This window comes from Cupressus sempervirens, chromosome 9 (assembly GCF_028749045.1).
Source record: "Cupressus sempervirens isolate cs-2001-9-10 chromosome 9, ASM2874904v1, whole genome shotgun sequence".
NCBI lineage: Eukaryota > Viridiplantae > Streptophyta > Pinopsida > Cupressales > Cupressaceae > Cupressus > Cupressus sempervirens.
The window spans coordinates 209,280,139-209,424,317 of NC_143126.1; the positions used below are offsets into that span (position 1 = coordinate 209,280,139).

General features: G+C 34.8%; 1 protein-coding gene across 1 annotated transcript; it reads left to right on the forward strand.

The window, feature by feature from the left end:
- Window positions 1–3,769: 3,769 nt before the first annotated feature.
- LOC149538231 (2-oxoglutarate (2OG) and Fe(II)-dependent oxygenase superfamily protein) lies at window positions 3,770–116,570 on the forward strand. The gene is made up of 9 exons (XM_089799608.1): window positions 3,770–4,317; window positions 4,435–4,560; window positions 24,641–24,798; window positions 36,347–36,449; window positions 61,479–61,574; window positions 87,670–87,735; window positions 87,858–87,977; window positions 115,951–116,107; window positions 116,214–116,570. Exons 1-8 carry the CDS (start codon window positions 4,198–4,200, stop codon window positions 116,035–116,037), a joined length of 876 nt encoding a protein of 291 aa, XP_089655734.1. The 5' UTR covers window positions 3,770–4,197; the 3' UTR covers window positions 116,038–116,107; window positions 116,214–116,570.
- The last annotated feature ends 27,609 nt before the right edge of the window (window positions 116,571–144,179 follow it).

Genomic DNA, 144,179 nt, shown 5'->3' on the forward strand with positions numbered 1-144,179 from the left:
ATTAGTCTCTTCCATTTTCATTCATAATTGTATAAAAGATTTTGAAAGAAGATATTATTTATTTACCTCTGCCTCTAGTCTTTCTTCTTCCTTAGGAGAAATTGTGTGTTGTTGAAGCTTGTATTTATCGACAAGTTTCAAAGCCCATTATCTAATATAATATCCCAGTGAGAAGACTCTCTTTGGTGACTCAACCAAAGCTAGTGGACATATGTTGGCTTCACATACCAATAATTTATATAGTTGATATATTCTCTCCTAACCTTATGCAAGGTTAACAAAACTTTAGTGTAATCTCACGTAGAATCACCAAGTGTTCAAACACTTATCCATAAAGTCCCACTCTTGTTGTATACTTGGGAGGGGTATTAAGTGTTCCATTCGCACCTTCTTATCTCTTCTTGGTTACCTTTTTACATAATACACCTCTTTGTGAATCTTAATAATATTTCTAATTTTGCATCTTCCCTTGCACAAACTATGCATTATGCTATGCAACAATACTATGCATCACAAAGTATTTGCATGTGTGGCTCAAATTTATTTATTTATTTCTATGTATAATGTTTCAATAATATTCTATTTTGACCTTTGAATAGTCAATCTTGATGAATGTTCCTTTTCCACCATGGAGTTATCACCTCACCTTCCAGTTAGCTCTTTCAACACGTCATCACCCAATCACATCCAATAAGCATGTTGATGTTAGCATGACATAATTTTTTTTGGCCCTATATTTGCATTCCTTCTTTGTTGGCTTGTTTTGTTTTTAACCTCAACTTCAATAAGTCTTTTCTCAATCAGATCGAGACCTTTTTGAGTGATTATTTTTTCCATTTCACCTTTTTTTGTGTTTTATTTAGTAGAGTAGTTATTAGTTCCTACCATGGGCAGGAATACTTATGCATTCATGTCAGTGCTAATATGACATTAACACTGATCAACCAAATCAAAGAATTTAAAAGATTATATGAAACTTCAAACGTTTATATCTTTTTCTAATTTTCATTATTTTATAAATCACATTTTTCATTCATTTATTGGTCCATACTATTTTTGGTGGGGGAGAAAATTAATTTTTTTCAACAAAAATATAAATATTTTCTAACAATTCATCTTGCATTAACAAATGCATTAATTACAACTTTATCTTTTCCACATTTGTGACAAGTTGATAAGTTTTTTTTTTTTTTTTCAATCATTTTATCTTCCACCTCACACAACATGTCTAATCAATATTAATTCTCAATAGCAATATAATTTCAATATGTTATATCTTTGTATTTGAATTTCTAATTTTTTTAAACTTTGATTTTTTAATAAAAGTAGTTAAATTATTACTATTATTTTAATTTTGTAAAAATAAATTAAACAATATTATTTTTTAGTTATATTTTATAATAGTGTTTGTAATATGTACGATTGATAAGTGTTACAATTTGTAAATTATATCATTTATTATTATTAATATTTTATATTTAAACAATTTCTCATTTAGTTTAAATATATTTAAAATTTAAAAATATATTTTAATATTAAATTAATAATTATATTTTACATTAAAAAAACATACTAAAAGAAATAACCACAAAAAAAATAATAATTCAATTCTAAAAGATATGTAAGTTATTATTAAGTTTTTATAAACTATGTATTAAAATTAAATAATTATATTCTATTTCTTATTTATTACATCATATTTATTCATCAATATCAAATTTATATGTATTACATCTATTTATTACTTACAAATGTACATATAAAATTATATAGATATTATTTCATAATTAAAAATTACTTAATTTTATGAAAAAATTGGAAATACAAAATATTAAATAGTAAACCTTCTCTAATTGTGTAAAATTAAACAAGTAGTTTTACTTATAAAATATTTTTATATTTCAATACATTTCATTTTTTCTTATACAAATGTGAGTTTTAATATAAAAATTAAATTCCTAACTTCATTAATTAAAATATAATATATTTTAATTTTTTATTATAACCATGATTTTATTTTGACTATTTGTTTTATTAAGAAAAATAATTATATTTAATTCTCTCTCTCTCACACACACAACTTATGTTGGTATTACTCTATCTTACTATTTTATCTCTCTTCCTCTTCCTCCTCTATATTATCTATCATTTTTCATCTACATATATGTTTATGTTGTTATTGTTCTATAATGTTATTTATCTCTATCTAATGATTAAAAATAGTGTGACTTCCATTTGATAATCAAGATGAGAATAATATATTGTTGGGGGAGTTTTTCCAACTACTTATGGTTCTCTAGTAGCATGCATAACATGCTTAAACATATAATGTGATACTCCAAATGCTTCATCACTTCTTCAAGTTCTATAATTCAAATATTGGTATGGATATCTTTCCTCATTGCGCATATTTTAAGTTGTCAATGTAGAAGGTGCAAATTTGTTTAAAGCATATGTATTGATCGTAGTGTGATATTAGGTACTTAGTGCCATATTGGGGACTTTGGCCTCTTATTCTTGGGCTTAAATGCCCAAAGATATAATAATATAACATGAGAACTTAACAAAAAAAATGAGCCATCCTATCAGATTACAAGTGCATTTCTAGGACGAGAATTTAACAACAAAATATGAGCTATTCTATCATATCACAAGTGCATTTCTAGGCAAAAATTAATGCATTCACAATGTTAATTTAGAACTATTTAACCTTATTCTCACTCATCTACACCTCTACAACCATTATGTGTTAGGCAGGAACTATGACGCATTGCGTCTCTTGTTTTACAACACACAATTCATTTTGTTTTTTCAAATTAAATTTTTTAATTGTGAAAGGCCACATGCATAATCCTAATTTTTGAATTATGATACACTAATAATAAATATGAAAAAATAAGACTTCTATGATAAAGCCTTTAAATAGTACCATGGTGAAATTAGAGTTTAAACACCTAGACCTTTCTAAATTTTCTTACTGGAAAAGGGCAACATCTATATAATCATAAAAATAACACTTCAAATATCTTAGAATTGGTTCTCACCAGTTGAGATGTGAAATGGGTAGATGGTTGGTGTCAAAAGAGGAATGAGAAAACAAGACGTGCCTATTATGCGACATGGGGGTTGTTGAGATGGAGCAACATATTGTCATGGAGTGCTCAACATACAATGACATAAAATTTGGGTATGCAAAGATTTTAGAGAAAGGTAACTTGCACTGCATATTTCAGGAATAACAGTAAGGAAAAATCACAAATCTATGTATCAAAATCCACTTACAAAGAGACAATTAGTCAAGAGGTTATATCTTGCTTAGGCTCTCTTCTCCATACTAAAGATGTGTTAGCTTATGGGTTCTATATGCTGCTTTCTTCTCATAGATGTTATTAAAATCTTTCATTCGAATAAAATACATTTTTTATTACACTCATTAAATAAATAAATAATTCTGAGTTTTAAATTTTTATTGCATGGTCGATGGGGAAATGAACAATTATGACTGTTTTTCTTTAAAAAACAAATGCTAAGCTTATAGCTGCATGGTCAATTCGAGAAATGAATAGTTTGATTGTTTTTATTTAAAATAAATGCGAAGCTATAAGTGGCTACCTTCATTTTATTTTTTTTCTAATTGCCTTTCTTTAGAATATAGAATTTTTACCTCTCTTTGTTGACTGAAGTTACGCTTATAAAGAAAAATGTCATTTTCCCAGAAGCTTCCAAGTGTGGATCGTACACGAATGAGGATTAAAAAACATTGAATAGCAGATATGCTTTCCGTTAATCAATGCAACCCATCGGAAGGGACCCACGAGAAGGATGAAAATTTCAAATCTTAATTTGCACAAATTTCTATTCAAACTTTTCGTTCTCACTGAGCTCCTGTAAACAGTGGGTCCAAAAACCAGACAGAATTCTGGGCAGTGTATTTACAAATATATAAATATCATTTTCATGGCGACTCACTAAAACAAGTTGACAAAGATGAAAACCACTTTTTCTTAACGGGTTCAGGAATCAAAATCACTTTTTTAACGGGTTCAGAAACCGTCATTGTTGTTGACAAATTAAATGAATAATCTGAAATTATTATGCAGCGTCTGCAAAGCGTGAGTTGTTAGTTATGAAAAATAATTCCGAAAAGAGGAAACCCTTTTTCGCCGAGCATTGAAGCTAACATCCTGTGCAGCTGAAATGAAGGCTAAAGCAAAAGGGCAGTGGGGCCTTCATTCAAAGGTTCCGTTGCCAGCAGTTTTGGTTTTGTGTACACTCTTCTTTCTCGCAGGCTTTTTTGGATCGATTCTCTTCTCCAAGGTAGTTTTATTTTAAACCTTAAATTTGGTTTCCGATTTTATTCTTGGGATATGATTGCTTCTTTTCCTAGATTCGAACCTTGGTGGATTTTGGATCATTGTTTCTGTGGGGCCGCAGGATATACTGGAAGAAGAGGTTCCACGGTTACAGCTGAGAGAGGTTTCTGTTGAGGGTGGAGTCGAAGTGGATGGTATCGATCATGGCGAAACAGGGGATGGTTCTCTTACCACCATACCGTTTCAGGTGCTTTGATTTTAATTTCTTCAGTAATTGATGTTTTTTTAAAGTATTAATATATTTGGTCAATTCCACCTGTTGCTAGGTTGCTATAGCGGAGGGGTATCTCTTTTCGTCAAATTCACGGAGAATTTATATTCGGGTGGGACACCACTGACTTGTAAAACAACTATTATATGCAATTGTTAATTTTCACTTCTGGGGTGATGTTCGGCTTGCTTGCCATTAGTAGGGGTTATTTCTTCTCGTCAAATTCACAGGGAATTTGTATCTAGTGGGGTATACATGGTTCTTTCAGTTGTACTGTTGTTAAATTCAAATTGTGGGGTAATGTTTGGCTTAGTAGCAATGACAGAGGTTATCACTCAGCTTAGTACTTAGCCATAACCAAAGGATATCTCTTCTCGTTAAATTCACCAATTGGTTAACTTAGCGGAATCAAGGGTTATTCCACTTGTCAAATTCGCTGATTGATCTGGTTGTGATGATGGACGTATCTCATTTAGTGAATTCACTGGCCGGCTTAGTAGCCATGAGCAAGGGGTATTTCTTTCTGAGATATTACTTCCCAACCTTGTTTGTTGGGTACGCGGCATCACGTTTCAACACTATGTTTCAGATTCAAAATTGTTACTTTTCTTTGAAATCTCTCCTGCCCTATCACGTCTTGGATTCAAAATTGGAGCTTTGTTTTCAAATATCTACTGCTCTTCGTTTTTCAAATTTAAAATTGCAGCTTTCCTTTGAAATCTCTACTGCTTTAGCATGAGAGCTCACCCCATTTAAGCTGTATATATTGTTTGCATTTTAGAAATTAGTAGTGTAAAATGTCTTATTTATGTGCATAGTAAATTATGCCAAGAAACCTTTGTACATTTGAATTGTAGTATGCTTATATTCTTCATTTCTTTTGGTATCTTGTGGTACAATTCATATGCTTGAAGTAGGTCTGAAAAAACACATTGTGCCTGAATTGCTAAATAGGATAATAAGAGAGAGCTTCTAGGTAGTTTCCAACCACAAGAGTGGTAAGATGCCATAGACATGAATGCTAGAGAGGGTGGTAAGGTGCAATTGAGCTGTATGTCACCACAAATAGAGGCTTCTTGTGGCTATATAATAATGAGTTGAAACTATTGTTGGTTGCTTTCCGTTGATATCCTCAAGATTTCAGCTGCTATAAGGTATATGTCATTTTAGGTGGAAGGGTTTCCAAAGCTCTTCCCTCATGGGTTAAATACATTATGCATGAACCACCAACAATGGAAAGGTTTCCAAGCCAAGGAAGCCTATGCTAACCATTTATTGGGATTGAAAGGTTGGCTCCTTATCCATTGTAAGATAAGCCTTGTGTTTTGGGAGAAGAGATGGAAATTACAAAAAGCAAAAAGAGTAAAGCAAAAGGCTCATGTGAGATAAAAATTGTCTTAACTATCAGAGCAAAGCTTAATAGCTTACCTTGCAATGATAAATAGAATCGAAATGTACATGACAAAAGATGAATAAAGACAAGACTAGAAATGTTTGGACATTGATCGGCTAATCATTACACAAACACAATTCTTTTGGAAACATATGATAAAGGTCCCCTGTATGGGAGAAAATAAAGGCTAAAATCAAATATGCATCAAGATTAAAAACTCAATTATGCAAATGTCATTCCTTGAGAGATAGCCGATACATTAGGGTTTTTAGTTTAGCTACACAAAGCATTCTCTCCTTTGAGTTGGCATGCAAGTCAATATATATAGATCACTTTACCTATCCCACAATGATTTTTTCCTGCAAATTACTTATGAAATTTGAATTTGCCTAGGGTAGAGATTTACCATTCTAGTGCATTAATTAGTTCTATTGACAGTTGGGTGTAGTTTTGTGGCCTTTGTTAATGTTGTAGCTTCAGTTGGATTGATTTAATCATGAGATACATAGGTATGACTGATTATTAGACAGTTTGTGTGTGACACGCACACACACACACATGTAATCTTATAATAACCATTGTCTAATTATTAATCTTAAATATTAAATTAATGAATAGGCATGTTTTTTAAAGGGACATGTCTCTTCTTGTCTTAAACCATGTATAAGTGCAGTAGGGTGCTGCAAATGAAAAACACATACCAAAACATTATGGCAGTGCTATTACAGTTGCAGCAGTCGTCAGAAAATCAATATGGTATTAGAGCTAAACTGCAAGTGTATAATGTGGAATGCACAGACTTAGTTGTTGAAAAATCAATAAACTACATTTGGTAAGCCAATCATGGGTGTAAGTGAAAAGAAGGGAAGCAAATAAGATTTGTGATGAGTCTCTGCGAAGAGCTTTCAAAAACCTTTCTCCACTGTGCAGAGATGAAACTTGTTTATTAGGATGGGATCTATTTTGATTTAACACCGTCATTGAGGCGATGTCAGCAGAAGTGCTGCAGGGGATTCAGATTAATAGTTAAGAAGATTGTTTGCACCATTTAAGGGGGTAGATGCTGACCAGAGGTAGGCAAATAGAATACTACTGATTCAAAAATCCCTCAAAAATCCCTCAAACACTTAATGGACGGCAGACGGCAGACAGAAAAATTACAGTCGAAGGGTATTGGGGCATGTGGAGGTCGCGGTTTCGAATCTCGGAGGGGAGTACAATAGTGTGTACCAAGTTTTGTTGAGGGTTTGACCGAAAGATCTCATAATAGTGGGACCAGGGCAGCAGACACAAGGAAATAACAAGAAACAGCGTGGGCGCTTCTGTAAGAAACAGTGGGACCAGGGCAGCAGACACAATACCAGACAGGGTTCAGATCCTAGGTAGGCCCGTTTCCAAGGGTAAAACGAAGACTGGGGCCCAGCCCACAGCAAGATAGTGGCAGGCCTTAAGCCAGGGGTTTCAAGGTGCACTTTTTGGTTTTGTTTTATATATTTGCTCTTGTTAGCTTTTGTTTCGCCCTTCTTTCTTTTGATCAATGGAAAAACAAATTGAGGATACACAAATGAGAAAACAAACGGTGGATATGCAAACCATGGAAAAACAAACCATCTCATTGGTAAAAAACGGTCAAGAAATTATGGTACACTTTGAAACTAACCATTTAGGGCAAGTCAAAATGGCATCACTTGGCAAGACAGGAAAATATATCTGGGTCAATGTTAAATAGTTCAAGGGCATTTTAAAACGTAGACTTGCTCGTATGAAAGGGTCACAGGACAAGCAAAAACACGGGCAGAGATTGCATAAACAAGTCAAAATGTGCCCTCCTCCACACTTAAGTGGTGACAGTCATCTGTATGGTAGTAATAACTTCGATGAGTCTGTCAGTTACAGCCCTACCTCCACACCTCTCGCTTGGTGCCCAGATCTTTATGTGCAAGAACTTTTGAGGGCCAAGAGGAGGTTGGAGCTCCTAGAGGCTAAGGAGCAAGAAAGTTACCACAATATACAGGTGCTAATTGCAACAAATAAAACTCTTGCAGATGTTAACAACACTTTAAAAGCTCAAATCTCAACGTTGCAAGAAACACTTTTAGCCGGGAAGCTTGAATGGCAGAATATGAAGGATGAATGGAAAAACCTGAATGTGACATTGGAAACAAACAAGGTCACAGCAAATACCGAGTCATCTCATAATAAGGAGAAAACGATTCTTCACACTAGTTTGCCAGGAAAGGCAGTTGGTGAAGAGAAGAGAAGGAGTTTTGCAGAAGTCACCAAAACTTGGGACAAAAACAGCAAACACCCTGATATGGCAAGAGAAGAGGCAAAGATTCGTGTGAACACGCAAGACAAAGAGGTCAAGGAAAGGCAGCTTAGGGCATCCAATATAATTATCAAGGGGATAAAAGACTATGGGGAAGGCAAACATACCCTTGACCTAACGAGGGATTTCCTACAAGATGTGCTGTTGTGGCAAGGACAAATCTGCCAAGCTTGGAGGGTTGGCAAACCACACGCTGAGAGAAATAGGCCAATCAAGGTAGTCATGCTCAGCATTAGCGACAAACAAAATCTACTTAACAAAAAACAGCTTTTGTGGGGTTCTCGCTTCGTTTTAGAGGAGGATTTAACTATGAGACAGCAAGTAGAAAGAAGGATGGAAATGGAAAAAATCAGAACAGCTAGAAATGAAGGCAAAAGAGCTTGGATGTTCAAGGGAAAAGCAGTTATTGCTCATTTTGGCCACCGCTACAATGAAGGGCAGCAAGAAGGCAACAAAGGTGCAACAACAAACACCTTAACAGGCAGCGATACAACAAGATCCATAATCACACCTAGCGATAATAACTCAACTTTGAGTCTTTCGCATCAAAATAAATAGCAATCAAGCTTAACCCAGGCGTCCTTAAGTTTAGTTTGTTGGAATTGCAGAGGTTATCCGTGGAGACGTGGGCCTGGGTTAGGGCCTATTGCGGAAGGCAAAGACATTATTTGTCTCATAGAGACACATGAGCATGAGGGATGTAAGACCCCATTGTTTGAAGGCTACTGGAAGATGGCAGTGTGGAATGAGGCAGCGGGAAATGGTAAAGGTTATGGAGGTATAATGGTTCTAGTAAAAGAAAAAGAAGGTCGTGTCATTCAGCTGGAAAAGACTGATTCTAATAAACAATTTATATGGCTCAAAATCGTGGAAAATAACACTCTTCTCAGGATTGCAGCTTGTTACTTTGCTCCACAAGTATCTAAAATTTATAAAAAGTGTGGTTTAGATCACAATGACCCTTATGCTACGTTAAAGAAAGATGTTGCTGTTTTTTCACAACGTGGGGATGTCCTTCTCGTTGGAGATTTCAATGCTAGGACAGCAAATTGGCAAGCAAGTATTTTCAGCTCCGAAGTAAATGATAACCCTATTTGGCTCACAGAAGAGAGAAATCATCCATGGGATAGAATATCCGAAGATGCTAAAGGCTGCAATCATTTTGGGGAAGAATTGATCACTTTGTGTGGCACATTTGATCTAATAATCTGTAATGGTTTGGCTAGATGGGCTAAGTCGGGCAATTTCACTTGCAACACATACAACGGGGCAAGTGTGGTAGACTATGTAATTTGTTCGCAGCATTTGTATAACAATATTGAAGAAGTTGAAATTGGAGAGCACATTTGGGATCTCAAATCAGATCATAGACCACTGTACGTAAATTTGTATTGGGCAAAGGATAGACGGATTGGGGCAAAAATCCAAGGCCCTCAACACCCACCTTCTCAGGGCAGAATTTTGTTAACTTCAGAAAATAGTAACACTTTCAGGGCTGCTCTTGAGGAACTTTGTATGGGACACCCTATGTATAAGCATGGTGTTAATAGTCATGATTTATCAAATCTGATTCACAAGGCTCTTTCAAAATGCAAGAGAGCAAAAAATAGAAAATCTGAAACTAATTGTTTTCCAGCCAATGCATGGTTTGATAAGGAATGCAAGAGGGCTAGGAGAAATCTAAGGGAGTCAAATAAAACTAACCTTGACATTAAGACCTACAAACAGATCCTAAAGAAGAAAAAAATCGATTTTATGTCCACAAGGAGAGAGGAGCTAATTTTCTTGTGCAGAAATAACCCCAAACGTTTTTGGAAAGAACTCCAACCAAGGAAGAAGCAAACTGAAAATAATATTACTGCCACCCAATGGTTTGATTATGCTAAGAAACTTTATGAACAAGAGGGTGGAGTGGGACAGCCACCTTTGGTCAATGATACCACAAATATTTTTACTGTGCAAGAGATAGAGACAGGGATTAAGAAGTTGGGTGGAGGCAAAGCAAAAGACCTTGTTGCGCTTCAAGCTGAATATTTGAAGTGGGGTATGAAAACTCTTGCACCGCACATCACTGAAATCTTCAACAAAATCTGCCAGGAAGGGTTTCCGAAAGATTGGACAATCAGCCTTGCAATACCACTTTTTAAGAGTGGTGATGTTAACAATCCCTCCAACTACAGGACTATAATGATCAATCCCCTCTTTGCTAAACTTTTTGGCAGTATGATAGAAACTAGGATCAGCAAATGGGCAGAAGAAAATCATAAACGTGCTAAAGGGCAAGCTGGTTTTAGGCCAAAGCACTCGACAGTGGATCACTGTGTCACTCTGAGACACATTATTGAAAAAGAGTGGGAGAAAAAAGAAGAGGTTTTTTGTTGCTTTGTTGACTTCAAAAAGGCTTTTGATACCGTTCCGAGAGACAAGCTTTGGTTGAGGATGGAAGAATTGGGGATTCTTAGGCATCTCAGAGCTGCTGCTCATAGAATGTACGAAGAGGTGAAAGTCAAAATCAGAACTTCAGATGGCATTTCAGAATGTTTTAGGAGCGATATCGGGGTCAAATAGGGCTGCCCTTTATCCCCTACTGTATTTGGTTTATATATTGACAAACTGGAAGAGTGGTTAAACACGCAAGAGCGTGAAGGCATTCAGCGAGGGGAATTTGTTATAAAGCTACTCCTATATGCGGACGACCTCATTTTAATTGCCAAATCTGCTTGTGGTTTGCAAGACCATCTATCTTCTCTTGAGTGCTTTTGTAGAATGGTGGGGATGCAAGTCAATATCAGCAAAACCAAGGTTATGATTTTCTCTAATAATAAAAAACAGCATCAACATGAATTTTATTACAATGGAAGTGTTCTCGAAGAAGTTGCGGAATATAAATACCTTGGCATCGATTTCAACAAAAAACTAAGCTGGTCTAGCTGCAGGTATAAAAGGACATTAGGTGGATGGAAGGCTTTCTACGCTCTTCAGAATAGGTGCCGTGAAGTGGAGTTGTGGGATTGGAAAACTATTCAAACCTTGTTTGGTCTTCTTGTGCTGCCAGTTGTTCTTTATGGGTGTGAATTATGGGCCAGCAGCACTACTATAGCACAATGGAAACAAATCGAAGGAATCCAAAAGCGCTTGATTACAAGCAAGTTTAAAATTAAAAGCACTGTTCCATATGACATCATGCTAAGTGAAATGGGGGCTGCGCCTATTGAGGCACTTGCTATGGTTCGCCTTTTAAGCTATCTAAAAAGAATCGAAAAAATGGAAGAGGATAGATGGCCGAAAGTTGTCTTTAGTGACACACTATGTAAGCGAAAAAGGACATGGATGCAACAAAACATCAAGTGGATGAGTAAATGGAATATTCATTTCAATATGTGCCCCACAAGTAATAAAGAAATAAAGGTCTTTGTTATGGAGAAATTCTACAAGAGAAATTGGGGAAGCGAGATTGGGAGGAAGAAACTATATTATATAAATGAGTTCAACCCCACTTGTGATCAACTCGAAAAAGTGTACATAGGAGCCAACATTTCTTGGAGAGCTAAAATTCTTATTGCTCAGCTGAGAACCAACTCTCACCAACTTCCTTGTGAGACTGGGCGTTGGAAGAGGCCAAAGGAGGCTTGGGAAGAGAGAATTTGCAGATTTTGCAATTCTGGGAAAGTGGAAACTGAACAGCACTTTATTCTAGAATGTGAGGCCTACAAGGATAGCAGGGATAAGTTTGCGGATACTATATGTGACAGTTCTTGGCATAACCTGTTCAACGAAGAGTACATTGAGCAATTGGGGGGGCTCATCATTAGTCTACACAAGAGGCGAACAGCGCTACTTAAGTCTGCTTGAGTTGTCTTGCTGTCCCATAGGCTATTTTTGGCCTCGTGGACGTTAAAATTTTATCTATCTATCTATCTATCTATCTTCATTTCTCCATAGCAAAAATCACAGATGAAAGAGCGGAACAGTTTATAAGGAACAGTCAGTGAGGACAGAGATAAGTTGCACCAGAAGTAATAAGGTAGTTGAAAGCACAGACAGTGAACAGGGTAGTAGCAATAAACACTTGCCACTTCAGGCTCACGAGAATCTAGTCGATTTGTGTCAGTGAATAGGAGTCACCAATCACTGCCAAGGCATAGATACAGGAACATTTGAGGTTGAATAATTAATTAGAGGACATCGCAGAGAACAATTAATTGCAATTACCAGCGAATCACATTCTTTATTGAAGTGAATTCTAGATATCCAAATATTATTTGATAACGAGTCATGAGTGAAAGTCCATTTTCATCATTTGACACATTTACACAAGCATTCATTTGCAGTGGGTTCCATAATAAAATAGTAATCTGCATCTATGAAATAGCAATTCCTATATCTGCAAAAATTGCAAATAGAGATGATCTTACAAGGAATACATATAGATAGTGATGGAAGCTTATATATTCAGCAACAAATGCGAAAGCATCAAACATGTAACTGTTAATACAGATTGACTACCACTACATCAAAAGCTCGAACTGTTAGTGAGGGTGCCATTGGAGAGGTTAGCCAGAGACCGCACAGAACCGAAGGGAGGGGGTGAGGGTCTCACGTGATAACAATTTAGTCCACTGAGTCGAGAGGTCCGCATGGGACATAGGTGATCACGAGGCAAGTAAAGAGCACTAGTGGGATTCAAATACCTTTCCAGCAGAATTGCCAGTTTGTTAACATAGACCGGCTACCACTACACCAAAAGCTTGAATTGTTAGTGAGGGTGCCATCGGAGAGGTTAGCTAGAGACCGCACAGGTCTGAAGGGAGGGGTTGAGCGTCCCACGTGATAACAGTTTATGGTTTTGTTAACACAGACCGACTACCACTACACCAAAAGCTCAAATTGTTAGCGAGGGTGCCACCGGAGAGGTTAGCTAGAGATCGCACAGGTTCGAAGGGAGGGGTTGAGGGTCCCATGTGATAATAGTTTAGCCCCTTGAGCCAAGAGGTCCAAATGGGACATAGGCGACCACGAGGCGAGTAAAGAGCATCGATGGGATTTGAACCCCTCCCTAGTAGAGTCGCTAGTTTTGTTAACACAGATTGAGACCACTACATTAAAAGCTCAAATTGTTAGTGAGGGTGCCACCCGAGAGCTTAGCCAAAGACCGCATAGGTCCGAAGGGAGGGGTTGAGCGACCCACGTGATAATAGTTTAGCCCCACGAGTTGACAAGTCTGCATGGGACACAGGCAACCACGAGGCGAGTAAAGAGCATCGTTGGGATTCGAACCCCTCCCCAGTAGAGTTGCCAGTTTTGTTAACATAGACCGGCTACTGCTACACCAAAAACTCAAACTGTTAGTGCCACAGGAGAGGTTAGCCAAAGACCGTACAGGTCTGAAGGGAGGGGTTGAGGGCCCCACATGATAACAATTAGAAAACACAACTTTAATATATATGATGCATACTGCAGTTGATTGAACATGCCACGAAGGAGATAAAATCAGGACATTGTTACCACTAATATCATAAATTATCATCCATTGATATTATAAGAGGAAGTACAACAGGGAATAAGCAATAATAAATAAGATCTACAATTGCCTTATGATTAATCTAATAATCTATTTTAGACAAGACTAGCATGTATGAAACCGTTAGTATTGTAAAATGAGAGACTATGCTAACATATGCATCCAGCATACGTGTGAATGTGAGTACATGCATCCAGTATTCACGTGAATGTGAATACGGGCATCCAACATGCACATAAGGTAGGGTCTACGTAAGCAAGTGGAGTACAAATCTGTAATATCCCGTCTAATAATAAAGTTTGATATTAAATTATAACAATTATAATATAAAATAAATAAATAAATATTAGCAATAAAGAAATAGCCAAATATAATTCAATTACTATTAAATAATTTAATAAATAATTAAGTAATAGTAATTGAATAATTAAATTAAATATAAGAAATAGGTATTATTGATTAATATTTATTAAAAGCCATTCCTATAATCTCATATAACAAGTAATATTGAGTTAAACAATATTTATAATTAAATAAATGGGAAGTTGGTTAGTAGGGTCACGACTCCCATACCCACCGCTCAACATATATATTAATAGGGTTAAAATAATAATAAACCAAAAACAGAACGGAATAAAGTGATGCCTTCTTTGCCAACTTGGCACAAGGAAATCAATACATATCACGGGAAAAATAAAGGTAAGAGGACATGTTATTAGGGAGAATAAAAAGTATAAGCGAGATTAAAAGGGAGCAGCACTAAATACTTATAATATTTTAAATAAGTGCAGCAAATAGAAACATAGGAGAATTGAAAGGAAGTAAGAGAAACTTCTAGCAAGATATGAAAGCTACCAAGAAAATAGGAAGATATAATGTAGCAAAAAGAGAGATATTAAGGAATAATAATATAAAGAATTATAAGATATAAATGAAGATTAGTAAAAGGTAAACTTGCTACTATTTCAACAATATAATATTATAGATTTAGACGAGATTATTATTATATAAAGAGATATAGAGGAGAATTTGAATTGATAATTAATTTAATTTTAATAAGAGAAGATAATAGTGGAAAGCATGTGAAATAATGTGAATTAAGGAATATTTAATAAGAGAAGTTTAAAAATAAGAAAAGATAAAGTGAAAGGATAGAAGGAAACAATCGATATATTTGAGGAGTAGTTTTTTTCATATTTCATTATGAGGAAATGTCAAAATCATTTTAATGAATAATTCACACTAATTCAAGAATAAGAATTCAGTAAAAAGTGCATCTTAAGTGGGGACATTACAGTGGTATCAGAGCACGATCTTGCCATTTTGTAGGTGAATAAAATAATGAACATTCCAATCAATAAAAAGATTAAACTATTGCATATATTGTCATGATGGCAGAAGCAGAGTAAATCCACTCGAGATAGGAAGATTCCAAGATGGGTAACAACATGGGTTCCAATGCCTTGAGGAAATAATCCAAGATAGGTGAGGACATGGTTTCAAATTCCTTGAGGAAAGAGTCCAAGATGGGTAAGAATATGATTCCAAAATCCTTGAGGAAAGAGTCCAAGATGGGTATGAACATGCAGTCCCAATACCTTGAGGGAGCCTACTTGTAGATGAGTATCTAGCACCCTACGACATCAAAATTTACTTCCTTCTTAAAGAGTTCAAGTAAGAATCAAAGAGAACTTGAATTTAATGTGATAAGTATCAAAGCTATTAAGAATTATTCATCATCTTCTTAAAATTGATTTGATCTTAAATGCACAAATCCATCTTTGTATTTGAGACAATCATCAAAGAAACCCTAGCAAGATTTTGAAACTATGAATATCATCTTTCAAGTTTGAAGATATCAATCAAATTATGTTTGGAACCACTTAAAGCAACTCAGCACCTCGACAATATGAAACCTATAATTTGTCATCATACAACATTTGATCATCGAACACAAACCAATTGATAAATCAATAACCCATTATCAATGAGAACCAATCTCATGATCACCAATTTGATTAAACATTTGGAATATCTTGTACCACTCAATATAAGTGCACTTTCGAAACTTTTGATTATATCATTTAATTAAAATTTATAACTTGAATAAAAGCCATGGCTTAATTGTGATCTTGATAATCAAATGAAAATTGGAATTGCTTGAGGACAAGCAACTTTGGGAGGGTAGGACTGTAATACCCCCTTCCTTGAAGATACAATCTAACTCTTAATATATAATAGTAAAATAATAAGTTAATACACCCACCAACTATAGATGATACCATTTCATGTATAGATAGAAAACACAATTAATACCGCTAAGAATCAATAATACAATCATTATAAATTATTCAATAATATTACAATCAATCTGTATGTTACTAATCAATATATTGATCAAAGGTCAACTAAAACAAATACATGATCTTAAAATAATAATAAGAAGTATAAGAAATGGTAATCAAAAGGCTTGATATATATAATAAAAATATATTAATACTATTGGTTATCAAATCAATACCCTTAGTGAATACAAATATTTAAAATTAAATGATCATCATAGAGCGGATAATTAATGATGTGACTATCTCACACAAAAGACACACTCTATTAAAGAGGGTCAGATGAGTAATATAAAAGCTGCGGTTTTGGGAAAGAAAAGATGAAAAGAAAACAGGGATTGGCCGAAGCAATCAAGGGAAGCAATAAAATATGACTGAAAATAAATATTACAAACAATAAAAAATTTATGGCACCGCCACCAAGTAAGGGTATGGAGTTATTAAATATCAAAGGATATTCATCCTACATGGAAAGTAGGAGATAAATAATAGAAGCTTTGGGAAAAATCCGAAATTTTAGGGAGTAGCCATAAAATGACTTAAAGCTATCATGATTCCATGGAGGTACTGAATAAAGGTATGCCAATGTCATTTAATGTTATTTTAAGGTAATTTTATTTAACATTTAAAGGTATTAAGATGTATAAAAAGGTATGATATGTTATGGTTATTGTAAATATTATTATTAATTAAACATAAATGTATTATTGTCAAATATATTTAAATGATGGAATTGTATTTATATTGAATAATGACAATTCAGTTAATGATATAATCAATATGATTCTTTATGTAAGGAATATTTGATCCTTTTGTATGTGAGGTGTTAAGGTCCCATTTGACCACTATGAGTAGGATTAATAGACAATCTCCCTGTGCTAGAATATTTTGATGATGTCAACATATGCATATATGATTGGCCTTGGATGGAGGATGTCTCGTCCAAGAAGAATCTTAAGGAGTGCGCTCCAGGAAGATGGCGAGGTAGCTATGAGCTAGGAAGCCCAATCTGGAGATGCCCTTAAGATTGGGTTATAGAGGGTCGAATAATTTAGTTAGTTTTGCTATTGTTGTGATTCTAACAATCATTTTGCAGGTATTACTTGTCCCAAACCAACCCTAATAGTGGGGACATTATAGTGGCCAAGATCTCCTTGTTTTCCTTGGCATTATCTTTACCTTTTTCTTTAACCTCCCGTTCAGCAGATCGCTCTCCTTCTGGTCAAGCATGTCACTATAGGTATGGAAGTAATGTGCTGATTGAACATCTGCCTTGTAGATTATAAGTGATCCTTCTTGCATCAGGATCATAAATCTGCTCTTCGGAATCTCTAACATGGATGAAACCTGTGACATTATGAAGTAATTTATGAGTTTCAATTTGAATTCAGTAAGTACTCTTTTTCTGCTTTGGAAAATCTCTTCGTTTATCTTTCCGGGGGAACCACAAAACTTCAGCTGTGAAAGCAGCCCAAAATCTGATAAGGTAGCATCAAATAATTCCACATAACCAGCAAGAATTTGAATCTATGATATTCCAGGGCGAGAGTTCCAATAAATAGGACAATCAAAAAACATAGACCATATGCAGGAAGCAAATTTACAAGTGAAAAAAAGGTGTTTAAAAGTTGATCGAGTTTGACAAAGAGCAGTAAGGAGTAGTGATACCAACAGAGGTCAGGGTTGAACCAATAGCAACATTTTTGAGCAAATTAATTTATCTAAAAGATACTTGTTAGGCTCCACAGGGTAATGCCACATGAGATCAAGGCCATTTGAGGCCCCACAGCCGATTTGGAGTTTCTAGTATTGTTGAATAATCTTTAAGCAATCTATATATCTGCCTAGCAGAAATTTCCAGGAGAGTAGTGCCATCTTTCCACTTCAGGTTATCAAGAAATCCTTTACGATACATTATTTTGCGATGGAAAAAATTACCAACTGCCTTAACCAAAAGACTGTTTTTTTCTGAAAATTGGGAATGTTAAACTTGGTACTGATTTCTTCCCAAGTTGCTAGCCTATTGTCAATCAGGATGTCTTTAACCAGTTTGATAGCTTTACCATTCCATCATTTAGCAGAATAGCCTCGAGTAAGAGCCAGAGGCTTTCTGTTTGAGGTGATGCCCCACCAGATAGATCTGTTTAATATAGAATAACATGGTGATCCACCTGTGGCACCTTTGGACCCTAGTAGATCTCTAACTTGACTCCAGGCCTTCCATAGTGAGGCAAATACATTTACACCAATGATCTTAATCTCAGAATTCCCCATTAACATATTACAAAAACAATTATCTCTCCACTGTTTACCTCTTTTAATGGTAGATTTCAGAATATTTCCAGGGCTCATTGCCTAGAATATCATTGTTTATCCATTTGGAGGCTAGTGCTGTACCATGGGCTTTCAGATCCCTCAAACCAAGTGCACCCAGATGTTTAGGTAAACAGGATGTTTGGGCTTTAACTGAGTGCCTTTTTCTAGCTTCCATGCCATCTGAGCAGAGTAAGTCCCTCATAATTCTGTCAAGTTTTTTCTACTTGATAATTTGCAAACAGCCAAGAGGAAGCAAAGTAGATAGAATGGAATGCAGGCACTTTTTGGACCACCTGAACTCTTCCAGCTAAAGATAGGAGGCGAGTTTGCCATTTCTGGTGGTTTTTCTCTAACTTGGAGAAGATCCATGGCCACATGTCTTTTGTGGATGGTGACACTGCAAAAGGTATACCATGATACCTTACAGTAACGGTGGGCTAGCCCACATCCACCGCTTATCACTAAACCACTAAGGTGGGGAATCATGCCATCGGTCTCATCAGAAAATTTGGTATTAATTAGTTCTTCCTGATTGGGTAGTGTGATACCCTTGACAGGGGGACCTAGGGAAGAGGCTCTCAATATGTAAAACTACAAATTTGCTGCAATCACAAAGAATGCTGGTGAATGGGGTGCCCCTACCTAATGGATCTTTGAAGGGGAATAGCTTCTGACAATTCACCTTTATGTCTATGACTGTAGAGGAGTCCTTGAATAGGATCTCAATCCAGCTGCAACTGTATGAGGGAAAACCAAATCCCTTGAGCATACCGATGACACAGGGCCATTCAATACGGTCATAAGCCTTTTCAAAGTCTAGCAGAACCAAGGCTGAGGTCTAACCACTTTCCTTAGACCAGTTGAGGGCTTCCAACTGCCTTTGGTATTATGTTTTAACTTGATAACTCCTCTGTTAAAACTTAATATTAGGTCAGAGAGATCCTCTTTCAAATGCCTTATTATATACTTCCAGGAGCTCCTTGCTGATCCATTCTATGTTACATTTATAGAATTCTGCAGGAAGGTCAAAACGGCCTGGAGACTTATCATTGGCCAGTTCTATAATAGAGCATTCAGTTTCCTCTAGAGTGATGTCTTTATTGAGCTCTGCTGTAATTTTCTTAGGAACCTTATTAGGAATTAGTTGAATACACTTTTTCAATGCACTCTCATTAAGAGTGCCATGTTCAGAAGTGAATAATCCTTTATAGAAGCTTACAGAGGTGTTCTTAGCTTGTTCTGAATCTTTAGTCATCCCCAATTCAGTTTGAATTTCTTCAATCAGTTCACTTTTCTGTTTTGCCCTTATGTGTGGAAGAAATATTTTGATCCTCTATCTCCTTCATGGAGCCAATTCATTCTGGCCCTGATCCTTTGCCTCTGAAATCTATAGTTCTATTTTTTCCTGAGATACACATTAGTATGGTTAAGTTCTGAGTCAAGCATTGGACTTGCTCCATGTACATGAAATTCTTGCTCAATCTGATTGAGTTTAGCTTACAAAGAGCTTTCCAATCTATATTTATCTTTATTTCTCCAATTGTTTGAAACAATTTTCTCCAAGTCTCAGTTAGAGAGTCCCATTGGCATCTACGGTCCAGTCCTTTGTTAAAAAATTTGGACAGACAGGTAATCATCTTGATAGACTCCAAAGAGTCCCGAGTCATCCAAGAGAGATGTATTCAATTTAAAAGCTGTCTTGTTTTTCGGTTTAACAGGTAGGAGAGAGCTGGAATGAAGGAGAACAGAAAAAGAAATAGGGGAGTGGTCAGACCAGGAGGCAGGAGAGACTTGCATAGGAGGGAGATTAATTGATGAGGAGGAGGAGGAGGAATTAGTGTAAACTTTTTTCCTTTCGAAAGGATCAATAAGATTAAGCCTTCTTTTAAATTTGTCTCAAATGAAGTGTTCATTATCTTTCCAAGAGTTCTTAACTTCATCTGTCTTATCCTCGCCAAACTCCACCATATTGTAAGTCTCACAGAAAAAAGCCAGCATGTGCTAGGTAAGGACATAGCAAGCCAGTCCCATAATAGTTCTCTTTCTCTATAATCATTTGAGGCGTAATTGTTACAAACTTCCACAATAATGATAAATGGTCACCCATTTAAAGGTGAACCAAAGTGCCCGACTACAGGGAGAGGCTCACCTATTCATTATATGATCTGCTCAATTAGGATCAACTAAAATAGCTGAGCCACCTTTAACTCTATTATGATTGGTAACAAAATGGGTGGCCTTGTCCCAATAAATTTCATAATGGTGAAAGTGTGATATTCAGTAACTTTCACTCCTTATGCTCTCTTTCGTGTAGATCCTGATGATGGATCACAGATTGTGATCCGAAATGTTGATGCATAAACTTTTACGCAATTGAATCCAGAAACAACAAGCTCAATATAATATCTTTTTTCTAAAGTTTATTACACCAACTTCTGACAACATGTTTTCTGTCCCACATTTTAAGCCCTCTCACATTCCAGCTAGCAAAATTCATCATAATGGGAGCTTTAAGAAGGTTTTTGGTTCTTATCTTATACAGCCTTTGAAACAATCAGGCAAATCTGAGATCTTATTCTTAAGCATTTGTTCATGAGAAATGGGCTCTCTCCACCAGTTTTCTCTTTATTCTGAGGCTATTACTGACAACTTCAGTAAAGTCTCCCTCGATGCTATTGAGAATTGTTATCTTTTTGACCAGAGGGGTCTTTAGAAACCTGTTTCTCCTTAATAGAAGAAGTGCTATTGTCAGCATGATCTCTAGTATTAGGGTTAGAACCCTTAGTTTGATTGACAGAAACAGCTCCTTTATTAGGATTTTTGATAAAGGACATTCTCTTCTTGTATGGCTGTTAAGCTTGCAATGGAAGCAAACGTTAAGATTTCCAAGGAGTGAGAGACCCCAAGAGTAAGTCTCTTAATCTAAATTAAGGTTAATGATGTCAGGGACATCAACTTCTGTGTCTAGGGCGATGAGTACCCTGGCATTCAAATGAGGTAGTGTCACTCTTGATTCTTTGACTTGAAGAACCGTCCCTAAGGGTTTAAGAATGTGTGGGATGATTGGCCAAAATTCTGGCTGCAAGCCCTTAATCTTCACCCTATCGGGTGTGGTTTGAGCTAGAACTTCTCGACATCTTCTTTAGGTGAGCAAGGAAACAGCCTAAACAATGATTTGCCCACATTCCAGAAGCCCATATTCAGGACTCATTCTTGCATATTATGGAATTTCAGAAAGATAACAAACGATCTCTTTTGTATCATTCTGCAGAAACGAATATAAATGTCCATATTTCCCCCCAAACGTTTGAAATCCATTCATCAAAGAATTTTCTTGAAGGCAAAAATTCAGAATCCATACAAACAAAAAATATAGCAATATTTTTCAACTTTGCATGTTCATTTTTAATGGCATTGATCAGTCTTCATTCGGAGAAAATAAGAGGAATTTAAAGGCAGAAGAAGAAGACTTACTTTCTCCTCCCCCTCCGGGGTCTTGAGGGTTGATGACGCCTCCATTTCGAAGTCCATTGGCTCCCCCCTTGAGTAATCTACCGGACTCCATTTTGTTTCTGTTGAAAACTCCATCAAATGCTGCCGTGGGTGGCAAAGCGGAATCCCTTCCTCTACAAGCATGACTTTATACAATGGCTTCTCAGCACCACCTTCTGGCTTACAATTGTTATCACTTTCTTTATGATATTGCTATCAAGATTTGACTGTGTAATGCTGAGGAGGCCAGCTATCCCACTGCACATACACCTGGTTGACAATGTGGGATCCACCCAGGCGTGGTTGCAGATTGCCATTTTTTTAAGAATTCAAGTAAACCATAAATATAAAAATTCTGAGCAAGATAAGACCGATACATTCTAAATATTAAAAAAATCCAACTAGATAAGATCAATAATTGAATCCCAATTTGGCAACACTGAAATAAAGGAAGTTTGCTGAACTCCTGGAGGTTACCTTCCTTTAAGAGTGATTCTACATGAATTACAGAGATGGATACTGTTTCTTGAACCTTCATACTCATATCCATAACATCTCGTGCATGGATTGTGTTTGTTCTTGAACTTAGGCCTTCTTTGGGGCAGCTGGTATATGAACCTAGGATCATCCCAGGCTGTATGTGTCTATTTTTATTGACCAACATAAACTAAAAGCTATATTCTTTTTGACAAATACTAAAAAGCATCTACTGCATTTTTAATCTCTGCAGACTTGTGATTTTCTTGTTTTCAGAGAATTTCTACCAATAGTATTTAGAGATGCATTCACATGTAATGTTGACTTGACTAGTGGATTTTTAGAGCCATTATGCAGGCGCTAATCCTGAATGATTTGTGGCTGCCAACTTGTTTATTTTCCTCATGTTCCTTACAATCGAAGCATACACACCTTACCTCTTGGGGGATTTGAATTTGTGACCTCTCGTCAAGTAAAAATGTTGTCAACCACTAAGCCAACCAACGCTGTACTTTGAGATAACATCATGAAATTATTATTCTAAGCGTGATTAAATGAAACATTTTTGGTGGTGCCATGTGGAAGTAAATGACAGGAGTGGTGATTGTAGGTGATTTTAAGTGTACTTAGTAAAAATGCTCTGAATTGGCTAATGTCAAGGTACTATGATGCTTTTAGAGGGGAACTCTTAATTTTTAATTTGGAAGTCTAAAAAAGTAAGTGTGGGTAATGGTGTCACACCAATTCTGAAGAAGCTTCGAGGGTACAAAGTGAGGAAAAGAGTTGTCAGGTATCTAAAAAGGCCTCAAGATGTCAAATGTTGTGGCATAATGACAGCTTCAAAATAGTTCTTGGACAGTGCTATAAACCAAGTCTTCTTTGGAACTTGTGCAATGGCCCCAACAGATCTGATCAAGCAGGTTTAAATAAGGGCGTAATTGATTGCATGAGGCCTAGAAAGGCCAAGATGATTTCATGTGGTGTTTTAGAATAAATCAGTGCACTTGGATGGGTGTTCGGGAGTGGTCACAGGTATGGCAAACCTAAGGAAAGTATGTTTGGGGTGGGACTGCAAGATGTAGTTGCTGCTTTTGAAAACAATGCTATGCAAAGTACTCATCAAAAGGTTACTTTTTGTTTCATATGATTTCTTTGTACTTCATGGCTTTTATATATATATTGGTCTGGCTAGGATTAACTAACCCCCAACAGATCTGATCAAACAGGTTTAAATAAGGGCCTAATTGATTGCGTGAGGCCTAGAAAGGCCAAGATGATTTGATATGGTGTTTTAGAATAAGTCAGTAAACTTGGATGGGTGTTTGGGAGTGGTCACAGGTATGGCAAACCTAAGGAAAGCATGTTTGGGGTGGGACTGCAAGATGCAGTTGCTGCTTTTGAAAAATTTGCTATGCAGAGGACTCATCAAAAGGTTACACTTTGTTTCATATGATTTCTTGGTACTTCATGGCTTTATATATATATATATATTGGTCTGGCTAGTATTAACTACCCCCCTTCTTTTATGTTTTCACTAGCATGATGAGATGTTTTTAATGTCAGATGGCTCATGTTGGGAGTTGGATTTCTTTCAGCAGTCCTTATTGCTATACAGCTCATTAGCACTTTTTTTGACTTGCTTTTTCCATTCATGTATGTTCATATGGATTCTTTCTGTGTTCTTGTTTAATCTTGTGTGCAATATGAAGCTCATTTAAAACTTTTGAGTTGGCTTTCTAAAGTTGGAGCACATGGCTAATTTTTGCTGCACTATGTGTGAAACATGACAATAACAATAAGGGCCGCCTTAAGAAATACAAAGGTGATATTTATCACGATTCCAGTGAATATTTTGTTTCAATAGTGCAAATTAAATGGCCAAATTTGATTTTATCTCGTTTTTTATTCAGACTGGTTTGATTTGCAATCTTACTTGAGTGTGAAAGACATGCATATTAAGATTATGTTGAATCAATTACCCATGACTGTCAGACAGACTGGAATGCTTTCCAAGTTAATCTATTTATATTGGTCTGACCTGCATTTACTGGCTGGTTGATTTTTATTATTGCCACTTTATAATGGATTAGTCGTTTGATTATTTGCATTTGTTTTTTTAGAGCTCAAGTTGATGTGCTCTTAACTACCATTTGAGTTTCATCTGTAGTGGTTTTCCTAATTGCAAGGTCTTGAGCTGGAACCCTCGAGCCTTATACTTTCCTAACTTTGCTACAAAGAAGCAGTGTGAGTTAATTATTGAACTTGCGAAGTCAAATCTTCGGCCTTCATCATTGGCCTTGCGTAAAGGAGAGACTGCAGATAATACCAAGAATATAAGAACAAGGTACGGTGTCTTGTATTGATTGCTACACAGTGTTCAATTTTCCTTCCTGTCCTTTGGAGAGAAAATAATACCTTTCGAGGATACATTTTCTATATTATTATTTGAGTAGTACACCTTTCTACTATTGTAAACAAAATTGAATAAATATATGTTTCCGATAGTTCTGCTTATTTTCTGAGAGGAAATGTAATTGATTTACTAATTAACAATCAGTAAGAAATGAAAAACTATTTGAAATTTTTTTTAGTAAATTTATGCTAGTGAAAAATTAGTTAGAGTACTTATGTTCATATGCTTTCTAAAAAAGGAATCCTTCTTAATTGCTTTTGTTTCTAAGCTGTGATAAGTTGGTTCATTTTCTAAATTTCTACTAAATACAGAATCACCTCAAGAAAAAAAGAGAAAAATAACTATTATTTTTATTTTTTGGTATGAGAGTTTCAGTCTGAGACAAGCCTTTAAGTTCTTAGAAGAACTGATGACCTATTATCAGCAACTTCCATACCATTAAAATAAATAGAGTCTGGAATTAGATTGATCACGTGCATCTTTTCTCAGTCCTCTTTTTGTTCCTTCATGATGCATTTACATTAACAACTATGATGGTGAAGAAAACTCTTTTCCTATTATGTAAACAGATCAAAGATTGTTGTGTCTCTAGTGCATGCAGAGAGCATGGCTTATCTATTATTAGTAAATGAGAGTGCAAATCTATGCCACTCTTTCCACATTCGGATGTATGAAGTGCAGAAACATATATGAATTATTGTGTTCCTGTTTATTCAATAATCTTATAATGATACATACATCCAGTGATATATTTTAAATAGATCCATGTGGACAATCAAGAATGTCTGCCTTCATCTCATTTATTCTTGCTGACTTGAGTGACTATTTTTGCGATAAATAAATCAGACATTTTATGTACAGCATAAAAAATCATTCCAATCTAATTTTATAAAAGTAGCTATTGATGCCAAAGCGTGCTTGTTTCCTATTGCAAAGTAAAGCATATTCAAAGACTGAAAAACAATAGAAAATCTAGTAAATAATCAAAGACTGAACTAGAATAGAAAATCTTTGAATGTTTCTGGTTTCAATTGTGTCACTGTTTTTTTGCTTCAACGTTCGGGTCACACTCCCTGATCCATTGTCGGGATGAATGATTGAAAACAAAAGAAATGCGATCCAAAATGTTCATGCGAAAAACAGTGACACAATTGAATTCAGAAACATTCAAAGATTATATATGGATTGTGGGAATTTACTCCCTCTCAAGAATAGAAATGATAAGCCTGCAATTAAATTTGATGCAAGTTGGAAAGTGTAGACCTTCACAGAGATTTAAGAACAGGCTCGAAACGTATGTAGGCAACAAGACAGAGCTAAGGTAACACACAAAGATTACATAGAAGAGAGAAACATGGGGCAAAACTATTCCAACATGTTGATCATAGAAAGAAGCCACTACTTAACATAAGCACACAGAACAATAAAATATCTAAAATTCTCCATCGAGAGTACGAGAGCAAAGCTAAAGCAAGAATCTGTTCTCAAGAGCCAAATTCCCCTCCATAAGATAGGCGGCAAGGAGTAACTTATTGCCTTAGGAGTTATTCTTGCCACCTTTCCCAAATTGCCGACAAGGTAACTGTTCACCATACGAAAGGATGAAAGACATGCACTCCCACGATCAAATGAGTGAGGTCAAGTAAAAATGTTCAGCATAAAATAATGGCACTCAACTTACAAAATTAGTGATACTTAATATTTATATATAATTTATACATGTGTGTGTGTGTATATATATATCCATCAAAGATAAAACATGAAATAAACAATACGTCAGATGATATAAAAAAACAAACAATGGAAAAATATTTTTTTGGTCACTTAGGTTGTTAATCATAATTGACAAGGTATCTTAGGCCTAGAGGCTAACTAGACCAACTGGACATGAGAGTACCATTACCTCAAACCTAACCAAGTGACAATGAATGAGGTTCTAGCTCAAACTGCAATCGTAAATCTTAACGTTTGCTTAGTTACTCCTATGTTGATGATGTTCTTTCCCTGCTCATAGGATGTTGCTTCTCTTGCATCTACGTACAAGGATGAATTAGATATCCATGCTACTATACAAATCTCAATTTCCAAATTAATCATAAATTTGCATCAATTATTTATTGCTATTTTTCATAGTAGAAGATTCAATTCAAACAATACATTAGAATCTACATAACCAAAAGTTAAATATATATCAATACTCATTGAAATTCATATCGCGAAACTTAACTGAAATCCATTAAATAGCCACTCACATTTTTTTGGAATTAGTTAGTAGAGTTATAAAATGATAAGGTCACTAGGGAGGGATGTAGTATATCTGCACCTCGTGCTTCATCATCTTAGATAGTACATAGTACAATACATACAAAATTATATTTTTCAAAACAAATGTGGAAATCCTTGAATTCTCTCATCTGGATACTTTCAAGTAGCACTGTCTTCCTATGTTGGTCCCATTGGACCTTCAGTGGTTCACCGTTCGGCTTCGTAAGTGCAGCTTATGTATCTCGAGCACCCTAAGTGGCTCTATCATTACCACTACTGGATCCTGCACCTGCAAGGAATTCTAGTCAATAATATGCTCAAATCTGATTTATATTTTTTTAAATAAGAGATATGAAAAACATTGTGCAATTGAGCGAGAATTGCTATCGGAGCAATGCTGTAGCAATTGGTTTGATAATTTCTAAGTACTCAAAGGGTCTTATATAACTGGTGCAAGCTTGGATGTCCTTCCAAACTTAATGGATCTCTTGTGGCGGTTAACCCTAAGAAAGACTTTCTCTCCAACCTTAAGTGGTCTAGATGTACTCTTTGCATCAACATAACTCTTCTATCTTTCATTAGCTTCAACTAACCATTTTTTAATTAGTAGTAACCATTCTTCCCTTTTTGAAAGCATCTTGGGTAGAAAACTCTCTCCAAATGAGTTGTAATTGGACTTAAAGAGCCCATTTATGAGTAAGAAGTATCCCCACTTGTAGATATATGCACTTGCATCGTATCTCCATACCAAATGCTGCATTTCATCTACTTGAAATGCTATATAAAAACCTTGTTTTTTATCTTTCCTCCCATTCAAAAAGCTGACTTTATTCAATTTTGTCTACCCTTTGTCGCTCAAAGGCCTTTCGCTCATATCCTATATGCATATTCTTCCAGATCTCCAAAGTTCTAGCTTGAAAATTGTGTTATGGCTTTTCTAGTAACTAAAGAATGACATGAGGGAAGAACAATCACATGATGGGGCCATACAAGTGGTGAATGAGCGACGAGAGTGAATGAGATTATAGGATGGTTGCAAGACAAAAACGATGATGAAAATATACTTTCCCAACAATGGCCATTGTGATAAGAAACAACCAAGAACATAGGTTCCTATTCCAGATCAAGATGCTTCCACCAAACCTGAGTACTATCACGTAGTACCCTACAGCAGCATAAAGATTGACAACGAATGATGTAATAGGAGTTGTGTCTTGTCAGACAGTTTGATTATACATTTTGTGATTACATTTCAACAGATTACATGTACTCTAAAAACAAGATGTAATTGCATGTGATAGTTTGACCTGCGAAGTTATGACATGTAATTGCATTAAGTGGCATCAAGACTTGCAATGTTGAATAAGTCAAAGTTTGTTAGGTTTCTCCCACCTCTCTCTCAACCCCTCACCTATAAATAGAGGAGGGTGCTCATTGTAATTTCATCTTTTGGCAATGTAAGAAGACTTTGCTAGTTTGTATATGCACTCTGAGACTTTGTGTTTAGATTTAGATTAAATCGCTTTCAATAAAAGAGGTAACTTGCTTTCAAACTTTGTGTTGATCAAGGTGTTATTTGAGGATATTTTCTAAATATTGATTATGAATTTTTTGCTTTGTTCGAGAGGGATTTGAATTCAATCTTGTGGACTTTGAGCTGCATACTGCATTCAGGATTATAGTTCAACTTGAGTTTTTTCAAGACTTTGTGCTGCAGAAAGGAATTTTTTATAGTTGATAGTGACTTCAAATACTTATGGCTGAAAGAATATGTGCATCAGTGTTAAGTAATTTTATTAAAATTTATGAATATTTAGTAAGAGACTTTGTGCCTTACTGTTTGTTCAGGTTATTCAAGTCTTCATTTGGGATGAGTGCAAAATACTTTGGGTATCCGCAATTATTTGTCCAATATAAAGTAGATTGGTGTCTTTGTTGTTGTTCTTACATCAACCCCCAAGTTGTTTGCAAATTATTCCTTAAAAAAAGAATTGATTATAGATAACCACCCTCTTTTAGTGCTTTTTAGTTAAGTTTCTATTGAAGCCACCTATGGTAACAAGGGAGCCTTTCCTATTGCTGAGAGTAGAGAAATCTCATGAGATGTTTCCAAAGTCACAGTTTTGCTAGTTGTGGTTATAGTGACTTAAAAACTTTTAGTCAACAGGATCCAAGGCATATTGAGGTGTGTTCAATTCCTCCCACCTTTTCTAGATGATTGTGTGAATATGCTCACTCTAGGGTGGGGTCTTTCCATCAAACGATGACCTTCATTTGGGTAAGCATGTTACCGATGCACTTGTAGAATCTACCCAAGATTGGGACTAATCCTCACATTTGTTGTTATTGAAAACATGTGATATAAAACATTTGACCAAAAAGTATCATTTATCATTGTCTCCTTCAATTTCTTCCCTTGTTTAGTCTTTGACCTCTTCCACCCTTTCCAATCCTAAAACCATAAGTTGCAATTACTCTTGCAACTCGAGCATCCCCTGTAGTAGAATTCCTTGCAAAGGCCTGAAACAATGATAATGAAATGTTCTTGTTTAAAATGAACATTTGCACCTTGCTTACATCAACTACCCCCTGTTTGAGACTCATTTTATCTCTCCAATGTTTTTGTGTCGATTGTTCATAGCATGCACACCTTTTGTATAATAGATGTTCTTGTATAGATTGAATCAGCATATTGCTACCTCCAAACATTGCTGCATCAGTCATTGCTTGCATTACACGTTGAGGACCATTGTCCTGAATGACCTCTCCTAGGATCTGAATAAAAAACTGAAACTTGACATCTTTGTGTTTCCTTGAGAAATCAATTGCTTGCATGTGGTAAGGTTCATCGGTGCTTAAAACTATAGTGCATAGTTCCATGAAGTTTCCTAACAGGGGGATGCGGGGACAGGTTTTTGGTAGGGGGGACCAAGGGCCTGAATTGGGGATGGCAATGGGGGCTGATGCTGATATACAGATTGAGGCAAATTTGAATCCTCAAGGCATAATCTGTGATATAACATCTCTGTGAGTGCCCCATGAAAGGAAAACTAGTTTTCATGAAGTTAAAGGTTGCAATTAGTACGCAATGCCATTCACTATATAGCAAGGGGTTCAATTGTGTCCCCGACAACAGTGATGTAGGTGGTGGTGCTGTCAGGGCGAGTTTCTCCTAAGTCCCCAAGTCTTGGGAACGTCCTTGTACAAGGGATGTGGGGCAGTGCTATAATGTTGATCAGTGGATGTTATCTAATATCCCAAGGACATCCATGATTACACTGTAGCAATGTGTCACCCATTAAGCTGTCCTCTCCTCTATGAACAAGTTAACTTTGGAATAATTCTTTTCCAAGGGAGTGGTTCTCAATCTTGTCTTGGTAGGACCCATGTAACCAGGACCGGCTTTGCTCACCTTGTCAAGCATCATGGAAATGAATGCCATTATCAAAATGGAAATTGTCAAAGGCCTCATCTGTAGTCTCCCATGCACATCAAACATATCTGTGATTGGGTTTGGTGAGGATGAACTTGTAGCTTTATATTTCCCCTTTGATTCCACTACGCTCACCTCAAATGGCGCAAATGAGTGTGGTCGACTTGAACTTCCTCATGTACTAGAAATTTGAGGGTGCAGTTATTTCTCATTAATGATTTGATCATCTCAACCCCCATTTGAAGTGTGAGTTTCTCACAAGGCTCTGCTTCTTCACCAGCATTATGTAAAAAGTATGCATTAGTTGTTGTCATGCTGCCATTCCAATCCTATAGGTAAATGTTATGTTTTTGTTTCCAACCACCTGAGTTAGACACTTTATTTATGCTAGCTATTTTTGCAAATTTCTAGAAGAGATCTTTCTTGTTAAATAGCATTTGGCATATTGCGCCAAGAACTTTGAAGGGTAATCAGATTTCAATACACTTGCAGTTGAACTATTTGTGGCTATGGTGAGGCCTGTGTTTGGTGTCACTGATTCATCATCAGTTTCATTTTCCAAATCAAAATGAGCAATTAACATTGAATATTTGCATCTTGACTAAGGAAACTTGAAATGGCTATAACATAAAATAACAATAAATTTTAGTTTAAACTATTAACTATTTTGAAGTATAAAATGCTGCTTTGGCTATCTATACTGTTTAAAAATTAAAACAAAATTTTCTTTTTTGGTAAGATCTTGAGCAATTTGAAATTTATTTAAGCCGATTCAAGAATTACTACATGAATCCATGTTGTTTTCATCCAGTACAAAGAATAGTGCAGCACTGATTAGATGTTTTTTGCTGCTTTGCATTAGCAAACGTGTATTTTTGTTTTGACTGAAAATAAGGTGATTCAAAAATTACATTTATCTATGTTGTTTTCTTCCAATGCAGATAATTGAGCAGCACTGTTTAGGTTGTTTTAGCTGCTCTGCAGTAGTTTGTATTTTTATTTCGAAACATTTGTTTCACAATTAACAAACTTGTTAGCTGCTTTCCTTTTTGCATTTCTACATGTTATGATTCCCCCCTCCCCTTACCTACTAACATTTGTTGGTGATTACAAATTTCTCACTCTAATCTCCACATTTCTTGTACAAGACATTGCTTAATTGCTGTGAGTTTTATTTTGGGTAGCATAGTTTTTGTTGGTCGTAATTTTAGTAATGCATGGGGAATAGTTTAAATACTTGTGTTAATAATAGGATATAATTTTCCCCATTGAAGTTTCTTGACAGTTATGTATGCGATGATTGGATTTACCAATGCCAAAGTTATAAATGTTTAAAACATGTGCTTGTATGCACATTCAGGATGCTAGAGAAAAGGAGTTTGACATACATCAATGGTCCTGTAATTCTACGTACAGATAATTCTTTTCTTCCGGAAAAGCTGTGCAGCATCTCCTAATAATATATGTCATGTTTATGGCTCTATTGAGTGATCTGAAAGTACGAAAATGGTTTCTTGTTGCATACCTCAAAGTGTATGTGTAACCTTTGGCTTTTTCACTTATATTGCCGACTACACTAACTGCTAAGCTGCATTAGATAACCCTGCTGTAGAGTCATAGATCTCTGTTGCTTGTCTCTGCTTTCAAAACTTGAAAGCATGAAACACAATCGCATTAAAAGAATATACAAGAACCAAAACCTAAAGTGCCAAGTGGACTTGTAGCACCCCAAAGATATTAGGGATTCTTATTTTTTCTAAACTGACAATTTTTTTTATAATCTTTTACTGTGAATTTATTTTGGGCTGCATGAGGAAGCTGGGAATGCTCAAGATGGCTGAGTGCTCCCTATAGGGGGTTGCTACTCATGCAGAGGGGGGATAACTAGGATGTCTACATTTTAAAAATAATATGGGATGGCGAGGGACGTTCTATTGGCTTCGAATATGTTGGTTCTCAAAACCGCAGATTGAAATCCTATGAGCCTTGCCAACTCAATACTGAGATTTCAACCGGTTATGGCCAACTTGATAGAACTGATGAATACGATTCAAGTCCTCTGCTCTTCTGGCTCTGTAAGTCCCAGGTGGGTGCACCTGTCCCTAAGATGACTCCTCTCGCCTTAGGTTTTTTTATAGCAGACGATCTGATCACAAATGTAACAAAATCTTCCGAATGGCAAGAAATTAAGAAGGCTTTTAATTTGCAGCACTGAAATAAATGTATGAAAAATGCTGAAAGTATATTGACCTCAAAACTTAATCAATCACTTCAAGATGTAAATGCTTTAGATAGAATGCGTTTCAAATTTCAATGTTCTAAAATTATGATGATTAATAGAGTTATGCAAAATGGATTTCGATTTCCTAATGAACTTAGAGACCGGTGCCTTAATTTACTTGGGCGGCAGAGTCAATTACAATATAGATTATTAGGTCCAACTTTGAGGCAAAAGATTTCTTCTAATGTCATAAACTGATCTGAACTGTAGAATGCAAAAATTTAAATCACATATGCTATTCACTGTTAGTTTAAGAGGAAATTTAATTTCTTTGAATAGAAAACCAATTAGATAAGGAAAAGGAAGAATACTCGTTCTCTCTCAAATTCCTTAACTGTCAAACAATGAATGCTATGAAATAAATTTTCTGTACAAACTAAATCACAGAATCTCATTAGAGCTCTTTTGAAATCACAAAGGAGCGGTCTTACTTGCAAGTGACTTCTATGCTTCCAATAAACGTAGGCTAAGGACTCTGCTGTTCATAAGTGCTCAGATACACCCACAGGGCTTTGATTGCAATTTTGTTCTATTAGTTTTAAAGTATCTAAAAATAATCTTATTGGATGCCCCTTTTCTGACTATAACGTCTCTTATTTATACTTTATCAAAGAGATATGAGATCATCCTCCTATCATCCTGTCGCTTCAGTACAAATAACTGAATGGTGCTTCTTAAACTTAATTATAATACAAACTGCCATTTGTTAAACAATTTGCCACCAAATAATTCTGACATATAGTAGATTATTGTTATCTTCAAATGGCAACATTGCGTGAAAACAATGGATGAGGAGAATATTAGGGAAGCTCGCTAATAATTATATGTTTGTTGGTGACTCCAAAAATATCTTATCTGTGATACCAATCGTTTGCAGAATCTTCCGGCACAAAGTTTTCCAATATGCAATAAGAAAACTACAAGGGTGGCCTGTTTGATATATATGGCTTTTTTCCCAAATGATTTGGGCCAGTGATGATACTGGTCTATCCGTCATATCTAAAACTTTATGCAAGACATCTTCAAGAAGAGAAATCAACTCTTTCGTCTTCATAATACAATAGTAGAATTTATTTTGGTGATCCTCACCATCTGCAAAATAAACTCAAAATTTGGAAAGCTTTCTAATCCTTTGTTGCTGAGTTTGAATCCCAAAAAATGCATGAGATATCTGATAGACAATAAACCCTTGAACAGTGTTGAAACTGAATGGTAGACGTTTTATCTCTACAGATGAGGCCCTTTTAAGAAATTCAGGCAGCATAATCTATGCCCTTTTTAATTAATCCAGTTTTTGAATCCTCATTCAAACGGTTTGCTTATATATTTCCTAATAGCTTGGGACATTGCTTGACCTGATGATTACCTGCCAGAATAATTGATCACAGGGTCAACAAATATCTGTATTCTATTTGCTATTTCAGGCTTCCATTCTTGAACACCTGCGATCAGTTTGAAAATTCCATACAGCATCAATCATGTCTTTTCTAGCACATAAGTTTTGCATCAAACTGTATTATCTGCTAGTGCAGGTAATCTGTATTACTCTCTAAGACTGAGGTTAGTTGCATAAACAGGCCCAGCATGATCTTGGAATAATGCATGAGATCCTTTTCTAACATCTAAATCTGTTGAATGCTCATTTTGATCCTCAGCAACTTCTCTGATTACGCCAGAACATATCACTAATCCTTCACAATTCTCAAAAATCAAAGGGTCAGCCAACTCAAATAGGGACCAAATGTCATCCTAACTTAGGTAAGAATGAATTATAGAGATAAAACTTTTAGGCTTGGATTGTCCTAGCAAGGTTGTCCATATTGTACTTCGAGGCTTTCGATACTTATTTTCAAGGTACAACACATTTATAATTTAAATATGCCAATTTATTTAAAAATATGGAAATAATAATCAAAAGTAAGAGGGCTAAAGGTAGAGCACAAGTGGAAAATCTAATTTGCAAAATTTAGGGCTTCACCAGAACACATTCCAGTTCGCATGAGTGGCAGAAAACTAGGAGGGGTGTGTAGCTAGGCACCACTGTATTTAATTCATAACCTTAGATTATAATAATTTTTGATATGCTAATTAATCTTTTTAGTAGCAATGAATCCTAGGGAAACCTCTCCTCATATTTACCTAGTCAACCTATTATATTATGGCCTTAAAGAATGATGGAAGCTATTAAATATCTCATCTTTGATTATTTATTTCCTCAAGGAGGAGTTTCAAACGAGAGTTGCAACTTTGTAATAGAATGCTTAACACAGTTGGATGCAGACGTAAGATATTAATGCGTACCTGGAAAATCTCCAATATTTGATCAGTAGAAGTTATTTATTACTTTTGATTCTCCAGGCCAATGTGCAATTTATGTGTGTTATTTTCCTTCTCAAGATTTCTTCTTTGTTAAATTATCTTGTTTATGAGGTAAGAGTTGCTTATGGTAGTGCATTTTCTGTTATTGACATTTCTGATAATCCGTTTCTACTCCCATTGACTTGTTTTGCTGACATGGGTGTGTGTGGGGGTACGTATGTGCATTAAAACATAAATATATGCTTGTTAGGGCTTTTTAAGATAGATTGTCATACTTGACAACGCTGTTAGAACTAAAATAACAATAGCAATTGAAATTTGAGAGTTACACATAAATTAGATGGACACAGATATATTAATTTTTGTTTATGTACCCTAACTAAGTGTAATTCATAAATACAAATTGATTTTATGATTCCACAATCTCTTTCCAAATGAGAGGTTGATACCTATTTAATAGTTTTCATTAGGAAAAGGTCTTGGTTGGTAATTTAAAGTTGGCAGCCACACATAATTAGATAGACACCATATATTAGTTGGTGTCCATGTACCCCAACTAATCATAATTCACTTATAATGATTGCACGATCTACTTTCAAATGAGAGATTGATCCTTATCTAAAGAGGTTTTGTTAGGAAAAACTCAAGTATTTGAAGTGGATACAGTCTTTTAATGATAAATCTTAACTTGATGCAATTCAAGGATATCATAAGCCAGTAACTCAATGGACAAACAAGTCAAGATCACTACTAACTCTAATATCACCCCTTCAAAACTTGTTTTGTATTGCAAACTAGAATGTGGAATTATGCATTACATTCTAGACAAACAGGAAGAATTTAAGAAATGCTAAAAAAACGCATGTAATCTTCTCATATCAATATTAGTTTTTTTTAATTGATACTCAAATTAATACATCCTCTAGCAAATTTTTTATATATTTTATTGTGAACGATATTTTGTTATCCTTAAGAATTGTATAATGTTATAATTAAATTGAAGTAATATCTAACAGTGAAGCTTACTGTGGAGTATAGTTTTGTATATCTATATGCAAACTTGTGTATGTTTTGTATTTGTGTGTTTATGTTTCCGCATACACACATACATTGCTCATGACAACTCCACATGGATTATTTGAACTGATTTAGTGCCCTCTCTGTTTCTATGAATTTGACAGTTCTGGCACATTTGTCAGTGCCAATGAGGACCAAACGGGTACATTGGACTTTATTGAAGAAAAAATTGCAAAGGCTACAATGATTCCAAGATCCCATGGCGAGGTTTATTTCTTAATTTGTAATCCTCACTTAATTTTGTATGTGCTTTTTATTTGAAAAAAGGCAGTCCTGACTATTGTACGCTGTGCTGTTTTTTGAACTATTATGTTTCTTTTATTATGAATTGTTCAATGTTGTTTGGATTGTGCATTATATATTGGGTTATTGTGTATATCCATGAGAAGCAACAAAATATTAACTCAACATGGTTCCATGTATTGTTTTAAAAAAAGAAACTAATGGGCTAATTCCAATAAAATTCTGTTACGAACTTTACCAAATTAGCAAGTGTCAAGAGTTTCAAGTTAATACATTCTTAGAACTTAGAACTTGGAATGTACAAATGCTGATGATCTTAGAGGATTGTAGATATAAATTATTCACAGAAACATAAAATTTCTGGTTATAACATTTCTGAAAGAAAACTTCTTTTCCTAGAAGATGCATCGTTAGGAGTATTCCTTAATGACTTATGGGAAACATGCTTCCTAAGGGATACACCATCTATAATGCTTGCATTCTTTGACCAGGGAATTGTTATGCAAGCAGGTTATGCTGTTTCATTAAACCAATCATGTTTTTAAAAAATAAAAAATGCATAGCATGAATGACGTTTCTTTTCCATTTAGGGTAAAATATGCCTTATTTATTGTTCTTCCATAATTTAGCATATTACTACCTTTTGGGTAATATTGTATTATTCAAGGCCCATCAATGGGCCTTTATGAGTTCATATTGTGCTTATTGATAGGAGGTGCAATGGTGTAAATTGGATCAGGGATGAGTCAAAGCAAACTTCGATGCATCAAAGTAAGCAAATTTTCATCAGATAAAGGCGAGTTTCCTAGCAAGAAGGAAGACAACATTGGGATTCTAAGATAAATTTCTAGCAAGAGTGCAAAAAGATCAAAATGAAGACATTCTTCATCAGTAAACTACACATTTTCCAGGTTGATCAAGCATTTCAAGAAGTTACTAGACAACTTTTCAGATTGAAGAGGACAAAATCAGATTATTTGAAGTCCAAAAATCCCAATTTCAATTTTAAGAATTTTAAATTTCCAATTCTAGATCAAAATCCTGAAATGCAAATCCAATTCAATATCTAGAATTCCAAACCATGTTCCAAGTCAAGATACTTTTGAAGAAGTGTTATAAAATATTTGAAGTTCTTCAAATTCGTAGTTTTGATCCAAAGTGTTTTATCTTTCACTTTCAGGATTGATACATGGGACGATGAAGGAATGATGATGATCAAGGAAGTGAACATGAATTCCAAGTGATGAATATGGAAATGCAAAGGACTCAACTACTACAAGGAATTCAAGTTCAAGGCATACAAGGAAAAAGATTGCTTTATAAATGAAGAATATAACAAGAAGCTTGGATTGTCTTGGAAATCCAAGATCAACATGAATGACTGACTCATCAATATGAAGATCAACAATTTCAAGTCATTAGAGAAGAGCAATATAAGATGACATCAAGAGCAGTATTTCTAAGGATGAAAAGAACGCTAATGGATATGAAGCAATTTGGGAATATGAACCATCACAATCATTTACAAGAAGTAGATGGTTTCATAAGAGTTAATTAAAGTCAGAAAAATAATTTTGAGTGTCAAAAGATATCTCTTCTTTGTGATGAAGTATGACAGATTACAAGATATAAAAGCTGAGGTGGCACCTACTCATCTCCTATTAGTCCAGCATTTCCAAGTCAACATGTTTTGGTCCATCGAACTTAACTCATCAACAATTAGACACGTGGAAGGCATTTGTTGCAAATTTGTTATTAATTTGCTCATTGGTTCGTCCTTGAAAGGACATGTACTTAAATACCTTTAGTTTTATCATTGATGACATTAAATGTATGAAGGTGATAGTTGTAACGACCTATTGTGACACAATCACAAATTGCTCCATTCCAAATGGCAACCCCCTAGTTTTTTGCTTTTTAGGGTTTCATTTAAGTGTTTAGTTTTAGTCTTCGATCTCTTTCTAGTGTGAAGATTAGTGACTTCAATCCAAATTCATGGATGTTAAAAAGTGAATGGGAGAAACCATGACAAAATGAGTATTTTGATGCAACAAAGGCGTTTAGAAGGGCCAAGGGGCAAAGATTAACATTGCTTGAGGTCAATTCTAACAAGTATTTTCTAGGAAAAGTTATTTTTTTTGTTTTTTTGGAAGTTTATTTTTTTTTGTATTTTGGGGCAAAATTGGAATCCCCTTTTTGTTAGGTTGCATTGAAGTGTAAAATTTCTATTATCAAGTTCGTTTGGTACTTCATGAAAAAGCATGGAAAGTGATGAAAAGTTTTGGATTTCAAAACGAGGAAAAGCATTCAAAATCATGAAAATTCTTAGAAAATGCTTGTTCTAGTATCAAAATTATCTAGAAAATGTTAGGAGAAGCTATGGAGAAGAACATTGATGGAAGCGTGCTGATTGCTAAAATTTAGCGTAAGTCTAAATTTTTTAAGGATCTTCCAAAATCCATAATCTTTATTATAACTCTTAGATATTTGAAACCACTCAAACATCTTGACAATAGTTGTGTAAAATATAACCTGAAGTTAAATGCTATGTTTCATATGAATATTTTGCCTTTCAGAAAGTAGGTGTCAGTATATTGAGGAAAATTTGTGAAGTGTCAACATGAAGAATTTGAAGAATCCTCAAAGCATAATGAAGTTTGCCCATGGAGCGTGTTGGTTATCCCTCAAGTGTCATCAAATGTACACCATGGAGAGTACTTTGAAGGGACAAAACTTGGTTAAGTCAAGAAAATTCCTTGATTTATAGCAAACTCCGTCTAAGTAGAAGAAAGATCCCTAAAATATCCCATGGAAAGTTGTGGCGAATTCTAGAAAATTGTGGACAATTCCTTAAGTTGTACAAAAAAAAGTTGTTGAAATCCCCTTGCACAAGTAAAATCTGCCTCCTGTAGGAGGAAAATTGGCTAATTCTCAACAACCTAGCTGAAGATTGAAAACCATGAGATGAAGTTAACTTTCTAGAGCCAGAGAAAATTTGGAAAATTGTGAGTCTAAACCCATTCAAGGTTAAGATCACCACATATTCAGAGAAAAGTCTAAGTTCAAAAAAGGGAAAGGACAACTTTCAAACGAAAAATGTTAAGCTTATGCATAGAAAAGAAGAGGTATAAGTTTCTAGAGAGGTTTGAATTTTGGAGAGAGGATTTTTAGAGGGTGAAAACTAAGGAAACAGTCGTGAAGATTGCCTTAGTACGGGGAATTCTCTTAAAATCAGACTTGAAAGTGCATTTCCAAGGGCGAGACTTCATCATTCTAGAATTCAAGAGGCCATTTCAAGATCAAAGGAAAGATTGGTGGAGCCATTTTAATGAGTTATTAGCAATTTTCTCAATTTTTTTTGCACGTCTGATATAAAGTGAACAATCAAGGGAAAATGAAGATGAAGGAGATGTTACAACTTTGGATTTCCAAGATCAAGATCAAAGAAAGGAATTCACATGGTATAAGGAAAGATGATATTCATAGACGAGGAAACACAACCAAGGACTTCATCACCTATAAAGAATTTTAATGCAAGATGAAGAATGGATGGACAATGAAAGATTTCAACAGCTTCCAAATTTTAAAGTTTACTCTAGGAAGTCCAAAATCTTGGATCGAGGAACATTCAAAAGGGAAAAATTCTAAGTTTAAGGAGGTTCAAAGATGATGTAATTTGGTAATATTTTTTTCCCAAATTCCCAAAATTGAAGAAGAATTATTTAAAGATAAATTCATTTAAAGAGAATACACATGCTGAGGTGGCAACAAGTTGTCTCCAATCAAATAATTTCATTACAAGGCGTCCAAGTTCAATGAACCTGATCTTTTCTTCCATCAGTATAAGGTGTGCTTTATTCTTAAGAAAGCTCCATCACATGTTCATTTTTCATTGGTTCCCATTGGAAAATTATGGTAAACCCTAATTAGGGTATATGTAATTTCCCTTCTTATATACTTTGGACACTACTTGCAATTATCGCAATTCAAGATACATATAACAAGTTGCTGATAAACAATTTCTATTATATGATGCTTAATTCCAAATGCATATGCCTTTACAATTGATAATGAATGATAATTGTGTGAAGCTTAGTTCCAAATGCATCCATTGCTCTATAATGATAAATACTGCACAACACTATATCAACAATATATGCTCAAATAAATTGGCAATGCTGTTTTTGATATACAATGGATCACATGTGAATATGTGAGACTTCTTGGTATAATAACAATGTGCGCTATATATTGCACAGGTCTTGTCTGGTATGCCAAAATTAATGTTCTTTGAACAATGGAAGTCATCTTTGATAAAATCTATGTGAATATGCTTCAGTATGATACTGCCTTTGACTACTTGCACTAATGATTGCCGAAGGCAATACAATTCTCTAAACAGAGCGATTTATGTAGGGATATGATTTATATTGTACTCCCTAATTGAACTAATTATCTTTTCCAAATGATATAATCTTTGATAAATATATGCACGATGCATGGAAGAGGTGCAAATGGAAGAGTTGTATCTTTTGCCCTATTGATCATAATGGAGAGGCACTTCTTATCCCCATAATAATCATAATGGTTATTGCGGTAATCACATATTATTGACTATGTTATTAATCATGCCTTAGTTATGCAATGTGATATAATTGCAAACGTAGTGTGATCTATGAAGAATATGCTAAGTGTAGATGCAATTCTAGCATGATGCGGTCATTTGTAGGGTTGATTCGTAGTATGAATGTGATTGATTTGTGTCTATATTGATTTCCATTAACTCGTGCAATCAATATATACCAGCTGCCTGATATATCATTGATTCTATATTCCATAGCTGATATTGTGGCTTTAACTGTTATTGCGTCTTGTCTTCTCCACTCATGTATGATTTCGACCAATATTATAAGTTCTTAAGGCTTTTATGAATGTCATAGTCTCCATATTGACATTGTTATTCTTGGATAGTTGTTGGCTATCATCACTTACTCTAAGAACTCTAGATTTTGTGAGTGTTGTTTTGAATGATTAATCTCTATGGTATACGAGTTGGGTGTATTACAATCTCCCCCTTTTGGAGGATGCTTGTCCACAAGCATTCTTATATTGTTATGATGATTCCGAGATCCCAAGGGAATATGGAGAATCACTCAATGTACATTCGTAGCTTCATGTTGATGTCTTCAAACTCATTATGCAATTCACTTATCATGTAGACTTCTAGATCCTAATGATTAGAGCTCCAACATTAAGATGATTATTTAGAACAATGATCATGTAGTGTTCATCATTATTGATAGCCTTATACTTGTGTTGACCGACAAACATTTAATAATCATTAAGCTTCAACTCTAAATTGAATTCCAAATTGTCTTTACTCATGTACCATCCCCTAGAGATTGTGCCATTCCAATTTTAGTAATTTGATGAACCTTCTCTTCACCGAAATAGATGTCAGGGCTGGCCTCTTCAAAATTCTTAACATCTGATCTTTTTCCAAAAGAAGGAATCCCAATCTGAATTACAACCTTGTATAGTTTGATAAAATAGTGTTTAGTGTCACCATTATTAGAGTTTGCTATCTTGTTACAAATGGTTCTCATCATTTTCTTTATTGCAGATGCACCGAGATTACAAAATTTGTTTTCATCTTGATGAATTAAAGATGTATCGGTATCCCAAGCCTTGTGTTCATCTCTCCCAAGAAGATCTCTTCTTAATTTCCTTTGAGAAAGTTTCAAGTTATCATCATGTCTTTTATGTTACTAGGTTTCATGAAGGGCTTGATCTCCATGCCTTGCCTTTTTGACAGTGATGTCTCTTCCATTGTCTTCTTCAAAATCATCTGAGGTTTAATGTTTTTTTAGATGCTTTTATATCTTTATTTGTCATCCTTTGCATTTTATTTTTTCCATATTTTCAATGTCATCTTCCCTCCTTTCAATTGCAATTGGACGAGGCTAGATACATGAAGTGGAAATATCTTCATTCTTACTTCTTGACTTAATAGAGGATGCCATGCACTTATTTGTATCATGGGTGCCATTCTATTTTCTGATTTCCTTGGAAATGTTATCCTTAATACATGATCTAGGAGATGCATTAAGTGTAACCTTGTGATTTCAAGCATTCTTACTTGTGGTAGTGGGGTTGTATGAAGGAGTAACAGTTCCTTGTGATGTTGGATGATCATTTCTTGTTTTGACCTCTTCTCGGGTTTCATATTTTGAAATTAAACCTTCTGATGTTACCACTTCCAATGTCTCTATATTTTGTGGGACTCTTGATGCAACTGTTGTATTACAATTGTTCACCTTGTGATCCTTATGGTGTTTTTGTTCTTTGCTACCCTTCTTAGGGCCAAAGGATGAATTCTTTGCTTCTTAGGTTGATACTTCCCCTATAATGCAATATAGCCCTCTAAATATATGTCTTGTTAAAGATTGCTATTTAACCAATCTAGTCTTCATTTCTCATGTAGATTGACTAAAGTGAATTCTTTTGTTCTTCCTTTTCAAGAAAATTAGGGAACGTCAGCCTAAATTTAGGGATATGATGTCTTGAACATTCATCACCACCTCCTTTTTCTTCCTGTTTTCTATGATTGTTATCGGTCATTGCTTGTGTTAATAATCCCAACAATTGATCCAATTTATTCTGTGTTTCTCAACCATGTATTGATGTATGTGTTTGTGGAGTTCTTATCTTTTCCCATATTCTGTATTATACCAACTTCTCAATTGCTTCCATTTTCTACTGATTTGAAATGTTCATCCGATAAGCTGGCAGGATTTTGGGCTCTGATACCAATTTGTAATGCCTCTTTTAAAATAATTTAGATACTACTTGCAATTATCACAATTCAAGGTATATATAATGAGTTGATAGCAAACCATTTCAATTATATGATACTTAATTCCTAATGCATATGCTGATACAATCGATAATGCATGATAATTGTATGAAGCTTATTTCCAAATGCATACATTGCTCTACAATGATAAATTGCATAACAATATATCAATCATATGTGATGGCTGTGTCTGATATGTAGATAAATATATGCTCAAATAACTTGGTAATGCTGTCTTTGATATACAAAGGATCACATGTGAATATGCAGGCCTTCTTGGTACAATAACAATGTGTTATATATTGGACAAGCTGTATTTGGTATGCTGATATTAATATGCTCTGAAAATGGAAGCCATCTCTGATATAATCTATATCAATATGCTCGGAAAAATGGAAGCCGTCTCTGATATAATCTATATGATTATGCTTCAGTATGGTGATATCTCTGACTATTCTTCATTGCACTTGCACTGATGATTGCCAAATGCAGTACAATGCTCTAAATAGAGCTATCCATGAGGGGGTATGATTCATTTTATATTCTCCAATTCAACAAATTTTCTTTTCTAGATGATATGATGTCTAATAAATATATGCTCGATGCATGTCGGAGGTGCAAATGGAGGAGTTGCGCCTTTTACCATATTATTCATAATGGTGAGTTGGCTCTTGTCACCACAATGATCGTAATGGTTATTGCGATAATCACATATTATTGATTACCTTATTCAACATGCCTTAGTTATGCAATGCAAGCCAATTGCAAACATAGTACGATCTTATAAAGCATATGCTAAGTATAGATGCAATGCTGTTATTGGTAATATGATGCTTGGTGACTTTATGATGTAATTCTAGCCATATGCAGGGTCAATGTTGTTGATATTATTGTAGCTAGGTTGGATTCCTTTAGACTGACATAGAGGTCGCGATAATATAGTTATTGTATTAACAAAAATTATATATATAAAATTAAAATTAAAATTATTATGTTATATTATATAATAATTAACAATACAATTATTAAATTAATAAAATTTATAATAATCTAATATTGTAATTCTAATTATAATTACACATGAAAAGTGGTGTACCTTGGCTATGGGGCACCGACAACATATATGTAGGAAGAAGATCAAATTTTCCTCTAAGGGGGATAAAAAATAAAATATACGTACTTGAAATTTTAAGCATGGTATTAGAGTAGTTTAAGAAAAAGAAGAAAACATCAAAATAATTTAATTTAGTTAAATTAATGCTGGCACTGATATTGGCGAGAGAGGGGTTTGGTTGCCTTACTATTTTGGAGCACGTCTAGGACACCACGTCCAAGATGTCTCGTTTGGACTCCATTAGACCGACCATGCTTTACAACTCTGTCGTGTTGGGGCCCTCTCTCCTGGAGTTTGATTGGCCTTCAATTGAGAGAGTTGAGTCCCTTCTTCAACGCATCATTAGGTGCCCTTGGTCCACTCCTCACAACATCATTTTGGCCGAGTTTGGGGCTCATCCTTTTAGGCTTAGTGATATCTTCGATCTAGTTTGGTTACTTCATTAGCTTCAGGGCTTTGCGGACTCGGACATAGATCATCACAAATACTCTTATTAGGCCTGTTGCTCTTTTGAGGCGGTTGTAGGTATTGATTCCGTTTATAGGGCCCATTGCTGGTACGCTGAGGACTCTGCTTTGTTGGGTTCGGTGGGGATTGGGATTGATCGTCTTCCCCTCTTTCAATTCACCCTAGATGCCTCCACTCACTCCCTGAATGAGCACGTCAGACTTGACATCTCCAGATGGTAAATTATCATGACATGGAGTAACCCCTGGAGGGGCTCTTTCCAAGGATGACCTTTAATGTTGAGCACTATATGGATATTCAGGATGGTGTCATTGTGCACCCTTTGTATGTTGCTTGTTGCAGGACCCACAATCTTTGCATTTCTTTGAGTTCTTCTATAATGGGTTCCCACTAACTTCATATATAGACAAAGCATCAGATGGATAGAGAGGAGTGAACTTGGCATCTTTGTCCTTTGGGGGAGGCGAAAACTATGACACTTTATTGATTTTTTGCCCCATCTAGTACGAGATCAAGGGGAGGTTTTACCACTTGTTCAAAGAGTGTAGGTCTCTTTCGTCATTTTCCAGATACACCAATCATCAATGCGTTACATTTTATGTCCAAGAGGCCACTTGGCTTCGAGATTACACTTTGCAAATTTAGTTCCCATCGAGATAGGCTTAGACCAACTTATCACCTCCTTCATGCATGTGTCTCTGGCCCAAGGCATGAAGTGGTCACTCGACACTCCTAGTATTGGATACACTAGGTTTGTGAAGCCTTGGAGAGGGTACACTTGACAACAACACCCCACCTTCAACGTTTCCCATGAGACAGCCTAGGGCCCACTCTCGCCTTTGATTGTATGCTTCGGCTCTGGATTACTTCTCGTTAGCAAGCATTTTATTTTGTTTAGTGCTTTTGGGTTCTTTCTTGCTCGCTTTTTCTCTGGGCACTAGTTGGCGTTCTCGTAGTTGGTTGTTGTGTTGTTGTATGTTTTCCATAGTCCATTAGACCCTCTTTGTGGTCTCTTGATGGATATTAATAAATTTATCTTATCTTGTCCATAAAAAATTATTGGGCGGGTTTAAAAATTATTGGGCAAGTTTAATGATTTTTCTTCCTTATTTTTTTTTGGGTTTAAATAATTTATTCCCTTTACTCTTTTAAGGTTTTAATAATTTTTTCCTAAAAATTTATATTGTGGGTTATCATAATTTTTTTCTTCAAAAATTCTAGGCTGGTTTTATAATTTTTGCCCATAAAAATATTAATGTGGGTTTTGTGCGATTTTGTTTGCCTCTAAATTTGTTTCTTAAAGGGGTTTACCATTTTCCTCAAAAACAAACTATTGTATTATGATTTACGTCTTGAATTTTGTGTCTTGGGTTGTGATCAATTCTTTCCTTAATAATTGTGTTTGTCTTTTCAAAAAAAAATCATGGTCTCTGTGTTTATCAATTTTTTCCCCCGAAAATATCATTGAAGGGTTTTGGCGATTGTTTCAACAAAATTCATGTTTTCTTGCAGCTATTTCAGATCATACCTATGTTGATGTTGATGTTAATGTAGCTATGGTTGGATTCCTTTAGGCCGACATAAATGTCATAAAGGTTGTGAAACATAATTATTGTGATATTCTAATTATATTGATAATTGTGGATAATCTAATAATTACATTAATAATATAACTATTATATTAATATTGGGGTAATATAATATAATCTAACAATTATTGTGATATTATTATAGTTATTGCGATAATATTATTATATTTATTGCAATAATATAATACAATTATATTTATACTATAATTTGTAATTAATTATTTGTGTCAACTTGGAATAGTGGCCTCCCTTGGTGAAGGAGTACCTTTGATTGCTATAAAGGAAGAATGTATCTTCATCTCTTAGTTTGAAATGAAACGTTACATAATACATTGTAGATTAAAACATATTGCAGATCAAACATGTATAATCAGAAAAATAACATGGTATTAGAGCCAGGTTCCCTAGTAGCCTGGGAAATTTAAAAAATATTTTACAGGTTATTTGGTTTGCAAGAATTGTCAGGGTGTAAGGAAAATTCTACAACCATGTATGAATCCTCCTTGCCTGAGCCAAATTGGGGTTGTAAAGAAAAATATGACATTTCTCCAAATACTTGGCTGCCTTAAAGATTTAATTGTTTGAGATATTATTTGGACTTGACGACTTGTTGTTTGAAGTCTTTTGTCTAAATTAGAGCACTTTTTTTATCGATAGATGAAATTTTTCTTGGCAAGGTTATGATTGTAAGTATTGGCAATCGTTGCCGTGGAGTATAATAAATATTTTAGTACTTGTTTAATATTTGTGGCATTGAGAATTATTAACGGGTTTTAGTGATTATTCAAAGTTCACAGTGAAAGGCATTTGAGAAATATTTGTATATTGTATTATGCGGCATCAAACTAGCAAGCTTTCATATTTGATAAGTTGTCTGTATTGGAGACCCAGTTTTCCTCAAGCAATAAATAAATAAATAAATTATTTAAAGATATTATTGGTCCTCGTAGTGTTTGCGAATGAAATATTATTCTTCTGTGGAGAAATTGGATTCCAATGAGATTCACTTATCTCTATATGGTTGTCTTGACAAGACCATTGTAAGAGCTCCATAATTAAATATTGAATTGGAATAATATTTTTTCATGGCAGTTATCAGATATAGGGATTTGAGAATTTTTAGTTGATGGGGATGAAAAATGATATAGATTATTGCATATTTTGGTTCCCATCCGTTAATTTGAAGTCGTGGCTACATATACCTATTCAATAATATTGATAGATACTATATTGAAGATCAAATACTTTGATGAAATTATAGTTGGGTCATTAATTGAGCACAACTTGCCATAATGTGATTATATTAAAGGGCCATATAATTTATTTCACATTGTCATTGCTAATGTGTGGAGTTTAATATCACGTGGAGAAATGTTGCTATAGTTTAACATAAAATTCTAAAGATTAAATATCGTGAGTATTTATCTAAAGTTGACTTCTTTGTTTTTGGCGGACAACGAACAAGAGTCTACAACGAAGTTTATACTGTTTTTTGGTTGTTATGGAAAGGGTAGAATTACGACGATGTTTGGGAATCATAAGGAAATATTGTAATAATGTTTTATAAACCATATTAATCTTGACACTTATTGGAGCAAATACGATGCTAAGGAGTCACAACTCATTTTATGATATTGCTATTCGATTTTAATTGTGTAGTTTTTGAGTCAAACTCGTTGACTCATGTTTCATGAGTAGCGATTCACAAGAATCCATCTCTCATGAGAATAAATGGAACACTTAGCACTCATTGGATCTAGGTGATGCTCACATAGGAGAAGCACTGAGACTTCTTGGTAGGTCACCCATCCCAATACTACTCCAGCTTGAGTGCGCTTAAATATGGAGTTTCCTCCATGGTTAAACCCACTCGGCTTGCAACCCATTTGCAAAACCTTTACCAAGTGTTGTGCCTCATGGACCATTCATTAGAAAGCCCCTTAAGCTAATCAATTGATAAGTAGGAGATATTTTTCCACAACAAGTCAAAATTTGATATTGCTATTAGGATTTAACTGTGTAGTTTTTGAGTCAAACTCATTGACTTATGTTTCATGAGTAGTGATTCACAAGAATCCATCTCTCATGAGAATAAATGGAACACTTAGCACTCATTGGATTTAGGTGATGCTTACAGAGGTGAAGCATCGAGACTTCCAGGGAGGTCACCCATCCCAATGCTACTCCAGCTTGAGCGCGCTTAACTACAGAGTTTCCTCCATGGTTAAACCTAGTCTACTTGCAACCCCATTTGCAAAACCTTCACCAAGTGTTGTGCCTTATGAACCATTCATTAGAAAGCCCCTTGTGTAACAACCACTTTTCCCGGGTCTTAACTAACAACTAACATATCAAAGTAATACTATTATTACTTTAGTTTCATAGAAAGACAGTTATATCAGTTTGCGTTCATGTGAATGAGATTAACGGTTACAATCAGTTAAACGGAAATTTCATAACTAACGATTGAAAACACCATCAATGAATTTACTATGGAAATTAAAAATCTACATATCATGGAATTCAAAACCGAAATTAATCCAGGGATGCTTCTGCAAACATCCAAGTTAGTCCACGAATACTACTTTGAGTCAAATGACGATTACCATCAAATACCACTATATCAATTAGGGCATCGATTACCATTGGATCATTTAGGGCATCACATACCACTGTATCAATTAGGGCATCTATTATCATTGGATCATTTAGGGCATCAATTACCATTGGATCATTTAGGGCATCAGATACCACTGTATCATTTGGGGCATTAGATACCATTGTATCATTTAGGGCATCAGATACTATTGTATCATTTGGGGCGTCGGATACCTCTGTTTCATTCCTTTTCTTTCTATTGTTAACTGTGGCAATAACATAAGATTACAAGATATGCTCATAATCATTATTCTTATAAATGAAAGATTGAAATAACAATCCTATAGATATATTCCATATTCAATTTTAAGGTCAACCGATCTAAATGGTTACCAATTACATTGACGAGAAAGGTTGCTTTCATCAAAGGAAATAATTGAATTCAACAATATAAATTAATCCATCATATCTTCTGCTTGAATAATTATCATCAAAGAAAATAACCAAATTCAACGATATAAATTAATCCATCATATCTTCTACTTGAATAAATATCTTAAAAGTAAAAATACTTGTTACCAATAAATGTTTGAATGCTCAAATTATCTTTATTTGATCCACGTCTTGACATTTCGTGGAGAGGGGAAACATTGTTAGGGGCTTAACCTCCCAACCATGGACTTTAAACTTATCCACACACTTTCTCTAACTAGAAAGGCCCTCCTTACTTGGAATAGACATGGAATACCTTGTCAACCATTGAGCATTCTGGTACTTAATCATACCACTCGACTTGACAACAGAGAATGAATTGGACATGCATGAGCTATTATATGATTTCCTTTTTAAATAATATATATAATTGTTATGTCATATCTGATTTTGGTTCCATGTTATTGCAGATTTCCTTATCACCTCTTCACCTCTTCCTTGGCCATATAGCCGGGTGGTGAGTCCTAGGTGGTTAAATCTCAAAGTAAACCAACTCATTCTGCTGATCCTCAACTAGTGTATGAATATTACATGTTTCAGTATATCACAGCTTTTTATGACTTGAGAAAATAATCTTAAGACTTGCAAAAGTGCAATTTGATTCTGACTTGCAGCAGTAAAATAAAGATGTATAGACTTATCATGAACAATTGGTCTTGACTTAGCATGGAAAGATATGACTTACTAAGAACCTACTCAGAGATACCATACAAAGATGAAGTACAACATTTCATGGAAGTATACCTTACTGCTGTAAACACAATGCAGTAGTAATTTGATAAAAAAAAAAATATATGTCAATCGGATATGGGAAGCCGTCCACATAACCTGGTTGTTTGAAGGAATGAGCCTTGGCTAGATGCTAACAACCAAATCCTTCTTTGGAGTAATTCCGGACGCAAAACTCAGAGTGAATATCAATCACGACTTTCAGCAAAGGTAAAATTGAGAAGGAAATAACATGACAAGAACTGCAGAGGTAAATCGTAAATTGTGTGGAAGGAGAAATCAATTCATGTTCATCGGGTTTCTCACTGCTCTCAAATTTAAAGAGGCGTTCGATATACAAGGCTTCCAAGAAGCCGTAACTCTTAAAGAATTAAAAGATTTTGTCTTCTTGAACACCGATATTATATGCCAAATGTACACTTCGGTTTCTAAATAGAATTGAATAAATATGGAAAAGAACTTGAAGGTTATAAATCAAAAGGATAATTTATAAACATATTTATTTACTTGCACGTAAATATATCTTATTAAGATGGTACAATATTAAATGTTTATCCAAGGTCGTACCTTTTAAATATGTATATCTAAATACATGTTTCATCTAGAAGATTATTTTATCTTCTTGTACATGCATTTAAATGTACGTATTAAATAGATAAAATCTTGTATAAAAATAATACTATAGTGTCACCTTTATTTTTATATCTATGTGCACGTACACATATATGTATTATAATGAGGTGATGAAATGTCAACCATAATCCAATAAAGGTATGTACATTAATTAAGTTAAGAGTATTAATGTTTTTTAATGTTTATCTAATAGCTCATGTGTGTCTAATGTGTGTATCCAGTTATGTAGTCGTTAGGTCCTCAACTATGGTGATTCAAGATTCATACCCATTTGCCTAGTGATGGTGATGCTCCTGTGCCCATTTCTTTTTTAACAATGCTTCCACCCCTTTGACGTGTTCCCTACAAGGAAATTCTCCACAGTTAAACCATATTACCATAACAAGTTATTAATTATAAATGATTATAATGACTAACCGCCTTTTCAATTCCATGAATTCATGATAAATAATCAACTAGCATGTTACCTTCGTATGAAATTATAACGACTAACCATCTTACCATTTTGCAGGATTATAAAATTTAATTGTCAACTGACTTCATGTGAACCTCAACGGCTATATGAGCATTTTAAATTGGGTCGAAAATTGGGATGTAACACCTTGAGCTCATTAGTTGATAAGTAGGAGATATTATTGGGATGTGTGACTTCTTGGGAAGTCTTGGTGGTTCACCTTGGTAAGCATCACCTAGATCCAATGAGTGCTATGTGTTCCATTTATTCTCATGAGGGATGGATTCTTGTGAATCACTACTCATGAAACACAAGTCAATGATTTTGACTCAAAAACTACATAGTTAAATTCTGATAGCAATATCAAAATTTGACTTACTGTGGTAAAATATCTCCTACTTATCAATTGATGAGCTTAAGGGGCTTTCTAATGAATGGTTCATAAGGCACAACACTTGGTGAAGGTTTTGCAAATGGGGTTGCAAGCAGGGTGGGTTTAACCATGGAGGAAACTCTGTAGTTAAGCGTGCTCAAGCTAGAGTAGTACTGGGATGGGTGACCTCCTGGGAAGTCGTAGTGCTTCACCTTTATGAGCATCACCTAGATCCAATGAGTGCTAAGTGTTCCATTTATTGTCACGAGAGATGGATTCTTGTGAATCAGTAGTCATGAATCATGAGTCAATGAGTTTGACTAAAAAACTACGCAGTTAAATTCTGATAGCAATATCAAAATTTGATTTGCTATGGAAAAATATCTCATACTTATCAATCACAACTCATGTTGAGCTATGTTTTGGACATAAGAGATTAATGTTTCTTTGAAATAATGTTTAGAGGGAAAAAGCTCAATGTGTTGGCAACATATATAGATAAATGCATACTTGCGATGCTATTATAAAGTTCACACAAGGTGATTTAAGAACAAAGTTTTCCTATTGGCAGAGATGGATTGAGGTTAAGTGTTGTGGATATATATTTCCATTTAAATATAGAAGGGCCCACAATAAACATTATAATTGGTGAAGACAAACTCGTGTTATTCAAGAGGTGTTAGGAACTGCTAAAGTTGTAGTGTTTCAAGACCTTAGATTCCTTTCTTCTTCATAACACTTCTGCTTTAAAAAAGATGTGCATTTGGATATGTTGTGAGCTTTCGATTTATCATTGGGAATTTCAAATGACGAGGCATTATATACTCCAACCAAGAAGTTGGTTTTGAAGAAGTCTTTTCCATATTTTTTGAGTGCTGGTCCTCCTTGATTAAAGGTGAATAATCAATACTACCATAATCAATCTACCATAAGTTCTTGGCTACAACATTCATGGTCAATTTCATTATGAAGAAGTAGTTTTTGTTCTTGCCAAGAAAACTTAGGTAAATTTTCAAGAAGGGCAAGTGAAATTGGAAATCTATTTACTTTTATTGCGAAAAGAGTAAACTTCAACAAAAATGAGAGGCAAATAATTTGGGATCACTGCGTGGTTACTGAGGAGCACCAATGGCATGGGGAAGCAGTGTTTGTGCTCTCTTTTGTGATTAACAATCCGTGTTGGATTGGTAGCAATGAGGAAGGCTGCAAATGGGAAGAGGCCTATGATTCCTATGAGACGAAATAGTCGCCTTCAAAGCTTGGTCCCATGTTGCATTGAAAATGCCCACGTGGAACAACATGTGAGTAGGTTATGCTTCTATGATAGAGGGAGCAGCTAGAGGATTTGCTTCAGTTGGCATTCGAGGATCTTGGTCATATTGATTCAGATGGAGTGGACCATGTCTAGATGGTTTCTCTAGCGGTCAAACATACTTGCATTTTAACCATGATTTCTCTAGTACTGTCATGAGGTGGAAGTGTCATCAATGAGATATGATGATCGATTTCCTCTTTGGGAAATTGTAGCAGTCAACAGACTACGATTCATGAGTTGAAGTCTCATATATGTAGGCTGGAAGGCTTTTATGCGAACACCTAGTTTGTGATATTGCTGGATTGACAGATACTTGGTAAGCTTAGGATCCACTAGGAGTGATACAAATTGCAACTTTGTATTTTATGATAGGTCAAAGCATGTGGAGATCAAATATAACTATATTAGAGATATGGTGCAGAGGAATGCTATCGATTGAGGTACTTTAGCACTAAGAAACAAATGATTGATATTCTCGCCAAGTCTTTTGCCAATGTTAAGTTTATGCATTTCTTAAACAAGCTTGGAGTTTTGGAGAATGAAGCCCTTGCTAGAGTGAGTTTTTGTAACAAACGAATTTTCATAAACAATTTAAAATACCTAATAAGTGGATTAACAAGTAACTGAATCCATTTGACATGAAAATGATTTCCATTAACCATATAACTATGATAAAATAACTGTTTACTATTCTAACTGCAATACATGTTCAACAAATCAACACGTATCTGACTGTTATCATATTCAGCTGAAAATAAAGTAACGACTATCTTTTATATCCATTAATATATTCATTCAATTTATTCTAAAGGAAAACTAAACTTTCTACTTATTCTTCTTAAGGAAATAATGGTAAAAGTGCACAGAAAACATACAGAATAATAGAGGAATCGCTTCATTTGTTGTTCAAGCCTCGACATTGGTGAGAGGAGAAGCATTGACATAGGCTTAACCTCCTAACCGCGGAACATACTTATCCCCACACATTCTAACTTAATAGAACGACCCTTCCTACCTTGGGATGTTCTTAAGTCCAGCCATCCGAGGTACCCAGTGGTTTGAGTGTACCATCAATTATTTCTAAATAAATGAAGCTTATGGACAAACAAAAAGATCTCATGATTGACACATATGCTTGAAACTACCTTGGCCAAGGATTTCAAATTGGGTTCGTGAACCCGATCTCCACCACTCGACTTGACAACAGGTTCCATTAGCAGGACATGCATGATCTATTCAATTATTTATTCCAATCTAATTTCTTGATTTTATTTGTAGGTTAAGTTTACACCTCTTCACCACTCATTGGCCTTTTGCTGGGTGAATTCCTCGGTGTTCTTATGGTTCCGACTTGGTTTTACACCTCTTCACCCATACTATGGCTTCAATGCTAGGTGAACTCCTTGGTGTCAAAGTATTCTGATTTCATGCTTGGTATTAGATACGTTATTACAATCATATGGATTTATTCAACATTCATAATTATCTCAGTTTTCAATAGGCTGCATATTTGATGCAAGCTCAAGATCATTTAGAGATAGGTATCATAAATACCTCAAACAACAACATATAGCATATTGGATTATCTCTACTAGCCAATCCTAGCCGGCTGAGGAGAATATGTTGAACCAGAGTGAGAGAGAGCAGAATGTAAATAAAGGATGGGAATTCGTATGCATTTATTTACATTTGGCTAAGTTCAGATAAAATCAGTTCCATATCTATCACCATTTCTAAGAATAAAACTTGCCATTGCAAACACTACTCAATCAATTTATCAAGGAATACCAAACAAGAGTATGACTTGCGAGTTCAATTGAAACTTGATCTCCTGCAGATCTGAAGCTTGGTTCCAGCGTCACTTTGGTAGCAGAGGATGTATTGGTATCAACAGCAGATGACTTTTGATGTAATTGCAAGGATTCAGAAGCATAAATAGTATGATGTTCGGCGGTAAGGAATAAGTATTCAGCGCAATGAATATGGTGGAGTGAACCGAATGTGAGACATTTCTTCAATCCTGATCATGACTCCTTAATAGTTAAGCCGAGACTCCTCAACTTCCATACGTTTTTCAAGAAGTCTGTTCGGGTGCTTCAAGAATTTCGATTTGAAAAAGAATAAAAGCAGGAAGGTAATTGAGGAGAAAATGAAAAGATTAAATCTTTTATTTTATTATAATTATAAGCTCTTATGCACGTTCACGTATGTATATTGATGAGGTGGCATCATTAGATTATTTATTTATAATTTATTGGTGCCACTTCATTTATATATATATATGAGTTTGTATTTACGAGTTTATAATAATGATTAAATAAGAGAAATTCAATAATAATCTTTAAAGGTATGAATTATATTTAATTTAGACTATTCTAAGTTTTTATTATATTGTTATCCTAATAGCTCATGCGACCCCTTAATGTAACTTGTGGTCAAGTCTTCATATCCTTTCCAAGGCAGTTTTAGGTCATACCTATCGATCCTGATGACTGGACCAAATCGACCATCCCCATTCGATGATCCCGTTTAGCAATGCTTCCCCTCTCTTCAGTCTTCTTCCTGCAATCACCCAAGCAAAACATTCTCGCCAAGACATTAATTCAAGTGTGTGTGTGTGTGTATATATATATATATATATATATATATATATATTGATCGTTAATTCCAATCAACAATTGTCAATCAGCTAATGTCAGTTATAGGTTGCTTGATTATTTTTATCAACGTCTATAATAACTAACTCATTTCACATGATCATGAAAGAAATAATTCGTTATCAGTTGATACAACGTATATAATTAACTAACTTGTTTCACCTGGTTAGGAAAAGAAATATTCTATTAACAATTGATACAACATATATAATTAACTAACTTGTTTCACATGATTAGGAAAGAAATAATTCGTTAGACCAACGGTTATGATCAAATTTAAAAATTAGGGCAAAATTTGGGATGTAATAGTTTCAACATTAGTGATTTCTTGAGATTTACTTGTATGCTTTTTTCTGTAAGATAGAATTTGAGGTATCAACCCTTGTATGCATTTTTCTCTGACATGAAGAAATGTGAGGTATTAGTTGTCATATGCATTTTTCTCTGAGATGGAGAAATTTGAGGTATCAATCCTTGTATGCATTTTTTAGGCAGAGAACTTCGAAGTATTAGCTCTTATATGCATTTTTTCCCGAGACGGAAAAATTTGAGGTATCAACCCTTGTATGCATTTTTCTTTGAGATAGAGAAATTTAAGGTATAAGCCCTTGTAATGCCTTTTTCTTTGAGACAAAAAATTGAGTTTTAAGTTCTCGTTCCATTTTTTGGGAGTAATTATGGTGGATGTCATGTGAGAGATTCCATAACATAGCACTTGTGTTTATTCACCCTCTCGGAGTAGCCACAGTGAATGTCATGATGAGATGATGACATCACATAGAGTCACGATGAACACTTATGCTTATTTGCATTTCCATTCATTAGAGTAGCCATTTTGGACCCACCCTTTGGGAGTAGAGATGGTGCAGGTCATGTGAGAGACACCATGACTTAGCATTTGTGTTGATTCACCCCTTAGAGTAGCTAGGTTGAATGTTATGATGAGATGACGACATTGTGTTGAGTGATTCCGTGATGAGCACTTTCGTTCATTTGCATTTTCATTCATGAGAATAGCCATAATGGACCTACCCTTTGGGAGTAGCCACGAAGGATGCTACTACATAACTCAAATATCGAGAAGGATTCCTCCCTAACTAAGAGGGAGTGTTAATGTTCTTGTATCTATGGTTGGATCCCTTTAGGCTGACATAGGTAACATAAAGGTTGTGATATAATAATTTTATTGATAATTATTGAAAATATAATAATTATATTGATAATATAATTATTATGTTATTATTGTTACAAGATTCAAGAATTGGTAGATTAACGGATTTCCGGAGGATTGATTGATTAACAAAGGAACAAATGTGTTCCTTATAAAGAATTACTAGGACGTTGTTTCTTTTAGAAACAACGTAGACTAAAGACGAAATTAGAAACAAAACTGAAGACAGGATAGGAAACATTCCTATCTGGATTGAAGACAAAAGGGATATGATAGGAAACATTCCTATCTAGATTGAAAGACGGACTACAGATAAGTAGTTGACTGTTATAGAAAGTATAAGATATTATCTTAATACCCTCCCTTAATGGTCAATGTATGGATGTCAGAACATTCTGGGATAACTGAGACCCTCCTTGGATCTACAGAATGCTGAAACCAAGAAGCTTTGCTAGAAGAGTGCTGTGACTCAAAACAGGTTGCAATTACAAAACTTCGTTTTTGTGGAAAAAATGGTAAAACCTTGAATCTCATGCAACCTTGTGTATTACAAACAACATGAAATGATTTTTGAGGAGAAAATCAACAAACCTAGAAAAACAAAAACAGATTCAGAAGGCAAAAAATGCAGCTTTGCCTTGATCAAGAAGCTCGACAACTTGTGCTGTTGGCTGGGAAGCATTTTACCTTGCTTCGGCAGCCAAACGTTTCCGACACTCGAACTTCATATGGCCAAACTTGTGACAGTAATTACACTGTACATTTTGCTTCATAGAGCCATCCAGGTATTGAGCAGAAGGTTTATGTTGGGAAGGTTGAGAAGACTGATGGTTGCTGATGTTCTGTTGAAAGGATTTTGCAGCAAATGCCTGCTCTGAGGAGGCTATAGAAGCACTGCTGCCAAGCTGTTGTTTCCAACGATCCTGCTGCAGAAGTTTGGTGCATAATTTTGGAAACTTCAAATCAACATTAGTTGACGTAATGTTGAGTGTTTCTATGAAGTGCCCATAGGATGATGGTAAACTTTTCAGAGTGATGACTACCATATCCTTTTCCTCCATTTTCCGACCAATAGCTTCGAGCTGATCGCGGATGTCCTTAATCTTTGTCAGATGCTCTTGCAAGGACATACGTTCATCCATCATAATGGAGAACAACTGATTCTTCAGAAAGAATGCCCGACTTTTGTTAGATGTCTGATGTAGCTCCTTCAGATATTTCCAGATTTCTGCAACTGACTTGCTGGAAGGAATCTGCGGTAGCTGATCATCGATAACAGAGAGCTTAAGAAGCATAACAACCTCTCGATTGCGATCATCAAACTTGTCCTATTTTGCTCGGTTGGAGGTCAGACGAGTCTTCGTGCCTAGAACAAGCTCATCCAAACGACGATATTCAAAGATGGTTAACATGCGCTGCTTCCAGTGATTATAATTGTGGCCATTGAATCGTAGACTGCCCTCCAACATTAGATTAGTCAAAGATGCCATTTGCACGAAGTTCGAGGCAATGTTGAGCTGACCTCGAAAAAAATGACAAGTGTCCAGAAGAGTAGACAGAAAACCTAGAAGGAATCTGCAGTCACAATGTAAATTTGTCGGCTCAAAAATTGAGGCACGAAAAATGAGGTACCTAGAAAATTCTAACGAAGACCCAGATGAGGACTCGGAAAACCCACCAAGAATTTGAAAACAATTTTTTTTTTTTGAGGTCAAAAAACTAGGGTTTCGAACAGAATAACAGTCAGGGGCCAGGGAGGTCGAATAAGTAGAGAAAATGGCCGATTTTGGTTTCAGAGTTGAACCAGAGGTCTTGCAACTACAGAGACGTCAAGACTGGGTGAAGGGCGCAATGTTTTTGGTAGGAAAAATGCGACATTTAGGGCTCTCAAAATGCCATGAAAAATGAACACCGGATCGTGAGTTGCAGAGCAAAAATGCTCGTTGAATACCAGATTGAATGTCGTGATTTGCAAGAAAAAGTTGCCCCTAGCTATTGCGGACACGACTTATAGACCAAACAAAAACTCCAAGCCGCAAGCAAAATAATATCAAACGTGATTTGTAGGGCATGATTTTTACCAGTCGTGAGTAGATAAAAATGACCAAGGATATAAATGACTTTCGTTTTGCATGGATGCGATTTGCAGATTCATAAATGCTAGCCGAAACTTAGATGTGCACAGATAAATTTCTCAAAGAAGTAGAAATCCTGGAGGGGCTATAGAGAAATCCTTAGAAATAATTTTAAAAAATTTAGCAGATAATTTGGAAAGAAATTATAAATTTTTCGAAAAATTCCTTATAATGGCTCTGATACCATGTTACAAGATTCAAGAATTGGCAGATTAACGGATGATTGATTGATTAACAGAGGAACAAATGTGTTCCTTATAAAGAATTACAAGGATGTTGTTTCTAAAAGAAACAATGTAGACTGAAGACGAAATTAGAACAAAACTGAAGATAGGATAGGAAACATTCCTATCTGGATTGAAGACAAAAGAGACAGGATAGGAAACATTCCTATCTAGACTGAAAGACGGACTACAGACAAGTAGTTGACCGTTATAGAAAGTATAAGATATTATCTTAATAATTATTGTGATATATATATATATATATATATATATATATATATATATATATATATATTTGGGGCTAATTTGGAGGAGTGACATCCCTTGGTGAAGAGACACCTCTGATTGGTATAAAGGAGCAATACATCTTCCTCTCTCAGTAATGAAATGAAACATACACACAATACATTGTAGACTAAAATATATTGCAGATCAACCATACACAATCAGAAAAATAACGTAAAATTTCTATGGTTCTGGTTTGCACAAGTATTTATCAATATTTCCTCAAAATGGTGGTTTCAGTTACATATCAGTGGTTTTGGCTGCAAAGAGTGATACATTTGTTTCCCAACACCAAGTTGAAATGATTTTGGTTATTTTGGTGAAATCTATAAGTTTTGAGGAATCAAGGAGGGTCTCAATAGAAAGCTCATGCCACAGAGTCTTTTGAATAGAAGGGGGAGATCTTTTATGCTTTAAAATAGTTGGTAATTCAGTATGATGACCATCAAGGAAGGGTATTATAATAATAATGTAATGTTTCTAATGGTTATCTTTAGTGAGTTTTAGCTAGTTTTTGTTTTTGTACTCAATTAATGATTGTTTCGTGTAGAAATATCATGTAAATATCGTGTTGTACTTTTCTATTTAAGGAGACTTTGTCTCCATTGTTTAATATCGAACTATTAATTTGTAATATGTGATGAATTTCTTGGTTCATAGCATATGTAGTTTGTCAATTGCGAATTGCAGTGTAGGTTAGTCTGAACCTCATTTTGAGCATAGTTCAGTTGTGGATGTTCATTTGGATTGCAAAAATATTGGGTATTTGGAGGATGGATTATATGCAATAAGAAAATATTTAAATACCTAAGGAGATTGCAGTTCTTCTATGGCATTGTGTCTCTGGTTATGTAGTAGTAGCTCCACAAGAATCTTGTTTATCAAAGCGTTATCCATTGTTAGCATTGTCCTTAGGTGTTAGAAGTAGATCAGATTTCTGTAAACCCTTATCCTTCTGTTTATTATTTGAAGTTCAAGTCAGTTTAGTATTCCAATTCCACCTATTTTAAGGGAAAATAATTGATTCCAAGAACAGTTTTGAAATCTCTGAGTGATTACCAAGAATATCACATCAATTATTGAGTTTATATTCAATAGAAAGTTGCATGTATGCAGTAGCCCCTTGTTTGATCACATAGTCGCAAGATGCAGTCACAAGATGTCCGTTAACATAAATCTTTAATGAGAAAGCTGCTAAATGTAATGGGGATTACAATGACCCACCCCTAGAATCCTATGCCCTACCAAGTCTTTTATTATTATTTATCTCTACTTCATATTTTCAATGTCTAAAGGACCCATTATCAAAATATTTTCCTATCTGCGTCGGGGAAATAAGGATTTGGCTCACATAAGCTGAATTGAAAGGCGATACTACAAAACTGTCCTTTGTATATTGTCAGGTATTGCAATCTGGATAGACAATACGTAAGAATAAATTAAATACTTCAGGTGTGGTGTTAAGTTGGTGGAATGTACTCTAATTAACAAATTGCTTATTTAAACACATGTTAAATACATGAGACTGCCTATATAAAGCAATAGTGTTTGACCAATAATTTTTTTCTAAAAACTTGTTCACTGGTGCATTTTATCTGCATTTCCAAGCTCCTGTGTTGCTTCTTGAATCAAGGAACATGTTCTTCTTTATTCTCTTTTGTTTTACCCACATCAACATTGATTTGTGCACTACATTGGGACCACAACAATTTTAAGTGTACTTTAAGCCTTAGTGTGTTTGCACATCAAAAGGATAAGAGACTCATGTGATGTAACTAAATCCTTTCCTTGTTGAATGTATCAACAAATTGATCAAAACTCTAATTCTTTTTTGGTGGTTTGATTAGGAATATATTATTTATGAATTCTAATGATAATGCATGTGTTGTTTCATTGGCAGGCATTTAATGTTTTACGATATGAAATTGGTCAGAAGTATGACTGCCATTACGATGTTTTTAATCCAGCTGAATACGGTCCACAAAAGAGCCAACGGGTACATCTTAACTCATAATTGTTGCCTTCAAATTATTTTATCTTTTAGATATAACTTTAATAAAATTGTATTTTCCAGCGAAAGTTTATTTGATATTTTGTACTTTGCATTTGTAGGCAATTGTCTATATCATAATGTGGTTAGCTTGCAAAGTCTTTGATTGTCCTTACTACATTGTGTACATTATAAATTGATATGACATTGAATGAACATTGTGTTGCACATTCGGTATATGGAATTACCACCGATGAATGAATGTAACACAGGAATATCTGTGCATATTAGAGGACTGTATTGTAGATGGTCAAGCCTTAGATGGTCAAGCCTTAGGTGGTTGTGAATCAACTATATGATACAAGTGCTATTTGTTTATGCTTGGTATGCTGAGCTATTCAAGACAACCTTTTGTTTATGACATTGCCAGCTGATTTATAGTCCCAACTTGCAGTTGAACGAAACATACTCTTAGTTGCCAAGTGGAATCTTAAAGCCATGGTTAGGAAGTTGGGACAGACGATGGTTCTATTAACTATTTGCAAAAAGCCTTTGTTAGAAAGCTATCTTGGGGTTGTGAGGCTACAGAGGAAAGGCCAAGTGATACAAAAAAGCCAGATACAACCTTTGTGACATAGCCAACTTCCATATGTTGGTAGGTTCCAATTTGCAGTTGGCAGAAACATACTCTTAGTTTCCAAGTGGAATTTAAAGCTATACAACCCATGATGCTAGAGAGTTACAAACTTGGGAGAGATGATAATGCTATCAACAATTTGTAAGAAGCTCTTAATTAGACAACTATCTTGGGTTGCAAGGCTACAAATGGAGGGTCAAATAACACAGCAGAAGATGGACAAATTGCTAGAAGTATACAATGATACTTTAAAGGTTTCAATTAGAGTTAGTTAGCCCTGTGGAAATTAATTGAGCAAGTGCTAAGGAAAGATGGTTCATGGAGTGTGCTTTTATTACTGGAATTTGTAGAGAATAATGGTGAAAGAAGATATTTAATCCTTAGAATTGAAGATCTTTGCAATCGACTTGATGTGCCAATTGACTTGTGAAGTCAGGTGATCAATAGCTACCTATTGATCCCTTGGATACTTGTAAACTGCATTGAAAGAGAAGAGAGTATTATTTGAGTGGTTATGCCATTTTCCTGACTTTTGCACCAATGACATTCATAAAAATGATGAATGATATTTAAGGCCTTTTGACAACTTCATGTGTTGTCTACATGGATGGCATGCTTAGTTTTTGGCAGAACATCGACAAAGCACTTGAATTTTGTTCAATAGGTTCTTTAAACCATGCAATCAACAAAGTTGTATGTCAACCAGGAGAACTATTTGTTTTCCTAAAGCAAACATATTTTCTAGGAGGACATTCTTGATGAGCATGGACTTCATATTGATCCATGAATGCAATATGTGCACTCATCTCTAGTTTTATCTCTTCAATGGTCTTGTCACAAGGCTTGGCATTATGATGGATAATGCTTGCATGATGGTATTTGAAGTCATTGATGCCTCTATGGTATAAGTTATAAGATAAATTATTAGTATTCAACAATAGACCACCATAAGGGTCTGAGGGATTGAAAGTTACAACAAAAAGACCGCCAATAGCTTGAACACCAAATGGTGTCCAAGAAAAGAACAAACAACCAAGAAATATAATGAAAGAGAGAACCAAGAACACACCACTATGAGGATGACCAACTAGGGGTCTCCATTAGTGGCAAAATACCCCATAGCAGAAGGATAGCCATCAGGGAAGGAGGGGGTGCAAACCCTTGCTGAGACTCATGAGGAGTGGGGTGTTGTCGTTGCGGTGTGTTATCTCCATGAGGTCTCACCAACCTGGTATGAACTAAGATAAATTAGAATGGTCCAACAAATGCTTGGTACCTCTAATGGAGGTGACCGGTTTGTAGAAAGACCTAATGAGTTGAACAAGTCCTGGTCTCAAGGTAGGCTGAAGCTATGAGGTATGATCACAAAGATGAGTGACCTCTTGGAGGTAGAGCGCTGAGCATCGTTGATTTATGTATCTGAAGAAGGAAGCTAAGGATCGAAAATCTCTAAACAAATAGTGAAACCTCTTGCAAATCTCATTTTATATGGGGTAGTGGAATAGAAAGTGTAACTTTGTCTCGGCCACACCCAGGTCCCAAAGTTGACAAATTTGGGTATCTTTGCCAATCTAGTGGTCGGTCTAGATGTGATGATAATGGGAACCCACTCTGAAGGAGTGTAAAGTAATACGCAGGGCATGAGGCCAACACTGCTCAACATAAGAGGGATGCACAATGATTCCATCCTAGATGTCAATGTAGTGCTCAACATAGAAGGCCATCCCGGGATAGAGCCCTTCGATGGGTCAATCTAGGTCGTGTGGATATCTTTCCTATAGATGCCCATCTTGATACTCATGTTCGACTTTGACTGGATAGGGAGGAGATGAGTAGGAACATCCAAAGAGTATTTGAAGTGAGGTGGATGATGGATATCAATGCCCACAAACGCTGAGGGAGCAAAAGCGTGAGAATACCAACAACGAGCCTTGCCAGGAGGGTCACTCGTCTTGATCTCTTCAGAGGAGCAATAAGCTAACTAAGAATATATGTGAGGACCCTCTGCCAAGTCAAAAAACCCCCAAAGCCAGTGAAGAAACCAAGTCAAATCAAAGATGGCCTCGAGTCTAAAGGGGTGGGCCTTAAACTCAACCAAAATGATACTAGTAGGTATAGTCTGGTGACATTTGATGATTCATCGAAGGAGAAGTTTGAACCCACTGAATAGAAGCCTAGTTATTGTCAAAGAGAGGAGGTCCCCAAACCATAGAGCCCTATAGAATAGTTGTCTAATCATGGAATCGATAAGAGGCATCTTGGACGTGGTGTCCTAGAAGTGATGGCGGAAGCACAGTCTCTCAAGCAAGGCAAGGGAACCCAGAACCTTGTTAACCCGAGGTTGCATGGCTAATTTCATATTGAACCATGGACTTGACAATCTAATGCTTATGTAGGTGTAAGTAGATGGGATCTTGATTTCCTTGGCCTGGAAGAAAAAGTGTAGATGGGAGGTCTTCAAGCAATTAAAGACGATGACTTAGTCTTCTCCAGGTTAACTATGAGTTGTCTTGAGTCACTAAAGGAGGCCAAACCATCCAAGAGATGCTGAAGGCCCTCAAGAGAGGAAGCCAGGAGAACCACATCGTCCTTAAAAAGAAGGATGCAAATTAGAACCTGGTGCAAATAGCAGCCATTAGTAAGGAGCGAGGCATCCGAGAGGAAAGACTCGAGCTCATCAATGTAGATGCCAAATAAAATGGGGGAGTGAAGGCAACCCTTCTTCAATCCAATGATACTCTGGATGGTATCAAAGAAGCCCTCTCGAGTCTGGAATTGACCAACCACATGCTCGTAAAGCCTCATAATAGTAGTCAAAAGAACCCCCAAGATCCCAATGTCTCTAAGTCGCCGGAACAAAGCTGCACGAGGGATAGAGTTGAACGGTTTGCAGAAGTCCACAAAGAAACAATAGACTTTCATTGAGTGGTGACGAGATTCCTCAATGATAGTGCGAAGAGTCAAAATGTGATCCATATTCAAAAATTTTCTTTGAACCCGACCTCGCCTATCGCACAGAGATGTCGTCTATTAAGCTCTCTAGAGAGAATGGTGTGCAAACCGGTAGCATATAGTTTGGCGAACAAGTGTTGAACAATTTGGCACAAAGGGAGAGGTTGAGGACAAAGGGGTTGGCCAAGGGGAGACGAGAGATGGAGAAGTAATAAACTTTTAATCCTTAATCAAATTTAACTTTTAATAAGGCTTGTTAAACTGCAAATTGAAATCAGAAAGTAAGAAACTTGAAACCAAAAAGAGATGCAACCATAAAAGAGATTGATGCACAAGATTTTATATGGAAGCCTAGGATTGGGAAAGAATGGTGAGAAAGACCACTAGGAGCTATTGTTTTGATCTAGCCTCACAAATAAATCAAGAGTCACCAAACCCCTTCTTTAAGAGCACCAACTCTTTCAAATATGAGTACTCACTCAATAATTTGAGCGACCACCAAGCCAACACCAATCAAAATTACAAATACTAACTGATTTCAACTTCAAAAAGTATTATACTTTACAATATCAGAATTATGTAAGCAAGTTATTACAATCTAAATGTTTCCATCCCTAGAAAATAGGGATTCTTTCTAAACTCTAGGAGACTACAAAAACCTAGGCATATTGGCTCACAAAGCCTTGACATGTCTCCATAAGCTCTTGAATGGGTCCCATCCACAATCCGTTGGCTTGCGGGATCATGATAATATTTTAGCGTTGCTAGAAACATTGACACCAAAGTGCTAAATTGAGGACATCTTAGAATGGGGGTAGTAGTATAAGGAAAGGACAAAAGGATGACCTCCCAAATAAAGGTGGAAGGAGGTCATATTTGGCTTCATTTCACTAGAGAGAAGCTATCAAAGGTGGAGGGTAAAAAGGTCATGGTCACAATTGTCAAAATAGAATGAGGTACGGGGAAGAAGGGTTGATGAGATGGGTTGGGGGATGAAGCGAGGGGAGATAAACTGGATAGAAAGATAATGGAGAACATGTTCATTGACGAGAATGGGGGTGATGGGAGAAGTGGCAAATGGAAGCAATGAGCTATTAGCTGGAGAGATCATAGTCAATCATATGTACAACACCCCAATGAGGTACATAGGTGAAGAAATGGGAACTTGATAAGTAAAAGACATTCAAAGTCACCAAATTAGATGCCACACAGAGCTGGATGAGGCGTTCGCCATACATTGTGAAAGGTTTTGAAGCATCATCTAAGGATCTATGAAGCCCCAAGGTGGCTAGATCCATGCCCATAATGCATATAGTTTTTGTGGATTGATTGTGAAGGGGGGTTTGAACAATTAGAGTCTATGCAATAAAATTACCAAGAATAATAATGTGCTTGACAATAGAAAATTGAGGGATGCTATCGTATAAGTCAAAGTAGGGGTCACTGTCAGGACCATTATGGACAATAGACACAAAAGAGGCCACTGGGAATTTGGAAACTCCAATAAAGATGTTCCTTAGGTAGGGAACAACACAACAAATGTGAACCCTTAAGAACCTAAAAGAATCATGAGAGAAGACAACCAAAAGTCAGTTTGTGAAAATGGTAATTGACAAGGTAGATGACCCCTAGAGCTGTAGGTTCCAGTAGAAGTTCTAGCCTCACACCTATAAGCAAAGAGCTAGTGGAAAACTATAATACCAAGAAGAGGTGTCGATCTTTCCTGAGTTCCTTTAAGAGGAAATCAAAAGAGTCCATAGCATCATGTGGTAAGAATGACTAAGACTAGAGTTACATCACTACTCCAACCATTGATCTACAAAGTTGTATCTTTTCATTCCCCGATAACCTATTAGGTTTGAGACTTTTATTTAGCAACATTGCTTGCAGATTCAAATTCTCATCGAGGGGGAAAGAATCTCTAATCATAGCCTTCAAATTCTTGATAATTGTACATTTTCCATTACATCTTGCAATAGCTAGAAGTTCTTTGGATTGCTTTTGTGCGTTGGTAAGGTCTTCATCTAGAAAGATTTTCAGAGGTAAAGGAAACAACTTCCTTCTTTCTTTGAGAGCTTGAACCTGATCGATTGTTGAGTGGAAATGTAGGTAGAATGTTGAGTCATATTTGATCCATGCCCTATCAAGTATGGAATCTTCAATGAGGAGTTGATCCCTGAGGAAAGAATGACCAGATGAAAGAGGGTTGAGGGAAGACCACACACTTTAATGTTGAGCTCACTTGATCTCCTAGTTTTTTCCTTGACAGGCTTAGACTGAACCAATTCTTCAATGGCAACAAGAGGGCGATGTTGTCACCGCAAACAAATGCCGAAGTTTTAAGTTGTTTATTTCACATTGGAGTGATTCTTGTTTGTTGTCGAGTGCATTTTTCTTTGCTTTCATAGCTAGGTTGTTGAAATCCTTAGCTTTAACTTGTTTTAAGTTTGTGTTAACAATCTTTTAGAGGTCATTATTCTCAGCTACAATATCTGATAAGAGCATTGTAGAGACTTTTTGAGTGAGATGTGTTTAACCTCCAACGATCCAACCCAATTGAGTAGCTCAGTGAAGGCAACATTGGACTTCCTTCGATAAGTTTGCAGATGTGTAAGAGATGGCTGAGAGGAGGAAGGGGATCCTCGACCAAATCCATCATTGAGAGGGAAGAAAGAAACTATTGAGAGAGCATTGACAAAAAAATGATAAGAAAACCAGCGAAGGATTGAGAGTTTGACAGCGAAAATGAGCTCTAAGGAAAGCCATGTGCAAGAGGTCTGTGGTGTGAGCATCGGAGCTACATGTGAATAGTGCATAGGCTACACAGGAAATGCTGTCGGGAGGTTGTGGGAGATTGCTAACAAAGGTGTCCTAGGCTTGAATAGGCTAGTAATCTTTGTCAGGATGTGTGTTGAGTGTTTGCTGATAATTGGATATTAAAGTGGATTTTTTTTAGCATTACGACGCAAATCTTCTTGGCATAGTCAAATTGTTGAGAAATAAGTAATCTTTAAATTGTTGAATCAAAATATCCAATATTGTGCCATAACAAAATGCAAGTTATGCCTTTCATTTAACAAAGCTATGGCAATACTTCATAGCTCCATAGGTCCACAACTCCTTTTTAGGTTTTCTCAAGTTTTCAGCCTTAAGAAACTATTGTTGTAGAACTAGTGATGATAACAACTAAAATGCATGAGCACATAGGATGTTGATGGACCCATTTTTTCGATTGGGCACATTAGAATGTTCGTTATGTTCATGATATCCTGAAAAAAACTAATGTTAAGTGTGGAATGTGTCATCATGAGAACCTGTGATCACCTTAATACAGGCTGGTGATAAATTTTGGCTACATCTATAAAAAGGAGGCTCATAAATACTCATAGTAATTCTTCAATAGATCATATACCTTACCAAGTAGGTGCGAGATTATTTTTTTGAGCATGGCCTTCAATCTTGTTATGATTTGTATACATCTTTTAATGTTGAGTTTCTAAATCCATATTGATGCATGTTCTAGTTATAATGTAATAACTCCACCCATTGGAGTTGAATTGCAATGTCCCCATTTTCACCACCATCAGAGTTTCAGGGATTAGCCTATTATTGTGATCCTCGTAGGCTAATTATTGTGGATAGGGGGTCTTTTGAGGCAATGGCTTGGCTTGGGAGGGTCTTGTCTTCTCCACAATTCAGTAAGCTACAGGTTGGTCTTCACTTGGCTTAGATTGGACTTCGTTTGGGCTTAGTTTTGTGTACTTACTATTTGTGGTAAGTTGGGTGTTGATTGAGATGGACCCTTTCTATTTTTGGAAAGTGCATTTGGTCACATGGAGAAATAATAGGTATGACTCCTATTTCAAACGACATATTTAAATGATGAGTATTTTGGGAGTTATTATATTTTTAGTGGCCAATATATTATTAAATGGCTTATTATAAAGTTATAATTTAATTTTATAATTTCACTTAAGTTGAGGGATGAGTTGTCATTGGAAAGAGCCATTTATTAATTAGTTAAGCCAGGTCAAGTGAAAGAATCTAGGGGAAGCTTCTAATTAATGTTGTGTGGTGAAGCTTCTTGAGTGAAGTTACATTTTGGTAACCAAAGGGAATTTGGAAGTTATAAATACAAGCCTATTTGTTGAGAAAAGCATACTTGGATAGTTATTTGCTTTTGTTGCCTTTGTGGCTTTTTCTGAGTTCTGATTTTTGTGCCCTTGCTAAGGGTCTGAATTCTAAGTTGTTCCATTGGATCTACAGCTGAAGTATTGTAGATCAAAATCTGAGATTTTGTTCTAAGTTGCATTGGCAATTGTGCTGAGGTATACAATTGGCCATCTCTCCCACTGTATTTTCCTGTGGCTAAGGAGAACTCTATTGTTGAAGGTTGTGATCACTCCATTTCCATTGCTAAGGTGTGGGGTATAAGTGGAAGACTGGTGTCTATTTACTGCAAATGCCACTTTGATTTTTGGTGGTCTATTGCTGCTCTTAGTGTTCAGCCATAACAGGCAAAGCAAGGACTGTGGTATTGCTGCAATTAGACAAAATGCTGGAAGTTAACAGGTTTATTAATTTGTAATTGCTTCAATATTGTTGCAGCAGCTGTATATGAAATAACTAAATTTATTTTGTATAGAATTCAATTGTGAATTTCTAAATGATAATTGGAAGGTCAATATTTCAGTGCCCTATAATTTCAATATTAGTTATTTAATTAATCGTGAACTATTGAAGGATGATTGCCAACTGTTTGATAAAATGTCAAATCATTGAATTGTGAAAGGAATTTGCTGATTGTGTTAGTTATAACCAGCTAGGGTTATTACATGAATCCTACTGGTAGTGTGCTGGCAGAGATGCATTAGAGTGTGGATATGATGATTGGGTATGCAGGGAATGAATCAATTACCATTTAAGAAGCTCTTAAGAATGGCTGTATCACCTGCTAAAGGACGTGGCTCACTAGAGCAAAGGTTGAGAAGAAATCTCCACAGGTTTTGTCTATTTTGCAATAAGATGTGATCATCTAGGTTTTAGGAAGAGTTTTTTTTGATAAGAATCACTAATTCATGTCTTCCTATTTGTCAACATGTTATAGGCTCTAATGTTGGTTGTCGTGATACCGGAACATCAGCTTTACACATGATTCCAAGAGTGAGGAATAACACCTAAGAGATCAAATGAAAGAAGCTGAACCGATTCAACTATGCTATTGATTTCAGTTTTTCTTCATCTTCTTCACGGAAACTTGTACAAATCTCTAGTATGGTGGCCTAAGGGGGTTTGGCCTCCAATTCTTATGAGTTGTATCATTCATTTTATGTTTTGCCTCATGGATTCTACATAATCTAGTTGGCAAATTAAATTATGTTATTATAATTATAATTTGATGTCTATGTAGGTGAATTACTTTGCCTTTTGTTCCCAAATTCATTTCTGTGGTTCATTTGTCATTGTTAATCTGCCCAGACTGCCATCCATGAGTGATCATGTAGACTTTATCTGCTCATTATGCATTGGACTTGTTCATTATAGCATGTTTTCCCTCAAATTACTCTTGTGAAATGGATCATTCATATCATTGATTTATAAGCATTGATTGCCATTCATTTTCAATCTTCAGTACTTTTTGTTCACTGCTTAAGTCCAAGACTTTAGCTGTCTTAGCCAGGCAGGTATTCTACTCTTCATTAGAAAGGAATTCCTTTGAGAATGAAAGAGCAGCATTTTTTATTAGAAGGTGGTTCATTGGTCATGCTTCAGAAAAGTCAAATCTAACAAATTTGAAAAACCTCGACAAATCCTACAAGTTTCTAATTGTAGATTGAGGGCCAATTGCAGTTTTACGGCTGTTTATACATATTCATATGTAGTCAATCCCCCAATGGCAAAACATTTTGAAATGCTATAGATAATTGAAATCTATGCTAAATTCTCAAGGTAGCAGGCATTTATATCATGCAACTTGAAGGGATGGCCTTAGCCATCAAATAGATGCATTGCAATACTAAATCTTAATCAATATGATTCTAGTTGTTGTTTCTTAAAAGGCTTAAGTTGTAAATTTTCAAATCGACCTGATTTCATTGGTGAAGATCGAATAATCACTTTAACTTCCTGACCAACAAGTAATAGATTTTCTGGTGAAATGACCAACTTAGTTTTTTTGTAGCTGCAACATTCACTTGTTTTAAAGCCTAAAGGGCTCTTCTGAATGTGAGTTGTATTTTGTAGGTCTAGTTTTAAAATTCTTTATTGATTGATCACTTATCATCGAAAGGATTGAATCATATCAAATTAATGTTGATAGTTTACATGCTAAGTGAAACTATTCTTAAGTCAGCACTTTCTTTGAAGTCAACTTATTTTGGGAAAATTTGTGTTTTGAAGATTCGAACATATTTATCAATTCAATTATGTTGGTAGAATTCCAATTTTGACTCTTCTTCTCAAGAATGATATAAAGTTAATATGTGAAACAAGTTGGCCGTCAACGTTATAGTTGACAACAATGCGACATGATTTGACCCATTGAGAGGAGGTTCAATTCCATGCCACAAACTTAGTATACGTTGAGGAAAATGAGATTTCTTCCACCACACTGTATTTGAATTTTGCCCTTGCCAATAATAATATACTTTTCACCTCCTCCAAATATGACTAAATCAGTAAAGGGAGAAATTTTTTTAACTCATCATGCATGCGAGTGAGATGCGGAGAAGAACCAGAATCTGTATACGAAGCAGGTGATTTCACATGGTCTTTAGGTATTTTAGCCATGATGGTGTAAAAGGCAAACTCTTTTGCACCATGTGCTCAACAACATTGCCTTTAGGCTGAGACCCTTCGTGCTGTAACATGCTAAAATTTCATAATTATTGATCATCTGGAAATACTTCAAATATCATGCATTTCAATGTAATATGAAAGAGAGTTATAACTAACTAAATGTAACATGCTATTATTTAATAAAAAATAAACATCTGAAAAATACTTCCGTAACATTCATTTCAATGTGGCATGAAAGGCAGTTATAACTAACTATGCAGTTATCTATTTTTCTTTATTTGACATGGCAAGTAAATGAATAACTAATCTAACTGCTTTAATCTATACTCTTAGAAATAATCATTTCATCTAACTAGAACTCTTAACTGGAAATAAAAAATTTAAAGTACCTGATTTAATAATGATTGCAAGAGATATTGACTTTGAGCTGTACAAGCCTTGGTTATTAGAGGAGAGTAGAAGCATTGCCATTTGGCTTAACCTCCCAACGAAAGACCCTTAAGTATCCACATGCAATCTCTATCAAGAAAGGCCCTCCCTACTTGGGAATCCGGCTTGGGTCACCACTTTCTAGCCATAGAGCATCCTATTGTTAGAGTGTCAGCTAGTCAGCTAACAAGGCTGTGGACATTTTCCATAAATCTATCTTCTAACTACTAGCACTCTGACCTCTAGTAATCACAGCAGCAAGCATGCCACTAACCTACCTTGGCCGAGGATTTGTGAAGGCACTGTGTACCCGATCACCCATTGCTCGATTTGACAACCTGACTACATTAAGGACTATCATGAGCTGACACGGTTTCTTTGATTAATATTACTTTCTTATTTGAGTTACTGATACTTTCTTCTTTTATCATGCAAGAGTATTCTTGTTTTCACACCTATCATCTCGACCATACTGGTCTTCATGGATGACTCATCTGGTGGATGTAAGAGTAACAATATTCACAGCCAAAAATCTGCCTATCCGGCTTGGCTTATTAAAGAGAAATGTGTAATCATATCTTAGTATGTGTGGCCAACTCTTTTGCCTTTCTGACATTGGCACAAAGAAGAAACTTAAGAAAGTTTAAACATATACATATAAATAACAGCCAATATATATGCCCGTTCTGGCGTTGATATCAAAAAATAGTTCTATTAAATTCATTTAATAATCTTTCTTTTGGCTGGCTAGAAACACAATGGTAAGAGGCATACTTTTACATATGTAATTCTCCAAAATACAGATTGCTCATCACAGGAAACATATGGCAATGATGTTCCTGTATAAGTTGCTTTGCGCTGGCTTATATTTCAATATCATTTTCATAATAGAAAGACATACATATCAGCCCAGTCTTGCCATTCATATATAAAGGAAAATAAGAGATCATTGATTCTTGTTCAATCAGTTAACAACTTAGTAAAATCTTGCTGCTTTAGCCAAGCATGGCAATTGTAAATGCAGAATATTTTTGATACATATACAAAGGTTAACAACATGACCTGGTGTTGGTCGGATTTGCAAGTACATGAAGCTCCGACTGAATTTGCTGAAGGCCTTCTTCAAAAGGCTTCGATTTGGCAATGAATGGCAGCGTAGTGGATTAAGAACTTCTCAAAGGAAGAAGCCACACCGAAATGATAAATCAATTCTAGGAGAAATTGGGAGTAAAGTAGAGTTCGGAATAAGGCAATCATAATGTCCGACTTTAATCAAGAGCCATCACGAAATGTTGTTCAGTTACAAGTAAGATTACAAGGTGGCATAAGTTACAAAAAGTCTTCGGTCATCGGCTCATGAAGAAATACTAAAAAAAAATTGATTTGATGGCCAATCTAAAAATAATTAAGCAATTAAAGGTCAATGAGAGCAAAATAGGATTTTTGTCCGCTCAAAGAGAAAAATAATTAATTGCCAAGATGTATTACTTTGTATATTAGTGTCATCTGCCACCTATCAATGCTTGTGTACGTAGGTACACATATATGTATGCATACATGGTATTTCAACTATGTATTTATCATATGCGTCATATATAATGTGGATGCATACATTCGTCTAATACATACATACACACATACACATACACACATACACACATACACACACACACACACATACTCATACATATAGACATACAAACATACATATAGACATACAGGCATACATACATACGTACATACATATAGGTAAATGATATGCCGCTAATTACTAAGCATGGCTATCATCACAAGAAGTTTTGAGACCATCACATAACAAAAGGTATTACAATTTTAATTAAATTCTTAGTTTTTTCTTATTAGCGCATAATTATTGACTGGGTAGCTCATGGTAGTCCTTAACATACTCTTGATTGCCTAGTTGTTTTACCCTTAGCCTTGGTGTTTAGGTTTCGTACCTGTTGACTCCTAGATGAAGTGCTACCCCCTTGCCCAACTCTTTTCTTGGCAATGCTTCCCCCCTTCGACGTACTCTTGCAAGAAGAAAAACCCTCCATAATAATATCATATTCTTTGAAATATTCAAAATTAACATAACAAGCTTTTTATCATAAATCATAATGGCTAACTACCATTCCACTATTCATGAAAGTATAACCAATTTCTCAATATTTTAAAATAGTATTACAGCAAATAACTAACATATCATCTTCACATGAAAACCTAACGATTAACCATCTTACTATTTCACACGATTCATAACCAATTTAACTGTCAAAGGCACAACAGCTAGATTAGTAGTTTAATAATTAAGCAAAAAATTGGGATGGAGCACTTGCTTCTGCAATTTGGAAGCCAATTGATTGCGACAATCCTTGAGAAAATGGCCATATTTATGACAATAGTTGCATTGAACCTTCTTTAAACTCTGTTGAGTTTGATTGGAGACCTTTGGGCAAGATGACTTAGATTTTCTTTTATTCTTGTGAAAGGTTTTGGTTGCAAAGACATGCTTTTAGGAGGACGAAGTGGCACTATTACCAAATTGTTGTTTCCAACAATCCTATTGCAGGAGTTTGGTGCACAACTTTGTGGAAATTTTAGAGCAACACTTGTTGAAGTAACGTTGAGAGTTTCTATAACGTGCTCATAAGATTTTGGTAGACTCTTGAAAGTGATGACTACCCAATAGCTTCAAGCTGATCTCGGATGTCCTTAATCTTCGTGAGATGTTCTTGTAAGGACATGCATTAGGCCTACATGATGGCCATCATGATAGAGAACAAGTGGTTCTTTAGGAAGAACGCTTTGCTCTTGTTGGATGTCTCATTCTTTGAGATGCTTCTAGATGTTTGACATTGACTTGCCAGAAGGATTCTGAGGCAACTAGTCATCTTTGACAGAGAGCTTGAGAAGCATAACTTGTCAATTCGGTCATCAAACTTATCCTAGTCTGCTTGGACTATGATAAGACAAGTCTCTATTCCCAAAACAAATGTATCAAGACAACAATATTCAAAGATTTTCAGCATGTGCTGTTTCCAAGGGTTATATTTTTTGCCATTGAATCTTTGATTGCATTTTGACTTTAAGTTGGTCAATGATGCCATCTTACACATTTCCCAATGCACATAAATCAAAAATCAAAGAAGAGGCAATAACACAGAATCTAAAACACAAATCCCTTTGCAAAAAACAAGAAAAAACTAATGAACTATGACAAACAAATTTCAAGAATTTTTTCCAGCTGACCCAAAAAAATCCAACAAAGACCGAGAAGAGATTTCAAATAACCCTCAAGAAATTTGTAACCAAAATAAAATTGACTGGTAGAAATTCAAGGCATGGAAACGGAGACACCCACAATATTTTGACGACATCCTAGTCGAGTTTTCAAAGAACCCATCAAGAATGTGCAGTTAGAATTGAAGTCTGACAAGAGAACAAAGAGTTTTGATTTAAACACTAGCTGTCTGCAAGAAATTCAGGGAAAAGGCAGATTGTTGTAGAAGTTGATGGAAACAAATGGCTTGGTTGTAGAGCAGAGACAAAAGGGTTTTTAGAAACCCTAGACAACTTAAGGATCATAAGAAATTGATCGTAAAATAGGTCGGAAATGCCAAAAGACAACTATTGCAGAAGAAGGAAGCCGTTTTTTTAAAAAATGATAGAGAGAATCATCACAAGTAGAAAATCCATCAAAAAATGATCATTTTTGCCATCTTTGAAGAGAGGTGAGGCCAAACTAGAAAAAATAAGCGGCCTAAATCCTATTTGCAGAGGAAAGATGGTGCAAAAAGCCCTAGCATCGACATCTTCAGGAAAGGTAAAAGACTTATGTGGGTTTAAGAGGAAAAAGCCACAACCCAAAAGCATTTCATAGAAAATTCCATTTTGAAAAATATGAAATTGCAAATATCTCTAAAGAATGTTTTTTTTTTTTGTGAAGGCTCTTATACCATTTATTTTAGAAGTAATTGGTAAATTATTTGATGTATTAACAAATGATCAAAATGATCATTATAAAGAATTTACAAATGTACAATATAGAAAGTTTCTAATAAGAAACTGAATAGGATTGTAGGAACGATCTTATCCACCTACTTTACATAATATACAAAAGATGACCATTAAAGTAATATATTATTCTTATAAACGTTTGACCAACTATGAAATGCATAAAGGATATCCTTGTTTGTGCAGATAGGTTTCAGACTCTTTTTTCTTTTGGAGATGTCATGTGCCCTTTGGAGGCTATAATTATTCATGGAGATAGTGGTAGTTCATTAGAACAATGATCGCCTTTGATAGTGACCTCCTAGGTACCCTAGTCCTATTATTCTTGCATTAGGTTTGAAGGATAAGATACTTTTCATTGTTTAGAGACAGAATTTTGCCCTTCCGCACATTGTGGATGTTGAAAGAGGATTATTGAGGAATACCCTACATCCACAGGATATTTCAATCAAGGTCTGCTAACCCATGTCTCACCCCTGTGGGCATTAGCATATCTTGTTTTGATCTTTTCATGGTGCTAGATGTGATCTTGGCTCTTTTTTTGCTTCAATCTCTTGTACATGCGGGAGCCAACTTTGGTGATTGATGAGATCTTGGCCTTTCTTCTGCTTTAAATTCTTGCACACGCCTTAGACACACACCAATTGATGAGGTGCTGGCCCTTTTCTTGGTTTATTGTGCCTCCTTTTGTGAAGTGGACCCATTTTTATGATGTTTTCTGTAGTATGTGCCATTTTCTGTAATCATTTGTCTAAGGTTTGCCGCTCTTGGATTCACCCCCTTCCATTACAGTCTGTTGTTTTTTTTTTTAGTTAGTAGATTGGTTGCTGGAGTTGTTTTTAACAATCATGATATTATAGCTTGTTTTACTTTTGAGTCCCATTGACCTGCATTGGTATTTCTGTACATTAATATAATTTATCTCTCTAGAGATTTTACATGCATTTCTGCAGCTATTTAATACCTTTTAACTCAACAAATCTCCAGTCAATACAATTAAAAATTATGCCATAAAATAAGGACCACTATAGTTACGCCATAAATCTCCAAAGTTTTTGTTACAAATTTTGAATATGCCATTGTGGAGGCAGGATGGATGCAGCATTTTGGGGTTGTCTAAAGATTCATTAGTGCCAAATGTTTGTGGCACAAAATGTCATGTTTTTGTAACTCATTGTATATGCAGGATTGTTTCAGATGGGGAAAACCCTCTTTTTGTTTATGAATTCACTGTTGGCAGGGCTAGGTGATTCATCCTGCAATTAAGTGCATTTCCCTGGGTGATTGGGATCATTTGCTTGGCAACTGATGAATATCACCTAGTAGAAATATGCTTCAGTATCCAAAATGGTCTCAAATAGCCAATAATTTTTAGCATTGTGCCTCATCAGCTGAGAATAATTTCTTTCCTAGATTATCTTCACTAGATGTTAAGCTCAAGAGGTGGAAATATATGTTTAGCTGATAGGCTATTTTATTTGGGAATGACCCTCCTGCTGAAATCCTCCAGTCTCACGCTTCACTTTTTCTTCAACAATGCCAGGATACGTCATTTCCAATTTAGTATTTTCACTTTCTCAAAGACACATCGTTTCCAATTTAATTTTTTAACTTTCTTGAATGTGGTAATGTGGTAGACATCTGATGTTTCGTACCGTTTGTTTTTTCATGACTTTGGTAAAAAACATGTTCAGGAAATAAGCCCAACTTAGGTAACTTGATCGATAATAAGGCGCGAAGCAATTCTATTATTAATTCAAGTATTTGGATTCACTTTGCCCGTGGTTAAATTGTTTGTGGATGGCCTGCGTGGGCGACAAAACTTTTTATTTGGTGGGCTTCCATAAACTTTTCTTGGACTTCGATAAACTTAAATTAAAATTACCGAAAGCTTTGACATGACATAGTGAAAAAATGTGTTTTTTCAAAATATGAATGAGATGGATTGTTGACCAAAAATATTATTATCAAATGTATTGTTACCTTTATTTTTGTTCAAATTTATTCTTTTACTCCACTTCTTCAAATCTATAATTACATTGTAAAATCTTATATGTAAAATTTAATTTAATTTTGATCAAAAATTTCTTTTTTTCTTTATATTTATACTATATGATTCAACTATTTATGTTATAGATTTTCTTACTTATTCAATAATTTAAAAAAAAAAATGGTTGATTAAATATTTGTGAATAAAAAATTTCATAATTTTTTAAAATCTTTTTTTTTTTGTTTAAAGGATTTAATGTAGCATTAATATTACTTAATTTTTATTTTTTTGAATTCAGTGGCACATTTCTTAAAGTTTAGTTAACATTTCAACGTTCTTATATCAAAGATGAAGTTTATATTTTTTAAAAATTGATACAAATAATATATTATTGTAAAAATTAATTAAAAAATTAAATATATAAATAAAGATCTCTTAAGTAGTTTTAACATGTTAAACCCCTTTTGATTGATTTATTTATTTTTGATGATTTGAAAAAAAAAATCTTCAATAAATAATTTTTTGTTAGAAATACTTTTTGGAAAATAAGATGTCTGTGATATTCTTGTCAACTAGTTCACATAAAAATGACCAAAATAAGTCTTTAAGTGAAACATGAAAAATGACCATTACTAATATCAAATTCTAGATAATAATTATCATGTAAGAGTGAAGTTGATGAAAAAGTCAAAAAATTACGGAAAAAATCGAAGTTATCGGTTGAAGTTCGGGTTTGAAGAACTGGTTTGTTGGTACGTCAAAATCTTGAAATGGGGTTTGGGTTCGAAGAACCAATTCGTTGGTGTGTGTACACACACACACATATGTATGCAACGTAGAAAATTGAATTAAGATTAGAATGCCACATAGTATTGTTGTCCTGCAAGTAACAACACAAAACTTTTTCAAGCTAGTTTCGTGTCTCTCTAAGATAAATTTGATATTCAATTGCTTAATGTTGATCGATCAATCAACTCCAATTCGTATATCAAATCGTTTTACTGAAGGCTTTCGTCAAGTCTTCTGTGTTTCTCTGATTGTCGAGCCTATGCTTGATTTTAGAGGCCTTCATCGTCCTTTTCTTTGCTTTTGAGTTTGTGTTTGTTGAGTTTTAGTGTTTTGATCTTGTTCATGTCATGGCTTTTGATTTCCCCTTCGATTTGGTCTAACCTAGAGCGTAATCGGAGTTGTCAGTCAAGAGTTATAGTAATTTTACTGCCTTATAAGTGGACCTTTTTGATGCAACATCACGAATTAAAAATATCATGTTATGTTTTTAATTTGACATTCACTTTTTGAAAAATTAACACTTAAATTAACTTTATGTTATGTTTTTAAGTTACTTTAACATTAAATTTTTTTCACTTAAAGTAACTATACTGCACTTTATGTTATAATTTTAAGTTGAGTTACTTTTTGATTTTTCACTTAAAGTGACTATATAAACTATATAGTTTCAGTTTAATTTTTGACATTTAAATCAAATGCTCATTTAAATGTTACTTTTTAAATGATATTGATATGTTATATTTTTAATATGATATGTAAATATGGTTTATGTCCCATTAAAGTAACATTTTAATAAAATTAAATTGATATATGTTTATTTAACCACTTTAAGTTATCAAAAGTGGACATTTTACATGTCATTGCATATAAAGTTCAACTTAAAAGCGTAAGGTCATCAAGAGTGGACCTTTTTGGTGTCATTACACCAAAAATGTGAGTTCTCACTTGAAATGTGTCATTGCATCAAAAACATGAGCATTCACTTAATATATGCAATCCATCCCAAAAGGTCCAATTTTAACCAAATGCATATTTTAAAATGTGTCATGCCTCCCAAAAGATGCGATTTGCCTTATGGGGAGTTTTTAAAATATGCAATCCATCAGGTCCGATTTGCATCTTGTGCGTATTTTAAAACATGTTATGGGCACTAAAAGGTCCGATTTTAACCATTTTTCATGCATTTGCCTCCAAGAAACCCGATTTTTGAAGAACACATGAAATGAGCCTCCAAGAACCTGATTTTGGAGATTGTGAGAGATTTACTTGATGGTTTTTCATGAGATCTTTTCCAATAGGGTCGTTTTTGCTCATCAATTGATTTTCTAACATAAAAAATGTGTTCATCTTGCTTAAAGACGTTTTTCTAAGCTCTATCCAAGGGCATGTTTTTGGTGAAAACTCCAATAAATCCATTTTTGGACCACGTTTTTGCTCAAGAAGGAATAGATTTAGCATGTTTTCGTGATTGCATTGCATTTTGGTACATGTTTTGGTGTTTAATGACAAACGTTTTGATCTCATACCTTGGAGAAAAACGTTATTTATCAAAAACGTTCCATATGCATGCAATCCAAAAATGTTGGATCTTGGAGCAAGAATAGGGCACATTTTGGCATCTTCCACCTAAAACGCCTTGTTTGCTGCCTTCTCCCATTCAAATTTGCAAAAGTTTGAAAGATTCAAGTGTTTTTGAAGAATTTTTCAACTTTGGAGCATCTTTTTCCACCTTTTTTGGCACTTAATCTTCATGTAAGTGTACTTATTCTTTTTTGTTATTTAATTTGTGCTTATGTTGCTGATTTTATGCACATTATTGCTTGATGATTGCCACTTGTTGAAATCAATACCATGGAAAGTGCACTTTTCCTTTAAAAATGAAAAAATTGTTCATTTTCATGTTTTTGGTTTTTCCCCAAACTCCAAATTCGAAATTGTGCGTTGAAGTGCTTTGCATCTTGATATGTTTGAGTCACTTCCCAAAGGTACATTTTTCGTTTGAGTTTTTGTGTTTTGTGCTTGCTTTCCGGTTTTCTCCACTTTGGAGAAGTTACAAGTTGTTCCCAAGAACGTGTTGGTGTTTCACTCCATGCAAAAGCATCATCACGTTTCACTTCCATCTTCCATGTCACAGCACTTCACATCTCTTCCGACAAATGTGATTACATGTTTTCCATCTCATTCACCATTTGCACATGCGTGCAACCCATTTTCTACTTCCATTTTCACTCATCTCACTTTCCGCATTCACTCGCACGACACGATTACACGAAAAGCGTTACGTGTAATTGCATCTCAAAACCTTGTTTTTGACTTGAAGTCACTTTTTGAAAAGCCAAAAAATGTCATTTTCATGTACTTTGACTTCACCTTTTCACCAAAGATGACTATAAAGTTCTTTGTGTCTCTTCCATTTTTCTTTTCCATCTCTCCATATGCATTCTCGCCTTCATGAGCAAATACATGTTTTTCCATTTTCCACATCTTTCCTTGCTGTCCATCTCATCCATCATTCACACTTGCATGTAAAGTGCATCCTCTATATTTGCATTCACATTTCATCTCACTTTTCATGTCTTGTTGCATGTTGTACTTACAGGTAATCATTTTTCATGCAATAGCATCTTGAAAACCCTAAGTCACATTTTGGAAATGAGCAATCTCCATTTGGACGCATTCCCATGCACCAAACACTTTACTTATAAAAAAAAAAAAAAAAGAGAGTTAAAGGTGTTGATGAAAAGTTATTTCGAGTTTACATCTGAACATCGTCAAGAAGGTTTTCAAAGTGTGAAAGAATCCAAAATGTGCCAATCTACAAAGGAGAATTCACGACAACTCCAACGAGAAAAGCTTGATCGCATCAAGATTTCAAATGACAACGGATAATTCATCAAAGAGAGTCGAAGGTTATCAAAATACGCAAGACCATGATTATTAAGGTGAATGCAGTGGCACAAAATACAGGAACTCCTAATCCTGTTGTCATCGGGGATAGCATCACCAAGTACAAGGCCTTTCAGGACAATCCCTAGGATTGTTTCAATCCTCTTCTGTCTTTCTTCTTCTTCTTTCATGTTTGTAATTGAAGAGGCTGTATTACATGAAAAAGATGTAATTACATGTAATGCGAGTTACATGTACTTGAAAAGATGTAATGTGAGTTGCATGTAACCCTTTAATTTCTCGTTTAGTTAAACTAGGTCAGAGTTGGTTGAGTTGCTCCCTCTTTTTCCTCCATCTTTTTTTCAACTCCTGTGCCTATATAAAGGAGTGTCCCCTCATTGTAAAATCATCTTTATCTTTATGCAAGAGAGCTTTGGAGAAATTGTTGCAGCAAAACTTTGATTGCGTAGCACTATTTTGAGAGAAAGTGAATACAAATGAGCATTTGAAACTTAACTTTGATTAAGTGACATTGTTACTTGTGTGAGTTATAAGCTTTGTCTATAATTCATCTAAGTTATCTTTGAATCATGTTATCTTGTGTTTTGGGTAATTGTATCTTGTGAATTGAATATAAAAAGAGTTAAGAAGCAATTGGAGCTAGAGCTTTGACTAGGAGCAATTGTGGAAGTGTATAGCTAGAAGCTTTGTTTGAAGCTTATACTTGTTTCTTAATTCACAAAGTAGTTATGTTATTTTTACTTTTAGGAGTCTTTGTGCCCTAATTGTAAAGCTTTTCCATCTAGAAGTACGACTGGACTTAGCGCCAAACTGGTACATTTTCGGCTAGCCTTTGAGCTAGTAAAGGTTTATTGGTATCATTGTTTTGAGCTCTTGATAGAAGTGTAGTTAGAGATTCACCTTGCTTTTTACTCACTCCATGAGTAAGTGTATTCTTTCTTGAAAGATAAGAAGAAAGGATATTGGTAACACCCATTTTATAAAATCTCTCGACTTCTTGCTTACCTTGAGTTGACCCAAGGAATGGTGAGAAGGGGGAGCCTTCACTTTAAGGTAGGAGAGACTGTCTCACACGCTGTGGTTGGTCATCCTATTTTGTGACTGGATTTTTACCCAAAATTGTTGGTTGCAAAATATCTACCCAACAAGTATCATAAAAACAACAAAAACATGTAATGTCCCCTTTTTAGCATTTATAGCATGATGTTGTTGTTAGCCTATTTCCCTACGGTCCTGTAGGCTAACCAGGACATTAAAGGGACTTAGAGGCCATTTGGCCTAGATAGTTTCAGCTGCAGGTCTTTCTGTGGGGTTTTGAGGCAACTTTGGACATACTTACTATTTATAGTAAGTCATCTTGGATATGGTCGGACATCCAGTGGCAGCGGTATGTCGATGATAATTGTTTAAAATCGACAAGAAGACTTGTTTATCATTGATAAGATTTGTTATGCATTGATAAAGCCATTTTAAAAAGTTAAATTTAAATATTTAACTTTATTAATGCATAGACTATAGTTTGTGGGAAATATTTAAATTAAAAGAGTCCCTTTTATTTTATAACACATTGGAGACATAAGTTACATAAAGGGAGTGATGTTTTATCCCACATGGAGAAAACGAAGGATTGAGCTCTTGTGAGAACACTATAAAAGAAAGAGAAGAGCTTCTTTTTAGTATGCTTGGAAATATCAAAGAAATTGGAAAATTTTCTAGAGATTATGTCTCAATAGTTTGAAGGACGAAATCCCTTCAAGCTGGAAATCTTGACGCCATTGAAAGATATGGTCTTGAGATTTAACATGGTAGCACTCCGAAAAAGCAGATACGAAAAAACAGTCCGAAAAAGCGGAACCGAAAAAGTAGGCTGAAAAAGCAGTCCGAAAAAGCGAAACCGAAAAAGCAGGTTGAAAAAGCAGTCCGTAAAAACAGTTCAAAAAGCAGATCCGAAAAAGCAGTTTGAAAAAGCAAATCGGAAAAGCAAAGTAGAAGGGGCAGCATTGAAGGAAATTATTACAACCATCTACAACCAGGTTCCCTTGTTAGTATTGATTTTAGGGCATTATAAGTTTCAACTGTAAGTGTGCATTATACCAGCATTATCATTTTGTAATCCATGTAAATGCCAAAGTCTTGGCCATATTTCATGAGCACTGTATTAGAAATTTCATTGCAATTAAGAAGATAATAGTTGCTGGTGTCATTTAAGCAATTCAATATCATTATTTATCAGCTAGTTAGTTTGCATACCAACTATTTGTAAAAATGCCAGTTGGCTGTAGGTATTCATTTCTCATGCTTAGATCATATATATGCACTGAATATTGTCAAAATTAGTAGCACACTCATGTTAGGTTATTGTGTAGTCCATTTGGAGTCTTCTAGCACAAGATTCTCATTGATGCAAATTGAAGAAAGAGTCATTTAAAGCTAGCTAAAATACTATATCAATCATACGTCCCTTGCATGTGAATTTTTTGATGAAATTCCTTGAGCTTTCATTAGCATTTTTGAGAGCAGATTTGAGGAGGGTCATTACAAAACACTACAAACTTTTAATCTTAGTATCATATCTATTAGCAAAACCAAAATATTAAAATAATATCGAGTTCAAGTATCATTGTTTAGACTTTCAACAATTAGAACTTTATGCTAAATTTCAATCATCTAATGGATTATCTAAATTTCATCTTCTTCATCAAAGGCATTAGTTGGTTCACAAACTTTGTCAAAGTTACTGGGATTAATTGCACTAATACATTCTTGTTTTCCAAGTTGTCCAACACTTATTACTTTTCCGTTGCACAAAGAGCTTGTTTGTTTGTAATTAACATCCTACTTGAAAAAATGTTATATAAGTAGCTTGCAACGCCCTTCACCTAATGAAGATGTTGTTTAATGTTTCAAATAATTTATCACTATACATTATAGTTATGGGACTCTGCAAGTCCGAGCCAGAGTCCACATTTTCGAGGTAAATGGCCTCTGAACTCGGACTCAGCAGAGTCTTGGTAGAGTTAGCATGGACTCGCTGAGTCCAAGGACTCACCTGACTCGCAGAGTCCCAAGCTTTGGACTCTCTTTGTCAACATGACTCATAAAGTGCAAAAAATAATAAAATAAAGGGCTAAGTGAATTGTTTGTGCTTTGTATAACATCTATTTTACCTAAAAAGGTCATTCCATCCTTTGCTAATGCTTGTGATAGAGAGGAAAGAGTTAGAGAAGAGTATTGGGGTTTTGAGAGAGAAATTAGCAAACCGGTTGGTTCTCGCATTTCGATTGCTGATTGTTTGTGCAACTTTGTAGCTTGTACTTAAGTATTGAGAGCAGCTAAAGGAAGCATTGGAGGAGGCTTCTACAAACTTGTGTTTCCGTTGTTTGTGCAAAAATTGAATGATCTTGTCTTTGTAGTTTGTTCACTACAACCTTTGCCTTCTCCATAGATAGATCTAGGGCAGTGATATATCACCAATTGTATTAAAGATTGTTGATCCACATGCAGAGTGGAAAACAATGATTGTTGATCCCGTCGTCAGTAATGAAGACGTGGAGTGGGTTGATTAGGTGGGCTGGGAGGCAAAGGTAGTAACGATGGAAGTTGAGGAGGCTATAGCACAAGGAGACTAAGTACAAAACCCTGAGACTAGGAGTGATGGATTCGAGTTTGATAATGAAGATTATGTGGGTGTAGATGAGGATGAGGATGTCATTGAGGTTCAACCTCGAACACAAGGAGAGAGGATGGCTCTTGAGTCTTCCATCACTTCCATCACTTATCTTAGGCATATTCGTAGGAGGGCATAGGCTACTATGAGCCTTAGTCTTCTACACTCTAGCAGATATTTTGATATATGTTTTGAACTTTTGATTTCATGGATGACATTTGACAGTGACACTATGTTTAACTTTATATTATGTTATTCAGTTTTTTCCTTCAGAAATTTGCTTTTATACTTATGTGATCAATGCAAAATTGTGTATGAGTGTTAAGTAGCTTCTATTTATCTCAATTATTGTGTATTTGATGTTAATTGACGAAATGATGCATGAAATTTTTTTTAAATCCTTAAAAATCTTTGAATTTCATGGGTTTTTCGATTTTCCGAGTCCTTGTCTTGGCCGAGTCCAGTCACCGAGTCTGAGTCCAAACCCAGTTCTGACTTTTCGAGTCAAAGGCGAGTCCGAGTCCTATAACACTGCTATACATAGCTTCCAATTATTCGAATAGGGACCATTATCAACAACTGGATATAAAAATTTCATTGGATGAAATCTTCAGGGCTAGTTTAATTTGATGTAATAAATATTTGAACTTAAACAAATTTTGTTTCTAATGTTAAAACTCTTTATTCAAATTCTGTAATAATTGTTTTCTGCTCTAAATTATAGATTGTTCACAATGGAACTGTTAACATCCATCAAAGCATGTCAGATAAAGCCAATAATTTTTTTGACAAAATGCCTTGAGAATGTATGTTGGAAATTTATAAAATGGATTTGGTAAATAAAATATAATTATATAAATCTATAAAATAGAATGTTATATATTTCTCTATCGGCATAACTATTGTACCTCCTTTTGGTACAAATGCTAGTTGTATCATGAAGCCCAGACCATAGGATCCTCATTTAACATGAAACTTGAGAGATGCATAGAGTCTTTCATACATGATATATCTTGTATAGGTCTGCAAAATGGAGGGAAAAGAAGCCTTTTAATTGTAGGAAAGAGTTTGTGTATCCATACACAAGGTTTTGGTCTGAAATGTTTGGAATTTTTACCAGGAATGGGTTGCCTCTTTGTTAACCTGGTTAAATTTATCATTTGTCATCATATAAGTATCACATGTACAATGCCAAGCCTCGCATAACTTGCACAGCATATCATACAATTACATGGCTTCATTATTCAAGTTAACTTGTCTATGATTCTAACTGCAGAGCCTTTTCATTTACTTATCTGTGTTTTTCTAAGAACTTATTTTAAAATTTTATTTATGATCTGGTGAGTCTCTTGGCTTTATTTATGTTAGGGTTGGAGATGCTTTGCCCAAGTTATCTTTTGTTTGCTTAAGCATTTGTCAATAAGTAAATTGTGTTGAACACTTTTGATTGTCTAAGAGCGATAATATAAGTCCATAATATTTTCCTCTTATGAAGATAATGACTTTTTAGTTGAGTGTTTTCAACAATATAAGAGCTGAAACCATAATATTTTTTGTTGTTTTTGGGGTCTTTTATTTTGAAGATTGAAATTTTTATTGGATGATTATGCAAGAATATGGAGTTTATTGTGATCCACTAGGTGCTTATTTTCTTTTTGAAGCCATAAGTTTTCTCCTAAATAATATGAAGAGAGGAATGATATTTTAAATGTTAGTCTATTGATTGTTTCTTAAAATACCATTTGCCTTTTAGTTTTCTGCTTGTAGATATGCTGGGGATAATTGTGAATCGTAGCATTTGAAGTATAAGTATGTGCATGACATGAGGAGTCTACAATGACACCATGCCTGTGAATTATTGCATTTGAATTATTATCTGCACAAGTCTACAATGACACCAGGCACCAAACTGCAGGTTGCTTCTCTCTTGTTGTATCTGTCTAATGTGGAGGAAGGAGGGGAAACAATGTTCCCATTTGAGGTATGCAAAAGCCTTTACATATAACTACGCCTTAAAGGTGTAATTTTTCCTTCTTAATTGAGCATCAGGGTTTTTTATTAGTTATTTTAAATGTGATGCTTAGTCAAATTATTTTTGTGCAGAATTATCATAACATGGGTGCATGGTATGACTATAAGAAGTGTATTGGCTTGAAAGTAAAGCCACGACAGGGAGATGCTCTTCTGTTCTACTCAATGTTTATCAATGGCACAATTGACTCGGTACAAATCATTTTAACCCTTGAGTATCATTAAATTCTTGTATACGGTAAATTTTTGGGATTGATGTTTGCCCGTCTGGTATTATGTAGAATGCTTGATTCTGATCTAACTTGAGATATACTTTATTGAAAAAGTTGCAGAGTTCTCAAATCAAAGCTGAATTCAATGAGTATCAAGAAAACTAAATCTTGAACTTCTCAAAAAATGCATGTTCTAACATTGATAATGCTTGCAGTTTGTACTCCCAAAATATGAAAATATGCCTTGTAATTAGAGAATCTATAATTGGCAAGATATCACGATTAAGTTGATTAATTGAAAATTGTGGAGAGCTGATTTTTCTCCCCGAAAAACCCCCGATTCATGAAATAGTTGTTGACCCAATTTTCACTTTTGCTAAGTTGCCGATTCGGGTGTAGATGTGGATGTGGGTAGGAGAATTGGGTGTGCAGATGCACAAATTTATTTTGGGTTTCGGATGTGTTTTTATATATATATATATTGCTTTTGGGCATTTTTTGGGCAAAGTTGTCAAAGCATTGCCTAGCTCAAAATTCTTTTTTTGAAGAAGCCATTGACTCTTGCTTGATTCCCAGTATAGTATCTGTTCAAACTCCAGTTTAGCAGGAGTTCATCAGTGCATTGCTGCTTAGGCACAAAACTGCACTTAAAGAAACAACAGTTCACTGGGATTTTGTTTATTATTCCTATTTAGATATGTGTTTGTAAACTGTGAACTGACTGCAATCTGCTTTAAAGTAAGCTTTTATATTAGCGAAACAAAGTTTCTACCAAATTTTGTGAATTATGAACCACAACATGCATTCTGGTTTAAACTGTAGATGTTTTTCGTTGCCTCTTTGATTTTAGTATCTGTTATATATTGTCCATATGAAACCCGTGTTTGTGATACCTTCAAGCAATAACTACATTAAATTCAAATTGTGATCAAATCCCCATTTGGGTTTAACTTTAATTTATACTATTCTCCAAAGGTTATCTTTTCACCACATAGCCATTGAGAACACTACGTGACAACCATGATCCTTCATCTTTGCAACAAAACAACTACTTAAAAATTGTTGCAAACTCTGTCCAGTTCTCATACTGTTGTGACTGAAGTACCTCCAGTGTTGGCATTTCTCTTTTTTTGGGCCCCTGGATGCTCTTGGTTGCGTGTTGGATGCCCTCGGAGGTGCCTGTGAAGCACATTTTAGGGTTGTGGATGCGCAGTGCATTTATAGGGCATCCACAACCCTGAGATACGTTTCTTGGGCGCATCTTCCTCTACCTTCATCTCTATCTCAAGACGCATCTGCATCCCCATCCGAGGATGGGGCAAGAGAATCAGTAACTTAGATTTTTTGTGCTCCCCAAAATGACAAAAAATAACAAAAAATTATTGCAAAAATCTGCAAAACCCTAGAACTACTTGCAAAATTGCTGAATCACTTAGAATAGGGCCAATTTCTAAATGTAATCAAAGTTGGTGGAGAATCGACGTGGAAACAATTTTTTATTCTGTCACTTAGCTTTCTTTCCAACCTTTGGGAAATCCTAAATAATGGAAGGGGAGGAGCAATGGCAGCTATTGACCGAATTTGTAAGGGCCTTAATCATCTTAAATTGTGGGGGGCATGTGAAATAGTGTCAAAACCATAGTTGCAAGACTCTGTGAGTCCCAAGTTGAGTCAAGCTTGCAGAGTCTTTTGGGCTCTGCTAGCTGACTCAACCGAGTCTTGCCAACTCCTTCCAGTAGTCGCAAAGTTTAAGGACTCTGCTGACTTGGTGAAACCTGTTAGCATGACTCTGTTGCAGCCAGCCAATGCAAAAAATCTAATTTACTGAGTCGGCCTCCTGGAGGCTGGATGCAGAAGCAGATACAGGGTGCTGGAGGCGGATGAGTGCGCTGTAGGTGCCACCCGGATGCCACTCATAGGCACTTGGATGCGGACAGATGCCTGTTTCAGGTATCTGGATGCATCTGGGTGCCTGTGAGTGGCATCCGGATGGCACCCACAGGGCACCCGAGAGAATCCACAAGCTTCATTGCCTAGAAAAGAAAGACAAACATTTGTTAATAATTTTTTAACATGTGACGTCATTTTATTAGGCTTAAATCATGAGTAAAATGAGTGAAATAATTAGACAGATGTAATGAAAGATACGAGCAATACAATAGATTTGAACAACACTGAGACATTGATGCCTCAGAGAAATTCTTTGTGGGTGAAAACTTTAACCAAATAATACTATATGTTGAGCGCTTAAAAATGGCTTACAAAACTGATTCCATAGCTCCTTTTGAATTGCAATAGGTTTCTTTGCAAGGGTTTCTTTAGGGATGCTGTCTAGTCGAGCTTATAAGGAAATGCATTTTGCAAACCTTTTCAAGTTTGGGAGCATTTTAAGTTGCCATTTTTGTGACAAATGGTGAGAGGAAATTCTCTCTTCAAATTATAGGGCACAATTTAAAAAAAAAAAAAATCTATGCCTGAAATCTGAAACAAGTAAACAGATTGCAGATTATGTACCTTATACAAATAACTTTTTATGGGTTTTGCATCTAATTGCACATTCCAAAAATAACCTTATACAAGTAATCTCATTGCACATTCCGAAAATAATATCAGAAACAGCACTCATTCCTATATTGTTCTATATTTAGATAATAAGTTACCAGATTCTCCCCAGCAACCCTCAAAGTCTGGTTCGATTCCGTGCAAAGTCTGGTCCTTGTTAAATTCTCCCCATATTTGCGTACAGAGCCACAGATTTGCTGCAAATTCTATCAGAGGAACTCAGGCAGAATTCATAGCGAGTTTTGAAGAATTTTCTGCCCAGCGGCCAAATTTGGTCTCAAAACATTTTACATTTTTAATGTGTTTTTTTTCCTAATTTGGTCTATTCGATCCTTCAAACCCTAAAAGTGACCACTAAAAAAGGTCAAAAAGGATGGTTTATATGTCATTTATGCATTTGTGAATGAAAATGAAAACTTGCTTATAGATGAAATCCAGATTGAGAATAGGTGAAATCTAGATTCACATTTACAAAGGTATTTCTTTAACAAAACAATGATATCTTTGAATCCAGGGCTTTAAATTTGAATCTCAACTTTGGATCTAGCCTGGTTAGAAATCCTCTAACCAATTCAAAATAAAAATTCAGATAACCACACCTATCTTTTGATGATTTCTCTCATTCTCATATTGCTCCCTTGATATGGAAATATGTCCCATGCATGTGACCAAGCAAGTGTATCATGTGGTATGTATGGTTAAATGATGAAATTAATATCTTATTGAATTGAAACATAGATATGGTGGTGTATGGTGAGACTGATGTTGATGTCCTAGTTCTAAACCATTCCATCACAATGTCGCCACTCTCACTTCAGATGTCAAATACCCCTAATCATACACCCATATAGGCCATTCGAGAGGTTTGATGGGCCCACACCACAGCAATCTGAGACCAGAGCAAACCCAACCCTTTTTTGCTATGTTGGTTTTTTATTAGTAGAGTGGTGTATGGACTTATCTGTTGTTGCATATATATATATATTCACACACACACATTTTAAAAAAAACATATGTTTTTGTACGGGCGAACTTTAAACGAATCTGAACCCAACCCCCAAGAAAATTGGATGAATTTCGAACCCGCATCCATAGCGGAATCCAAATTGGCAACTCGGTTTAGACAAGATACAAATCATAACATTTGTAAGCGTCATCTACTTGAGATCAGAATTGCTAAGACGATACTAGACATAGCAACTCATACTTGATATAATACAATTCTTTAGCCATCCATATTGAAGCCATCTAGATCAAAAAATAATTGGATAGGGTTACTCAGTATTATATATGATCTTATTGTTCAAGACATTTGGATATAGGAATAATCATTGCATTGCAAAGATCATTTCCATAATTTATTATCATTGTATTAGTAAGAAGGAAATTGATAATTATTATTGTGTCATGGTTAATTATTATTATTTATTAAGCTTGAGTAGACTTGAACCCAAGACATCCTAGATAAGAGGCTCACAATTTACCATTGTGTTGTAGGCTCTTGCCTATTAATCGTTATATAATTAATAATAAATAAAAAACAATTCAAAATTTATAATGTGTGTATATACACACACACATACATATGTGAATTTAAATTTATAATTTATGCATTAATTTTATTATCAGCATTTGTGTCCACGTAAAATAGTAGTTGCAAGCTATGTATTACCAAAAGTAGTGGCTTTCTAATCTTTTACTTCAACTAAACAAATGCCTTTTGTTGAATTCTACCCTCTATGTAAAGGATTTTCTAATTGCAATTATGGGATATGATTTTGTGAGCTTTCTCAAAATTGAACTAACCCTACAAAATTTCTTGCCCCAATTGTAAAATTTTTGCAAATTCTTTGACTGAATCAGAGCTTAGATTATACCTTCTTTCCTTTCTTTGAACTTGCTGTAGATAACTTCAAAGTATTGTCTTGAATTAAATTAGAAATATAAATCTGGAATTTTCTTTTCTTTTGCAAGTCGTATTTGGGCAGTATTGACTAAGGAGCAGACTTTATTGTTTTCTTGTGTGCTCTTAGACTTCAACCATACCCTTAATAAATATAGAAATCAAGGGACATGTCCTTAGAAAGGACATGTCTCTTCCAAAGTCTACTATGCCTAATCTCCAGAAGTTGGCGACTTTCCGTGAAATTAGTAAGTTTAAACACAAACTAAACCAAAGGAGTTTAAGTTTGATTTAAACTAACAGACAAGGATTGGCGCTGATATCCTTAAGAGGATAATGCAAAGACTTAGATCAATATTTATCATGCAATATCAGATCAGACCAATCTGTTATCAAATCAGTATATATACAAGTTACAAAATTAACACTCCCTCTTAACTTGATAATCATACTGAGAGATATCATATCTAGCAACATCAATAAAGATGAACAAGAAAGAATTGATACTTTATATCTATCTGAATCTTCTTAGCATGTGGTATCATAGAACACATGATACAATGTCATATTACTCAACCTGTGATATGACAAATCACTGCTACTAGTGATAACAGTATTGCAAAGATACAATATACATGATAAATCTCAAGAATAATTTAAGTTCTTCATTTATCCAAGTTGTGACTCATAGATATTGGTATTTCTATATCACAACATGACCTTGAGTTAAGATCTACCAGAACACAAGATAAACCCCAGAGAATAATAAAATTCTTCCATTATCCAAATTGTGACTTATAGACATAGCAATGTCTACATCACAATATGATCTTGAACTCATCTAGATCTTACAGTAGAACTCTATTGTTCAACACATTATCTAAGAGATCGTCATCTTTCATAATGTTTTTTATACAAGTGTTCATTATCTTAGAGATCGTCACCTCTTAAATAATGAATACAAATGGTGGAGCCCATAACAGTGAATAGCCTAACAATAAAACTATTTTATTAATAATTTAAAGAATACAAATGGATTACAATTCAACCATACCAAGTCTTTTCCTGAAGTGATCTATCTTCACTCTAGATAGAGGTTTGGTGAGAATGTCTGCTATTTGATCTGCAGTGCAAATGTATTCTAATTTTACAGTATTCCTGTCTACCATATCTCTTACATAGTGGTAAGGAATTTTGATATGCCTAGACCTGTCATGGAAAATTGGATTCATTGAAAGCTTGATGGAACTCTGATTATCACAATGAAGAATCATAGGATTCATGGCTTGCCCAAATAATCCCACAAGTAACTTCCTTAGCCAAACTGTTTCTTGAGAGGCCATCGCTGCTGTAATGTATTCGGTTTCTGTGGAGCTTTGAGCTACTAAAGATTGTTTTCTCCATATCCAAGATATCATTGCTGATCCTAAACTGAAACAATATCCTGAAGTACATTTTCTATCTTTAACACTTCCACCCCAATCTGAGTCGGTGAATCCATGTAAATCTAAATCAACTTTTTTATATTTGAGCCCAAACTTAAGAGTGCCTTGTAAGTATCTCATAATATGTTTTACTGTAACTAGGTGAATCTCCTTTAGCTCACACATAAACTGACTTAAGGCATTAACAACATAGCAAATATCAGGTCTTGTATTTACCAAGGACATAAGGGACCCAATCATTTGTCTGTAGAGTATAGAATCTATGAAAGGTGATTCGGCTGTTGCTTCTTTAAGTTTATGTAGATTAGTCTCCATAGGAGAAGACATAAACTTACAATTCCACATTCCAAATCTCTTGAAAATATTTGATACATACTTCCCTTGATTAAGTATAATGCTGTCAGAATTTTGCCGTACTTCCAGTCCTAGGAAGTAATGGAGTCCCATGTCTTTCATCTCGAATTCTCTAATTAGATCTTTCTTGCATTGATCTATGAGATTATCATTGTAACCTCTGGATTTCTCGAGTCTAAATCAACATCCAACATACTCAAGGAATACAGTTACTACTTCGTTTCATAGGAAGACAGTTATATCATTAAGGTTCATGTGAATAAGATTTACCGTTAAAATTAGTTAGACAAAATTTCTTAACTAAAAACTTAAAAACACCATTAAATGAAAATACTACAGAAATTAAAAACCACATAGCTCGGAAAATTGAGATCGAAATCAAAACTGTAGATGCTTTTACAACCACTCGGGTTAATCCACAATACTAATTTAACAATATCACATGACGACTATCATCTAAAAATCGATATCTTAAAATCAAATGATAATTACGATTAAATACCACCAAATTAATAATTAGGGCATCACATACAACTGTATCAATTAAGGCATCATTTACCGTCAGTTCATTTAGGGCTTTTGATGCTGCTATTACAAATAGGGCTTCCAATACCATTGATTCAAATATGTTTTCCAACACCGCTGATTCAAATAGGGCTTCCGCTACGACGGATTCAAATTAGGGCTTCCGATACCGCTGTATCATGTAGGGTTCCAACTGTCACTCAATCGATTAGGGCTTCAGATTCCTTTCCTTCTGATTACTTAATTGTGACAATAACTCAAGATTAGGAAATATACATACATTCGTTATTCATATAAATGAAAATAAAATAACGGTAAGAATGAAATAACTCAATTTATTCTTACCTCCTCATAAATAAAAGTGATATTACCTGTTTCTGTTAAACAATTGATTGCATAGCTTATCTTTGTCTGACTCTCAACTGACATCTTGGAGAGAGGTGAAACATTGTTAGGGGCTTAAGCACCCAACCTCGGACCACAACTTATCCCCACACGATCTCTAACGAGAAAGGCCCTCCCTACTCGAAATAGACAGGGATCATCTTGCCATCCACTGGCATCCTGATATTTAACATACCATATGACTTGACAGCAAGAGATTACAACAACGGGGTCAAGCATGAGCTATTAATAGTTCATTATTCAAATTTGATTTCTTGATTTTGGTTTGCAGGTTAAATCTACACCTCTTCACCTTTCTTTGGCCTCTCTGCCAGGTGAATTCCTTGGTGTTCCTCATGATTTTGATTTGGTTACACACCTCTTCATCATTACTATGGCATCATTGCTAGGTAATCTCCTCGGTGTCTATATATTCTAATCTCATGCTTGGTAATCTAATCACATTGTTTGACACCTCTTGCTCTCTCATCCTGATAATGGATCACGTAGTGTGATTCGAAAGGTTGATGATAATCCAGAAACTTAGCATTATAAATCATGGATTGTGGAAATCTGATTGCATTAATATGTTAAAGCTTTGCAAACTTATGGATTCATTCCATTAATCATGATTACTTCAACTTCAATAAGCTGTTTAATTGGTGTGAACTCAGGAATCATTTTATTAATTGAAAATCATAAACACTTCACATTTCAGCAGATAGCTTAATGGTTTGTCTCTATAAATTTGGTCTTAACCAACTGAGGAGAACATGTCAAATCAGATTGAGAAAGTAGAAATAAACAATGGATGGAAAATACATATGCATAAATATTGTTTTGTACTACTCAATTGAAACCCTGTCCTAAAAAATACAGAATTGAGTATTCTCGTGAATAATCAAGTGTAAAACAAGACATTGGAAAATCTAAAACAGGCAGTCGTATAACTTCAGCAACCAATGCAATTTATCAATCATAAGATCTACATCATTGCTTGCTGTTATTTAACTTAACAACAATATCTGATTTATTGTTTGCAATTATTGTATATAACTACAGTATACGGATCACTTCTCTATGGTTCTAAGAACAAAGCAATCATTTCATCTTGAATCATCAAAACCTTAAATCAGTAAAGTGAACCACAAAATGAAACCCAGAAATTCAAGTATTCTCATGGATATTAAAATTTAAATCAAAGAACAAGATATCAAATTGTTATAAAACTGCCTATGGCTGGGACTTACGTATCCATCTACACTTCTTATTCATTTCTCTGCTCAGAATATTCGACAGCATCAAGATATTAATGGTAAACAAATTTTACAAGGTGTTGATAATATTCAGAAAGAAAAGAATGGAAGCCGGTTGAGAACAAGGAATCACGTGACCTGTTTTCAAGCTCGGGTTCCTCCTTCTGCCAGCCAGTATTATTAAATTCTGTAGTATATTGCCCTTCTTCCGAATTTCTATCTCTGTTGGACTTAGAGGAACTCGGAGGAAAATGAACCGGATTATAGAGCTAGAAAAGATTTATTCAGAAAACATTATTCTCAAAGCTCAGTAACAAATGTAGCAGATTTGGGAGGAGAGTAGTGAAAACGCAAGAAGGAAGGAAGATAATAAATTTTGGAAAGAAAAATGTAATCCCGAAGAATAGCCGGGTGAAAGAAATATATAACCCTTGACTCCTCTCACGGCTTCCGTATAAGGAACAAGTCGTGACTTCTTGGCTCATATCGGTTTCAAAGATAAAAAGCCTTTTGAATACATCATAAATTCAAATTTAAAGATAAGAAAATAAAAAGGTCTTAAAAGACTCTTTGACTTCCGCCGTTTCAAGATTATAAACCATTCGGTTTCCAAATGTTTTAAAACAAAGAAAGTTTAAATGGTTGGAAGATTAAAAGACAATTCAAATTGCCAAATATTAAATTGATTTTCATGCCAAGTGTTAATCGGTTAAAAGCAAGAATATTAAGATAGAAAAATAAAGTTGGAAGATTATAATTCAAATATTACAATTCAAATGTTATTATATTTTGAATATTAAAACATCACTTTATTAAATTATTAAATTACAATGGTACCAAGTTATTTTATATTATATGCATGAATTTAAATATTTACTATAATAATATGATGAAAGAGAAATTAAAATCCTTTAAGATACGTTTAATATTTTAGCTCGATTATTTTAATTAAATTATTTATTTAAATAACTCATGCGGTTCCACAGATGTATCCTATTTCAAATCGCTAGGTCCTTTACCTGTCTGCCCAGTGATGGTGATGCCCTGCCTAATTTCTTCTGACAATGCTTCCACCCCTTCGACATGCTCCTTGCAAGTAATTTCTCCATAATTAAATTATAAATTATTTAATTATAACAGTTAACCTTTCATCTTAATTCTATGAATTTTCAATTAACGATCGACTAACATGTCATCTTCGCTTGAAATCATAACGACCATCTTACCATTTCACCAAATTATATCAAATTAAATTGCCAACTGACTTCATGCGAACCTCAATAGCTATATTTCAAGCTAGGTCAAAAATTGGGATGTAACATACCATTCCCCTTGTGGATCATCGTCCTCAATGAACTTGAAACTGCAACAAATATTATAAAGGAGTATTTTAAAATTGGAATGTAACAATCATCACCTATTATAAGTAAATTATCAACATACAGTATCAGAATTACCATATCATCTTTATCTCTTTTATAATATGAATTTGGATCTGCTTCATTTTTGGAGAATCCTAAGCGGGTGAGATGCTTATCAATTCTTTCATACCAAGCCCTTGGAGCTTGCTTAAGCCCATAGGGAGCTTTTTTGAGCCTGCAAACAAAAACGTTAGGATTATGATTTTCAAATCCTTCAGGTTGCTCCAAATATACTTCTTCTGTAATCTTTCCATTTAGGAATGTACTTTCCATCCCTTTGATGCAGCAATGGCTAGGATTGCTCTTACAGAGGTGTATCTGGCAACAGGAGCAAAAGTTTCTTCATAGTCAATCCCTTCATTCTGAGAGAATCCTCTGACTACAAATTTGACTTTATATTTTTCAATACTACTGTTAGTAGCATGCTTTATTTTATATAGCCACTTGGAAGAAACAACAAATTTTCCTTTAGGTCTAGGAACAATTTCCCAAACATCATTCTTCATATTAGATTGGTATTCTTCTATCGTAGCTTCTTTCCAAGCTATATGTTTAATAGCATCTGAAGTATTAGTTGCTTTTGATTTAGACAAATCATTCATGTTTTCTATATAACTAGAAAATCTTTTGGATCTTTTACTTTCTCTGACTTTACCAGAAGGTGTAGCAAAGTCTTGTGCTTCCTCGACTATTTTGATGGCCCAAAGTGGTCTTTTCTTTGAATTTTGAGTTTCTCCAAGATTTAGGTTTTGAATTTCATCTTCAATTTCTTTCATGTTCTCCCTTTAAGACTTAGACTCAGTATTTCTTTTAGAACTAAGTAAAGGAGAGGGTTCTTTAGAAAGGCTCTTTTGAATGCTAGATCTTTTTTAAAAATTACATCCCAAGTTCAATGCTTTTCTGTCTAGGTATGAAAATCCTATATGCTTTAAATGTTTCACTATACTCTACAAAAATACCTTTCTTCCTAGAGGGTTCTAACTTAGTTCTCTTTTATTTGGGAACATGGATATATATAGGGCACCCAAAAGTCCTAAGATGACTTATATTGGGTTTAACCTTAGTAAAGACTTATTCAAGAGTTTTATCTCTAAGGTAGGAGTGAGGGCTTCTATTTTGAATGTAGACAGCAGTACAAGAGGCTTCTGCCCAAAGATAATATTCTAGATTTTGATCAAATATCATAGCTCTAGCAACTTTTATAATTGTTCTATTCTTTCTTTCTGCTACTTCGTTTTGTTCTGGATTATAAGGGACGGTGTACTCCCTCTTAATTCCTGTTTCTTTACAAAACCTTTGTAACAAATCTGAGATGTATTCCTCTCCATTATCAATTCTAAGAGTTTTAATTTAATGTCCTGATAGGTTTTCAGTTAATGTTTTGAATTCTTTAAATCTATTTAGGATTTCTTCTGATTCTTTGCACTTTAAGAAGTAAATCCATGTTTTTCGAGAGAAGTCATCTATGAACAAAATATAGTACCAGAATCCTCCAAGAGAAGGAACAAACATAGGTCCACATAAATCTAAATAAATTAATTCCAAAACATTATTTGTTTTTCTAGTGCTATTATGAAATGGGCGTTTGGTATTCTTACCCAGAGTGCACCCTTTGCGTATGCTTGAGTGGTCTTTATTTAGTTTGGGTAAACTAGTAACCATCTTCTCCATAGTTGATAAGGTTTTGAAATTTAGATGTCCTAATCTTTTGTGCCATATTTCATTTATGTCTGCAGCTTCATGAATTAAAGCTTGAATAGGTCGACTAGATTCTGAATTTAATTCATACAAATATCCTTTTCTCTGACCAATCAATTTCGCTTTCTTAATTGAGGATTCTTTCCCTAGGTTATTTCTTTACCATCCATGAATGCATTATTATGCCCATCATCTTCAAGTGCTGTAATTGAGATTAGATTTCTTTTTATTCTTGGTATGTAGAGTACTCCTTTGAGGAAAAGAGAATTTCCTAATTTTAGTTTCAAGGTGTAATTTCTAATTCCTTCGACAGAATGTGCTGAATTATCACCAATGGTAACTTCGCTATTAACCTTTTTTGATATAGAGTCTAGTGCTTCTTTGTATCTTGTTATATGTCTAGAAAATCCACTATCAATTATGCATGCTTTACATAAGATTTCATTTGATAGTGACGAATAAAATACACGATTCTTGGGATCGTAGTTATCTTCCTCCATAGTAACATTCGTACAGTTCACTTGTTGTTTAGAATTCTTAGGACAATTAGATCTGTAGTGTCCAAAGTTTTCATAGCTAAAACACTTTATTTTGGATAGATCTTTCTTGGGTTTTCCATTTTTTTGATTTCCCTTTTTCTTCTTGAAATGCTTCTTCTTGCCCTTATAGGAGTTTGTATTAAGAACATATATTTCTTCATCTTTTGTTTTCAGTTTCCCTCCTTTCGTTAATTTTCTGGATTCTTCTTGACGACAATCTCCCTTAAGCCTGTTGAAGTCAGGAAGTTTATCTCTGACACTTATTCCTTGTGCAAAAGTTTCCCATGAATCTGGTAATCCATCTATAGCCATCAGTGTTAGTTCTGTGTCACTAATAATGGTTCCTATACTTGACAGTTCATCTCTTATGTCGGCAACCCTTAGGAAGTAAGAATTCATTGATTCTCCTTTCTTTATTTGTATGTGATTTAGTTGCCTTTTCAGTGCGAGAACTGTAGTTGCATTGTTGACCTCATATGCATTTAGTAATGCATTCATCATATTGAATGTTGTTTGATGTTTTGTTAGCATAGGTACAATATCATTCTTTACACCATCTAATATGATCTGAATGACTTTTCTATTTCCTTTACTCCATATAGTTTTATGAGGTTTAATATTAGGTTGTTTGGATGCTGAATCAACAAATTGTTTTACATCATTTTCTTCAAGAATCATCATGATTTTGAATTTTCAGGCATCAAAGTGTTCTTTCCCATCAAACTTGTCCTCGGGTCAGATTGTGTATGGCATTGGAGATAGGAGAATGATGCTAGATATATTTAAGGTCTGATTATTTAATTGCAGAGCCTAGGTTTGACTAACAAAACTTTGATACAATGTAAAGTTTTTGCAAATTCTTTGACTAAATCAGAGTTTAGATTATACCTTCTTTCCTTTCTTTGAGCTTGCTGTAGATAACTTCAAAGTATTGTCTTGAATTAAATTAGAAATATAAATCTAGAACTGTCTTTTCTTTTGCAAGTTGTATTTGGCCAGTATTGACTAAGGAGCAGACTTTTTTTTTTTTGTGTGCTCTTAGACTTAACCATACCCTTATTAAATATAGAAATCAAGGAACATGTCCTTAGAAAGGACATGTCTCTTCCAAAGTCTACTTTGCCTAACTTTAGAAGTCGGCGACTTTCCATGAAATTAGTAAGTTTAAACACAAACTAAACCAAAGGAGTTTAAGTTAGATTTAAACTAACACACAAGGATTGGTGCCGATATCCTTAAGAAGATAATGCAAAGACTTAGATCAATACTTATCATGCAATATTAGATCAGGATGTTTACAAGTTACAAAATTAACATCAATTGCAATGAATGCCTTGGTTCACTTAAAAATGGCTTCCACTTCTACTAAATTATTAATAGTTCCAAGATTGTTGTCTGATAATTTTTGATCTTAGTTACTATTACACATGTAATTGGTTAAATGTTAGATAGTTTAATGAATGAGAAAAATACTCATATATAGTTTACAAAGACAATGTGTCCATTGTGAAACAATTGTTATTAAAAACATTCTAATAATGAAAGAATAAAAGAAATTATAAACATTCTAATATTTACAAGATATACAATATAGAACATTAAAGGAATAATAAATATGATATTTAGAGATATTATTCTAATACCCTCCCTTAATGGGCAATCTGTCTACACCAAGGAATCTCTTGAATTTCAAATCTTTATCAAGGAGTGACTTAGTGAGAATATCAATGGTTTGGTCCGTTGTAGGAATATATTGCAAATTTGACGGATCCATCTTCAACCAATTGTCGGATGGAGTGAAAATAAATTAATAAATTTTTAATATGTCAATCCAGAAATAAATAAATAATAAATTTTTATTTATTCAAATTTATAAATCTAAAAATTTAAGATAGATTTCAAATGTCCAAATACATATACATCTATTTTTCCTTTTGTTTTCTAATTCACGAGTTAATATCTTTTTCTCCAAGTATATATTCTTTCCTCTTTACTTTTAATTCTATAAAAAGATTATGCTCATATAGAAATTAATGTGTATGTTGATATGCTAAATAATATATGAATATTTTATTTTAATTTTTTAAATAGTTTTTTTAAGATTGAATCTTCTTCAAAGGAAATACTCCCAACTCAAGGTCTAGGGTTTAACAATTATTTACATAAATATGAACTTCTCACACAACAAAATTCAAAAAGTATTTCAATTCCAAACACTTAGACAATAGAAACCAAGTACCTTCAACAATTTGGCAAGCACAATGTAAAAAATATTTTGGAAAGAAAATTACAAAAGAGGGATGTCAAGACCTTGCCTTAATCCACCAAAATTAATTTGCAATCATGAAGAACAATTTCAAAACTGTGAAAACCTTGAAAGCTTTGGACGAATTCTTTAAATTCCCAAAATTCAAACAAGCTCCAATACTTGACTTCATAATGAAATAATATCCCAAAACCCTCTAATATAGAAGACTCAATGGCTTTTATATAATAAGAGACTCAATCGTGCAAAAAGCAAAAACAATTCCTTTAGTAAAGTCACTTAATTTAATAATAATGTACTTTTTAAGTTGCATTATATAATTTTAATTAATTTTAAATATACAACTCAACTAATTACCACTTAATTCAAATCACCAAACTTGTAACTTAAATCATAATTCAATTTTACTAAATTGAATGTGCAACTTTAATTGCATATTAATACTTAATTGATAATTAATATTTTGAGCACGCTATAATATGCAAAATTATAATTTAATTATATTTAATAAATTCAGCACAATCTAATATGCAACTTAATTTTTAATAACCATTCATATTATTTATGCAACTTTTAATTTGGGCTTTTATTTAATAATTAATTAAATCTCTTAATTCCACAGCTAGACTTCTAATTGAGTATTTTTAATTAAATAAAGGTATTTAATTAATTCATCAGACTTAAATATCTTAATATCTAGTACTGCAATTTTCATAAGATTTAATTGTTCCCAATTCATAATTAGTTTTAATAAATTCTTTTCACTAAGAAAACATATGACAAAACTCACACGACTGAACCACATGAAAATGACTCAAAAAGACTATCATGCTCAAGCTTAAGTTCACTCATTCACATCACCTTTATTGAATTCAAATATGTAGTCAGTCAGATACTTGTCTGTATTTCAGGACAATAATGGTTAGGATGGGACTGAGTCTGTATATTAATCTCCGCTCATGCCATTGAGATACTGTGATGGGGCATGCTCATCATGACAATTCAAGGAAGTCAATCCCTAGTACCTACAAATCTGCATAAAAGATGAGTATGTACATAGATATATAGAGAAACAGATAATGGTGGAGATCGGTACATCATGTAGTTCTTGCTAAGCAAGTGACTGCAACTCCATCTTTTAACTACATTAGACACATCAATCAAAAGATAAAACATACACACCAACCATACACATGCAAGTATGAGGTAAGTAAAACCATAAAAATAAATAACATCATAATATATAAATGGTCATCATGAAGATAACCAACACACATAAAAAGTGGTCTAAAAGAGTTTGACATCAATAAGTAAAATATGGGAGGGGTATTACATATGCAGCATAGTAAATTTTAATAAAGCATTATAACAATAGTCTCAAACATAAAAAATCCATGATCTATTAATAATCTGAAGTCTCAAACATATATTTGTAAGTCTTACACATCCAAATATGACAGTCTATGAAACTATATGTCTATCAATATCCAAAGAGTGAAAACCATCTGAGTCACTGTCCCCTTTTGGCAGTAGTGGATCATCCAATGGTAGCCACTAGTGTCAATGCCAAATAGTAGACATTTTGAAGGCTAATAAGGTACAATCTTACAAAGAATTATAATAGTGCATCTTTTATTTCAAAACTCAAGAATGAAAGTTTTCAAGCACAATATGGAGACTTGGACTTTGCATTACTCAGAAAATTAAATAGATGCAACTTCTAATGGTGTATTTCATTGACTATATTTGTTTTTTATACATTTGAAATTAGAATAGCTGTTTTGATTCTCATACATTTGAAATTTGAAGAAATTTGTTTTGATTATCATATGAAGGGTTAGAAGTTAATAAAATTAAAAGAAAAAAATATAATTTTTCCAACACTAGGAAATGTCCTCTGCTGTTTGGGGACGGCTAACCATTGTGATTTTGCTATCATGATTTAACAGTGTAGTTTTTGAGTTAGACTTATTGACACATGTTTCATGAGTAGTGATTGACACGTGAATCCATCTCTCGTGAGAATAAATGGAACACTTAGCACTCATTGGATCTAGGTGATGCTCACAGAGGTGAAGCACCGAGACTTCTTAGGATCTAGGTCAAATATTATACTTTTAGTTTGCCAATTTTTTTCACAAGGTGACATCCCCTTGATGTCCCTCTTGTCCCCAAAACTGCTAGGTGATGGGACACCGGCTTTGAGGCAGGGGACATGTCCTCGTCTATCCTTGAACACAATCTATTTTCTACAATTCATGTTTTACACTTTTTTTTTTATGTGCTCTCTATATCTCTATGCATGGAAAAACCCTTAAGTAAAAAAGAAAAAGGGTTTCTCCTTTTCTACATTTTTTTAGTTCTTTTTGAATATCCAAAATTCCTTGTTTTGTCCAGAAAATATTATACTTTTAGTTTGCCAATTTTTTTCCGCAAACAATTTTCATTGCTATATGTAACTGTGAATGTTTGGTAGCTTTAGTTGGATAAACTATAGTACAAATATATATATTATATATAAGTGTAAGATATTATATATATAAAATAAAATATATGAGATATTTATTTGTCATTATATTAATTAAATACGAATAAAGAGACGTGTCCTGTGAAGGGACATGTCTATCCATACTTCATCCTATATTAGAGAGATGGCTGGCATTTGGAAAGCATATACCTTACCGACAATGCAATTACATTTGCAGCAATCTGAAAAATCAACAGTAACAATGTGTTGTGGGTTAAATCATGTAGACTTCTACAACTAAATAATATCTTTAACAGGATTCAGGACTGCATGCTAGTCTTCACCTGCAGATTGTTTTGGGGTGTGTTGGCAGTCTTAAGTCAAAGCAATGATCTTGTATGGTATAAGCATATAGAGAGATGTGTTGAAATAATTTAGATCGTTTCTGCAAATGTACTTTCATTTCCATTGTAATTGATCATTTCCAAATGCAGATTTGGATTTCATATATGTATTATATGAGAGGAGGAGACATGTCTCTTCAAGAGACATGAAGAGACATGTCTCTATAGTTAATCACCATTTAGTTTATAAATAACTATATGCATATCTCATCTTATATATATAATATTTAATATATTAACCATATATGTAATATAACATAATATTATATTATTATTATTATATAATAATATATAATGCATAATATATATAATACATATTATATTACTATCACATATATTATATATAAGATATATAATGCATAATATATAATATATATTATATATATAAGAATCACCAATAACAATTTATCTGAAAAACATAAACACAGATTAATATATCAAATAATCAATGTTTTACTCCTACTGACGCTAAAACATTAACACTCCCTCTTTAGCAAGGGAGAAGTAAAACATCATTAGATTAGAATCAGAATCATTATGTAATCAACACAATGTATATTAAAATCTCTTAGCAACATAAAGTATTTCCTATGATCTCTACTTGCACTTCAGCAATGTCTAAAGATGTCCATGACACATTTGCAGTTCATGATCTCTACTTGCACTTAAGCAATGTCTAGAGATGTTCATGACACACATATGATCTCTACTTGCAGTTAAGCAATGTCTAGAGATGTCCATGATGACATAATAGATTTGTTACCCATGATCTCTAATTATCCGAAAACAATGTCTAGAGATGTCCATGATGACAGGACTATCATTTGTAAGATCGTCACCTTATGTTACATCCCAATTTTTGACCTAGTTTGAAATATAGACGTTGAAGTTCACACGAAATCAGTTGGTAGTTTAATTTGATCTGGCAAAATGGTAAGATAGTTAGTCGTTATGATTTCAAGTGAAGATGACATGCTAGTTATTCGTTAATCGCGAATTCATGGAATTAAGACGAAAGGTTAACTAATATGATTATTTATAATTTATAATTTAATTACAGAGAAATTCCTTGCAGGGAGCTTGTCGAAGGGGGTGGAAGCATTGTCAGAAAAGAATTAGGCAGGGAATCACCATCATTGGATAGACAGGTAGAGGACCAAGCGATTTGTAACAGGATTCATCTCTGGAACTGCATGAGTTGTTAATAATTAATTAAGTTTAAATATAAATGTATTCTTAAAATTTTTTTAATTATCTTTTGTCGTATTATTTTTTTAATAATAGTTTATACATGTGCATTTGAATATAAAAATATTTTGGCATCTTTTAATAAATTAATAGATTGATGTTTTAAAAAAAATACTTATAAGTTTTTAATAAATTTTTGAATTATAATAATATAACATTTAATGATACTAATAAAACTTTTTCACCTTTGGTCCAACGTTTCATATTTCCAATCGATGGAAATTCAAATCGCATTAGAGTCTTGTAACGGCAGAAGATGAAAAGCCGATCAATATCTTTTATATTGCCTTTGTCATTTTCGAATGGGGGCAACAACATTCCTGTCTGCTCTTGCTTTCTGCCATAATCACAGAGTTTTGACTTTCATTAACCCGAGTTTGTCCAATCCTTGGAAGTGTTCTGCTGTGAGATATCCAGTCGACCTTTCTGCCCCAAGCAATCAACGCCTTGAGCATCAATCTGATTTACCACGACACCAGATATTTGAGCTTACGTGAATCTATCCTGCACATCCCTGAGCGACGAAAATTCGGTAGACATTCACCAGATTGGACGCACCGTAAATCAGAGCCAAGTAAAGGTGTACTAAAATCGAATTCATTTCCTTTCACTCACGTTTTTCGTCTTTTTCTATCCTCATTTTGAGTCGAGTTGATACAAAGTGCACAGATTAGAGTCTTGATGTTTTTCTTGTGCTCAGAATAATAGAATAATGACAACAGAGCTTGATTACTTAGCTGTTTATTAGAAAGATGATCTTTTGATAGAAGCCAATTATGGAAGTAGTAAAACTTATGTTTCCATCTTAAACATTGTCGGTTATTACCAATTTCCAACACTTAATTCAAATATACTTTTGAATAAGGATTATATTTTTAACAAACCCTGCCATTAATCTGTAGTTTGTGTCATGAAATGCTCTGTTCTCAAACAAGCAAAAGCAGTAATAAAGATCAACCTTGAATACCAAGGAAATTCTGAGGATGTAGAGTCTCAATCATATGAATAAGTGTAAGATGTAACGGTTCAGGCACCGAGGAGACACTGAACTAAAGATTTGTTGATTGTTAGTGAGTGCAATGAGTTGTTCTTTTCTAGTTGTAAGTTGGATATAATATGAGTTCATCCGCTGTATCTGTGTGTATTGAGAATTTGTTTATCAAGGATATAGATATTGAAAATTGGTCGGAGATATAAGCATAGGAGACCAGTAAGAATGTTGCCAAATTTAGAATGGCCAATCATGTTTTTCTTTCTAATGCAACTGTTGAATCAAGAATGTTCAATGTGTCTCTTTTTCATTAATACAATTGTAGACTGAATTGAGATGGTCAGTAAAAGAATTCTTGTTCTTGGAAAACCATCTCAAACCATAAATGTTTCTTTATTCATAAGAGAGTATTAAACATGTATAAAAGATATGGATATTCAGTTCAGAATGTATTACAAACATTCATACCCTGCAAGAGTGAATTTATTGATATTAAACAAGCACTTGGAAATCACGGGCTTGGAGGCCTGATGAGATTGAGGGGGCATGAGGAAAGATTCATCAACAATAAGAATCAGTAATATCAGTTATGACATTTTAATACATATCATTAATAATAGCTCATGCATATTCCTATTATGATGATCTCTTGCTGCCAAGTCGTATGGCGTGTTATATATCACGATGCCTAGTGAATGGTAAGATGTTCCCTGTCAATTCCGGGTAGAGAGGGCCTTTCTCGTTAAGAGATCATGTGGGGATATATATTGTGGTCCGAGGTTGGGTGGTAAAGCCCCTGGCAATGTTTCACCTTTCTCAAGATATTAGATATGCGTCAAATAGAGATAAGCCATGAAATCAATTGTCTATCAAAAACAGGTATTATAATTTTTGTTTATGAGAAAGTAAGATTAAATTGAGGTATTTCATTGTTATCATCATTTTACTGAATATTGAATATAAGTAATTATCTAATTTTGAGAAATTGTCACAGATAAGCAATCAGAAGGAAAAGAAATCCGAAGCCCTAATTGATTGTGTGACAGTTGGAACCTTAATTGAAATTGTGGTATTGGAAGCCCTAACTAAATCCGTGGTATCGGAAACCCTAGTTGAATCCATGGTTGGGGAAGCCCTAAATTGAATCCGTTGTTGCTGAAACCCTAGATAAATCCGTTGTCGCGGAAGCCCTAAATTGAATCCGTGGTCGCGGAAGCCCTAAGTGGTAAAGCAATACCAAAAGCCCTAAATAAACCGATGGTAATTGATGCCCTAATTGGTAAGATGATATGTGATGCCCTAATTTAAGTTATAATGGTATTTAGTGGTATTCATCAAATGATTTTTGAGATAGCAGTCGATTTGAGAAATTGTTATAGTATATTTGTGGACTAACCCGGGTGGTTGCAGAAGCATACTTAGTTGATTTTTCAGTCTCAGTTTTCCAAGGTATGTGATTTCAATTTCTGAAGTTATTTCATTTAATGGTATTTCAAGTAATTAGATAAGAAATTTTTTTTAACTGATTTTAACGGTAAATCTTCTTCACATGAACATGAATGATGTAATTGCCTTCCTATGAAATCAAAGTTATAACTGAATTCTACGCTTATGTTAAATGTTAAATTAGACTTGGGATAAACTGGTTGTTACACCTTAGAAAAATTGCCTTCTGTTTGTTATCATGGTGTCCGACAGATTTTTGCCCAAAGAACCATGATAACAAGCATATCATATGTAAGATCGTTACCTTACACTGATTACCTTCTGTTTATGTATGCTAATGAAAGATCGTCACCTTTCATTACATATCTGAAATAACAATTATATAACCAAATATAGATTGAAATCAACATATCAAATTTGACCTTTGAAATATTTTAACATTTCCCTTTAGAACTTCTCCTCATAGAGAAGATATCATCCATAAGGGATTGCATCTCAAAATTTCTCCCTCTGAATATAGATCCTGGGATGTCAGGTCCTCTTGTTACTTCCTAAAAAAAACCTCCCTTTTCCCAAGGATGCTTGACAAACTCATCACTCCCTCATGATATACGTAGGAGTAGGCCCATCAACATCATGCAATCACCCACAAGGATTTCTAGACTCCCTCTGAGTATCAATCTTCTAAGCTCTAGCATTGCCTTTGAAGAAGTGTCACACTCCCTCTTAATGTAGAAGAATCTCATGATCTCAATCATCAAAGATACTTGCATCAAGAGCCACACTTGATCAGCAGGGTCTTTGGAACTATTATCATTAGATTTAGTCTGCACAATATTTGGTAGCATATTTGAAGTACCAACCTTCTTTTCCTGTAAAAATATCCTCAAACATAAAGGAAAAGATCAAAGCAAATAACCCTTAAAGTATGTATAGAATTACAAATACATGAATAGGTAAATGTAAAAGATACGAGTACTTATCTGCCCATGAGGATCATGGAATATCTCCTTTTCTAAGGATGGTTTAAGTGGGAATGAAACATTGCCTATTATTCCCCCCACAATGTAAAGTTACCACTCGTATATCTTTGAACACTTTCACATCACATCAAATTTGAATACTTCTTTCTAAGTTACAACTTGCTCTTTTCATCCATATACGCTTCAAACCTTAAGCTTAGTAGTATAAGTGAACACAAACTTGTCCACAAGGGGTAGACTCATTAAATCACATAGTTGCATGAAATTACAATCATCTTGACTGTTACAATTTATCGATCATTGAAGATTCTATCATAACACAATTTACTCCCTCTGAATCAATATGATCGAGATCATCGGAGATTGACTGAATCTCTCTCTTTCAATGTTGCTTGAAATATTAACCTCCTTCTAAATCTCAATCTCCCTCTATTTTTGTAAGAACATTCTCAGAGGACAAGATCAAGGTATATAGCTCTTGGTTGTATAAATCAGAATGTCGACATGCATGTTAGTAATTGAACTCATGTCCATTACTAACAACAACATAAATGATTATAACATCTCTCTTTATTTTCAATAATAGAATTAAGATAACACAATACTTAGTTTCTATATATTTGACTTTCCCTCATATGACATATTTTCCTCCCATTTCATTTATATTTCAATAACAATATTAGTAGTTCACATTAATACTAATAACTTATATTGTTTAACATATTTATATGTAACAAAATATAATATTAATTATTAAATATCATTAAGATATTCTCTTTATAAATTCTCATTTATATACATATCTATATAAAATGATGTATAAAGGAGACTTAAAATAGTAATACACCATTTACTTACCTCCCATTTTCTTTTTCTTGAAATAACATTGTCGAAGGAAAAGATCAAGGGACATAGATTTTACGTATAGAAATATAAGTAAGAAAGATATTTCTCAATATATAATAATCGAAAAATAATTATCTCTTGTAGTCAAGGGATAATATCTTAGAGACAATAGTAGATCCACTTTAGTACTTTTAATTTTCATATATTTTCTTTATTTCCATATATACATATTTCCCTATCAAAATGGAATAAAAGAACATATATATCCATTACTAGAGATCACATATTTAGGTTTATATTATCTCACCATAATATACAAATTAAAAATGAATGATTGTAATGATAATAATCAAAATTAATGTTATTATTCTAATAAAAATTATATGTCCTTTTAACTAATAAAATATATATAATTCTTCATCATATATATTCATAAAGGAATACAATGATGCTATCTTTCTAAATTAAATTTAATTAAATATAATGATATATACCAAACAAGTATAACAATACCTGACTTTACCTTTCTCCATCCACGTGTACCTTGGTGGTTATACCACATCAACGTTATTTACTTCCCACTTGATTTGCGATGAGTCACCCATACATGTGAAATTAGTGTCGATACTCTTTGTTCGTATCTCTTGACCATTTACGAACATCTTAGTTTTTAATATGTGTCAAATGTTTTATATTTCTTCCTTGTCCATATTGAGGCGGGCTCTTTATTCGTATGTCTTAAAATTTTTATAGTTCTCGGTGTCCAAATAACCAAGGCTTGAGTTTCTATTGGTGCTCAACGTTCCTCCTTTAGTTGCTTCTTATACTTATAGAGAAGAGTCTATCACGCTTGATTATATAATGCTCCATGAAACTGCCTCCCTATAATAGGTGTTGTTGTTCTGCCAATTGATGACTTTGGCTTGTAGTTGATATCCACCAGTTTGGTTTCGCAGTGTTATCCCTGACTTTATATTTTAAGTTTTAATGTTATCCCTAGCCGGCTCTCAAAGCATCTCCTTCACCTATTGTGCACCATTTACAATGGCATCGTGTTCATTGAGAAACCTCTGAAAGACCTTTGGAGCCATGGAGCCTTCCGAGTCGCAATAGGTCTCATAGGGGGTGCACACATCCTAGGGAGGCTTACGAGGGTCATTGGTGAAGTGGCGAGTGAAGTTTTGCAAAATAAAGAATTTTTCTATTTCGTGATCTTCTTAACTTAGCTTGGCGATTTGGCGACAGATATTTTAGGTTTGTCGAGATGTCACCATTTTCTTATTTGGAAGTAAAATATCAGACTTGTTCACTCGTGTTATTGATAAATTTATTGTCTCGTTCATATCTTATTTCCTAATAGAGACCTTTGCTTATAGTTCAAAAGAAATCTAATGCTACTGAGAGTAGAGTGAGTTGTCCAAAATATGATGCTTGCTTTTCTTTATTTTCCATCCAACAATTTTCACCAATCTTCATCAATCTCTTTCAAGATTGTCAACACATTTCTCATGACAACTCAAGCTGTGTGCCATGCATCCGTGGTTGAAAGAAATGAAACAATTTCCTTCAGGGGGAGGATGCATTTGTTAAAGTGTATAGGCATAGACTATAAATACCGTGCATTTTCAAACGCTTAAGATTCCAGTGTATATTGTCTAAACACAAGCCTGTATAATACTCAATCACCAATGGTTCAAATTGTTTAGGAGCCTTATATCAAGTAATTTGCTTAGACTGTTTATTCTCACCCTTAAACAATAATGTGACTCCCAGTGTTTTATTTAAAATTCTATGCCTAGTTACTGCCATATAGCTCATAAAACATTCAATTAGTCTTCCTTTGTTATGCCATATCTGCAATCGGTCTTTTCCTTGATAAGACTCTGCCATATTATTCTTCCAATGGGGTCACGTGTCCTTTGTTTTGATGCGGCTTAGCATTTCTTGCTCTGCACTGTTTAATATTTGCAGAGAATAGCGAAAACCATTACCTACGAAGATGTACTTCAAAGTCTAGCGACTTCTGCCTACACCAACTGCATCACAATTTTCTATGGATCTTTGAGATTGGCAATTTTAATGAATCCCAACCAATTCCAACTTTTGATATTATATTATTTATTTATTTCATTACATATGCAGTCTTGCTCTGATACCATGTTGAAATATCTTAGAGCGTTTTTGCAAATGTACTTTCATTTCCATTGTAATTGATGATTTTCAAATGCAGATTTGAATCTCATATATGTATAATATGAGAGGAGGAGAAATGTCTCTTCAAGAGACATGTCTCTATAGTTAATCACCATTTAGTTTATAAATAACTATATGCATATCTCATCTTATATATATAATATTTAATATATTAACCATATATGTAATATAATATAATATAATTATATTATTATATAATAATATATAATGCATAATATATATAATACATATTATATTACATATATCATATATATTATATATATAAGATATATAATGCATAATATATAATATATATTATATTACATATATAATATATATTATATATATAAGAATCAACAATAACAATTTATCTGAAAAACATAAACACAGATTAATATATCAAATAATCAATGTTTTACTTCTACTGATGCTAAAACATTAACAAGATGAACATAGCCATGGTATAAGATGTTAAGAACCATAGGTCCTGTATGGCTTACTTGATTTTCCATCATTGTTGTGGTACACGTGTCTAAGAAGATTGCAATGACAAGAAACATTAAAAATAATTTAAATATCCTATTGCACCTTGATAGGAGAAAATGAATGAAACCAAAAGCCCTTCTTATGCATGCTGTACCAGTTAGCTAAAGCTTATTTTGAAAATTCTCATTTGGGACATTTTGTATCATTCTATCCCAAAGGAAATTTGTTAAACCTCAAGTTAGGTTTTGTTATCACCTAAAGGTTGCAATAGAGGGAAGTTCAGCTTTGGTCTTCTGTCTGAATCAACATTTAGCAACTTCCATGATTCTCATTCCTTCAGCATTGGAGTAGTGTTGAACTATCACTATTTTCCAAAGACAGTAAGGTTTGGTTGCATCATTTGTTACTCTTTTTGAGCCCTTTTGCTGATGATTGAAAGAATATACTTTTTCATCAGTAATTTTTGTATTTTTCACTCTTTTCAGATATCTCCTAGTATCTAGGATTGATTCAAAAGCACTTAGTTTTCATAAGATAATCAAGTTTAATATTAATGTTTGTTACCATCTCAATGTAACATTATACATGATCTGTAAAATGTTGATTACAAATTCACGAGTTCTTAAATTTACTTTCTTATTCTAGTTTGTATTTAAACTTTTGTCTACTAATGCATTCATACCATCATTTCTTTGTTCATTAAAAGTCATTTCTCATAAAGTGGAATACTATTATGCAGTTGGCAGTCCTTCGTATTCAATTTAGCATTCAGACAAATGATTGTGTCTGGTTGAAGTGTTTCATGAGGGCATGGTGTTTCACCTTTGACAAAGGAATTCATTAAACTAAATTTTCTCAAAGCAATTTCATCTTATAAAATTGATAACATTGTTACCAAGAGACTTGATGATCTCTACTAAATGATTGGTGCTAGATGACAAACTACTGAAAATATAAAGTAAACTGGGGCAGGGAGCTTATTTGATTGGAAACTTCCTTGGTTATTTTAATACTTAATAGCTTAGATACCGATTCGTGCCTCCTCTGAGCCAGCGGTGGAGGCAGATAAGATTGGAGGTGGATTCCGGAGCAGATGCGTCTGGATGCCATTCCGGGCCAGCTGGATGCATCCATGTCTCTCAGAGGTGCCTGGGAGCTGCCCATGTATACCTTTTTCTGTGTTCTTTCCAATGATGAACTTACCCATGTCCAGCAACTGAATTTGACCACAGTGTATCCCATATAGGTGTTCAGTTCCTTTCACACGTGGCTGTACACATAATTATTAAACTGCCTTTAATCCAAACTCCCATGTATCTGTACATAACCTTCACACCAAATTTTAATGATTCTGAATCTTCCATGCTGGCAATAGGGCTCGATTCAACAAAGAATTCATATATCCTCAGGGATGGCTTTTTATTGTCTTCAATCATAGAACTGAAGTCTCAGACCTTCAAGCATGCAATAGCTTGATGCCCATTTTGTCGGCATCTTCATTTTCTTTCCTGTATCCTACTCACGGCATAGCCACATGAGATTTCAAAAAATTGTGCTCAAGGAAGCGACATTTATTGACTCCCACGATCTAATTATTAATTTTTGACTTCTGGTATTTAGTCGTTTTCCAATCCTCCAATTTCGAGGTAGAGCCATTTTAAACTTTTAGCTTCTGTTTCAGCTACTAAATCATAAGTCTGGCTATATTAGTGATAATTGACTATCGGAAGAAACATTTGCCACAGTAAACTATATTGTCAGTACTAAAGAACAAATATAAACCTTTGTGGCCAAAATTTTTCATAAATTTTATTGGATTAAAGATTTCCACCCAAGTGCCAGAAAGAGATGTTTCCAACAATGAGAACTTTATTTATGATTTTTTCATTTCTTTGCACGCATGCACGCACACACACGTACACACACACACACACACACACACACACACACACACACACACACACACTCAACCATATGCATCTGCATCCCACCCAAAAACAATTCACACATCTGGTGCCCGCTTCCCGCATCCTCATCAGCATCCGAATTGGTAACTAAGGTTAATAACAATGAAAATAATTCTTGTATCAACTTGAAGTTTGTACTTTCAGTGTTAACTGAAAATGGGTGTCCTCAAACAAGAATTGAAGATTTACTCATGTTTTTCAGAATCCACGGGGTTGTGTATGTAACTGGGCACATTCCTCCGAGTTCCCTTTTTCCTAAAATTCAGCCTGAATTTCTAGTCATCCCCTTTTTGTATCTCCACTTTTCTTCACATCGAAGACGGGTGGTGGAACATAGATTTTATTCAAATGAATATTTGGTTCCTAAGAACTCTTAAGTTGTTGCAATGCTTCATTGTTGCTTTATGATTTACTTTTTGAATTTCTCAAAATAGCCTTTTTGTGATTTAATGCTAATTATTTATTTTACTAACTTCTTGAATGAACGAATTTGTTTTGTTGGCTGCATCATGTATTTATTTGCTAAACAAATCTCTTGATTTCTTGCACATGTTCTGTATGATTTTCAGACATCCTTGCATGGAAGCTGTCCAGTAATCAGAGGAGAAAAGTGGGTTGCTACTAAATGGATCCGAGATCAGATACAATTAGATTGAGAAGTTCAGAAACTGTCTATATTTATACTTGTTTGAAACTCATGGAGTTCTTATGAATCACTTGGAAGCGGTAATTTTTTCAAATATATTCCACATTTTTTTTCACATGTATTTCATATTATATCTGCCTATTATATCATTCATTTAAAAAGAAGACGTGGATATATTTTGAACAGAACCTAGTACCTGAGGCCGCTGGAGTTATTATTTTTGAGGCATCTGTTAAGGGTTGGTATTTATTATTCTTTCTTTGATCTCATATCTTGTAAAAATAACTTTCCCATCAACTTGCAATATGGTGTTCGGTCAAGGACGTGTTTAAACATGCAACAGCATGCAGTTTGTTGCTTCAACAGTTTTGTTTCCTATTCATGTTTCGCGTATAGTTATTCGCAAGTGGAAAACAGTTTTCGTCTGTAACTTCTCTGAGTTTGAAATATTCATGACATAATTTTCTTGTATATGTCTTCATTCAAGCCAAGCACAACTGCATGGAATGGCAACATTATTAAAGTAATCTATTCATCACAGTACACCTTTGTTGCTTTTTCTTTGACTCATGCTTTAACCAATTTTCAGTCTAACTAGAAACTATTGAGAGTGTTGAAGTGGATATGCACTCAGATGCAAACACAGTTATCTTGGACATATACCCAGCCTGGTATGTAGTATTCTATCTTGTTTGAGATGGCACAAACTGAAATTCTGTTTGAGCCTATTGAATACTACAGAGAGGGCTTAGTTACTTCCTTTCATAATTTTGAGTATCTTACTGGACAAATCATGCTTTTTGGTTCCATTGGAAAGGGGAGGGAAATGTAATAAAATATGAAAATTAAAAAATGAAAGAACGCACCAAAAAATAGTACATACCTATTGGGCAGGAATAATGTGAGAGAAGACATCAGATTTTCCAATGCTGGGTAAGAATTGGGATTCTATAGAAACCTTTTAAGAAAACAGGAAAATATGTTAGTTATTGCTTTGATGTTTCTATATTAAAATGATTTGAAAAGCATAGTATGTTCTGGGCAATATGATTGCCTTTTCTGTCTTATTCAGCTCATGATGTTATCTAACCAGGGAAACCATTAATTCATTGAAGTCACTTGATTGCAGCAAAGAAATTTTGACCATTTATCAACATCTTTATATTCAAGTGCCATGCACAGTATTTCTCTTTGCATGCATTTGGAAATTTCATCTGGGTGTTTCTCTTGAAGATCAGGACAAATTCTAATTGGTGTTTGTGAAATTAAAGCTTAGTTATGCTTGAAATTGTGCAGCAGGTTATGTTTTTGTTTTTGTAAGGAACTGTTTTCTCATGTAGGGTAAAGAAAGGATGGCAAGCACATTGTATACAACAATGAAGTGTCATTAGTTCTAATTATTTCTCCTACCCAACTAAATCACAATTATGTAACTCAATCTTTCGCTCTAAGGTAAGATTAGCGAAGGCAAAATGCGTTATTGATAAAATAAATTTGCATGCAAATATTAATGATCAGTTACAGCAATTACAACACCTAAATTTAGGAATAGGTTATTCAATCACTCTCCACAAAAAAAGAGTAATATGCTGTATTAAAATTTCTTAAAGGTTCCTTTAGGGAGTGTCTTCATAGAATATTACATAGATGTAAGTCATATATGTAAAGGGTAAAGATGAAATAAATGCATTTTAGACAATGAGAAGGGTCTTATAATGTACATTTTCAAGTGTATACTTTGTATCTACATATATTCGTGTGTATGCTCCGTGTCTTCATTCTTTCATATGTATACTCCGTAATTTCATGTCATGTCCTCTTTTCTAAGCCAGTGTATTTTGTTGCGCTGTTGGCCTGTTCTGCCTTGGTTCTGTGGGATAATTGGGTTTCCTTTGGGAGTTGATCGTTTTTTGCCCTAGGTAGTTTTAGTTTCTAGTCAATCGGGGTTGTTTCAGTAGGGTTTCTAGAAACTTACTATTTTTAGTGAGCAAACATATGCAACAGTCTTGGCATTTCAGTGTTGAACTAGGAGCGTCTCGTGAAGACCTTTCAAATGGGCTATCAAACATGCATATCCAAGTGCATCTGATTGGTGAATTTAATGTCTGATTATTTTATTGATTTATTATAAAGTGACTTCATAATTTTAGTTTATATTATTAATGTCATTTTTTTATATATGAGCACATTATTTTCTTGAGTGGGGAAAATTGATTATTTTTAAAAGGAAAGAAAAAAATAGAGAATAGAATGAGTCACTAGTTCGTTGCATACTTGGTTTTGTGATTTAAATTACATTCTCTGTCTTGGAGAGTTATTTGGGAAGCTTTTAGCTTTTAGACAGTTTGAAGACAAAAACCCTTGAGCTTGAGGTAGTGGACGAAAACCCATTGTCTTGTTGGAGTTATTAGACAAGTATTTCAATTGTGTTTAAACATTTTTTTTCTTATTTCCAATTTTACTGTATTGTTGTATTTAAGATTGTAATTACAATCATAGTTCAAAATCTCGTTTTCTGATACTTATATGTGAGGCAAAAAAAAGTTTTCTTGGCAAATATCGGAGATAAATCAGTAACTTATTGGGAATCTAAAAAATGACTTCAATTTAATTTAAAATGCTTTTTTTTTTGTAAAATTCAATAAGGAAATGCATCTAATGAGTCAGTAAATAAGCAAACAAACCAAACAAGCTGATCTAGATATTATATAAATGCAATATATAACAAAATCTCATCCTCATGTGGAATGTCGATGGTTGGCAGCCATAGTTAGGGACTGAACTCTGAAGCAAACTAAAAATAACAATTTGTCATTGTAAAAGGATAAACAAATGCAAATGTCAAGTACCATATAAAATTAGACTACATTTTCCTCTTCTCCTTCCCCTTCCCAGTAGCTCCAATAAAAACTATGGGAGTGGGAGGGGGTCTAGCCCTAGCAGTCCACTGTGGCTGTGGTTATAGTTGTGTCTTGATATCCATCCTAGATATAGCTGGTGTTGGTGCTAGCAATGACTCATCATCATCTATATCTTCACTCTTAGTCTCCTCATTCTCATTACCCTCCTCTTGAATGACATCTAATCTCGGTGCCAAACCACCCTCTTTTGAATTGGTATATTCTTGAAAATTCTCTTCGAATCCACTTCAAATTTACTTGCGGTCAATCTACTGGGCTTCCAATGACTTTTTTTCTCCACCAAACCCCTCTCCTCCAAAGGCTGCAAATCTTTAAATGGGCCATTGAATGGTATCTCGTTGGGCTGATCGTGAGGTTTTTTTCAACTTCTCGGCAGAAGTATAGTATGCCACTTTTCGGTGATATATTGTCAACGTCTCGGCGAGAAGTTTCAAACTTCTCAGCTGAGATTTTGGTACGAAAACCATCTATTTTCTTGCCACAAACTTCTTGTGAGAAATTGATATATCGGCCACTTGATGCTATTTTGAACTATTATTACAATTGTTTGCCATGGGATTGTAGGGCAATATTATTTTCGTACTATATGTATTTCAGCTGGATATTCGCATTTGTTGAATGAATGGGTAATCTTTGAATGCAATTTTGTTGTTAAATTTCTATGTTGTATATTTGAAAAAATTGGGGCAAATATTTAGTTATGGATGTTACAGTGGTATCAGAGCATTGATCCTGCCAGCCTGTAGGGTTATCAATTTGCAAAATTCCAAAAAAGCAATTTATACTGTGATCTTGTTTCATCTTTGAGATAGAAGAACTATTAAGTAACATTAGACTTTTTTATGCTCCACCCAAAAAAAAAACATTATTCCATTAATATCTTCTAAGAAGTGGGTTGCCGTGAGAAAATTAATTAAGCATTGGTTATTGTTTGCCAATAATATTTTAGTGAGGTGTTAAAGTTATATCTGGCTAAGTATTTAAGCGGGACTTATTAAAACATGCCCAAATCCATGAAGTATACTTTAAGGTTCATATTGTGATTTATTGCAGGTGACTCGTCAGAATTTGTTAATATTTCAGCCAAGACTTTCGAAACGCCAATACACACTAGGGGAAGCAATTATATCGAATGATTCATGTATGATTCAAAATTCAAATTGAGGACATAACATTGGGTTGTATTTCCAAAATACATATTTATTTCATCGGCTTTCATAGTGTTGTATAAGAAATAAGGTGAATATTTGATTATTGGAGGTGGATTCCAACATGTATGACAATTTACAAAATTTGGGAAAGATTATAGTGCCGAATTATATAATGCAATTTTAAATTTTATGCGGGTCCCAATATCTTATAGGACTTCTCTAGACTTTATCGTTCTCCAAACTAATTATTTGGTGCAAGTGAAAGTGAAATATTAACTCATTTTTGCTGGGAGCGTCGGTCGTTAATTTTTGGACAAAGATTTCAAAACTTTAGCTCTGCTTAAGTTCATGATTCAATACAGCCTTCGCACTGATCTTTATCGAGGGGCATTTTTTGCTTATAACGGAGGTGGTTGTGGGAAGTATATCATTTCCTTTCCCAACAATTCTGAACAAATGATGTGTTTGGTCTCCACATCATTCCTGCACGTACAAATTAGCCATGGACTCTGGGTCCGTGGAAAGCAATTTGTAAAGGCTACTGTCCCTTTCTGCTGAAATTAAGACTCACAAAATTGGGGTTTTTGATGGAAGAAACACGGTGAATCTACAAGTAAATGAACAATATTGCATCTGGCAGTTTCGATCAAATTCCAAAGAAGGCAACTGTGGCAGTATAACTACAGCGAATTTACATTGCTGCGTGTTTCAGTCTGCGCATGTTGCTGTCTTGAGTAGTAATTATTTAGTTTTGGAGATGTCATGAGTATTCTCATAGCACTAAGAAACTATACGTTTTTGTAAGAGATTGCATAGCTTTTGCTAGAAGCAATAATTGGGAGTAATTAATGTTATGAAACAAGAAGCATTAACCAGAAACAATAAACATACAACACAAATAAGATGCAAAGAAATTATAAGAGAGATAATGAACAATTATAACACAACCAAAAATACATAGATATACTTGGTAAAACCTTGACAATATGTCAAAGAAACATCGATGGGCAAGTATTGGAAATCATATTGTTGAGAAGAAACTCAATTACATCTCCAACTTCAGAAGAGTTGTAATATTTTTCTTGAAAAACATTATGATGCCTTTGCAAAGAAGAAAGATATACAACCTCTTGAAGAGAAGAGAAAAATCTCAATATCAAATAAAATCTGATTTATTCTTGCAAAAAATTGAAAGTTTTATTTTCAAGATAAAAAGTGATTTTTTAAAAAAATAAATAAAGATTGTTTTCACAATGTCGTTTTTTCTGATTTTCCTCATTGTTGTTATTATCTAACAATCTCCCCCTTGACAACAATTTACCTAATACTTGTCCAAGTCCATGTATCACCCTTTTTGCAAATCGAGAGAAGCCACACTCCACTTCAACTTTTCTACCAACACTGGTTTAGTAAACACATTTGTACAATTTTTAGGTGTATGAACTTTTTCAAGAGATACTCCACCTTCTTCAATATCCTGTCATACAAAATGTTACTTAATATCAATATGCTTAGTTTTACTATGATAAAATGGATTTTTAGCCAAATGGATAGCACTTTGACTATAACAGAATATAATCACATTATCCTACAGCTTTCCAAACTACCCAAAAAGCCCTTCAACCAAATTGCCTCTTTACATGCATGTGAGACAACCATATATATTGCCTTAGTTGTAGATTGAGCAACTGTTGCTTGGAGTTTTGACATCCAACTAATGGATCCACCTGCAAGAGTAAAGACATCACCTGATGTAGATCTCCTTTTGTCCAAATCACTTGCAAAATTAGAATCAACATAACCACACAATGAATCGTTAGAACCATTATAGGTGATACAATAATTACTTGTGCCTCTAAGAATACTGAAGCAACCATTTCATTGTTGCCTAATGCCCTTTACTAGGAGATCCATGAACCTACTGACAACACCCACTGCACGTGAAATATCTGGTCTTGTACATACCATCACATACATCAAACTTCCTACTGCATTTGCATATTGTACACAAGACATTTAATCCTTTTCTTCTCTAGTACTAGGACATAAACTTGAAGAAAGCTTAAAATGGGAAGCCAGAGGGATATTTACTATTTCACATTTTGCATACCGAATCTAATATCTCTTTTAGTGATAACCAAAGCTTACCATGTTCCTTGTTTTTGTGTATATCTATACCCAAAATTTGTTTTGCTACTTTTAGATCCTTCATATCAAAAATCATAGGTAACAGCGCCTTCAACTTATTAATTTCAGCCATGCTTTTACTTGCTACATGCATATCATCAACATATAATACCAAGATAATGAATAAGCCATTTTCTAAACTTTTAAAATAAATACAATGGTCTTACTCACTTCTTACAAAGTTTTGACTCACTATGAAGGAATCAAACTTCTTGTACCATTGTTTGGGTGACTGCTTCAGACCATAAAATGATTTCTTGAGTTTGCAAACAAATTTTTTGTTGTGATCTTGAAAAACCTTTTTGGTTGTTCCATATATATATTCTCATCTAAGTCTTCATATAGAAATGTTGTTTTAACATCTAATTGCTCCAACTCAAGATTAAGTAATGCAACTAATGCTAATACAATCCGAATAGAAGCAAGCTTAACAACTGGTGAAAAAACCTCATGAAATCAATAACTTCTTTTTGAAAATATCCTTTTGCTACCAACCTTGCCTTGTACCTTTCAAATTTTTCATTAACACCCCTTTTCAATTTGTAGACCCACTTGCAGCGAACAACCTTTCTACCCTTTGGAAGTGTTGAATTTCATAACTAGATTTAAATAAATAAATAAATAAATAAATAAATAAATAAATAAATATATATATATATATATATATATATATATATATATATATATATATATATATATATATATATATATATATATATATATATATATATATATATAGTTATAGTTATAGTTATAGTTATAGTTTATATTATATAAAGAGACAGTTAAATAATCAATGTTATTGCCGCCACCTTTTACATAGAAGATTTAAGTATTTCTGAGATCGAATACATCCCTTTGGAATCGGTATGTTCACAAATTTATATATAAACGAAAGTTGGCAAAGATAAGAGGATGTGACCCTATCTACATGACACATTGATCAAGGTTTAGGTGGAAACAAATACATTTAAATCAATGTGGGACAAATTACTCCTCAAGCGCACATGGTATGTAATACATGGAGGACAATACACCCGATCACATATGTGAGAAGTGACTTAACGCATGCGAAGATTGACATGATGGATGCGTACTCTGATCACCTTTATAGACCAGTACGTAATGTGCATTATGCCTGATTTAATGCCATTAGCATTCGATGGACAAGGTAACAGATCGAATGTGAATATATGATTTATAATTATGATTGTACACACACACACATTTGAACATTGCATATATTAAATATATATGAGAACATCATAGTTACAAACATTATAAGATATATATTTTTAATACATTATAGAACATTTATAGATATAAGATATTATGAGATTATATATTATTCAACAAATATATATATATATATATATATATATATATATATATATATATATATATATATATATATATATATATATATATATATATATATATATATATATATATAATCAATCAAAGAATTTAATCTTTAAGATTACATCTCATATTTTATTCGGCAGAAGGTATAAAACATTAACACTCCTTAGCTAGGGAGGATAACCATACAATCATATATCACTTCAATATAAGAATATTGTTGATCAGAAGATAATTAATATTTTGATATCATAGTTGATATCACGAGTATTGGCCTCCCAGAATATTGACATCCAATATTCACCAAGTACTCAATTTAAGGTGTGATATCACATTTAACATCACGAGCAATGGTCTCCGAGAATGTTAATGATATTCACCAAGTACTCAAAATAAGGTTTGATATCACATTTGATACCAAGAGTATTGGCCTCCTAAAATATCAATGATATTCACCATTTACTCAAAATAAGGTTTGATATCACAAATGATATCAAGAGTATTGGCCTCCTAGAATATCAAAGATATTTACCAAATACTCTAAGTAATGGCCTCCCAAAATGTTGAGATGAAAGACATTCACTATTTACTCAATTTGTTTGATCTCATAATACAAGTTATTGTAAGATCGTCACCTTACAATAACTTCTCCAAATACAAGTAACTGTTGGTCTCAGATTGGTTTTGATAATTGAGTGTCAACACACTTAATCAATTCTTAAAAAAGATGTCGAGTATAACACATATGTCTAGCTATAGTATGTGTCGAGCCAGAGATTCAATAGGTGCCGAGTGAACTTTAGGTGCAGAGCAAGATTCAAATGTCGAGTGATAAGTGATGCCGAGTCACTATAGGTGTCGAGAAAAGTATAGATGCCCAACAAAACATAATTACTATAGGAGCCGAGTGAGACCAAATTTCTATACGTGTCAAGCATCAGCAAGTAGTAAGTGCCGAGTAACACATAATCAACATATGAGTTTGTGCTTTCACAAACTCAGATGTAAACTGTTTTTGAAGCCAACTTAAGATGAATCTCGAAGGATCTTGAAGATAAGATCAAATCTTTTGCATTTCCTATGTAATCAGCATGCAACCAATAAGAAAAATGGAGAAGGCATGCAACCAATAGGAAAAATGAATGAATTGAGCAAGAAAAGAAAAATGAATACTGATCGTAGATTCATACCTAACCCTAAGTCTTCAAAGCCTTTAAAAGGAGGACGAAACCCCATTGTGTATAAGTATGTGAGAAGTGTATGGGTGAATCATAGCGAAGTTCAGAGGGGTGTAAAGACTTAGACAGAGCAGAACAACATTGCAGAATTCAATTGATCAAGAATAGAGTATCAGAATTTTGAGGAGAGACAAATCAGATCAAGGAAGAAACAGAGCAGACGAAGTAGAACAAGGATCTGGAATCAACAATTGAAGATTGCAAGTCATTAGGTCAAGACTTTCTAATACTTTCTAGCCATTGTATTAGGAATGAAAATCCTATGAGGATAGGTTGGTTTAATAGCCATGTTGTAAGCCTTTGAACAAGGTGCTAAATCTTTTAACAGGGTAACATTCCAAGTGAGTGTTTGTAAATCCTTTAACCAGGTTGCTTTGAACAGGGTGTAAAGTCTTTAACAAGACATGCCTTTCACAGGGCAGACCATTGCAAGTGGTCAAACTTTGTAACCTTGGATAGTTACATATTGCTGTAGTGATACTTTGTGGGTGTCATCCCCACCCCAGTTTTACCATCTCATTTTGGAGGGTTTCTGGGTTACCAAAATCTTGTATTATTCATTTTCATGCATGTCTTTATTTTCATGTTTATTAGATGAATTAGATGCATGTGAATGATTTTAGGTAAAAATTTTTAGAGGTTAAATATAGTTACTTTTGATTCACCCCCCCTCTTAGAAGTAAATCTTCCCACTTGTAAATTCCAACAATTGGTATCAGAGCTGAGTTCTCACAAGGAGGAGCCTTACAACTTGGAGAAAAGATCTAGAAATGGAAGTCTACAAACTTGGGAAGATCATAGAGAATCATGCAATTGATGTAAAACTTGCTCTACACACTTTGGAAGAAGTGAGAAAATTTTTAAAGAGAAGAAAAGAGATTGCCATAGCTGAGAATGATACACAATACAAGGAGATTGACACCTCAAAATTGTTTGCAAATGGAGATTCCAAAGAGTTTGATGCAACAATAACAGACCTAATGAAGAAGAATAGAGCTCAAACAGAAGAGATCATAACTCTCAAGATCGAACAAGAATCTCAAGCCATGATGCTTTGTGAAGTGACTTAACAGAGGAAAAGAGCCATTGAAGATAAGGCTATGCTAGAAGAAGACAAGAAAAACCTTGCCAATAGATTGGAAGAAAAGTCAATTGAGCTTGCAAGAATTTCAAACATGTAGCTAGACACTCTAAGCCAGATGATGAATGCACATCATCAGCTGAATATCAAAAACATTGAGATCTCTACACTAAAGATGCAAAATGAACAACTGCAAAATGACTTGAAAAGAGAGAAGGAAATTGCAGAGAGCTTCAACAAACCAAACGAGGCCATCAAGTACTTTGAGCAGCTACTGAAATCACCAAGGGCTAGCAATGATACTTCAGGACTAGGATACACCAGCACTGAACAAGGAGAGTCATCCAAGACTGCAAAAGAAAGAAGTAACGAAGGTAAGAACACTAAACCTACTCGTCATTTTTGTGGTAAAAAGGGACATACCTCTAATGTATGCAGGAGCAAGAATGCCCGTTAGCATGACAAACCTAAGAATGTGAACCAATGTCATAAGTGCAACAAGCAAGGACACCAAGCACATGACTGCAGGACTAAGACTATCAGAACACCAAGATCTGAAGGTCACTGCTACAATTGCAAGAAGTATGGACATAGAGCTTTTGAGTGTAGATCAAAGTCTATGTGGACATCTAATCAGCCAACAAAACGAAATAATCATGGACATCACTACAATTGGGACTACAACACCACGTATAGTTGCCATTACTGTTAGGAATATGGACACATCCCTGAAAATTGCATAAGAACACATTTCAGTAGAAATCACAGTAGATGGCTCAGCCAAACTACATGCTTCAGTTGTTTGAAGACTAGTCATATCAACAGGAATTGCCCAACAAGGTCAAAGGCACCCAACTCAGAGATCAACAAAGAAAAAGAGAAGGTGGATGTTGAACACATTAGAGGAGAAATGAATAAGACATGGAAGAAGAAAGATGGGAGCAACACATCAAATGTAGGGATCACTTCACCTAAAAGGTCAAGTGGTCACACTTCATGAAACTAAGCACAAGAAGGCATGTGGAACTAATAGACAAAGCTTTATCATACATCAGTTCTTAAACATGCAAGTACTGAAAAGGAGAGATCAACATGGACAAAGATGCAAAGTTAAAACTTTAAGATTTCACCAGTGTTGCCGAGTTACCCTCAGATGTTGAGTAAAATTCTAACACATGCCGAGTTGATTGCCAAAGACAGTAGAAGCCGAATGACTAGTTACAACCGAGTTGGTAGTGGAAGTCGAGCGAAGAGAAATTTCAGTTGAAGCCGAGTGAGGGATACCTCTATAGATGCCGACTGTTTGAAAGACAATGGAAGCTGAGTAATGTAGAAATGCTTAAGAAGCCGAGTGGACAACCGTAAACGCACTAAGCATTAAATGCTATGAAAATAGAGTATATTATCGCATTTTGAATCATTTTTCTTCATTGCGATCAAAGAGAAAAGAGGAAAAAGAGTGCATAATGACTTCAAAGCAGAGAATCTAGCATTTGAGCCGATTTTAACAACGATTCAACACAATTTCATCGAATTCAAGGTATTTACATTTGTGTTGAGCTATGCATTTTTAAATTTCTTCATGTTAAAACCCTAGCTAGCACAAATGGCCTCCAATTCTAGGAAACCACAAGAGAAAGAACCATTTGAGGTACAATTAATGTCAAATGAAGTGAACCAACCAGATTTTTGGCCAATCCCAGAGGTGGCATACAAAAACGACACAACTGGAGCCCTATCTGTTATACCCCCTAAGGTAGTTATGGTTCAGGATGTTAGAAGATGTTACAATTGCAAAATTGGAGCCATAGGAGATATGAAAATGAGGGAAGCATACAAGAGGTTGTGTGAAAATGGAGTATTGAAAGATGAATATCAAATTGTTGAGAAGAATGGTTTGACGCATGCCCTATAATTCCCCACAGTTTTCAAAACTAAATGGATCAGGATAGTACTCAACATAATTCATGATGGAAGCTTACGATTGGAGGATGGTCTAGTAAAAATTACAAAAAGGATTGTACATAGAGTGACAGGATACCCAACCTTAGATCGGCCAAAGACCCTTAGAAGTGATTCTAAGAAAGCAATTGAAAAGAACATAAGTGCCAAGTGGAACAAGAAAGGAATGACAATAAACACCATCCAAGACCCTCTTGTTGACTTTGTTGTTAGAGTTATTGCACATGAATTCTATCAATCCAGCAGACTTAACAATGTACCATGCATTGCAGTGAACGTGGGTTACAAACTAGTGAAGAAGGATCATACTTATGATCTTGCAGAATTGCAATTGCAACAAATCAATGAGAACCTAGCAACAATAAGGAGAACCAAGGGAGCCCAATGCAAGTTTGGTGCCATTTTGATTTGCATATTTTTCTATGTGCAGAATGAATTTCCATCCTTTGGAAAAGTAAGCTAAAAGACCAATAGGTCCATAGTAGCTCAAGTCAATAAGTATATAGAACAAATGGGAGCTAATTTTGAAACCCTTATGACTAGCTATTTTGAAGACTTCAAGAGGACCATGAAACACAGGCTAAGAATACTAGTTTCATTGGTAGAACAACATGTAAATGATTTATGCTTGCTTGTAGATATTGAATACACCTATATTCAAGCTGCTACACCAAGGGTTAGATGGTTAAGACCTCTTGACTATGAAATAAATATAGATGAGGGATTTGTAGCTATAACTGCATTATTAGTTGAGGAAGTAGACAAAAGTGCACCACATTTTGGGACATTTGATGTGGTCAAATCAAAGCTGGACATGGAGTTGAAGACTACCTCCATACTGAAGAAGAAGGACAAATTGGTTAAGAAGTTAAATGCCAAATTTGGTGACGGCACTGCAGAAGGAGAAGAAGAAGATGAAGAAGCTGAGGATGATGAAGATGAACAAGAACAAGGGCCACCTGCATTAACCCAAGGCATGGGTGAAGATGCAGAAGAAGAAGAAGTGCCGAGCAGGAAGCACCAAAGCTAGAGCCTAAGAAGAGAAAGGCACAAAAACAACCTATTGCACAACCCAAAGGGAAGAAGAAAGCAACAAAGCCAAGCCCAACCAAGCCAACTACAAGGGCAGACACCAGGGCAACAACACAAGTGACAAAGGAACAGGGGAAGCAAAAGGCCACATAGTAAGGAGGGCGTGTAGAACAAAAGAAAAGAAGAAAATATGTTGCACCCCCAGAGTCATATGAATAGAGAACTGAATCTGACAATGAGCAATTCATAGTGTTAAGTCACACTACCAAATCTGATCTTGAAAATGTTTGTCATAACATTAGAGATAATGTAGATTTGACTGGATTAAAATGAATTGATATTAATAAATTGTCAAAAGAAGAACAAAACATAGTGGAAGAGTCTATCTACACTATGATGGCCAAGTTCAAGACTACCCCACTTGAACTAGACAATTCTATGCCTAAGGAGCTAAGCTCCATTGTAGAAAATAAATGGCATTACTGCCTAAAAATGGAGAAGGAAATAAGCGAGTCAACATTGGCTCATGTAATGCCAGACCTTACAAAAGGTCAAATAAGCAAGGCTAACAAGAAACATGGGAGCAAGTTTGCACCCAAATACAGAGCCTTCCGTATTCTGCAGAATCAAATTGAAGATGTGCAAAAGTCCACACAAATGTGGAAATTGATTTATGGATTGACTACTGTCAAGGAAGGACAAGAAGATCCCTTTGAGGGAAAGAATGATGAAGAGGAAGGAGAGGAGAATGAAAAAGATGAAGACGGAGAGAAAGAAAAGGAAAAGGTAACTATGGAGGAGAAGACACAGAAAGGTGAAGAGGCAACAATTGAGGAGTAGTAGCTAGAACAAAGTGTCCAAGACACCCAATTGCCACCACCAAGTCCTCCACATACAACACTTACACCTGCAAACATTGTAACTTTAAAGGATGTTCCTGACACCTCAGGTCAGAACATCAATCCACTAACTCTAGAGGATCTCAAAAAGATCCTTCACCAAACAACATTGCAATCACAGTTGTCCACAAATCCTGTTTTGGTGAGTGTAGAAGAGTTGCAAAAAGCTGTAGCAGAAAATACCAAGGAGAAGGTGAGCACACAAGAACCACCTTCACAACCTCCCACGGCTACAGACGATCAACCAAAAGAGCAAGTAGCACAAGACACAACTGCTAAGGTTGATTCTACAGTAAAAGTAACAACGACTGCCAAGGAGCCAGCAAAGGAGCAAACAAGACAAGATGTTCCTACAACACAAAGTCAAGGTGCACCTCTTCAAATCATTGTCATTGATCAAGGCAGAAGAGAAGAAGATAAGGAAGAGGAGAAAACCCCCAAGGAAAGAGAGCAAGAGGCAATACAAACACTGGTAAATTTGCCTACCTTAGGGACTCCTACCAACTAGCCGAGCACTGATGCAGTACCATTGCAAATTTCAGCACCAGGCTCGAGCTCCACCAAGGTAGCAAGGGTACTTCACTATGGAGATCCTGCACTTGATGAAGAAATAGTCATACCAAGTTATGACTACAAAACAATGAACTTGGCACAGATAAATTAAGTGCAAGAGGCAATTGAGAAAAAGAATAAGTAGGAAATACTCAAAAATGCGTATAGACAGAGGCCAGCATTAATAGAGATCAAAGACATATTCCTTGATGCATTTAGCTTGCCAGTACTTGATGAAACAAAGCCTATCATGGAGCAACTGTCCAACATAGTGGACCAGGTACAAAACGAAGACCTTGATACTAATGTCAAATTATTAGAATGGTTTGAAAAGAAATTTCAAATTAAGGTTAATGAGAAGATATCCAATGAGATAGCACTATCACAGGTTGAACTGGCTAAGAAAATAGAAAAGGTGAAAACAGTACTTGAGAACATATTCTCATTGTACTCCAAATTGTGTGACTCATCATATTTCACACCAGAAACTAGCCAAAGAATACTGAGCTTGGAGAGGAATCTTAAGATATCTAGCACACAACTACATAAAGATCTAGCTCAAAGTGAGAAGCATTTTGCAACAACGCTTCACACTCATAAGGAGTTAGCTATATTGACAACAGAAGAGGCCAATGTTAAGGCCAAACTAATACAGATACAGTCTGCTATTACCCCACATCTAGAAGTACTACATAAAGAAGTGGCCTATGCAGAAAATGTTTTAAAGAAAGACCATAATCTTTCTACCTTAGAAGGCCTTGTACATCTTGCAGCAGAGACAACCATCCAGCTCAAAGCACTGGAAATAGCATTGGAAAACTGGGATGCTTCTCTAAAGATGATAATGGAGGTAAATAAAACATTTTTGGCTAAATATTCCATTCATTCTAAGGACCCTTTGACATAAGTGTCAAAAAGGAGGAGATATTCATGTAAGGGGGAGATATAATAAAGATAGGAAATAATAAGAATGGGGGAGTAATACATTATGTAAATAAAAGGGGAGATATACCCAAAGAGGGAGACAATAATTTTTTTTGAATATTGAAGTCAAAGGGATACAAAAACTACAAGGAAATGTGAACAAAGGGGGAATACAAACAGAGCAGATACAGACTAAACACAAAGCAGACAAGGCGGAGAGTATCAGACATATTAGCATGAGACAAATTTAGCACAAGAGATTTTTGATACAGAAATGGCAGATCATCTCAGGTGGAGATACAAGTTTTTGAGGTATATAATCATCTACAAAATTTTGAACAAGTTTTTGAGTTTTGTACATATGCCGAACAAAATGCATATTATACTCATAGAGACTAGATTCATAATGCTCAGTTAAGTGTTTTGCCACTCATGTCAAAGGGGGAGATTGTTGGTCTCAGATTGGTTTTGACAATTGAGTGTCAACACACTTAATCAATTCTCAAAGAAGATGCCGAGTATAACACAGGTGCCGAGCTATCAATTCTCAAAGAAGATGCCGAGTATAACACAGATGCTGAGCTATAGTATGTGCCGAGCCAGAGATTCAATAGGTGCTGAGTGAACTTCAGGTGCCGAGCAAGATTCAAGTGCTAAGTGATAAGTGATGCCGAGTCACTATAGGTGCCGAGCAAAGTATAGATGCCGAGCGAAACAAAATTACTGTAGGAGCCAAGTGAGACAAAATTCCTATGTGCCGAGCATCAGCAAGTAGTAAGTGCCGAGTAACACAGAATCAAAATATGAGTTTGTGCCTTCACAAACTTAGATGTAAACTGTTTTTGAAGCTAACTTAAGATGAATCTCAAAGGATCTTGAAGATAAGAACGAATCTTTTGCATTTCCTATGTAATCAACATGTAGCCAATAAGAAAAATGGAGAAGGCATGCAACCAGTAGTAAAAGTGAATGAATTGAGCGGGAAAAGAAGAATGTATACTGATCATAGATTCATACCTAACCCTAAGTCTTTGAAGCCTTTAAAAGGAGGACGAAACCTCATTGTGTATAAGTATGTGAGAAGTGTATCGGTGAATTATAGTGAAGTTCAGAGGGGTGTAAAGACTTAGACAGAGTAGAACAACATTACAAAATTTAGTTGATCAAGAACAGAGTATCAGAATTTCAAGGAGAGACAAATCAAATCAAGGAAGGATCAGAGTAGACAGAGTAGAACAAGGATCTGGAATTAGCAATTGAAGATTGCAAGTCATCAGGTCAAGACTTTCTAATACTTTCTAGCCATTGTATTAGGAATGAAAATCCTATGAGGATAGGTTGGTTTAGTAGCCATGTTGTAAGCCTTTGAACAAGGTGCTAAATCCTTTAACAGGGTAACATTCCAAGTGAGTGTTTGTAAATCCTTTAACCAGGTTGCTTTTAACAGGGTGTAAAGTCTTTAACAGGACAAACCTTTCACAAGGTAGACCATTGGAAGTGGTCAAACTTTCTAACCTTGAACAATTACATATTACTATAGTGATACTTTGTGGGTGTCATCCCACCCCAGTGTTACCTTCTCATTTCGGAGGGTTTCTGGGTTACCAAAATCTTGTGTTATTCATTTTCATGCATGTCTTTACTTTCATGTTTATTAGATGAATTAGATGCATGTGAATGATTTCCGCTAAATTTTTTTAGAGGTTAAATATAGTTACTTCTGATTCACCCCCCCTCTTAGAAGTAAATCTTCCCACTGGTAAATTGCAATAGTGACACCATTTGGAAGTCGTCACTTCCTCATGATGTGCATAGGGGTAGGCCCATCATTGATATGTATAAGGATGTTTTCAACTCCCTTTGAATATTAATCATTAGAGCTCCTTATAAACTCCCTCTTCCTGTAATAACATTCTCAAAGCATAAAGGTCATGGCACATAGAAATAATGATTAAAAGTAAATACACATAGATAACATAGTACAAGAATTTGATATTCTAAGACTCCATCTTAGAAATTTTAACAAGCTTATTCTACACTTCAATGAATATATAAAGAGAACTCCTTAATCCATTACTTCATACATGTTAAGGATATTCAAAGTTTATTTAGAATGGACGTTTCTTTGGATTTGTATCAAAATCACTGACTTTGGTGAAAGCTGCTTCATGTTTTAGTCTATCAAGGCATTTGAATGCCGAGTGACCATAGTTGTCACATCTAAAGCATTGCATTTTTGAGTAATCAACATGTCTTCTTTTCCTTTTGAATTTAGGTTTCTTGTTTTTATCTACTTGGGCTGACAGAACTTGAATATCACCTCCAATCGGAATATGACCTTGAGATTTTAACATGCCCCCCTATTGTATGCAGTCATCGTTTAGTCGACCAAGTTTAGGAAGCTTTGATGGAGCACATACCTCTTGTTTGAAATATTTCCACGATGATGGCAGACTCTTGAGAGCTATCATTGTTAATTCTTTTTCATCATAAATCTGGCCAATTTTGGAGAGTTGGTGTAATGTCCCTTTACTGATTTTTTATGATATTTCCAGCCTCAAATCAGAACTTTAAAATCAAACAACCAATATTACAAAGATCTGCCAATTCTCCAATAAAACCCAAATCGGGTATGTCCAAATTAGTGCCAAAAAACTACACAACTTCACAAATTATTAATAAATCTGAAAATGGACATTTTTACAGAAATTTCAGCAGCATAACAGCCTACAAAATGACATTTCCAGATTTGTACAGCCCTTACACAACAGATCACAAATGTAGAGCAAAACTATGCTCAATCGGGCTCCCGAAATTAACACAAAAATGCCCGAAAACACCAAAAAACACTCATAAATTATCTCAGAAGTTTAATCACGACCCAATACATATATTCAGCTCTATTTTAACATCATAAAGTCTGAAATACAACAGCAAACCAAACTGATATGAAACACTCAACTGAAAACCCAAATTCAAACCAAAAACAATCCCCGAAAACACCCAAATCGGCACTATTCAGCACAAGGGCAAACTCTGTATGAGCATGCACATGGAATGGCTTCAAACTCCCGTCCTTAGCCTTCCTGGAAACCTACAAACTCCCGTTCTTGGGTCTCCTTCTCCACAGGTTTGGCAGCCTCTGAAGAACAACAAGAAAATTAGCAAGAATCAAGATGTAGAATGAGCCCAAAATGCCTCCAAACTCCTTTTAAAGAGGGCGTAACCCTAACTCACGTCCAAGAGGGGTTAATAAAATATAATTTAATAATAATTTTTATTTATTAGTCCATTGGTTTCCAAAGATTAACCCTTTTTCCCGAAATTTCACCTTTTTGGAGCCTGCCTGCCTTAACAAAGTTTATTTTTTTAAATTATTTGAATAGGGGACATGACAAGTCCTCCCCTCCAAAATATTGCTTGTCCTCAAGCAATGAAGGTTGGAATTCTCAAGAATATGTTCCCTTTCCCAAGTTGCATCCTCTAGTGGTAATCCTTTCCATTTGACCAAATGCTCTATGATGCTCCTATTTCTCAACCTTTTCTCTCTTGTATCCAAAATCTCTTCTGGTATCAAAACTAATTTCCCTTCATCATCAAGAGGTGGTAATTTTGTAGATACTATGGTTTGCTGGCCTAGAACCTTCTTTAAGCAAGATACATGAAAAATATTATGTATTTTGCTGTTTGGTGGGAGCTCCAATTCATAAGCTACCTCTCCTACCTTCTTGATGATTTTATAAGGCCCATAGAACCTTGGCTTGAGTTTCTCTGCCCCACTTCTCTTCAAGGTGCTTTGCTTATATGGCTGCAACCTAACAAATACCAAATCTCCCACCTCAAAAGATCTTTCAATCCTTTTCCTGTCAGCATATATCTTTTGTTGGTTTTGTGCATGTTGTAGATTATCCTTGAGGGACCTTATTATGTCTTGGCTTTGCTTGATGAAATCACTTGCTGCGGGTACTCTACTATCGGAAAGTATTAGATCAACAAAGGAAAGGGCATCGTAACCATAAAGAGCACGAAAAGGAGGCATACCAATAGACATGTGATGAGATGTATTGTAACAATACTCCCCTAGGTGTAACCATTTCACCCAAGCATGTTGTTGATTTGAAACATAGTTCCTCAAATATCCTTCTATCCATTTATTAACTATCTCTGTTTGTCCATCTGTTTGAGGGTGATAGCTAGTACTGGGAGTGAGTTCAGTTCCTGCCAAATGAAAGAGCTCCTTCCAAAAAGAGCTGAGGAATCTACTGTCCCGGTCACTAACAATATTTCTAGGCAAACCATGTAATCTAAAAATTTCCTTGAAGAACAATTCGGCCACTTGTGATGCCTTGAAATCAGATGTGATAGGAAAGAAATGTGCATACTTAGTTAGTCTATCTACCACCACATATATGCAATCCTTACCTTGAACCTTGGGCAACCCAGTGATGAAATCCATGGAAATACTTTCCCATTTTTGTTCAGGAATAGGAAGTGGCTGCAACAACCCTGCAGGAAAATTTTGCTCACTCTTGCTTTGTTGGCATACCATACATTCCTTAATGTGTTTAAGGACATCCTCCTTCATACCCTTCCATGAAAACCGCTCTCGAATTTGCCTGTATGTCTTGAAGTATCCCTGGTGACCAGCCAAAGGTGTGTCATGAAAAGCCCTCAATATCCTCTCCTTAGTTTTTGACCCTGGTACTAAGAAGATCCTGTTCTTGTAATAAATCAATTCATCAACAACCTTGTACCTGTTATCATCCACTAACTTATCCAAAATCTTGGTGGCAAATGAATCTTTAGCATACTCTAAAATTATGGAGACTTTCCAATCAGCAGAGATAGATGATAAGGAACACAAAGTGGGCTTTCTTGAGAGAGCATCAGCAACCACATTATTCTTTCCTTTCATGTATTCAATATCAAAATCATAAGCTTGCAATTTGCTTACCCATTTTTGTTGACGATCATTCAAATCCCTTTGGTTCAAGAAGAACCTGAGGCTATTATGGTCTGTCTTTACAATGAATCTCCCACATACCAAATATTGTCTAAACTTATGAAGTGCATGCATGATTGCCAACATTTCCTTATCATAGATGGAGTACCCTTTCTCTGATTGATTTAATTTTCGACTCTCAAATGCTATTGGATGTCCTCTTTGAGTTAGGATAGCCCCTATACCTTCTCCCGAAGCATCACATTCAACAACAAAAGGTAAAGAGAAATCTGGAATTGCAAGCACAGGGCATGAACTCATTACCTCCTTAAGCTTATCAAATGTTTTTTGTGCCTCTTCTGTCCAAACAAAAGCTCCTTTCTTTGTCAAATCAGTCAAGGGGGCAGCAAGCTGAGAAAATCCCTTGGCAAATCTCCTATAGTAGCTACACAACCCGAAGAAACCTCTCAACTGTGTAAGATTAGTGGGTGGAGGCCAATCCAAAATTGCCTGGATTTTTTGTTGATCAACCTGTACTCCTTTAGAGCTTATAATATGTCCCAAATATAGGATCTCTGTCAAACCAAACTCACATTTAGATAGCTTAGCATAGAAGGATTGCTGCTCCAAGATTCTCAAAACAGTGTCTATGTGCTTTAGATGCTCTTCCCATGTTTTACTGTATATCAAGATATCATCAAAAAATACCAAAACAAATTTTCGAAGATGCTGACTGAATACCTTATTCATACAAGATTGGAATGTTGCTGGTGCATTAGTGAGTCCAAATGGCATAACAAGAAATTCAAAGTGCCCATAGTGACATCTGAAAGCAGTCTTTTCCACATCTTCACTCCTCATTCGGATTTGATGGTAGCCTGATCTTAAGTCAATTTTTGAGAAGTATACAGCACCATGTAACTCATCAATGAGTTCATCTATGCGTGGTATGGGATACCTATTTTTTATGGTCTTCTTGTTTAGAGCCCTGTAGTCTATACACATTCTCATTGTACCATCCTTTTTCTTGACAAGTACCACAGATGATGCAAATGGACTAGAGCTAGGCCTTATGAATCCCATGTCCAGGAGTTCTTTAATAGTTTTTTCAATTTCTTCCTTATAACCTCTTGGATGGCGGTATGGGGTTGTTATAACTGGTTTGGCACCCTGTTCTAACTCTATAACATGCTCAAAACCTCTATCTGGTGGTAATCCTGGAGGCAAGTCATTGAAAACTATACTATGCTTATCAAGAATATTTTGAATTTCAAAATGGAAATTACCTTGATTCTTGGGAGAGCTTGTTGGTTGGATTATGACTCCTGCTGCCCATGTTACTTGTCCTCTTCGAAAAGTCCTCTCCATCCTCTTTGCAGAGACCGCCTTAGGTGCTCCATTTGATAACCCTCTCAATATGACTTCTTTCCCATTGGAATGAAATTTAAACTCCATAGTTTGATGGTTCATGTAATAGCCTCCGATAGAGTGCAACCATTGAACACCCAATACAAGATCTGTCTCCCCAATACCAACCACATAGAAGTCATCACATAACTCATAATCTCCTAAGGTCATCTTGAGTTGTTTCACCACCCGTGTGCAAGGCATAGTGAATCCATCAGCTACAGTAACATTGAATCCCTCAAAATCTTCTGCTTTAAGCCCTCTTTTCATGACAAATCCCTCATCAATAAAATTGTGAGTTGCCCCACTATCAAGAAGAACAGTCAACCTTTGCCCTGCTAGTACCCCTCGAATTCGGAAGGGATGGTATCTTGGGACTCCTGATAATTCTGCTAAAGTGCCATCCTTGCTGATTTCTTTTACTTTCTCTTCTTCTACCTCCTCCTTAGTATCATGAAATTCCTCATGCTCATCTGAATCAGATTCTGAAGCAACTTCAATATAGTGCACTTGACCTTTCCCCAAACATCTGTGTCCTGGAACCCATGGTTCTCTACAAGTAAAACAAAGTTTTTTCCTTCGTAATTCACTCCTAGTCTCTTCATCTACCTTCTTTTTTGCCACATTTGTCACATCTTTTGGTGGTAGTGTTGGGAAAGTCTTTTTCTGAAAATTTCCCTTATGTTGCCAAAGATTTGGGGGTTTTTGATTAGTGATTGATTTCATAGGCACGCAAGTTTCAAGTTGCAAGCTTCTTTTGATAGCTTCCTGTAAGGTTGAGGGTGAGAAAGCCTTAACCAAACCCTTAATAGAATCTTCTAAACCATCAAGAAAAAGATAAACGATCCTCTTTTCACTCATATCAGGTACCATAACAGCCACTTTTTGAAATTCTTCTACATACTCATTAACTGATTTGGTTTGCTTCAACTTTGACAATTCTTTAAAGTACTCTTCATCATCCTTGAGGTCGAATCTATCTATCACCCTTTGACTGAAATCTTCAAATGTAGTTACCTGATCGTGACCTTGAGTAGTCATTCCATGATACCACCAATCATAGGCTGCATCTTCCAAGTGTAGACTTGCAAATTGAATAGCATCACTCTCTTTCATGGGGTTAAGTGTGAAGAAAGTTTGTAATTTTTGTAGCCATGCTCTAGCTGAAATTTTATTTGTTCCATCAAAAGTAGGCGCTGTAAACTTGCTTATTTTATTTTTGAGCTCTCTTCCACTTGTGTCATGCTCCCTCCTATTCTCTTTCTTGGGCATCAAAGCGTTCATCATATCCACATATTCTTTAAAAGGAACTGAACTACGAAAGTCATCATCTAAGCCATTGTAAGTAGCTCTTAATGTAATCAAATTACCTGTAACCTCTTCCACTGGATTAATGGCTGGATTTGGTACTGGTGGCTCATCTGCAGGCAAGAAAATAGATTTGGTTGATTTAGATGGTGTGGATCTCCCATTTCTCGGCTCCTCTGAAGTGCTCCCTTTCTCATTAATAGATGCAATTCCTTGTAATTTTTCTGTCAATATTCGCAAAGCCTCTCTAGTTTCCGCCAAACCATCCACTGTTTGCTTCTGAGTATTTTGGATGTCTTGGAAGAATTTCTTTGCCATCTCATCTGGATCAGCCATACTTTTTTCTTCCTTGGATTTTGTACTTTTGCTTTCAACTGGGGGTTTGATCAAAATTTCCTTATTCTTTTCTCGCTGCAAATATCTTTTTTCTCTTTCACTTAGTTGCATGCAATCATAAAATATGACATGCAAGATCTGGGTAGTTATCAAAACTTGACATGCAAGATCTGGGTAGTTGTTAAAACTGACATGCAACTTCTACAAACCCTCAGGCTGGCAAGATCACGGCTCTGATACCACTGTAATGTCCCTTTACTGATTTTTTATGATATTTCCAGCCTCAAATCAGAACTTTAAAATCAAACAATCAATATTACAAAGATCTGCCAATTCTCCAATAAAACCCAAATCGGGTATGTCCAAATTAGTGCCAAAAAACTACACAACTTCACAAATTATTAATAAATCTGAAAATGGACATTTTTACAGAAATTTCAGCAGCATAACAGCCTACAAAATGACATTTCCAGATTTGTACAGCCCTTACACAACAGATCACAAATGTAGAGCAAAACTATGCTCAATCGGGCTCCCGAAATTAACACAAAAATGCCCGAAAACACCAAAAAACACTCATAAATTATCTCAGAAGTTTAATCACGACCCAATACATATATTCAGCTCTATTTTAACATCATAAAGTCTGAAATACAACAGCAAACCAAACTGATATGAAACACTCAACTGAAAACCCAAATTCAAACCAAAAACAATCCCCGAAAACACCCAAATCGGCACTATTCAGCACAAGGGCAAACTCTGTATGAGCATGCACATGGAATGGCTTCAAACTCCCGTCCTTAGCCTTCCTGGAAACCTACAAACTCCCGTTCTTGGGTCTCCTTCTCCACAGGTTTGGCAGCCTCTGAAGAACAACAAGAAAATTAGCAAGAATCAAGATGTAGAATGAGCCCAAAATGCCTCCAAACCCCTTTTAAAGAGGGCGTAACCCTAACTCACGTCCAAGAGGGGTTAATAAAATATAATTTAATAATAATTTTTATTTATTAGTCCATTGGTTTCCAAAGATTAACCCTTTTTCCCGAAATTTCACCTTTTTGGAGCCTGCCTGCCTTAACAAAGTTTATTTTTTTTAATTATTTGAATAGGGGACATGACAATTGGTTTCTTAGTTTTTTTGTCCTCATGAAATATGAGGCAACAAATTCTCCTGTTTTCATTTTAATGATGGAGAGATTATCTTTCAATGTTATAATTCTCGTTGTATTGTTTATCTCAAACATTTCTTCAAGTGTTTTAAGCATTTCATGTGCTGTGTCTAATTCAGAGTTAGTAGGGAGTAGATGATCCCTAACACCATCCACAATTAATTTCATGGCTTTGGTGTTATCTTTTTCCCATTTAATCAATTCATAATTCCCTTTTGGTTGATTAGATTTTTCAATAAATTGCTTGAGATCATTTTCTTTTAATGTTAACTTCATTTGTAATTTCCATGATGCATAATTTGAATCACAGTCAAGTCTATCCTCCACTTTTATATGACTCACCATTTTGAAGGAAATAAAACTTTAAATATTTTAGGGCACTTGAGTAAAATAAATCTAATCAGTATCGTCTCTTAAACCTAGTCTGATACCATGTTGAATTTCACTAGATTTAAATTAATTATTTATATAAATATTCTTGTAAAATATATTCTTTATATTATATAAAGAACCTTTGAGACAATTAAGTAATCAATGTTATTGCCGCCACCTTTCACATAGAAGATTTAAGTATTTTTGAGATTGAATACATCCCTTAGGAATTGATACGGTCACAAATTTATATATAAACGAAAGATGGTAAAGATAAGAGGACGTAATCCTATCTACATGACACATTGAACAAGGTTTAGGTGCAAACAAATACATTTAAGTCAACGTGGGACAAATTACTCCTCATGCACACATGGTATGTAATACATGGAAGGAAAAAACACCCGATCACATATGTGAGAAGTGACTTAATGCATGTGAAGATTAACATGGTAGATGCATACTCTGATCACCTTTATAGACCAGTACACTCTGTGCATTATGCTCGATTTAATACCATTAGCATTCGATGGACAAGGTAATAGATCGAAGGTAAATATATGATTTATAATTATGATTGAATACACACACACACATTTGAACATTGCACATATTAAATATATATGAGAACATCATAGTTATAAACATTATAAGATATATATTATTAATACATTATAGAACATTTATAGATATAGGATATTATGAGATTATATATTAATCCACACAATATAATCAAAGAATTGAATCTTTAAGATTACATCTCATATTTTATCCGACAAAAGCTATAAAACATTAACAGGAAGTTCCACCAGATCCCATGTCTTATTCATCTCTAAGACATCCATTTCTTCTTTCATTGATGTTTTCCATTTGGCATTACTCATTGCTTCTTCATAACAACTTGGTTCCCCATTGTTAGCAGTCAAATCAACAGACGAAATGAAATCATCATATCTTTTAAGAGGATTCTTGACCTATGTAGATCTGCTAAGAGATGGTTGTGGTATTTTCACAATTTCCTATATATTTTCTAAATTTGCACCTTCTTTAGTAAGATTTTCTTACTCTTTTTCTTTTGTAGAAAGATGAGTTTCCAACTGAACTTGTTGATATTGTGGTATTTATTCTTTTTCCAAATTATTTTCTACAAAATCTGATTTTGTTTGAGAGGATTCATCAAGTACGACATCTTTGCTAATTATGACTTTGTGGGTAGTAGATCCCACAATCTACATCCCTTAACTCTATCACCATAGCCAACAAAGGAGTATTTCTTGGACTTTGGGTCTAACTTAGAATGCTAATTCTTAGAAAAAAGAGCATAAGCATCATAGCCAAATATTTTCAGATTTGAAAAATCACATGAATGACCTGTCCATACCTGTTCAGGAATCTTGCAATCTATTGCTATTGTTGTTGACTGATTTATCAAATAACGTGTTGTATTAATTGCTTCTGCCCACAACTCTTGCTGCAATTTGGCATTATTGAGCATACTTCTTTCTCTTTCTAGAAGAGTGCCATTCTTGTGTTGAGCAACGCCATTTTGTTGAGGAGTGTAGACTATGGTTTTATGCCTTCGATCCCAGCTTCCTTGCAATAATTCTTAAACTCTAAAGATGCAAACTCACCTCCATTATCTATTCTCAAATACTTGATTGATCTGCTTGTACTCTTTTCAACAAAACTCTAAATTATTTGAATACACAAAACTCATAAGCTTTAGTTTTAATAAAAAAGACCCATACATTTGTTGAGTAGTCATCTATACATGTTACAAAATATGATGCTCCTCCAAAAGAAACTAGAGGGGATGGACCACAAACATCTAAATGGATATACTTAAGAATACCTTTTCTTGTATGACTACCATATTTAAACTTTTGTATGCGTTGCTTTCCAAAGACACAATGCTTGCAAAAATTCAAATTCAAAGATTTTATGTTTGGAAGCAACTTGCGATTTATCAGTACCTTTAGCCTTTTCTCGCTTATATGGCCCAATCATTGATGCCATAAATGAGTAGATTCATCGCTTTCCTTAGATACTATTGTCGCATGACTTACATCTGTACTTCCAACCTATAAAGGCTTCCAACTTCTGTAGCCTTCATCACCACTAAAATCCCCTTGGACACTTAAAGAACTCCACCTTGAAAATAGAATTTATAACCACAAGAATCCAAAACACCCAAGGAAATCAAATTCTTTTTTTTTTTCCAGTTCTGGTATATCTTTTATCCCTGTTAATGTCTTTGCACCACCATCAAACATCTTGATTCTAATACTCCCAATCCCAACAATGTTACAAGAAGCAATATTTCCCATAAAAACACCTCCATCAATAGGTTGGTAAGAAGAAAACCAACTCCTATGTGGACACATGTGATCAGAAGCACCAGAATCTAATATCTATTCATCTTGATGTTGTAAGATATTACAAATAGATTACACTTCACCAATCGTACTTGAATTTGTCTTAGCTGGATTCGTTCCTTTTTGGATTCATCATTCAGTTCCTTTCTTTTCCAACAATCTTTCTTGAGATGCCTTGCTTTATTGCAATACCAATAGTTTCCCTTACTCTTTTTGCCTCTTGTCTTGGATTTATATTTATCTCTTGAACCTTCCTCTTTTTCTATGGACTGACTTCTAGTCACCATTGCTTCTAGTGTGGAGGTTTCTATATTAGACTTCCTTCGCGCCTCTTCAGACAACAAAGTTCCCACAACATAATCAAATGCAAGGGAGTCAGTTGTACTAAAAATAATAGAAGTAACCAAGTGATTCCAGGATCTGGGCAAAAAACATTAACAATGTAACTATTTTTTCTTCATCTTCAATTTTTACATCCATACTTCCCAATTGACAAATTAGAGTATTGAAAACATTTTAATTATCAACAATTTTTATACCTTACTTCATCCGCAAGCTATATAGTTGCCTCTTCAAGTAGATTCAGTTCGTCAAGGATTTTGTCATATAAAGACTCTCCATTCTACTCCATAAACCCACAACTATATCTTCTCCAACAATATTAAAGAGAACCTAATCTGCCAAACACAACCACATTGTGCTTAGGGCTCTCATATCCAAATCTTCCCAATCATCGTTTGTCATATTTATCGGTTTCTTTGACTTTTCAACTTGTTGGTCATGTTTTTACCTCATGCTTTTTTGAGTATGTTTCATTATGATTGTTCCTAGTTTTTATCTGCAAATTAGGTTTTAGTCTTTCTAAAATTTGTTAACCCTAAGAAAAACCCTAATTAGCGTTATGCAGAATTGTGCCTAAGCAAGCCTTTTT

Coding starts and splice junctions, on each gene's coding strand:
- LOC149538231 (XM_089799608.1), top strand. CDS start 4,198: ATGAAGGCTAAAGCAAAAGGGCAGTGGGGCCTTCATTCAAAGGTTCCG. Junction 87,736..87,857: donor AAACAATGTTCCCATTTGAG/GTATGCAAAAGC, acceptor ATTTTTGTGCAG/AATTATCATAACATGGGTGC. Junction 87,978..115,950: donor TCAATGGCACAATTGACTCG/GTACAAATCATT, acceptor TATGATTTTCAG/ACATCCTTGCATGGAAGCTG.